This window comes from Parasteatoda tepidariorum, chromosome 4, assembly GCF_982258835.1.
Source record: "Parasteatoda tepidariorum strain Cologne lab strain chromosome 4, Ptep-v5.0, whole genome shotgun sequence".
Lineage (NCBI taxonomy): Eukaryota > Metazoa > Arthropoda > Arachnida > Araneae > Theridiidae > Parasteatoda > Parasteatoda tepidariorum.
Window position 1 is genome coordinate 95,928,264 of NC_141758.1, and position 122,578 is coordinate 96,050,841.

General features: G+C 30.7%; 5 protein-coding genes across 8 annotated transcripts in view; 1 reads left to right on the plus strand and 4 right to left on the minus strand.

Annotated features, from left to right (window-relative positions):
• LOC147812055 (uncharacterized) overlaps positions 1 to 1,320 on the minus strand; it is a 7,570-nt gene extending 6,250 nt beyond the window's left edge. The window contains exon 1 of the mRNA XM_087160400.1: positions 1,254 to 1,320. Within this exon, the coding sequence (XP_087016526.1) occupies positions 1,254 to 1,265 (12 nt within the window). The 5' untranslated portion in view covers positions 1,266 to 1,320. The remainder of the gene's footprint in view (positions 1 to 1,253) is intronic.
• An 8,587-nt stretch (positions 1,321 to 9,907) lies between these two features.
• On the minus strand, positions 9,908 to 17,523 carry LOC107446181 (uncharacterized). Its single transcript, XM_087160402.1, has 3 exons — positions 17,452 to 17,523; positions 13,462 to 13,524; positions 9,908 to 10,348 (listed from the first exon to the last, which is right to left on the minus strand). The coding sequence occupies exons 1-3, from the start codon at positions 17,461 to 17,463 to the stop codon at positions 9,935 to 9,937; spliced, it is 489 nt and encodes a 162-aa protein (XP_087016528.1). The 5' UTR covers positions 17,464 to 17,523; the 3' UTR covers positions 9,908 to 9,934.
• Positions 17,524 to 21,000: 3,477 nt separating this feature from the next.
• Positions 21,001 to 86,996, plus strand: LOC107454225 (transcription factor CP2). Of its 4 annotated transcripts, none has more exons than XM_087161762.1 (19): positions 21,001 to 21,025; positions 48,541 to 48,655; positions 50,421 to 50,474; positions 50,702 to 50,896; positions 53,950 to 54,158; positions 56,219 to 56,286; positions 58,792 to 58,897; positions 61,122 to 61,228; positions 63,330 to 63,476; positions 66,111 to 66,179; positions 67,611 to 67,652; positions 67,727 to 67,833; positions 69,754 to 69,820; positions 72,678 to 72,825; positions 73,798 to 73,888; positions 75,893 to 75,939; positions 82,396 to 82,538; positions 83,798 to 83,849; positions 86,776 to 86,996. In XM_087161762.1, the coding sequence occupies exons 1-19, from the start codon at positions 21,016 to 21,018 to the stop codon at positions 86,835 to 86,837; spliced, it is 1,839 nt and encodes a 612-aa protein (XP_087017888.1). In that variant the 5' UTR covers positions 21,001 to 21,015; the 3' UTR covers positions 86,838 to 86,996. The 4 variants fall into 4 exon arrangements, with proteins under 4 accessions (XP_087017888.1, XP_087017887.1, XP_087017890.1 ...); XM_087161761.1 differs by lacking the exon at positions 21,001 to 21,025 and adding an exon at positions 45,663 to 46,170; XM_087161764.1 differs by lacking the exon at positions 21,001 to 21,025 and adding an exon at positions 45,723 to 45,923.
• LOC147812056 (uncharacterized) lies at positions 31,013 to 42,214 on the minus strand. Its single transcript, XM_087161765.1, has 3 exons — positions 42,110 to 42,214; positions 39,066 to 39,128; positions 31,013 to 31,483 (listed from the first exon to the last, which is right to left on the minus strand). Exons 1-3 carry the CDS (start codon positions 42,119 to 42,121, stop codon positions 31,070 to 31,072), a joined length of 489 nt encoding a protein of 162 aa, XP_087017891.1. The 5' UTR covers positions 42,122 to 42,214; the 3' UTR covers positions 31,013 to 31,069.
• An 11,228-nt stretch (positions 86,997 to 98,224) lies between the features above and the next one.
• Positions 98,225 to 120,041, minus strand: LOC107454224 (protein XRP2). Its single transcript, XM_016071335.4, has 10 exons — positions 119,783 to 120,041; positions 117,765 to 117,863; positions 116,157 to 116,274; positions 114,470 to 114,561; positions 112,921 to 113,093; positions 109,238 to 109,341; positions 105,715 to 105,843; positions 103,911 to 103,991; positions 101,777 to 101,870; positions 98,225 to 100,105 (listed from the first exon to the last, which is right to left on the minus strand). The coding sequence occupies exons 2-10, from the start codon at positions 117,845 to 117,847 to the stop codon at positions 99,924 to 99,926; spliced, it is 1,056 nt and encodes a 351-aa protein (XP_015926821.1). The 5' UTR covers positions 117,848 to 117,863; positions 119,783 to 120,041; the 3' UTR covers positions 98,225 to 99,923.
• Positions 120,042 to 122,578: the final 2,537 nt, after the last annotated feature.

Sequence of the window (122,578 nt, forward strand, 5' to 3'; positions counted from 1 at the left end):
AAATGTATTTATAAATGCTTTTTTATAACATAAATCCTATTCAATAAGATATAGATAATTAAATAGTGAAAATTTCATTATTTTGGAAACACAGGACACACAATAATTATTTTGGAAAGAAAAAAAAATTGGTCATTGGTCAATTCTGTTTGCTGATTGCCTTCTTTTCAGTGAGTAGTAGAGTTTGCTTAAAACAGTTAACACTTTGCATGAAATTTAAAAAAAAATCGTTAGTACCTCATTTCTTAATCATTAATATCCATAATCATTAATATCTTAATATTTAATACCTCATTTATTTGAAAATCCTAAATTTTTAAATCAGTATCCAGCATTCAAACATCATAATTCTTTTTTGTAACTACAGAAATGCAAGGATCATTCATTTACCTTTTCATTTTATAACTGTCGTTGAACAGCCAACCCAATTTTGGGTTTACGACCACTAATGTTCAACTCCGTAGCCTTGTAATTTTAAACCCAATCCAGATGACAAGGGAACTCTTGGATCAAGTATCGAGAGAATTTTTGCCTTCGGGGAGACCTTTTTTATGGAACTAACCGGCATTTGCGTTACACGGTGAGGAAAGCCACGAAAACCTCCTCTGGTTAGCCTGACGGCAAGGGGACTTTAACGCATGATCCGTCAACCACTGATGATATTTTGCATTAGCACTGTGGTCAAACCGCTCTATCCCCTGAGCCAACACGGCTCCAGTGCGACATTCTTGCGTAGCCTTGTAATTTTGAACACAATCCAGAAGACAAGGGAACTCCTGAATCAAGAATTGAGAGAATTTTGCCTTAGTGCCTTTTAACTTTTTTATGGAACTAACCCGCATTTGAGCTACACAGAGACGGCAACCACGAAACCCTCCCACGGTTAGCCCGACTACAAAGGGACATTAACACATAATCCATCTAACACGGAGGATATTTCACGCCAGCACAGAGGTCAGTGCTAGCCAGATGCGGAAGTTGTATCGACCAGCCATCGCTGGGATTCGGACCCGGTTCACCTCATTGGTAGGCGAAAGCTCTATCCCCTGAGCCATCACGGTTCAGATTTTTTGTTAATTTTTGTATATTAATAAAATTCAACATTACTTTTTGTTGTTGTGGGCAAGACATTTAGAAAGCCTTATAGCCCATGTCATTAGTCAGAAGGCTCTAGATATCTGAAAATGGGTGGGGGGGGGTGAAATCACGCGAAAAATTTTCTCGAAAAAAATCTAAGAAAAATAAAATCTTACCTTAGTCAACATTATGAGTAGCTCTATTCTGCCAGTTGTTAACGGTAATCGTTTATTGTTAGTGAATGTTGTGAACTTATTGCACCCAAGAGCTTTTATATAAAATGCTTTCTAAAATTATGTTAAACAGTGTCAACATGCTTATTCTAATCAACATATTTACGGATCAGTAAACATCTAATTGATTTACTTTCACTGCCATTTCCGCCATTTTTCTCTCGTCGACACAAAAATGAAAATAACCCCGAAAAACATTCACCCCCAAGGGTAATTATAAACTAGAATAAAGGCTGTTTTATTTTTTATTATTTATAAATTCCACTGTATGTCAATAAAAGAAAGAAAAAACAGTTGATTGTGTAAAATTTCTTATTTTTGTTCTATTAATGTCCAGTATTTCAATTACTACTACGTAATGAATTGTTCATAGTTCTGCATTCCAGGATTTCCAAAAAGGTTCCATTTTCTATGTAGCAGAAGTCTGGGGGTGGAACAATCCTTTGATATTCAAATAAATCCCTTTTTTTCAGAATACGACAAAAATGCAATATATATATATATATATATATATATATATATATATGCATTAAAACTTGTGTAAGTTGACCACTTGTGGTGCATTGTTTTAGTGGGCAACTTATAGAGGGGGTGGGTCATTGTTTCGTTACCTATATCATGTTGCTATATATTAAAAAAATTTTTTTACTTGACTTAAAAATTTTATTTAGCAAATAGCCAAATGAATATCTTACGAAATGTGTTTAAACCTGAATGAACTTCAGTTTGTTACATATAATTCTAATGTTTAACTAACTTTTTTTAAAAAAATTATTTCGTTAGTTATGCATGTGAAGTGTTTAATAAAAATAATTTCTTCAAATATCAGAACACGAAAACATGTAATTTGAAAACTTAAACAAAACAAAATTATTTGAACACTTTAAAATTTATTCCGTTATTACTACACTTACAAACCTATTTGTTACAAAAATATTCTCTCATTGCTGTTTAGACTTTACACCAGCATTGAATGAAAGAAATGGTCAAAAGCTGACCCCCTACAGTTTCCCCAGGTTGTTAACTCTCAAAAGGGTTTAGATCAGCTTTTTACACTATTTCTCTAAACAAGTGAAATTTTAACAATCATTGCAAAATGACACAAAATTTTCTGAATTTTTTTTTCCGGTCAAGTTATGAGGGTTTTAGAATAGAATTTCATAATACTCCTAGACAAAATTGACTTATTTCAGTGGTCAACATACAAGATAGACAGGTGGTCAAGTTACAAAGGTTTTACTTCTTTATATTATATAGGAAAAATTCCGTTCTTGATAATTGAGGTCAATTTATGCAGGCGTCCAACTTACCAAGGGTGGTCAACTTGATGGTTTAACTGTATATATATATATATGCATATTAAAATAACAATTTTTTTCAATTATTTTTTAATGCAATGTACAATATTCCTTTCATAATGTTCCGAAAAACGCCATTTTCAAAAGAAAAAACTAGCATGACGTATTACATTTTCTTCTTCCAGTTTTATGATAATTTGTGATTTATGTGGAAAAATTGTTTTAAAAAAAAGTTATAAAAAGTATATTCCAATTAAAAACTAATTCAAAATGAAGCTCTCAATATTATTTTCGTAGAATCCTCTGAACTCACAAAAGTTTTAAAAAATGTGCTACTTTTATATTAAATAACTAATTATAAATACTTTTTAATTAAAAAGGAAATAAAGAGAGCTGAGAAAAAAATATTTTCCACCATAAATAAAAAGTTCAAAAAATATCCCCAGCCCCTGTGCTTATAAAATTGCAGTGATGATCACCCAGCTTTAAATCGATACAAACCAGCTGGTCTAGGAAATAAAGGCGGTCGGTGCGTGATGCTGTTCACATTGACATAGTCATGTCGATGGTCTCGAAATTGCAAAATCAGCTTATAAACTAAATTTTTATTTATGAATTAAAAGGGGTGGTCATATTCATATTAGAAAAAAAATATTTATAAAAATAATTTAAAATCTTGCATAAATCTATACAATTTAGCTTAGTATTATTTATAAATTTTTTTAATATTAATCACCTCATTTTATAAAATGTTATTTTATATGGCAAAATACCAAAATTTGAACGAAATCGGAATGGGGTACAGAAATTTTATTTAAAAAAAATGAAAATGTTGTAGTTCCAGAACTTTTAATGCAAATTAAATCGAATTTTTTCACACAATTATAAAATTAGTTAGTCCGAAGATGGAATGGATAATGCATGGAAAAAAAATTTCTTAATACTTATTATCTTAATACTTATTACTTTTCTATTATTTTATTTAATAATGATCAAAATAATTTAGAATTTTTGATGTGCACAAATATCTACCTCATTTTATAAAGCTTAATTTTATATGGCAAAAATACAAAATTTGAAATGAAATCGGAATAGGTTGTCAAAAATTTTATTTTAAAAATGGAAAAGGCGATTTTTTTTTTAAATAATGAATGACACATCGAGAAATTGCGATAAAAAATCAATCGCTTACATTTTTATTCGTACCTTTGATTAAAATATTAATTAAAGAATGGAAAAAATAAAAATGTTGGTCTTGCTTACCTAAATGCGAAAGTGATGTTCCGCTAGAAAAAATAATAACAATCCCTATTTTCATAAAACTAACATGACATGACATATTAAATTGAAAATAATTGATCTAGGAAGTTTTTAAATAAGTTATTAAGGAGTTTATATTTTTATGTTAATTTTTCTAAATTTATTATGCGAAGCTATTCATTACTTTGTGAGATGATCTTCTCATTTTTACTTTTAAAGGAATGAAAAAAAAAATCAACATGGAATACGATGATAATTGAGTTATCAATAGTGATAATCAAACTGTTATCTGCGTTAATTCCCGTTTTATCATTTTGAATAATTAAAAAGTTTCATGATCCTTGTGACGCTGCTTTGATTTCATCATTGTACTTTTATATATGCGTAAAAGCGAAAACGCGCACGCCATATTTACATTAAGTTTGAAAACAACTGAATAAACTGAATGAGTTGTGTTGATTTGCTTTTAGCACAAATAGCATGAAAATAACGAACGACCATTCTCTAAGCGATCTGTTGAGGTCAATATTCAGAACCTAGCATCTGCGAAAGTCACGTGTTTTTGTGTTATGAAATAACGTGGATGCTAAAAAACCACTTGTTGATACGTAATCAGTGTAACAAAATTAAAGAATTTGCAGAGATATCAGTCCTTTAATGAAACAGCAGTAATATAAAGATTACGTATTAATATATTTGATATTTAAATATCCTGTAATCAAAATAAAAGATATGGATAACTTATTTTGTAACAACAAAAATTATTTGTGTAGATGTATTCTTATCTCTGTAAACAATTTTTATTTAGTGTTTTGATCTCGATATGTTTACACTTTATGTTGTTTTTAATAGTTACTATATCTTAGACCACTTCGGAAATAATCATTAAGCTTATATATTGTACAATGTCTAAAGGTAATCTAAAATCTTTGTTTTTAAATCTTTTAACTTAAGGTATCCGACTACCTTCGGGACAAAATTTTTGAAAAATAAATATTTTCCACAACATTATTGCAATTTATATTGTATATTAATTTAAATAAACATATTTAATGGAGAAAATTTAAATATACAGGAAATTTTTTGTTTAAAGAGTATTTTTTAAATAAATTTAATGAAAATAACTCATTAACGGAAAACACTCTACACAAAAAACTATTGTACATACAGCTATCAAACTTTTTGAGCCGTTTCGTATAGCCCTCTGGAGTGTTATGAACCTCAACTTAAATGATATCATGAAATTAAAAAAATTTATGGAGTGTTAAGCATATTTTTCCATTTTTTTCCACATTTTCTTCACATTATCTATTGCAAAATATCTCATAAAAGAAAAAATAATGCAGTTATCTGCATTCTGGAGGTCTGTTATATAACCACCAATACAAGAAACAATCTCTGAAAGTTTGAAGACAAATTTATAATAATTAGTAGAGTTATCTTGTTTTCCGTAGACAAAAAACAGCAAAATTTTCATTTTGAGAAAAACACAATTAAAGTTTATAATTACATTTTTTCTATAAACTATGAATGTTTGTCAGTAGGAAGTTATTATATTTTATAGGGGGCACATTCCTTCACATATTTTCTTAGTTTTATTTAACGTAGCGATATTTTAACGTATTTTTTAGCGATATTTTAAAGTATTTAGTGAATAACATCAAAAGTCTACTACTTATAAAGCATTTAACACAGGAACAATTTTTTATTAAACAACCATCTTACTGTATTTTCACACTTTAATATATATGTCTAAATATAGTTTTTATTAATAATTAAAAGTAAAAAATATTTTTTATACTATTTATAATAGCTCAAATCTAGAATTTTCTTCTAAATGCAATTTGTTATCATAGCAAACCGGACAACATAATGAAGCTAATATCATCATCAGGATCTCAATATCAATTATTCGATTGCCACACAGATTGTTTTTATCCAAAGGCATCAGTTCTTTATTCACATCCATAGAAATCGATAATTTTGAAGAGCTTGAAGTAATAGATTCTTCTGCTTTACACAATTTTGAATAAATGGTATAATCAACTTTACTCAAATCATCGCTTTTGTTGGCATGTTGATTACCGTAATATTTACGTTTCTTAGATCGAGAAGTACGTCCTTTACCCATCTCAATAAATTTATCAAAATAAATAACAAATTTTTTTGAAAGAAATCAATAAATTTCTTCAAAACAAATCAAAATCAAGATATAGAAAGTACGCTTCAAATGTAAACAAACTATCAGAAAATATGCTAACTTTTCATGTTACCCACAAACAGTAACCTCGAAACGTAAAATCTAATTAAAATATAATTCAGATTATTAGCCGAGAGTTTAAGAGCTTTTAAAAATTAAATATCTAAGAAAAATAAACACACAAATAGAAATGGAACCGAAACTATTACCTACTACCGGTTTCATTTTTGTAATTTCCGGTAAGTTAGACAGCTGTCATCTGTTACTAAAATAGCTATAACTAAAGTTCTGCTTGACGTGCATTCAAAAACAAAACAGTTTTGAAAACTAGAAAAATTGAGCATTATTATAAAGCAATAAAATAAAAAAGTGATTTTTTTTTCTGAAAATCCTCGTTTTAAAGGTAGTCGGATACCTTAATATTGAGGTAGTATGTATAACTAGGTGATCAAAATTTTTTTCATATTTAGAAGTTTAACTATTAAAAGAAAACTGACGGACCCTTAAAAAATGCTATGGAAATATAATTCTAACTTTATTATCAGTAATTGTTATTAATTATCCAATGTTAATAATTTATCTAATGTTAATAAATGTTATTAATTATTTATCTGAATTTTTAACTCATCGTCATGAACTACTAGGGAGTTTTTTGCTTGTACTAAGAGGTTTTACACGACCTGTGATCATTCATCTTTTTTTCTACTTAAAAAAGCCAAACAAAGAATGTTTTGTTGTTGGAACATATAATTATTGTAAAAGCTTTTTCCTAATATATTAATCGTTATTTGGATTTGAAAAGTAATTAGTATTTTTAATGAGCATAATCTGTTTTGACTTCCAAATATGTGAGCATAAACTTCAAAATTTATTTTTTCATACTTTTGCATGTTGGTGAGTAGAATTCGACCATGTCAACCTTCATCTATGAAAAGGTACCCCAACATAGAATCGAGTTAACATATCTTATATACTAAGGAATTGGAATTCGAATTTTATATAGTGGTAGATACACTACAGTACTCCCCAACCAGAATTTAATTTGTGGTAGAATTCGATGAGCGGATACCACTTGTTGATTCATTGCTGTTTTATGTGAGAAGCCAGGAGAACTATATTACGACCACCGTACTTTTTTCTGAATGTGAGAGCTGTATTAAGTTCACGGTCGTGGTTGGTGAGTAGAATTCGACCATGTTAACCTTCATCTATGAAAAGGTACCCCAACATAGAATCGAATTAACATATCTTATATACTAGGGAATTGGAATTCGAATTTTATATAGTGGTAGATACACTACAGTACTCCCCAACCGGAATTTAATTTGTGGTAGAATTCGATGAGCGGATACCACTAGTTGATTCATTGCTGTTTTATGTGAGAAGCCAGGAGAACTATATTACGACCACCGTACTTTTTGCTGAATGTGAGAGCTGTATCAAGTTCACGGTCGTGGTTGGTGAGTAGAATTCGACCATGTCAACCTTCATCTATGAAAAGGTAACCCCAACATAGAATCGAGTTAACGGATCTTATATACTAGGGAATTGTCTTATATACTGGGGAATTTTTGTATTGGTAGATACACTACATGCTTAAACAAGAATCGGACTTTATTGATACTCGTTGGCTAACTTGGTTTTAATGGTCCCTATGGATAATTGACAGTGTAAAATTATGCGGTGCTTGGGGTTAAAATTCGCAGTAAGACTTCCGGGAAGTTACTTCCGACCGATTTTTAAAGCCTAAGCTTGAAAAAACGCACCATCCAATATTATGATACTTATAATCTTTACAATATAAAGCGTTCTTTTAATCTAACTATCAACGAAGTAAACAACAAATAAATTCGAAAGACTCAACAGGCTTGATATGATGTTACTCCAAAAATTACAAACGGCGATAATTTACACAAATATAGCCAAATATGGGATAGCACTCAAACCATGGCAAACCTTACACCTGAGCTGCGATGGCTCAGAGGATAGAGCATTCGCCTTCCAATGAGGCGAACCGGGTTCGAATCCCAGTTGATAGGAATTCCGCATCCGGCTTGCACTGACCACAGTGCTGACGTGAAATATCCTCAGTTGTAGACGGATCATGGGTTAAAGTCCCCTTGCCGTCGGGCTAACCGTGGGAGGTTCTCGTGGTCTTCCTCTCCATGTAACGCAAATACGGGTTAGCTCCATCAAAAAGTCCTCCACGAAGGCAAATATTTCTCCCAATACTAGATTCAGAAGTTCCCTTGTCTTCTGGATTGGATTCAAAATTACAAGGCTACGAAGGTGAACATTAGTAGTCACAAACCCAAAAAATTGGGTCGGATGTTCAACGATGGTTATATATATATATATATGTAAAAAAAATATTAAAAAAAACCTTACGCTGTGATATTAATTTTCCTAATTTTTTTAGGCGCATGGCGTGTTGGAATTTATAAATTGCTGATAACTCTTATGAAAAGTAAAATTAAGCGCAAATATGATAAAAAATTATAATAATAAAGCTTCCTAGAATATTAAGCCTGTTCACATAACACCTCGTAAGCATAATGTAAGCGGAGTGATACACCGGAAGTTCTTCCGGTTTTAGGAAGCTTGTTATTGTTTACATTCAGTCAACCATCCATAACCGATAAGCAACCATTTATTTAAAGATGAAGAATATGTAAGCTAATATTTCAAACCCAACATATTTTTGAACACAACAATAAGCTTTCTTGATTATTATTTTATTCATCAGTAATGATCCACACCAAGAATAAGCTAACAGTACTTAATAGTAAACGAAGAATAAATCGCTTATTTTAACCATCATAATTTGACACAAGTAACACCACAAAACCCAATTATACTGCTATATTAATTTTCCTTTTTAATTTAAAAGCACCCGATACATATCGTCACGGAATATTTATCATTTTATTTTTTAAAAATATTTTTGGTTTTCATACTACAGATGTTTCTTATGGATGGTTGACTGAATGTAAACAATAACAAACATCCTAAAACCGGAAGGACTTCCGGTGTATCACTCCGCTTACGTTATGCGTACGAGGCGATATGTGAACAGGCTTAATATTCTTGCAAGTTTTATTATTGTGATTTTTTTATTAAATTTACGCGAAATTTTACCATTTATAAGAGAAATTTTACTAATTATGTATTCTAAACCAAACAAATGGGCTTATATAGTTTGTATATGGTAAGAAATTCCCCCCGCCACAAAGTCTGAGGCCGTCTGCTGCTATGGAAACAAGAATAGCGCATTTCAGGGAGGGTGGTTTCTCTTCACTCTAGGGCTAACACAATGGACCAAAGTGAAATATTCCCGTTCTCTCACCGTCCTGAGCCAAAACCTGTCCTAAACAATGAACCCACATCCCCTACTTGAAATAGTTATATCTCGTTACCATAGCCACCACCACGGCTCCAGACGAATGGCTAGGGAAGTTCTTACTTTAGACAAACTGTACTTAATCTTGCCACTGCCTATATTATACATTCTACTGAAAAAAGAGATACACCAAAAGAGCTCCCTTAAATTCTGCTTTCTTTTCTTTTTTTAGAATTTATGAATATTAAATATTGTATTTAGACAACTAAACTAATTTGTTTATGTGCTACTACGAAATTAGTAAATATTTGCTTTTCAAAATTACTAATTAATTGGAGGAATCAATTTATTAATTAATTATTTAATCTATCAATTGATCAATTGATTTTAACGTTTGGAAATTATTTGATGAACTAGAGGCGTCTAAAATGCATTTTTAACTAGATACTATGTGGAAAGAATAACTATAATTTAATGAGCATATATCCTAGGTTAAGAGATTTTTATTTTCTTTTATTTTTTAAATTTAAGCATGATGTTTCCATTGATGTCCATGGTGCTCATGATGATGAGCATGGTGAGGTTGTTGGTGATGATGATGATGAGCATGGTGAGGTTCTTGGTGATGATGATGATGAGCATGGTGAGGCTCTTGGTGATGATGATGATGTGGTTCTTGATGGTGATGGTGAGAAGCATGAGAATGAAGTTTGACGTGAGCTGGATCCTGATTGGCTGTTCCGGGTTCATTGGTCTTGACTTCTGCTCTGAATCCTCCCTTATCTGCTACATAGTGGACTTCACGGTGGATTCCGTGATGGTCAACGTATCCGTAGCTGCCCTTCACTCCTCCGTGTCCATCACCTTCCTCGTGTCTGTGGTGGGATCCGTCTTTGCCTTTCGCTACATATCCGAACTTGTAGGGGTGAGCATGATGATGCTAGGCGAGACAGAACAATTTATTTTATAGCAATTCGAACCATCAGAGAAAATGAAAAACAACTTAAGAGGATACCGCGGGAGAAAATTTTTCATAGTAAATTACCCTGCACAAGTAATTTAAAGTTTAGAGAAGAGTAGTATTATTTTATTTACATCACACTAGCTGCATGCAGGCGACTCTCGATTTAACACAAAGGAGTAAAACTCTATTTAAAACTGGATTTAATACATGTCATCAAGAAGTATGACATGCCATCACAATTTTTGATCCTCTGCAAAGGAAATGGCACCTCCGCTTTTAGTAACCCGGTGATATACCAGCGAAGTGGAACACTTAATGGTGGAAGAGCTTAACTGATATCAATACTGCGCACCCTCGGTCCCTTCGCAGGCTGATCAATGGGGGATCTCACTCAATGACTGCAGCCAGTGATGCTTGACTTCGGATATCGACTAGGAAGCGTGTCTTCCGATCAATACACTGTGAAGCTTAACTGAACCATGAAGTTTTAAATGCTGATAGAAATGTTTTAAAAATATTAAAATACAAACAAATTATAACAACCCTAGCAGCATAATAAATTGGGCCCTCATTCGGCCAATATTCATGAATCTTGGCCCAGTAAGGGCCATTATTTTTCCGATATTGGCCCTATATAGAATAGACAGATTCACCAGATATTTTAAATCCATTATTTAGCCAATGTTGGTTCTATATAAAAGCCAATGTAGGCCCTACATAGGCCATTTTAGGACCAATATTAAAAACTCTAGACATTCCAATATTAGTCCCTCAATGCATGTTCTTATATTACCCATATCGCGCCAATTTTGAGCCCAACTGAACCAATTGTTGCTAGGGTACGAATAAATTCTCCACTGCATAATCCTGCTCTTATTAGTTTGCATTTTGATATTTTTAAATATTTCTACCAGCAATGGGATACCTGCAAGTGACGTAGAGTGGGTATCTTGATCCTGATTGATTGTTTAGGTTACGTTACGTGACTTTCTTTACATTAGCAACTGTTCTTTCCATTCTATTTCGAGTAACTTCAGCCCGTCAAGTATCAGTTCTCTTAAGTTACGCATTCTGTATTCTTACGCAAAGATTCTTACATATTAAGTATATTTATTGCACCAATTCCATAAGAAACCAGTTATATCTTCGCTATTTGGAAATTATAAAATATATTTGTTTTAACTATGCAATTTAGTTAAAAGAAGCTAAATAATCAATATAAGTTCAACAATATTTTTTTTAAATATTAATAATAATTTGCATTCGTTATTCCTGAATTCATCAAGATCTTTAATCTACAAAATATTTCTGCTCATATATCTGCATTTTTACTTATAGTAAAGCATATTGAATCATATGCTACAGCTTTAAAAAGATGGCTTACGTTAATTGTAAATGCTTGTTTTGACTTCGCTGGCGAAGTTAAAATGATATTCCACTACGTTAGCGTTTTTGACTTACGAATTCTTGCAAAATCTCTTATTTTCTCTTACGAGAGTTTGATATTTTTTCATGGACGCATGCGCATTTTCCCTGATCTGAGACATGCGCAATTACTTAAAATCTTACGTACGAGAGCGTACAGAAGCTCTCGTAAATTTGGTAAATCTCCCGAATGTTGATTTTACTCTTTGTGTACAATATAGTATAAGAGTTTTTTTCCCATTAACTGTGTTCTTATATAGTTGATTTAGAGAGGAAGCAAAACAGTTAGAAAACTTAATCTTACATTCCCAAAAGTAAATAAAAGAGAGAAGAAAAAAACAATTTTGATATTTTTTTTTAAAGCTTACTGGAATGACAATAGTAATCTTATCGTTGTTCGTACTTATTTTGTCACATTCGAAGGACATGGGGTGTTGGATTGACGAAATGTTTTGCTTATACCATTTAAGAAACAACTATCCGGTTTCTGTCAAAATGGAATGTCAGTTCTATACCCAAATAGCAAAATAAGGTTCATTTTCCCTCAGCAAAAACCTTTTAATGTAAACCTAAATAGATTTGTTATGCGGCTTACGTGTAAACCTTCTAACCTTAAAACGAGTTCTGCTCTAATCCACACACATTACCCTAATCCAAAACCTTGGAAAACACGGTTCTATACAAAAACCTTAAAACGAGGTTGACTTAGGGTTTTCAAGCGTGAAAAAATCCTTTAATAAAGCTAGTCTCAAGGTGAAAATAATCTTAAATACAGGTAATTAAAAGGTTTCTTTTTGCTAAGTCTTGTTTGCTCAGCTAAAATAAAAGCACGAAAAAATCCTTTAATGAAGCTAGTCTCAAGATGAAAATAATCATAAATCTAGGTCGTTATAAGGTTTCTTTTTGCAAGGTCTTGTTTGCTCAGCTAAAATCCACCTTGTCATGAAATTTTAAAGGATGATGCAATTTGATCCTATCGTTAGTGTGACGTCAGCTAGAACGTCACACCATTTTACCTAAGTGACAATACTTTTCAAAAAATAATTTTTAATCCTTTTAGGATGAAAGGTTTGAAACAGCAATATTTTTGCTTCATTGTATAAAGGTTTTTAGTACAAACATTTTCGTGACAGTAGAAAAAAAATTCCGACGCATGATTGTCGTAAGGTTACATGCTTTCTGGGATAGTCAGTCAGAGCGGGCCAAATTTCTGTTGACGAGAAATAATATTTGATGAAAAAGTAAAAACATAAATTATAGTTTGTCAATCTAGTTTGATCACTTTAGCTGAGACAAAAATGGATTTGGATTGACAATAAATTCCTTTGGGAGAGGAATTGTGCTTAACTTGTTATAACATGAAATTTACAACGTCACCAGAGCTCCAGTGGACATTTAAATGCTCTAGTTAGTTGGAAATGGGTCGAAATTCTATTTATGAGATTCCACCGTAATAGACACAAAGGTATAAATGGAAACGTTATGCATAATATTAAGTGTAAAAAAGTTTATCTAGCAGCTTTTCCGATATATTTCCGTTTGGAGAAGAAGTTTATCAATTTTAAAATATGACGCATTAAAATTCTTCAATATATTCAGAAGTTTGTAATTTTAAATAAGAGCTTGAATTTGCTACAACAAATCTAATAAAAAAAAATCGTCACCTCATGATGATCATGATGATGATCAGCTGCAGTAACTGCTATCAAAAGACAACTGAGGATGATCTGAAAAAAAGAAGAATCAGATTTACTAAAAATATTTACTAAACTTAATATTGAGCCGCGATGGCTCAGAAGATAGAGCATCAAGATATACGGTGGTAGACGGATTATGAGTTAGAGTCCCCTTACCGTCAAGCTGAACGTGGGAATTTTTCGTGGTTTTCCTCTCCATGTATTGCAAATGCGGGTAAGCTCCCTATACTAATTACTAAATTTCTCCCTATTCTATATCCAGGAGTTGCCTTGTCTTCTGGATTGGATTCAAAATTACAATGTTACGGAGTTGGATTTTAGTAGTCGTAAACCCAAATTTGGGACTGATATTCAACGACGGTTATAAAATGAAATAAAATGCGTAATATGCTATCAGATTTACTATATAATATTTCTGTAATATAAGTTTATACTAATGATTTATTATAATACTAGGAGGATTCGCCCCCTGCTCGCTGGTGCTCGCCAACCCCGGAACTGCTTTCGCAGTTCATTTCGGATGGCTTCGCAATCCGATGCTCGCTTTACTCGCTCATTGGATACGTTCTTAACGTCTAGCTTTTGTATACTTTTTTGAACACTGAAGTTCCGAAAACTTTTCACTGTAGAAAATTCTAAACCTGTACATTTCAATATTAATTTGAAATTGCAAACAGTTCACATATTTTTCTTAATCACACTATTCTAAATTTCAGTTGTTGAGAAAAGTAACTGTTGTAAGTTTTGTTTTAAAGTCTTTCCTACAAAAGGGCTAAAGTCATGTGTAGTAAAACAATATGAAATAGTAGTCTGCCACTGAACGCCGGATGTAAAGCATCGGCTTCGCTAAAGATAATTTTGTATTTTTAATTCTCTGAAGGGCGCCACCCTAATATGGAATTTGTAAAATAAATTTATATATTTTTGATTGTTGATGAAGCCCATCATTTTGCGTTTTCATCAGTGTTCAGAAGCAGAACAACTATAAGTTCTTTATTTTATCACAAAAATATAAAATGTATAAAAAACAAAGAGTAAGAAAATGAGTATAGTCATAGAAAAAGTTAAAATTATAATATAGTATTTATCAGTTAAAATAAAACTTTCTGTTTAAGTCATTGTTAACAATTAAAATTTCTCCGAAGCTTAATTTTGCTCACTACGTGCTCTTGCGCGCCGAAGCCTATCAATTAAAACGTATTAGCGTTTTATATAACATGGATTAGCCATATGATGGGTGCTCTTGCGCGCCGAATCCAATCAATTAAAAATGAAAACTGTTGCCAGCGCGAGAAAAGAAATATCATCGGTTTTATTGATACATACATACATACGTACGTTTTAGCGTTTTATATAATATAGAAGATAGATATTTACTATAATGTATTTACTATAATAAACTCAGCATTTAAGTATACTTTAACAGAAGCTCGGCAATCCGTCCGCTGATTCTGATAGCAAATATCCTTTTAAAAACCATTTAGCACTCTTTTAATGAAATGAAAATATAGCACACATTTACTTACACGAAACCTTCGCGAAAAAGCACTCAAAATTGAAGTAACTTTGAAACAAAAAAGACATTTATAGAAACACTCGTCGGACGAGGGGCCGAAAATTAAGCATTAATCTACACAAATTAAGCATTAATCTACACACACAGCTATCAAATTCCAAAACCGTATCCTGATTTGTCTGGTCTGAGGAATTGAAATTATCACTCAATTTTTAGTATTTAATTCATACTTATTAAGCTTAATTGTATTTATAAATGTTTTATTTTATAACAGTAATCTAGTTCATATTCATAACCGTCGTTGTTAAACCAGACCCAATTTTATAAGCTTACCAACTACGTAGCCCTGTAATTTTGAACCCAATCCAGAAGACAAAGGAAATCCTGGATTAAACAGTGGGAGAAATTTGCCTTTGCTAAGGACTTTTCGATGGAACAAACTCGCATTTGCATAACTTGAGCAGTATAACCGCGAACACTTCTTATGGTCAGCCTGACGGCAAGGGGACTCTCACCCATGATCGTCTACCATTGATGGTATTTTACATTTGTGGTCGATGTAAGCCGGATGCGGAATTCATATCAATCAGCCATAGCTGGGATTCAAACCCGGTTCACCTCATAGGAGGGCGAGTGCTCTATCCCCTGAGCTATCGCAGCTCGTATACCAATATTGTTAAAATATCCTGTTTTTTGAACTCTTAAGAAAATCCCTCAAATTTTTCTAACAGATCAAAATAGTTTTTTCTGTACAAAGCGTACACTAACTTTTTCCAAGCTCTTTCTTTTTTTTTTTTTCTAAAAAGAAATATTTGTTTCTAAGATGTTTTAAAGCTGTTCGGACATTCTTCCTATTCCCATCTTAATCAGTTATGGTATTCAAATCACGACTCGTCTACCACTGAGGATATTTTACGTCAGCACTGTGGTCGGTGCAAGCCAGGTGTGGGATTCGTGTCGACCTTCCATCGTTAAGATTCGAACCCAGGTCACCGTATTGGTAGGCGATCGCTCTATCCTTTGAACCACCACGAATCAACATAATTCTAATGGAATAAATGTCAACAAGGAATTACGTAGTAAGCAGTGCCCGACTAACAAATAATGAGACCAACAATAATAATTCAGAGAACCCTTTTCAAGCTTTTAAGTTGGATGTAAATGATTATTTAACTTTTTTATATCTATTTTAAAGCTTAAATGTATTTATAGAGGCTTTTTTATAACATAAATCTTATTCAATAAGATATAGATAATTAAATAGTGAAAATTTCATTATTTTGGAAACACCGGACACACAATAATTATTTTAGAAAGAAAAAAAAAATTGGTCATTGGTCAATTCTGTTTGCTGATTGCCTTCTTTTCAGTGAGTAGTAGAGTTTGCTTAAAACAGTTAACACTTTGCATGAAATTTAAAAAAAAATCGTTAATACCTCATTTCTTAATCATAAATATCCATAATCATTAATATTTAATACCTCATTTATTTGAAAATCCTAAATTTTTAAATCAGTATCCAGCATTCAAACATCATAATTCTTTTTTGTAACTACAGAAATGCAAGGATCATTCATTTACCTTTTCATTTTATAACTGTCGTTGAACAGCCAACCCAATTTTGGGTTTACGACCACTAATGTTCAATTCCGTAGCCTTGTAATTTTAAACCCAATCCAGATGACAAGGGAACTCTTGAATCAAGTATCGAGAGAATTTTTGCCTTCGGGGAGAGCTTTTTTATGGAACTAACCGGCATTTGCGTTACACGGTGAGGAAAGCCACGAAAACCTCCTCTGGTTAGCCTGACGGCAAGGGGACTTTAACGCATGATCCGTCTACCACTGATGATATTTTGCATTAGCACTGTGGTCAAACTGCTCTATCCCCTGAACCAACACGCTCCAGTGCGACATTTATTACGTAGCCTTGTAATTTTGAACACGATGCAGAAGACAAGGGAACTCCTGAATCAATAATCGAGAGAATTTTGCCTTAGTGCCTTTTAACTTTTTTATGGAACTAACCCGCATTTGCGCTACACAGAGACGGAAACCACGAAACCCTCCCACGGTTAGCCTGACTGCAAAGGGACTTTAACACATTATCCGTCTAACACGGAGGATATTTCACGCCAGCACTGAGGTCGGTACTAACCAGATGCGGAAGTCGTATCGACCACCCATCGCTGGGATTCGGACCCGGTTCACCTCATTGGGAGGCGAACGCTCTATCCCCTGAGCCATCACGGTTCAGACTTTTTGTTAGTTTTTGTATATTAATAAAATTCAACATTACTTTTATTGTTGTGAGCAAGACATTTAGAAAGCCTTATAGCCCATGTCATTAGTCAGAAGGCTCTAGATATCTGAAAATGGGTGGGGGGAAAAATCACGCAGAAAAATTTTCTCTAAAGAAATCTAAGGAAAATAAAATCTTACCTTAGTCAACATTATGAGTCACTCTATTCTGCTAGTTGTTAACGGTAATCGCTGATTGTTAGTGAATGTTGTGAACTTGTTGCACCCAAGAGCTTTTATATAAAACGTTTTCTAAAATTATGTTAAACAGTGTCAACATGCTTATACTAATCAACATATTTACGGATCAGTAAACATCTAATTGATTTACTTTCACTGCCATTTCCGCCATTTTTCTCTCGTCGACACAAAAATGAAAATAACCCCGAAAAACATTCACCCCCAAGGGTAATTATAAACTAGAATAAAGGCTGTTTTATTTTTTATTATTTATAAATTCCACTGTATGTCAATAAAAGAAAGAAAAAACAGTTGATTGTGTAAAATTTCTTATTTTTGTTCTATTAAAGTCCAGTATTTCAATTACTACTACGTAATGAATTGTTCATAGTTCTGCATTTCAGGATTTCCAAAAAGGTTCCATTTTCTATGTAGCAGAAGTCTGGGGGTGGGACAATCCTTTGATATTCAAATAAATCCCTTTTTTTCAGAATACGACAAAAATGCAATATATATATATATATATATATATATATATATATATATATATATATATATATATATATATATATATATATATGCATTAAAACTTGTGTAAGTTGACCACTTGTGGTGCATTGTTTTAGTGGGCAACTTATAGAGGGGGTGGGTCATTGTTTCGTTACCTATATCATGTTGCTATATATTTAAAAAAAATTTTTACTTGACTTAAAAATTTTATTTAGCAAATAGCCAAATGAATATCTTAAGAAATGTGTTTAAACCTGAATGAACTTCAGTTTGTTACATATAATTCTAATGTTTAACTAACTTTTTTTTAAAAATTATTTCGTTAGTTATGCATGTGAAGTGTTTAATAAAAATAATTTCTTCAAATATCAGAACACGAAAACATGTAATTTGAAAACTTAAACAAAACAAAATTATTTGAACACTTTAAAATTTATTCCGTTATTACTACACTTACAAACCTATTTGTTACAAAAATATTCTCTCATTGCTGTTTAGACTTTACACCAGCATTTAATGAAAGAAATGGTCAAAAGCTGACCCCCTACAGTTTCCCCAGATGGTCAACTCTCAAAAGGGTTTAGATCAGCTTTTTACACTATTTCTCCAAACAAGTGAAATTTTAACAATCATTGCAAAATGACACAAAATTTTCTGAATTTTTTTTTTCGGTCAAGTTATGAGGGTTTTAGAATAGAATTTCATAATACTCCTAGACAAAATTGACTTATTTCAGTGGTCAACATACAAGATAGACAGGTGGTCAAGTTACAAAGGTTTTACTTCTTTATATTATATAGGAAAAATTCCGTTCTTGATAATTGAGGTCAATTTATGCAGGTGTCCAACTTACCAAGGGTGGTCAACTTGATGGTTTCACTGTATATATATATGCATATTAAAAAAACAATTCTTTTCAATTATTTTTTAATGCAATGCACAATATTCCTTTCATAATGTTCCGAAAAACGCCATTTTCAAAAGAAAAAACTAGCATGACGTATTACTTTTCTTTTCTTCCAGTTTTATGATAAACTATGATTTATGTGGAAATATTGTTTTAAAAAAAAGTTATAAAAAGTATATTCCAATTAAAAATTAATTCAAAATGAAGCTCCCAATATTATTTTCGCAGAATCCTCTGAACTCACAAAATTTTTAAAAAATGTGCTACTTTTATATTAAATAACTAATTATAAATACTTTTTAATTAAAAAGGAAATAAAGAGAGCTGAGAAAAAAATATTTCCCACCATAAATAAAAAGTTTAAAAAAATATCCCCAGCCCCTGTGCTTATAAAATTGCAGTGATGATCACCCAGCTTTAAATCGATACGAACCAGCTGGTCTAGGAAATAAAGGTGGTCGGTGCGTGATGCTGTTCACATTGACATAGTCATGCCGTTGGTCTCGAAATTGCAAATTCAGCTTATAAACTAAATTTTTATTTATGAATTAAAAGGGGTGGTCATATTCATATTAGAAAAAAAATATTTATAAAAATAATTTAAAATCTTGCATAAATCTATACAATTTCGCTTAGTATTATTTATAAATATTTTTAATATTAATCACCTCATTTTATAAAATGTTATTTAATATGGCAAAATACCAAAATTTGAACGAAATCGGAATGGGGTACCGAAATTTTATTTTAAAAAAAATGAAAATGTTGTAGTTCCAGAACTTTTAATGCAAATTAAATCAAATTTTTTCACGCAATTATAAAATTAGTTAGTCCGAAGATGGAATGGATAATGCATGGAAAAAAAAATTCTTAATACTTATTATCTTAATACTTATTACTTTTCTATTATTTTATTTAATAATGATCAAAATAATTTAGAATCTTTGATGTGCACAAATATCTACCTCATTTTATAAAGCGTAATTTTATATGGCAAAAATACAAAATTTGAAATGAAATCGGAATAGGTTGTCAAAATTTTATTTTAAAAATGGAAAAGGCGAATTTTTTTTTTAAATAATGAATGACACATCGAGAAATTGCGATAAAAAATCAATCGCTTGCATTTTTATTCGTACCTTTGATTAAAATATAAATTAAAGAAAGGAAAATATAAAAAAAAAATAAAAATGTTGGTCTTGCTTACCTAAATGCGAAAGTGATGTTCCGCTAGAAAAAATAATAACAATCCCTATGTTCATAAAACTAACATGACATGACATATTAAATTGAAAATAATTGATCTAGGAAGTTTTTAAATAAGTTATTAAGGAGTCTATATTTTTATGTTAATTTTTCTAACTTTATTATGCGAAGCTATTCATTACTTTGTGAGATGATCTTCTCATTTTTACTTTTAAAGGAATGAAAAAAAAATCAACATGGAATACGATGATAATTCAGTTATCAATAGTGATAATTAAACTGTTATCTGCGTTAATTCCCGTTTTATCATTTTGAATAATTAAAAAGCTTCATGATCCTTGTGACGCTGCTTTGATTTCATCATTGTACTTTTATATATGCGTAAAAGCGAAAACGCGCACGCAGTATTTACATTAAGTTTGAAAACAACTGAATAAACTGAATGAGTTGTGTTGATTTGCTTTTAGCACAAATAGCATGAAAATAACGAACGACCATTCTCTAAGCGATCTGTTGAGGTCAATATTCAGAACCTAGCATCTGCGAAATTCACGTGTTTTTGTGTTATGAAATAACGTGGATGCTAAAAATCCACTTGTTGATACGTAATTAGTGTAACAAAATTAAAGAATTTGCTGAGATATCAGTCCTTTAATGAAACAGCAGTAATATAAAGATTACGTATTAATATATTTGATATTTAAATATCCTGTAATCAAAATAAAAGATATGGATAACTTATTTTGTAACAACAAAAATTATTTGTGTAGATGTATTCTTATCTCTGTAAACAATTCTTATTTAGTGTTTTGATCTCGATATGTTTACACTTTATGTTGTTTTTAATAGTTACTATATCTTAGAACACTTCGGAAATAATCATTAAACTTATATATTGTACAATGTCTAAAGGTAATCTAAAATCTTTGTTTTTAAATCTTTTAACTTAATATTGAGGTAGTATGTATAACTAGGTGATCAAAATTTTTTTCATATTTAGAAGTTTAACTATTGAAAGAAAACTGACGGACCCTTAAAATATGCTATGGAAATATAATTCTAACTTTATTACTAGTAATTGTTATTGATTATCCAATATTAATAATTTATCTCATGTTAATAAATGTTATTAATTATTTATCTGAATTTTTAACTCATCGAATTGAACTACTAGGGAGTTTTTTGTTTGTACTAAGAGATTTTACACGACCTGTGATCATTCATCTTAGTTTTTCAACTTAAAAGACCCAAACAAAGAATGTTTTGTTGTTGGAACATATAATTATTGTAAAAGCTTTTTCCTAATATATTAATCGTTATTTGGATTTGAAAAGTAATTAGTATTTTTAATGAGCATAATCTTTTTTGACTTCCAAATATGTAAGCATAAACTTCAAAATTTATTTTTTCATACTTTTGCATGTTGGTGAGTAGAATTCGACCATGTCAACCTTCATCTATGAAAAGGTACCCCAACATAGAATCGAGTTAACATATCTTATATACTAGGGAATTGGAATTCGAATTTTATATAGTGGTAGATACACTACAGTACTCCCCAACCAGAATTTAATTTGTGGTAGAATTCGATGAGCGGATACCACTAGTTGATTCATTGCTGTTTTATGTGAGAAGCCAGGAGAACTATATTACGACCACCGTACTTTTTGCTGAATGTGAGAGCTGTATTAAGTTCACTGTCGTGGTTGTTGAGTAGAATTCGACCATGTCAACCTTCATCTATGAAAAGGTACCCCAACATAGAATCGAGTTAACATATCTTATATACTAGGGAATTGGAATTCGAATTTTATATAGTGGTAGATACAGTACAGTACTCCCCAATCAGAATTTAATTTGTGGTAGAATTCGATGAGCGGATACCACTAGTTGATTCATTGCTGTTTTATGTGAGAAGCCAGGAGAACTATATTACGACCACCGTACTTTTTGCTGAATGTGAGAGCTGTATTAAGTTCACTGTCGTGGTTGTTGAGTAGAATTCGACCATGTCAACCTTCATCTATGAAAAGGTACCCCAACATAGAATCGAGTTAACATATCTTATATACTAGGGAATTGGAATTCGAATTTTATATAGTGGTAGATACAGTACAGTACTCCCCAACCAGAATTTAATTTGTGGTAGAATTCGATGAGCGGATACCACTAGTTGATTCATTGCTGTTTTATGTGAGAAGCCAGGAGAACTATATTACGACCACCGTACTTTTTGCTGAATGTGAGAGCTGTATTAAGTTCACTGTCGTGGTTGTTGAGTAGAATTCGACCATGTCAACCTTCATCTATGAAAAGGTACCCCAACATAGAATCGAGTTAACATATCTTATATACTAGGGAATTGGAATTCGAATTTTATATAGTGGTAGATACAGTACAGTACTCCCCAACCAGAATTTAATTTGTGGTAGAATTCGATGAGCGGATACCACTAGTTGATTCATTGCTGTTTTATGTGAGAAGCCAGGAGAACTATATTACGACCACCGTACTTTTTGCTGAATGTGAGAGCTGTATTAAGTTCACTGTCGTGGTTGTTGAGTAGAATTCGACCATGTCAACCTTCATCTATGAAAAGGTACCCCAACATAGAATCGAGTTAACATATCTTATATACTAGGGAATTGGAATTCGAATTTTATATAGTGGTAGATACAGTACAGTACTCCCCAACCAGAATTTAATTTGTGGTAGAATTCGATGAGCGGATACCACTAGTTGATTCATTGCTGTTTTATGTGAGAAGCCAGGAGAACTATATTACGACCACCGTACTTTTTGCTGAATGTGAGAGCTGTATTAAGTTCACTGTCGTGGTTGTTGAGTAGAATTCGACCATGTCAACCTTCATCTATGAAAAGGTACCCCAACATAGAATCGAGTTAACATATCTTATATACTAGGGAATTGGAATTCGAATTTTATATAGTGGTAGATACAGTACAGTACTCCCCAACCAGAATTTAATTTGTGGTAGAATTCGATGAGCGGATACCACTAGTTGATTCATTGCTGTTTTATGTGAGAAGCCAGGAGAACTATATTACGACCACCGTACTTTTTGCTGAATGTGAGAGCTGTATTAAGTTCACTGTCGTGGTTGTTCAGTAGAATTCGACCATGTCAACCTTCATCTATGAAAAGGTACCCCAACATAGAATCGAGTTAACATATCTTATATACTAGGGAATTGGAATTCGAATTTTATATAGTGGTAGATACAGTACAGTACTCCCCAACCAGAATTTAATTTGTGGTAGAATTCGATGAGCGGATACCACTAGTTGATTCATTGCTGTTTTATGTGAGAAGCCAGGAGAACTATATTACGACCACCGTACTTTTTGCTGAATGTGAGAGCTGTATTAAGTTCACTGTCGTGGTTGTTGAGTAGAATTCGACCATGTCAACCTTCATCTATGAAAAGGTACCCCAACATAGAATCGAGTTAACATATCTTATATAATAGGGAATTGGAATTCGAATTTTATATAGTGGTAGATACAGTACAGTACTCCCCAACCAGAATTTAATTTGTGGTAGAATTCGATGAGCGGATACCACTAGTTGATTCATTGCTGTTTTATGTGAGAAGCCAGGAGAACTATATTACGACCACCGTACTTTTTGCTGAATGTGAGAGCTGTATTAAGTTCACTGTCGTGGTTGTTGAGTAGAATTCGACCATGTCAACCTTCATCTATGAAAAGGTACCCCAACATAGAATCGAGTTAACATATCTTATATACTAGGGAATTGGAATTCGAATTTTATATAGTGGTAGATACAGTACAGTACTCCCCAACCAGAATTTAATTTGTGGTAGAATTCGATGAGCGGATACCACTAGTTGATTCATTGCTGTTTTATGTGAGAAGCCAGGAGAACTATATTACGACCACCGTACTTTTTGCTGAATGTGAGAGCTGTATTAAGTTCACTGTCGTGGTTGTTGAGTAGAATTCGACCATGTCAACCTTCATCTATGAAAAGGTACCCCAACATAGAATCGAGTTAACATATCTTATATACTAGGGAATTGGAATTCGAATTTTATATAGTGGTAGATACAGTACAGTACTCCCCAACCAGAATTTAATTTGTGGTAGAATTCGATGAGCGGATACCACTAGTTGATTCATTGCTGTTTTATGTGAGAAGCCAGGAGAACTATATTACGACCACCGTACTTTTTGCTGAATGTGAGAGCTGTATTAAGTTCACTGTCGTGGTTGTTGAGTAGAATTCGACCATGTCAACCTTCATCTATGAAAAGGTACCCCAACATAGAATCGAGTTAACATATCTTATATACTAGGGAATTGGAATTCGAATTTTATATAGTGGTAGATACAGTACAGTACTCCCCAACCAGAATTTAATTTGTGGTAGAATTCGATGAGCGGATACCACTAGTTGATTCATTGCTGTTTTATGTGAGAAGCCAGGAGAACTATATTACGACCACCGTACTTTTTGCTGAATGTGAGAGCTGTATTAAGTTCACTGTCGTGGTTGTTGAGTAGAATTCGACCATGTCAACCTTCATCTATGAAAAGGTACCCCAACATAGAATCGAGTTAACATATCTTATATACTAGGGAATTGGAATTCGAATTTTATATAGTGGTAGATACAGTACAGTACTCCCCAACCAGAATTTAATTTGTGGTAGAATTCGATGAGCGGATACCACTAGTTGATTCATTGCTGTTTTATGTGAGAAGCCAGGAGAACTATATTACGACCACCGTACTTTTTGCTGAATGTGAGAGCTGTATTAAGTTCACTGTCGTGGTTGTTGAGTAGAATTCGACCATGTCAACCTTCATCTATGAAAAGGTACCCCAACATAGAATCGAGTTAACATATCTTATATACTAGGGAATTGGAATTCGAATTTTATATAGTGGTAGATACAGTACAGTACTCCCCAACCAGAATTTAATTTGTGGTAGAATTCGATGAGCGGATACCACTAGTTGATTCATTGCTGTTTTATGTGAGAAGCCAGGAGAACTATATTACGACCACCGTACTTTTTGCTGAATGTGAGAGCTGTATTAAGTTCACTGTCGTGGTTGTTGAGTAGAATTCGACCATGTCAACCTTCATCTATGAAAAGGTACCCCAACATAGAATCGAGTTAACATATCTTATATACTAGGGAATTGGAATTCGAATTTTATATAGTGGTAGATACACTACAGTACTCCCCAACCAGAATTTAATTTGTGGTAGAATTCGATGAGCGGATACCACTAGTTGATTCATTGCTGTTTTATGTGAGAAGCCAGGAGAACTATATTACGACCACCGTACTTTTTGCTGAATGTGAGAGCTGTATTAAGTTCACTGTCGTGGTTGTTGAGTAGAATTCGACCATGTCAACCTTCATCTATGAAAAGGTACCCCAACATAGAATCGAGTTAACATATCTTATATACTTGGGAATTGGAATTCGAATTTTATATAGTGGTAGATACAGTACAGTACTCCCCAACCAGAATTTAATTTGTGGTAGAATTCGATGAGCGGATACCACTAGTTGATTCATTGCTGTTTTATGTGAGAAGCCAGGAGAACTATATTATGACCACCGTACTTTTTGCTGAATGTGAGAGCTGTATTAAGTTCACTGTCGTGGTTGTTGAGTAGAATTCGACCATGTCAACCTTCATCTATGAAAAGGTACCCCAACATAGAATCGAGTTAACATATCTTATATACTAGGGAATTGGAATTCGAATTTTATATAGTGGTAGATACACTACAGTACTCCCCAACCAGAATTTAATTTGTGGTAGAATTCGATGAGCGGATACCACTAGTTGATTCATTGCTGTTTTATGTGAGAAGCCAGGAGAACTATATTACGACCACCGTACTTTTTGCTGAATGTGAGAGCTGTATTAAGTTCACTGTCGTGGTTGTTGAGTAGAATTCGACCATGTCAACCTTCATCTATGAAAAGGTACCCCAACATAGAATCGAGTTAACATATCTTATATACTAGGGAATTGGAATTGGAATTTTATATAGTGGTAGATACAGTACAGTACTCCCCAACCAGAATTTAATTTGTGGTAGAATTCGATGAGCGGATACCACTAGTTGATTCATTGCTGTTTTATGTGAGAAGCCAGGAGAACTATATTACGACCACCGTACTTTTTGCTGAATGTGAGAGCTGTATTAAGTTCACTGTCGTGGTTGTTGAGTAGAATTCGACCATGTCAACCTTCATCTATGAAAAGGTACCCCAACATAGAATCGAGTTAACATATCTTATATACTAGGGAATTGGAATTCGAATTTTATATAGTGGTAGATACAGTACAGTACTCCCCAACCAGAATTTAATTTGTGGTAGAATTCGATGAGCGGATACCACTAGTTGATTCATTGCTGTTTTATGTGAGAAGCCAGGAGAACTATATTACGACCACCGTACTTTTTGCTGAATGTGAGAGCTGTATTAAGTTCACTGTCGTGGTTGTTGAGTAGAATTCGACCATGTCAACCTTCATCTATGAAAAGGTACCCCAACATAGAATCGAGTTAACATATCTTATATACTAGGGAATTGGAATTCGAATTTTATATAGTGGTAGATACAGTACAGTACTCCCCAACCAGAATTTAATTTGTGGTAGAATTCGATGAGCGGATACCACTAGTTGATTCATTGCTGTTTTATGTGAGAAGCCAGGAGAACTATATTACGACCACCGTACTTTTTGCTGAATGTGAGAGCTGTATTAAGTTCACTGTCGTGGTTGTTGAGTAGAATTCGACCATGTCAACCTTCATCTATGAAAAGGTACCCCAACATAGAATCGAGTTAACATATCTTATATACTAGGGAATTGGAATTCGAATTTTATATAGTGGTAGATACAGTACAGTACTCCCCAACCAGAATTTAATTTGTGGTAGAATTCGATGAGCGGATACCACTAGTTGATTCATTGCTGTTTTATGTGAGAAGCCAGGAGAACTATATTACGACCACCGTACTTTTTGCTGAATGTGAGAGCTGTATTAAGTTCACTGTCGTGGTTGTTGAGTAGAATTCGACCATGTCAACCTTCATCTATGAAAAGGTACCCCAACATAGAATCGAGTTAACATATCTTATATACTAGGGAATTGGAATTCGAATTTTATATAGTGGTAGATACACTACAGTACTCCCCAACCAGAATTTAATTTGTGGTAGAATTCGATGAGCGGATACCACTAGTTGATTCATTGCTGTTTTATGTGAGAAGCCAGGAGAACTATATTACGACCACCGTACTTTTTGCTGAATGTGAGAGCTGTATTAAGTTCACTGTCGTGGTTGTTGAGTAGAATTCGACCATGTCAACCTTCATCTATGAAAAGGTACCCCAACATAGAATCGAGTTAACATATCTTATATACTAGGGAATTGGAATTCGAATTTTATATAGTGGTAGATACAGTACAGTACTCCCCAACCAGAATTTAATTTGTGGTAGAATTCGATGAGCGGATACCACTAGTTGATTCATTGCTGTTTTATGTGAGAAGCCAGGAGAACTATATTACGACCACCGTACTTTTTGCTGAATGTGAGAGCTGTATTAAGTTCACTGTCGTGGTTGTTGAGTAGAATTCGACCATGTCAACCTTCATCTATGAAAAGGTACCCCAACATAGAATCGAGTTAACATATCTTATATACTAGGGAATTGGAATTCGAATTTTATATAGTGGTAGATACAGTACAGTACTCCCCAACCAGAATTTAATTTGTGGTAGAATTCGATGAGCGGATACCACTAGTTGATTCATTGCTGTTTTATGTGAGAAGCCAGGAGAACTATATTACGACCACCGTACTTTTTGCTGAATGTGAGAGCTGTATTAAGTTCACTGTCGTGGTTGTTGAGTAGAATTCGACCATGTCAACCTTCATCTATGAAAAGGTACCCCAACATAGAATCGAGTTAACATATCTTATATACTAGGGAATTGGAATTCGAATTTTATATAGTGGTAGATACAGTACAGTACTCCCCAACCAGAATTTAATTTGTGGTAGAATTCGATGAGCGGATACCACTAGTTGATTCATTGCTGTTTTATGTGAGAAGCCAGGAGAACTATATTACGACCACCGTACTTTTTGCTGAATGTGAGAGCTGTATTAAGTTCACGGTCGTGGTTGGTGAGTAGAATTCGACCATGTCAGCCTTCATCTATGAAAAGGTACCCCAACATAGAATCGAGTTAACATATCTTATATACTAGGGAATTGGAATTCGAATTTTATATAGTGGTAGATACAGTACAGTACTCCCCAACCAGAATTTAATTTGTGGTAGAATTCGATGAGCGGATACCACTAGTTGATTCATTGCTGTTTTATGTGAGAAGCCAGGAGAACTATATTACGACCACCGTACTTTTTGCTGAATGTGAGAGCTGTATTAAGTTCACGGTCGTGGTTGGTAAGTAGAATTCGACCATGTCAACCATCATCTATGAAAAGGTAACCCCAACATAGAATCGAGTTAACATGTCTTATATACTAGGGTATTGTCTTATATACTGGGGAATTTTTGTAGTGGTAGATACACTACATGCTTAAACCAGAATCGGACTTTATTGATACTCGTTGGCTAACTTGGTTTTAATGGTCCCTATGGATAATTGACAGTGTAAAGTTATGCGGTGCTTGGGGTTAAAATTCGCAGTAAGACTTCCGGGAAATTACTTCCAACCGATTTTTAAAGCCTAAGCTTGAAAAAACGCACCATCCAATATTATGATACTTATAATCTTTACAATATAACGCGTTCTTTTAATCTAACTATCAACGAAGTAAACAACTAATAAATTCGAAAGACTCAACAGGCTTGATATGATGTTACTCCAAAAATTACAAACGGCGATAATTTACACAAATATAGCCAAATATGGGATAGCCCTCTAAACATGACAAACCTTACACCTGAGCTGCGATGGCTCAGGGGATAGAGCATTCGCCTTCCAATGAGGCGAACCGGGTTCGAATCCCAGTTGATACGAATTCCGCATCCGGCTTGCACTAACCACAGTGCTGACGTGAAATATCCTCAGTTGTAGACGGATCATGGGTTAAAGTCCCCTTGCCGTCAGGCTAACCGTGGGAGGTTCTCGTGGTCTTCCTCTCCATGTAACGCAAATACGGGTTAGCTCCATCAGAAAGTCCTCCACGAAGGCAAATATTTCTCCCAATACTCGATTTAGAAGTTCCCTTGTCTTCTGGATTGGATTCAAAATTACAAGGCTACGGAGGTGAACATTAGTAGTCACAAACCCAAAAAATTGGGTCGGATGTTCAACGACGGTTATATATATATATATATATATATATATATATATATATATATATATATATATATATATATATATATATATATGTAAAAAAAATATTTAAAAAAAATTTTACGCTGTGATATTAATTTTCCTAATTTTTTTTAGGCGCTTGGCGTGTTGGAATTTACATATTGCTCATAACTCTTATGAAAAGTAAAATTAAGCGCAAATATGATAAAAAATTATAATAATAAAGCTCCTAGAATATTAAGCCTGTTCACATACCACCTCGTAAGCATAATGTAAGCGGAGTGATACACCGGAAGTCCTTCCGGTTTCAGGTAGCTTGTTATTGTTTACATTCAGTCAACCATCCATAACCGATAAGCAACCATTTATTTAAAGATGAAGAATATGTAAGCTAATATTTCAAACACAACATATTTTTGAACACAACAAAAAGCTTTCTTGATTATTATTTTATTCATCAGTAATGATCCACACCTAGAATAAGCTAACAGTACTTAATAGTAAACGAAAAATAAATCGCTTATTTTAACCATCATAATTTGACACAAGTAACACCACAAAACCCAATTATACTGCTATATTAATTTTCCTTTTTAATTTAAAAGCACCCGATATATATCGTCGCGGAATATTTATCATTTTATTTTTTAAAAATATTTTTTATTTTCATACTACAGATGTTTCTTATGGATGGTTAACTGAATGTAAACAATAACAAACTTCCTAAAACCGGAAGAACTTCCGGTGTATCACTCCGCTTACGTTATGCGTACGAGGCGATATGTGAACAGGCTTAATATTCTTGCAAGTTTTATTATTGTGATTTTTTTATTAAATTTACGCGAAATTTTACCATTTATAAGAGAAATTTTACTATTTATGTATTCTAAACCAAACAAATGGGCTTATATAGTTTGTATATGGTAAGAAATTCCGCCCGCCACAAACTCTGAGGCCGTCTGCTGCTATGGAAACAAGAATAGCGCATTTCAGGGAGGGTGGTTTCTCTTCACTCTAGGGCTAACACAATGGACCAAAGTGAAATATTGCCGTTCTCGCACCGTCCTGAGCCAAAACCTGTCCTAAACAATGAACCCACATCCCCTACTTGAAATAGTTATATCTCGTTACCATAGCCACCACCACGGCTCCAGACGAATGGCTAGGGAAGTTCTTACTTTAGACAAACTGTACTTAATCTTGCCACTGCCTATATTATACATTCTACTGAAAAAAGAGATACACCAAAAGAGCTCCCTTAAATTCTGCTTTCTTTTCTTTTTTTAGAATTTATGAATATTAAATATTATATTTAGACAACTAAACTAATTTGTTTATGTGCTACTACGAAATTAGTAAATATTTGCTTTTCAAAATTACTAATTAATTGGAGGAATCAATTTATTAATTAATTAATTAATCTAATCAATTGATTTTAACGTCTGGAAATTATTTGATGAACTAGAGGCGTCTAAAATGCATTTTTAACTACATACTATGTGGAAAGAATAACTATAATTTAATGAGCATATATCCTAGGTTAAGAGATTTTTATTTTCTTTGTTTTTTTTATATTTAAGCATGATGTTTCCATTGATGTCCATGGTGCTCATGATGATGAGCTTGGTGAGGTTGTTGGTGATGATGATGATGAGCATGGTGAGGTTGTTGGTGATGATGATGATGAGCATGGTGAGGCTCTTGGTGATGATGATGATGTGGTTCTTGATGGTGATGGTGAGAAGCATGAGAATGAAGTTTGACGTGAGCTGGATCCTGATTGGCTGTTCCGGGTTCATTGGTCTTGACTTCTGCTCTGAATCCTCCCTTATCCGCTACATAGTGGACTTCTCGGTGGATTCCATGATGGTCAACGTATCCGTAGCTGCCCTTCACTCCTCCGTGTCCATCACCTTCCTCGTGTCTGTGGTGGGATCCGTCTTTGCCTTTCGCTACATATCCGAACTTGTAGGGGTGAGCATGATGATGCTAGGCGAGACAGAACAATTTATTTTATAGCAATTCGAACCATCAGAGAAAATGAAAAACAACTTAAGAGGATACCGCGGGAGAAAATTTTTCATAGCAAATTACCCTGCACAAGTAATTTAAAGTTTAGAGAAGAGTAGTATTATTTTATTTACATCACACTAGCTGCATGCAGGCGACTCTCAATTTAACACAAAGGAGTAAAACTCTATTTAAAACTGGATTTAATACATGTCATCAAGAAGTATGACATGCCATCACAATTTTTGATCCTCTGCAAAGGAAATGGCACCTCCGCTTTTAGTAACCCGGTGATATACTAGCGAAGTGGAACACTTAATTTTGGCTGAGATCAATACTGCGCACCCTCGATCCCTTCGCAGGCTGATCAATGGGGGATCTCACTCAGTGACTGCAGCCAGTGACGCTTGACTTCGGATATCGACTAGGAAGCGTGTCTTCCGATCAATACACTGTGAAGCTTAACTGAACCATGAAGTTTTAAATGCTGATAGAAATGTCTTAATAATATTAAAATGCAAACAAATCATAACAACACTAGCAGCATAATAACTTGGACCTTCATTCGGCCAATATTCACGAATCTTGGCTCAGCAAGGGCCATTATTTTTCCGATATTGGCCCGATATAGAATTGTCAGATTCACCAGATATTTTATATCCATTATTTAGCCAATGTTGGTTCTATATAAAAGCCAATGTAGGACCTACATAGGCCATTTTAGGACCAATATTAAAAACTCTAGACATTCCAATATTAGTCCCTCAATGCATGTTCTTATATTACCCATATCGCGCCAATTTTGAGCCCAACTGAACCAATTGTTGCTAGGGTACGAATAAATTCTCCACTGCATAATCCTGCTCTTATTAGTTTGCATTTTGATATTTTTAAATATTTCTACCAGCAATGGGATACCTGCAAGTGACGTAGAGTGGGTATCTTGATCCTGATTGATTGTTTAGGTTACGTTACGTGACTTTCTTTACATTAGCAACTGTTCTTTCCATTCTATTTCGAGTAACTTCAGCCCGTCAAGTATCAGTTCTCTTAAGTTACGCATTCTGTATTCTTACGCAAAGATTCTTACATATTAAGTATATTTATTGCACCAATTCCATAAGAAACCAGTTATATCTTCGCTATTTGGAAATTATAAAATATATTTGTTTTAACTATGCAATTTAGTTAAAAGAAGCTAAATAATCAATATAAGTTCAACAATATTTTTTTTAAATATTAATAATAATTTGCATTCGTTATTCCTGAATTCATCAAGATCTTTAATCTACAAAATATTTCTGCTCATATATCTGCATTTTTACTTATAGTAAAGCATATTGAATCATGTGCTACAGCTTTAAAAAGATGGCTTACGTTAATTGTAAATGCTTGTTTTGACTTAGCTGGCGAAGTTAAAATGATATTCCACTACGTTAGCGCTTTTGACTTACGAATTTTTGAAAAATCTCTTATTTTCACTTACGAGAGTTTGATATTTTTTCATGGACGCATGCGCATTTTCCCTGATCTGAGACATGCGCAATTACTTAAAATCTTACGTACGGGAGGGTACAGAAGCTCACGTAAATTTGGTAAATCTCCCGAATGTTGATTTTACTCTTTGTGTACTATATAGTATAAGAGTTTTTTTCCCATTAACTGTTCTTATATAGTTGATTTACAGAGGAAGCAAAACAGTTAGAAAACTTAATCTTACATTCCGAAAAGTAAATAAAAGAGAGAAGAAAAAAACAATTTTGATATATATGTTTTTAAAGCTTACTGGAATGACAATAGTAATCTTATCGTTGTTCGCACTTATTTTGTCACATTCGAAGGACATGGGGTGTTGGATTGATGAAATGTTTTGCTTATACCATTTAAGAAACAACTATCGGGTTTTTGTCAAAATGAAATGTCAGTTCTGTATCCAGGTAGCAAAATAAGATTCATTTTCACTCAGCAAAAACTTTTCAATGTAAACCTAAAAAGATTTGCAATGCGGTTTACGTGTAAACCTTCCAACCTTAAAACGAGATCTGTGACAATCTACTCTAATCCAAAACCTTGGAAAGCACGCTTCTATATAAAAACCTTAAAACAAGGTTGACTTAGGGTTTTCAAGCGGGAAAAAATCCTTTAATAAAGCTGGTCTCAAGGTGAAAATAATCTTAAATCTAGATAATTTTTTTTCCAATGGCAGGCACTGAATTTGAATCTTTTGCCTATACTATGCCAGAATTGTTGCTCATTTGGCGTTACCCAGTGGGCACCTGTGAACCAAAGTCACGGAGGCGAGCAACATTGCCCACGCCACACTGCCACAAACCCGTTTATAGGGTGGGCCACATTCACACATCATGCACACACACAACAGAGGACAGCACAAAGAGAGAAAGAAACATCCATGCCCAGAGCGGGATTCGAACCCGCAGCCTATGGCTTCGCAGTCAGGCACGTTAACCGCTCGGCCACCAGGCCGGTTTAAATCTAAATAATCAAAAGGTTTCTTTTTGCTAAGTCTCGTTTGCTCAGCTAAAATAGAAGCTTGAAAAATTCTTTAATAAAGCTAGTCTCAAGGTGAAAATAATCTTAAATCTAGATAATTATAAGGTTTCTTTTTGCTCAGGTAAAATAGAAGCGTGAAAAAATCCTTTAATAAAGCTAGTCTCAAGGTGAAAATAATCTTAAATCTAGATAATTATAAGGTTTCTTTTTGCTCAGCTAAAATAGAAGCGTGAAAAAATCCTTTAATAAAGCTAGTCTCAAGGTGAAAATAATCTTAAATCTTGATAATTATAAGGTTTCTTTTTGCTCATCTAAAATAGAAGCGTGAAAAAATCCTTCAATAAAGCTAGTCTCAAGGTGAAAATAATCTTAAATCTAGATAATTATAAGGTTTCTTTTTGCTCAGCTAAAAAAGAAGCGTGAAAAAATCCTTTAATAAAGCTAGTCTCAAGGTGAAAATAATCTTAAATGTAGATAATTATAAGGTTTCTTTTTGCTCAGCTAAAATAGAAGCACGAAAAAATCCTTTAATAAAGCTAGTCTCAAGGTGAAGATAATCTTAATCTAGATCGTTATAAGGTTTCTTTTTGCTCAGCTAAAATAGAAGCGTGAAAAAATCCTTTAATAAAGCTAGTCTCAAGGTGAAAATAATCTTAAATCTAGATAGTTATAAGGTTTCTTTTTGCTCAGCTAAAATAGGAGCGTGAAAAAATCCTTTAATAAAGCTAGTCTAAAGGTGAAAATAATCTTAAATCTAGATAATTATAAGGTTTCTTTTTGCTCAGCTAAAATGGAAGCGTGAAAAAATCCTTTAATAAAGCTAGTCTCAAGCTGAAAATAATCTTAAATCTAGATAATTATAAGGTTTCTTTTTGCTCAGCTAAAATAGAAGCGTGAAAAAATCCTTTAATAAAGCTAGTCTCAAGGTGAAAATAATCTTAAATCTAGATAATTATAAGGTTTCTTTTTGCTCAGCTAAAATAGAAGCGTGAAAAAATCCTTTAATAAAGCTAGTCTCAAGGTGAAAATAATCTTAAATCTTGATAATTATAAGGTTTCTTTTTGCTCAGCTAAAATAGAAGCGTGAAAAAATCCTTTAATAAAGCTAGTCTCAAGGTGAAAATAATCTTAAATCTAGATAATTATAAGGTTTCTTTTTGCTCAGCTAAAAAAGAAGCGTGAAAAAATCCTTTAATAAAGCTAGTCTCAAGGTGAAAATAATCTTAAATGTAGATAATTATAAGGTTTCTTTTTGCTCAGCTAAAATAGAAGCACGAAAAAATCCTTTAATAAAGCTAGTCTCAAGGTGAAGATAATCTTAATCTAGATCGTTATAAGGTTTCTTTTTGCTCAGCTAAAATAGAAGCGTGAAAAAATCCTTTAATAAAGCTAGTCTCAAGGTGAAAATAATCTTAAATCTAGATAGTTATAAGGTTTCTTTTTGCTCAGCTAAAATAGGAGCGTGAAAAAATCCTTTAATAAAGCTAGTCTAAAGGTGAAAATAATCTTAAATCTAGATAATTATAAGGTTTCTTTTTGCTCAGCTAAAATGGAAGCGTGAAAAAATCCTTTAATAAAGCTAGTCTCAAGCTGAAAATAATCTTAAATCTAGATAATTATAAGGTTTCTTTTTGCTCAGCTAAAATAGAAGCGTGAAAAAATCCTTTAATAAAGCTAGTCTCAAGGTGAAAATAATCTTAAATCTAGGTAATTAAAAAGGTTTCTTTTTGCTAAGTCTCGTTTGCTCAGCTAAAATAGAAGCTTGAAAAATTCTTTAATAAAGCTAGTCTTAAGCTGAAGATAATCTTAAATCTAGATCGTTATAAGGTTTCTTTTTGCTAAGTCTTGTTTGCTCAGCTAAAATAGAAGCGTGAAAAAATCCTTTAATAAAGCTAGTCTCAAGGTGAAAATAATCTTAAATCTAGATAATTATAAGGTTTCTTTTTGCTCAGCTAAAAAAGAAGCGTGAAAAAATCCTTTAATAAAGCTAGTCTCAAGGTGAAAATAATCTTAAATGTAGATAATTATAAGGTTTCTTTTTGCTCAGCTAAAATAGAAGCACGAAAAAATCCTTTAATAAAGCTAGTCTCAAGGTGAAGATAATCTTAATCTAGATCGTTATAAGGTTTCTTTTTGCTCAGCTAAAATAGAAGCGTGAAAAAATCCTTTAATAAAGCTAGTCTCAAGGTGAAAATAATCTTAAATCTAGATAGTTATAAGGTTTCTTTTTGCTCAGCTAAAATAGGAGCGTGAAAAAATCCTTTAATAAAGCTAGTCTAAAGGTGAAAATAATCTTAAATCTAGATAATTATAAGGTTTCTTTTTGCTCAGCTAAAATGGAAGCGTGAAAAAATCCTTTAATAAAGCTAGTCTCAAGCTGACAATAATCTTAAATCTAGATAATTATAAGGTTTCTTTTTGCTCAGCTAAAATAGAAGCGTGAAAAAATCCTTTAATAAAGCTAGTCTCAAGGTGAAAATAATCTTAAATCTAGGTAATTAAAAAGGTTTCTTTTTGCTAAGTCTCGTTTGCTCAGCTAAAATAGAAGCTTGAAAAATTCTTTAATAAAGCTAGTCTTAAGCTGAAGATAATCTTAAATCTAGATCGTTATAAGGTTTCTTTTTGCTAAGTCTTGTTTGCTCAGCTAAAATAGAAGCGTGAAAAAATCCTTTAATAAAGCTAGTCTCAAGGTGAAAATAATCTTAAATCTAGATAATTATAAGGTTTCTTTTTGCTCAGCTAAAATAGAAGCGTGAAAAAATCCTTTAATAAAGCTAGTCTCAAGGTGAAAATAATCTTAAATCTAGATAATTATAAGGTTTCTTTTTGCTCAGCTAAAATAGAAGCGTGAAAAAATCCTTTAATAAAGCTAGTCTCAAGGTGAAAATAATCTTAAATCTTGATAATTATAAGGTTTCTTTTTGCTCAGCTAAAATAGAAGCGTGAAAAAATCCTTTAATAAAGCTAGTCTCAAGGTGAAAATAATCTTAAATCTAGATAATTATAAGGTTTCTTTTTGCTCAGCTAAAAAAGAAGCGTGAAAAAATCCTTTAATAAAGCTAGTCTCAAGGTGAAAATAATCTTAAATGTAGATAATTATAAGGTTTCTTTTTGCTCAGCTAAAATAGAGGCACGAAAAAATCCTTTAATAAAGCTAGTCTCAAGGTGAAGATAATCTTATTCTAGATCGTTATAAGGTTTCTTTTTGCTCAGCTAAAATAGAAGCGTGAAAAAATCCTTTAATAAAGCTAGTCTCAAGGTGAAAATAATCTTAAATCTAGATAGTTATAAGGTTTCTTTTTGCTCAGCTAAAATAGGAGCGTGAAAAAATCCTTTAATAAAGCTAGTCTAAAGGTGAAAATAATCTTAAATCTAGATAATTATAAGGTTTCTTTTTGCTCAGCTAAAATGGAAGCGTGAAAAAATCCTTTAATAAAGCTAGTCTCAAGCTGAAAATAATCTTAAATCTAGATAATTATAAGGTTTCTTTTTGCTCAGCTAAAATAGAAGCGTGAAAAAATCCTTTAATAAAGCTAGTCTCAAGGTGAAAATAATCTTAAATCTAGGTAATTAAAAAGGTTTCTTTTTGCTAAGTCTCGTTTGCTCATCTAAAATAGAAGCTTGAAAAATTCTTTAATAAAGCTAGTCTTAAGCTGAAGATAATCTTAAATCTAGATCGTTATAAGGTTTCTTTTTGCTAAGTCTTGTTTGCTCAGCTAAAATAGAAGCGTGAAAAAATCCTTTAATAAAGCTAGTCTCAAGGTGAAAATAATCTTAAATCTAGATAATTATAAGGTTTCTTTTTGCTCAGCTAAAATAGAAGCGTGAAAAAATCCTTTAATAAAGCTAGTCTCAAGGTGAAAATAATCTTAAATCTAGATAATTATAAGGTTTCTTTTTGCTCAGCTAAAATAGAAGCGTGAAAAAATCCTTTAATAAAGCTAGTCTCAAGGTGAAAATAATCTTAAATCTAGATAATTATAAGGTTTCTTTTTGCTCAGCTAAAATAGAAGCGTGAAAAAATCCTTTAATAAAGCTAGTCTCAAGGTGAAAATAATCTTAAATCTAGATAATTATAAGGTTTCTTTTTGCTCAGCTAAAATAGAAGCACGAAAAAATCCTTTAATAAAGCTAGTCTCAAGGTGAAACTAATCTTAAATCTAGGTCGTTATAAGGTTTCTTTTTGCTAAGTCTCGTTTGCTCAGCTAAAATAGAAGCTTGAAAAATTCTTTAATGAAGCTAGTCTCAAGGTGAAACTAATCTTAAATCTAGGTCGTTATAAGGTTTCTTTTTGCAAGGTCTTGCATGCTCAGCTAAAATCCACCTTGTCATGAAATGTTAAAGGATGATGCAATTTGATCCTATCGTTAGTGTGACGTCAGCTAAAGCGTCACGCCATTTTACCTAGGTGACAATACTTTTTAAAAAATAATTTTTAATCCTTTTAGGATGAGAGGTTTGAAACAGCAATATTTTTGCTTTATTGAAAAAAGGTTTTTAGTACAAACATTTTCTTGACAATAGAAAAAAAATTCCGACGCATGATTGTCGTAAGGTTACATGCTTTCTGTGATAGTCAGTCAGAGTGGGCCAAATGTCTGTTAACGAGAAATAATATTTGATGAAAAAGTAAAAACATAAATTATAGTTTGTCAATCTAGTTTGATCACTTTAGCTGAGACAAAAATGGATTTGGATTGGCAATAAATTCCTTTGGGAGAGGAATTGTGCTTAACTTGTTATGACATGAAATTTACAATGTCACCAGAGCTCCATTGGACATTTAAATGCTCTAGTTAGTTGGAAATGGGTCGAAATTCTATTTATGAGATTCCACCGTAATAGACACAAAGGTATAAATGGAAACGTTATGCATAATATTAAGAGTAAAAAAGTTTATCTAGCAGCTTTTCCGATATATTTCCATTTGGAGAAGAAGTTCATTAATTTTAAAATATGGCACATTAAAATTCTTAAACATATTCAGAAGTTCTTAATTTTAAATAAGAGCTTGAATTTATTATAAAAAATCTAATAAAAAAATCGTCACCTCATGATGATCATGATGATGATCAGCTGCAGTAACTGCTATCAAAAGACAACTGAGGATAATCTGAAAAAAAGAAAAATCAGATTTACTAAAAATATTTACTATACATAGTATTGAGCCACTATGGCTCAGAGGATAGAGTATCATGATAGACGGTGGTAGACGGATTATGAGTTAGAGTCCCCTTACCGTCAAGCTGAAAGTGGGAATTTTTCGTGGTTTTCCTCTCCATGTAATGAAAATACTAATTAGTAAATTTCCCCCTATTCTATATCCAGGATTTCCCTTGTCTTCTGTATTTAGTTCAAAATTACAAGGCTAAGTTGGATTTTAGTAGTCGTAAACCCAAATTTGGGTCGGCTGTTTAACGACGATTATAAAATGAAATAAAATACTTAATAACTATCAGATTTACCATACATATAATATTTCCGTAATATAAGTTTATACTAATGATTTATTATAATGTATTTACTATAATGTATTTACAATAATAAACTCATCATCTAAGTATACTTCAACAGAAGCTCGGCAATCCGTCCGCTAATTCTGATAGCAAATATCATTTTAAAAACCATGTAGCACTCTTTTAATGAAATGAAAATATAGCACACATTTACTTACACGTAACCTTCGCGAAAAAGCACTCAAAATTGAAGTAACTTTGAAACAAAAAAGGCATTTATAGAAGCACTCGTCGGACGAGGTGCAGAAAATTAAGCATTAATCTAACAGCTATCAAATTTCAAGACTGCACCCTGATTTGTCTGGTCTGAGGAATTGAAATTATCACTCAATTTTTAGTATTTAATTCATACTTATTAAGCTTAATTGTATTTATAAATGTTTTATTTTATAACAGTAATCTAGTTCATATTCATAACCGTCGTTGTTAAACCAGACCCAATTTTTTAAGCTTACCAACTACGTAGCCCTGTAATTTTGAACCCAATCCAGAAGACAAAGGAAATCCTGGATTAAACAGTGGGAGAAATTTGCCTTCGCTAAGGACTTTTCGATGGAACAAACTCGCATTTGCATTACTTGAGCAGTATAACCGCGAACACTTCTTATGGTCAGCCTGACGGCAAGGGGACTCTCACCCATGATCGTCTACCATTGATGGTATTTTACATTTGTGGTCGATGTAAGCCGGATGCGGAATTCATATCAATCAGCCATAGCTGGGATTCAAACCCGGTTCACCTCATTGGAGGGAGAGTGCTCTATCCCCTGAGCTATCGCAGCTCGTATACCAATATTGTTAAAATATCCTGTTTTTTGAACTCTTAAGAAAATCCCTCAAATTTTTAACAGATCAAAATAGTTTTTTCTGTACAAAGCGTACACTAACTTTTTCCAAGCTCTTCCTTTTTTTTTTCTAAAAAGAAATATTTGTTTCTAAGCTGTTCGGACATTCTTCCTATTCCCATCTTATGGTATTCAAATGGTTATGGTATTATGGTTATGGTATTCAAATCACGACTCGTCTACAGCTGAGGATATTTTACATCAGCACTGAGGTCGGTGCAAGCCAGGTGTGGGATTTGTGTCGACCTTCCATCGTTAAGATTCGAACCCAGGTCACCGTATTGGTAGGCGATCGCTCTATCCTTTGAACCACCACGAATCAACATAATTCTAATGGAATAAATGTCAACAAGGAATTACGTAGTAAGCAGTGCCCGACTAACAAATAATGAGACCAACAATAATAATTCAGAGAACCCTTTTCAAGCTCTTAAGTTGGGTGTAAATGATTATTTAACTTTTTTATATCTATTTTAAAGCTTAAATGTATTTATAGATGCTTTTTTATAACATAAATCTTATTCAATAAGATATAGATAATTAAATAGTGAAAATTTCATTATTTTGGAAACACAGGACACACAATAATTATTTTGGAAAGAAAAAAAAAATTGGTCATTGGTCAATTCTGTTTGCTGATTGCCTTCTTTTCAGTGAGTAGTAGAGTTTGCTTAAAACAGTTAACACTTTGCATGAAATTTTAAAAAAAATCGTTAATACCTCATTTCTTAATCATTAATATCCATAATCATTAATATCGTAATATTTAATACCTCATTTATTTGAAAATCCTAAATTTTTAAATCAGTATCCAGCATTCAAACATCATAATTGTTTTTTGTAACTACAGAAATGCAAGGATCATTCATTTACCTTTTCATTTTATAACTGTCGTTGAACAGCCGACCCAATTTTGGGTTCACGACCACTAATGTTCAACTACGTAGCCCTGTAATTTTAAACCCAATTCAGATGACAAGGGAACTCTTTGATCAAGTATCGAGAGAATTTTTGCCTTCGGGGAGAGCTTTTTTATGGAACTAACCGGCATTTGCGTTACACGGTGAGGAAAGCCACGAAAACCTCCTCTGGTTAGCCTGACAGCAAGGGGACTTTAACGCATGATCCGTCTACCACTGATGATATTTTGCATTAGCACTGTGGTCAAACCGCTCTATCCCCTGAGCCAACACGGCTCCAGTGCGACATTTATTACGTAGCCTTGTAATTTTGAACACGATCCAGAAGACAAGGGAACTCCTGAATCAAGAATCGAGAGAATTTTGCCTTAGTGCCTTTTAACTTTTTTATGGAACTAACCCGCATTTGCGCTACACAGAGACGGAAACCACGAAACCCTCCCACGGTTAGCCTGACTGCAAAGGGACTTTAACACATTATCCGTCTAACACGGAGGATATTTCACGCCAGCACTGAGGTCGGTACTAGCCAGAAGCGGAAGTCGTATCGACCAGCCATCGCTGGGATTCGGACCCGGTTCACCTCATTGGGAGGCGAACGCTCTATCCCCTGAGCCATCACGGTTCAGACTTTTTGTTAGTTTTTGTATATCAATAAAATTCAACATTACTTTTATTGTTGTGAGCAAGACATTTAGAAAGCCTTATAGCCCATGTCATTAGTCAGAAGGCTCTAGATATCTGAAAATGGGTGGGGGGAAAAATCACGCAAAAAATTTTCTCTAAAAAAATCTAAGGAAAATAAAATCTTACCTTAGTCAACATTATGAGTCGTTCTATTCTGCTAGTTGTTAACGGCAATCGATGATTGTTAGTGAATGTTATGAACTTGTTGCACCCAAGAGCTTTTATATAAAACGGTTTCTAAAATTATGTTAAACAGTGTCAACATGCTTATTCTAATCAACATATTTACGGATCAGTGAGCATCTAATTGATTTACTTTCACTGCCATTTCCGCCATTTTTCTCCCAGCGACACAAAAATGAAAATAACCCCGAAAAATATTCACCCCCAAGGGTAATTATAAACTAGAATAAAGGCTGTTTTAAATTTATTTTTTATGAATTCCACCGTATAAAAGAAAGAAGAAAAAAAACAGTTGATTGCATAAAATTTCTTATTTTTGTTCTATTAAAGTTCAGTATTTCAATTACAATTATATAGTGAATTTTTCATAGTTTTGCATTCCAGAATTTCCAAAAAGGTTCTACTTTCTATGTAGCAGAAGCCTGGGTGTGGGACAATCCCTTGATATTCAAAAAACGACCTTTTCAGAAAACGACAAAAATGCATATATACATATATATATATATATATATATATATATATATATATATATATATATATATATATATATATATATATATATATATATATATATATATATATATATACACTGTAAAACTTGTGTAAGTTTATTGTTTTAGTGGGCAACTTATAGAGGGGGTGGGTCATTGTTTACTTTTTCGTTTCCTATATCATGCTGCTATATATTTAAAAAATTTTTTTACTTGACTTAAAAATTTTATTTAGCAAATAGCCAAATGAATATCTTAAGAAATGTGTTTAAACCTGAATGATCTTTTCAGTTTGTTACATATAATTCTAATATTTAACTAAATTTTTTAAAAAAATTATTTCTTTAGTTATGCATGTGAAGTGTTTAATAAAAATAATTTCTTCAGATATCAAGACACGAAAACATGTAAATTTGAAAACTTTAACAAAACAAAATTATTTGAACACTTTAAAATTTATTCTGTTATTACTACACTTACAAACCTATTTGTTACAAAAATATTCCCTCATTGTTGTTTGGCGCTGTTGTTTAGACTTTACATCAGCGCAATGTTTTGAATGAAAGAAATGGTCAAAAGCTGACCCCCTACAGTTTTCCCAGATGGTCAACTCTCAAAAGGGTTTAGATTAGCTTTTTACACTATTTCACCAAACAAGTGAAATTTTAACATACATTGCAAAATGTCAGAAAATTTTCTGAATTTTTTTTTCCTGTCAAGTTATGAGGGTTTTAGAATAGAATTTCCTAATACTCTTAGACAAAATTCACTTATTTCAGTGGTCAACATACAAGATAGACAGGTGGTCAAGTTACAAAGGTTTTGCTTCTTTATATTATGTAGGAAAAATTCCGTTCTTGATAATTGAGGTCACTTTATGCAGGTGTCCAACTTACTAGGGTGATCAACTTGGCTGGTTTCACTGTATATATTCATATTAAAATAACAATTTTTTTTTCAATTATTTTTTAATGCAATGCAAAATATTCCTTTTATAATGTTCCGAAAAACGTAATTTTCAAAAGAAAAAACTAGCATTACACATCACCTTTTTTTTTTAGTTTTATTACGTGTAAAAATTTTTTTAAAAAAAGTTATAAAAATTATCTTGCAATTTAAAATTAATTCAAAATGAAGCTCCGAATATTATTTTCGTAGCCACCTCTAAACAAATTTTTTTAAGAAATGCGTTACTTTTCAATTAAATACCTAATTATAAATACTTTTTTTTTAAATTGAAAAGGAAATAAAGAAATCCGAGAAAAAAATATATTCCATCATAAATAAAAAGTTTTAAAAAAATATCCCCAACCCCTGTGTTTATAAAATTGCAGTGATGAGCCAGTTAACTGTTACCGTGAAGAACTGAGGCTCAGGGAAGACCACGCACCTTCAAATCGATACTTACCTGCTGATCTAGGAAATAAAGGCGGTCGGTGCGTAATGCTGTCCACATTGACTTAGTCATGTCATTGGTCACGGAATTGCAAAATCAGCTTATAAACTAAATTCTTGTTTATGAATTATCTCGTAAGAATATAAATTATTTTGTTAATTATTTTCGTACATATTATTCTTAAAAGAGGTGGTCATATTCATATTAGAAAAAAATATTTATAAAAACAATTTAAAATCTTGCATAAATCTATACAATTTCGTTTAGTATTATTTTAAAAAATTTTTAATATTATTCTCCTCATTTTATAAAATTTAATTTTGTATGGCGAAATACAAGATTTGACCGAAATCGGACTGGGGTACAGAAATTTTATTTAAAAAGAAAAAAATAGAAAATGTTGTAGTTCCAGAACTTTTAGTGCAAATTAAATAGAGTTTTCCAACACAATTATAAAATTAGTTAATCCAAAGTTGGAATGGATAATTCATGAAAAAAAAAATTCTTAATACTTATTACTTTCTTATTATTTTATTTAATAATGATCAAAATAAATTGGAATTTTTGATGTGTACAAATATCTACCCCATTTTATAAAACGTAATTTTAAATGGTAAAATGCAAAATTTGAAACGAAATCGGAATAGGTTTTTCAAAAATTTAATTTTAAAAATGGAAAACGCCAATTTTTTTTTTTTTTTTCTAATAGTGAATGACATATCGAGAAATAGTGATAAAAAATCATTCTCTTACATTTTTGTTTCTTACCTTTGATTAAAAAGTAAATTAAAGAAAGGCAAAAAAAATAATTATAAATAAATGTTAGGCTTGCTTACCTAAATGCGAAAGTGATGTTCCGTTAAAAAAGAAAAGAAAAAATCCCCATTTTCATAAAACTAACATGAATTGACACGGTAAATTGAAAAAAATTAATCTAGGAAATTTTTAAATAAGTTATTAAGGAAACTATATAAATTTTTATGTTAATTTTTCTAAATTTATTATGGTCCCGCAGTGGACTGATCGTTAAGACACGGTTCTCATCAGATCACCGAAGTCAAGCATCACTGGCTGCGGTCAGTGTGCGGGTGGGTGACCCACTTGGATCAGCCTGCGTAGGGACCGAGGGTGTGCGGTATTGGTCCTCGTTAAACTGTGCTACCGTAAAGTGCTCGAGTTCGCGTGCAGGTCGTTGGGCTACCGAAGCGGGGGTGCCATCCCCTCTGCAGAGGATCAAAATTGTGATGGCATGTCTTCGGATCATCCTCAGGGATGTTTCCCAGACCGTCGCCAATAGCCCATTGTGCAGCTCTAGTGCGACGTAAATCAACAACAACAACAACAATAAATTTATTATGCAAAACAATTCATTAGTTTGTGAGATGATGCATTTTCCTTCTCATTTTTACTTTTAAGGAAATGAAAAAAATCAACATGGAATACTATGATAATTGAGTTATCAATAATGATAATCAAACTGTTATCTGCGTTAATTCCTGTTATATCATTTTGAATAATTAAAAAGTTTCTTGATCCTTGTGACGCTACTTTGATTTCATCATTGTACATGTCATCAATTATATATGCGCAAAGCGAAAACGCGCACGCCATATTTACATCGAGTTTGAAAACAACTGAATAAACTGAATGAGTTGTATTGATATGATTTTAGCACAAATAGCATGAAAATAACGAACGACCATCCTCTAAGCGGTCTGTTGAAGTCAATATTCAGAACCTATCATCTGCGAAAGTCACGTGTTTTTGTGTTGTGAAATAACGTGGATGCTAAAAAACCACTTGTTGATACGTAATAAGTGTAACAAAATTAAAGAATTTGCTGAGATATCAGTCCATTAATGAAACAGCAGTAATATAAAGATTACGTATTAATATATGTGATATTAAAATATCCTATAATCAAAATAAAAGATATGGATAACTTATTTTGTAACAACAAAAATTATTTGTGTAGATGTATTCTTATCTCTGTAAACAATTCTTATTTAGTGTTTTGATCTCGATATGTTTACACTTTATGTTGTTTTTAATAGTTACTATATCGTAGAACACTTCGGAAATAATCATTAAACTTATATATTGTACAATGTCTAAAGGTAATCTCAAATCTTTGTTTTTAAATCTTTTAATGTTGAGGTAGAATGTATACTAGGTGATCAAAAAATTTTTAATATTTAGAAGTTTAACTATTGAAAGAAAACTCACAGACCCTTAAAAAAGCTATGGAAATATAATTCTAACTTTATTATCTGTAATTGTTATTAATTATCTAATGTTAATAATTTATCTAATGTTATTAATTATTTATCTAAATTTTTAACTCATCGTCATGAACTACTAGGAAGTTATTTGTTTGTACTAAGAGGTTTTACACATTCTGTGATCATTCATCTTTGTTTTTCTACTTAAAAGACCCTAAAAAAGAATGTTTTGTTATTAGAACATATAATTATTGTAAAAGCATTTTCCTAATATGTTAATCATTACCTGGATTTGAAAAGTAATTAATATTTTTAATGAGCATAATCTTTTTTTTACATCCAAAATATGTAAGCATTAACTTTAAAATTCAATTTTTCACACTTCTTCAGAAGTAAACAGTTTCATAGACTTTTTAAAATCAAATGTTTTGCGGTTTTGTTTTCGATAGAAGTTATTGCCAAAGAATTTAGTCTCTTGTGTCATTGTAGACCTTGTATTGATTTTTATAGCTTTTAATTTGCTAAAAGAATGGTCACCACTTGTTACAAATTGTAGGATTGCTTATAAAATTCTTAAACTTATCCACAAGTTTGGAAAAATATTTTTTAAGTTGTTCCTATGAATTAAAATTATGAGATCAGTTGGATATTATCTTATTATTATTTTCTTTTAATTGTATATGATTAAATAGTATTTTCCATTCAATATATGCCATTTTGTTAAAAATTATTTTTGAAATTAAAAATTGTTGCCATCAACTGCCGTAATTCAATTTATAGATTTATAAACATCTTAATGCAGTTATAACCTCATTTTCTGATTTCATAATTTACTATTCGCGATCGCAACGCTTGAATACGCCATCTGGGGAGAAGATCTGTTCCATGCCTTTGACCCTTCCCTCTCCTCCTCTTTTCAGTTGTATAGGAATGTACTACAATATTTTTCATATTTAATTGTTAAAAATATTTTTTTAAATTTCCATGAATTAAAATTTCTTTTAATACTATCTCCAATGTAGTTATCAGTTCTATATAGTTTCCCTAACTTAATAGTATTTAATCTATTTAAAAATCAAGACGGAAACTAGTGTACTTCCTTCTCCTATGACTCTTCACACACTAATGGTGAAAGTATGGAAAGTGTTGCCATAGGTGGAGAATTCTGCTGTGTGCCACTTCTAACCCAATTCGATTGCCAATAATGTCTTTCAGTTAGTTGCCAATGAGCAAATTTCCTGCTATTTATTGCTGACTTCTTGTTAATATACCTTTTATTAATCCACTTGTAATAAAATATTTTTGAATTATATGCTATATTTAAAATAGCTGTTTAAAATAAACTGAAAATGGCCTCGAATTAAATACAATTACAGAACAGTGGATTGTGGTTATAGTAGGTAATAAGAAAATATTAAATGATTATGCTATTAAGTAATTTTTAGGGAGGATTAAATATTCTCTACCAGATTAATATTAGTTTATAAATACAATTATAGTATACAATTTCTCATTCTGCTGCTCTGTGGAAACTTTATTAGATTATATGGGAGGATTTGATTACGGTGACATTACTGCGGTTCGTAAAATATGTGTATTGATATTATATGGCGAAGAAGCATTACACATTTTTTTAATAAAGTAAATTCCTAGTTTGATGTTATGCATGCAAATGTCAATAATTTTTATATTTTTTGTACTGATATTGAATTTTTCTTTAATAAAAGGAGTTTTCGGATTATCTGTGTTTTTCGTCAGTCCGTGCGACCTGTCCCGGTGATTAACCCGGATAATCCGGAGTGCACTTTACATACTGATACAAAAAATTTCTCATTAGCCACATAATGGAATAATTATTTGCAAAAACCCAACCCTGATTTAAAATGTAGAAAAAGTGAGTTCAGACAGACCTATAGTAAGCCATGAAGTTTCAAATACAGAAAAGAAAATTTTAAAATATGCAAATGAAAATAATTTATAAGAAGATAACTTAGGATTACACCCCATTGAACTTCTCTTCTAATAATTTGTTTGCATTTTAGTATTTTGAAGTATTTTTTTCAGCAACTTAAACTTCATGATTTACTCTAGGTATGCCTGAACTTTTCCTTTCTTGTAAATTTTAAATTAGTAATGAAGGAGAAAGAGAATTTGCGACGAAGGCTGACATTTTCTGTCGCAGCATGGCGTCTTCTTAAGTGTTGATATTAAATTTTTTATTTCTGTTTCCTTCCATAATAGTAACACATTTTAATTGCTTTTAAGGAAATATGAATTCATCTCTACTGTGGTCTGTGGATGACTTAGACCTCTTAGCTTCAGATTTGGATTCTAGTCTAACGGGCCTGGGTGGTCCTGTCAGTTCAACTTTTGACATGAGGTAAATCCCCTGCAGCAGAATTTTTTTTCAGCTGTCTCCAAAGTAAGTTTGATTCATAGAAATAGTCAGCAGGAATTTGAAATAAAATCTTCTTTCAAGAACATTTAAAATTACATTCAAATATAATACAGTGGAACCCTGATTTTCTGGCTTCCTGCCTCACTTTTTGCTGGTCCGAGAAAATTGCTTATACCAATATTTTATAACCTTCGTTAAACACGCGACCTAATTTTGGGTTTACGACTACTAATGATCAACTCAGATTTAATAGATAGATTAGATTTCTATTTAAATAATTTCATTTTAATTGTCAAATCCTACACTGTTCTAGTCTCCTCTAGAATTTCAAAGATTGATTTGTTGCTTTTGGAATTCAGCTAATCAGACAACGTTGAAAGGTGATATTTCTGAAAGGCTAATATATTTTATCTTCTCCTTCCTAAACAATTTTAATTTACTTTTCTAAATTAAACTAAACTTTGACTGCAATTTTTTTTTTAGACATTTAATAAAACAAATATTGAATTGTTTTCTTTTCCTAAGACACTAATTATTTAACCTACTGGCCGTTTAGTAATTGGGCAAAATAGGTAGAATGTTTCTGCAGGTTAAAGTACAACTTTTTATGTGCAGAATCGTTTGTGGGTTAATGCATAGTGTTTAATCAGTTAATTTTGAAAGTGTAATAAGTCCATTTAGAACTGAAAATCGTTGGTTTCTTTTTACAACTTTAATAATCGTTATTGCAATTATTTAACCTACTGGCGGTTTAGTAAATAGGCAAAATAGGTAGAATGTTTCTGCAGGCTAAAGTACAACTTTTTATGTGCAGAATCATCTGTGGGTTAATGCATAGTGTTTAATCAGTTAATTTTGAAAGTGTAATAAGTCCATTTAGAACTGAAATCGTTGGTTTCTTTTTTCGACTTTAATAATCGTTATTGCAATTATTTAACCTACTGGCAGTTTAGTAAATAGGCAAAATAGGTAGAATGTTTCTGCAGGTTAAAGTACAACTTTTTATGTGCAGAATCGTCTGCGGGTTAATGCATAGTGTTTAATCAGTTAATTTTGAAAGTGTAATAAGTCCATTTAGAACTGAAATCGTTGGTTTCTTTTTTCGACTTTAATAATCGACATTGATATTTTAAAGTTTAATTAAATTATTGTGTTAATTACAAACACCCAAATTGAATAACCTTTGCCAATACAGTAGGGAACCGATTATCCGGAACGGTCGGGACCATCGCTATTCCGGATAACTGATTTTTCCGGTTTTCTGAATCGCTACAAAAAGCCGTTTTTTTATTGTTAAACCCAACTAAAAAAAAAAAATTTGGAAATAATCTTAAAAATAAGAAAAAATTATAAAGTAATAGACTAATGATTATTTCCAAAATGATGGTAAGGTAAACATCGTTAAAAAGAGAAAGAAAAATCTTATGAGGGAAATTTTTTTTTTTTTTTTTAAAAATGGCGAGAAAATTTATTGAATTTCGTTCCGGTTTTTTGGTTTTCCGGTTTTCTGATTTCCGGATAACGGGTTCTGTACTGTATTTTTAAATTCATTTAAATGCTAAACTTAAATTATCGTGATATTGGAAGAATGCCTTATTTAATAACAGAGCAGTCTGAATTGTGTTTGTATTATGATTGATGATGATAGGTGATTGCATTATGAGTTTACATTACCTAATTGATTGCGTTTTGTATTTAAAATATCGTTTCCTCTAATGTAACTTAGAAAATATTATTTTTTTCTTAGTGACACGTTGTCTGCTATTCAAGTTATTAAATTGGATCATGAAATGGAGCACAAGTAAGAGTCTCTATTTTTTTTAAAAACATTTCAATCAGCTCTATATAGAATTAAAATGATTTATTTAAGAAAAATTATAATAAATAAAAGAATCTTATAAATAAAAAATGCATTAAAAAGCTTAAATTTTTGGAGAATTTAAATGAATGACTTGAAATAACTTGTTGAATATGATATATATGTAATATATATATTGTACATGTAATATATAAATTTTCTTTTTGAAGGCAGGAATCACACAGCCTAACATTTTCCGGGTCAGTTCATCAGTATATGGACAAAGAAAAGGCTAAGTCTAGTCAAGATCTCAGCGTTAATAACTTCACTTCGTATTCTACTCCCTGGCAGGAAACTCGCAAAGTTGCAAAGAAACCCTGTCGGAAACTTCCCGACGACTCTTTTTTAGAGAATCGCAGAGCAAGGTGTTATTTATCTTTCTTTAAATTTATCTTTTAATTTCTCTCTGTTGAAAATTAATAAGAATTAAGAGTTCTTACAAAATTTAGAGATAACATGTTTGTTTATTTTTTTAAATAATTCTATGCTAAAAAAATTGTCTGCCTTGTTTGTTTTGTGAATTTGCATTGCAATAACTTTATTTTATTTTATAACCGTCGTTGAACAGCCGACCTGATTTTGGGTTTACGACTACTAATGTTTAACTCCGTAGCTTATAATTTTGAACCAATCCAGAAGACAAGGAAACTCCTGGATCAGTACCCCCAGAGATATGATTTGTTATGGGAACATTGAGGACGGGCAAAGTGACCATTTATTACACTGAGAGTGTTCGGGTGGCAAGGATTGAACCCATAACCTCTTGGACATGGGCCCAGTGCCCTACCAGCCAGGCTATCCCGGCCTTTTATTCCTTTTTTATTGTTGAGGACATTGCAAGTATAAAGCAAAATTAGAAGAGTTTGCTACTGACCAGTGGCGAATTAAAATAACAACCATAATAATAACAAATATAATTAAATAATAAAAGGCAATAACATTTTTTTAAACTATTAATAAAAAACTGTCAATTGTTTAAAAAAATTGTTATTGCTTTTTATAAATTGTTGATGTTATTAAAAATAAACTATTGATATTAGTAAGGTAAGGCATTTCGTTTGAAGAATTTCTAAATGTATGGTAAATACTATGAAAATGTAAAATATTTTGAGAAATATACCAATCATTTAAAAAATTTTAAAACATAAAATGATTATATATTAGTGGGATATTCTACATATTCTCTTGAATAGTTTTTAAAATACATCAAGAGGAGCAATTTTTAACGAAATTGTTTCTTATTCGACTTTATAACGGTGCTTTCGCTTTTTTGTTTTTTTATTAGCACTTAAATCTAGGATTTGATTTTCCATGTTATTTTCTCAAAATTGCTTTTAAAGGCAATATTCTATCCACATAGAATGGAATAATGTGTTCTAAGTTATTTTCATCTTTGTTTTCTGTATCAAATAAACCTCTTGGTTCTGAAAGCTCTAGATCACAAATGTCTAGATCTTCTAAATCCGAATAAAAAATATGTTTCTAACAAGGTTATTGCTCCATAACAAATTTGTCAAGGAATTAAATTGCATCACAAGGAATCTATTCAATACCACTGCTGGGAATACTTTGAAAAACCTCTTTGATGTTAAATTTCAACTTTAACATAGTCAAATAACACAAAAATGTATTACACTCCTTTGAAAGCCATCACCTTATCAGATAGAATTTCTTTTCATTTGTTGAAATTTCAACAAAAGCGAAAAACGCTAAAAATGGAATCCTTGAAACACCAATGTTCCAAAAATGAAACTTAATGTTTTAAACTAATATTTTGACTTTAAAATTGTGAAATAAAATTGAGAATTTAATGCCTAACAGATGGTTATATTAAAAGTTTTTAAGTATTGTAGTCATTTTTTTTTACGCAAAATTGGATTGTTGTTAAATTATATCACAAAAATGAAAAATATTTACAAACTACATCAAATTTCTAAAATTCATTAAAAAATCAAATAATTATGGAAACAGAACCAAGCTGAATGCAAAAAATTCCTTTTATGTAAATTTTTAATGTATAAAAAATATTATTTAGACTTTATTGCCCATTACATTCAAACTCAAAACCCATGTTCTATTTTTAGAACATTGGCATGTAAACGGTTTAGGTAAATGATAAAATGCTCATAGAGACAACACAGAATTAAAAAAACAGTAATTAAATGGCAGATGGCATGCAGTATTTTTATTGTTGCTAGTTAATTTTTGTCAATTAGCCGTTAATTTTCTCCTACAATTGCAAGCCGTAATTATAATTTGTAATCTGTCTACGTTACCATTATTTTCTGTTCAAATAATAAGTGATTAAGTTTCCCTTTGATGAATGATTTTGAAATAAATGATCAGATGTTTTTATGTTTCTAATTTAAAAGAATGTTATCATTGTTGTAGATGCAGGGTATCCGCGCACCTGGAAATTAATGAAAAATCATGGAAAGTCATGGATTTAGGAAAATCTAATTTTTAAATTGGAGTCCCCCCCCCCCCCAATTTTATCTTGTTCCGAATATCTGAATTCATAACAAAATCATCACTCACAGTCATATTTTATTCGAATATAAAATGTATTTATCGTGTTCTTTAAAAATTATGGTGTTCTTTCAATAAATTAATGAAGATACATAATTTCTAGAGCGAATTAACTTTTAAACTTCTGTGATTTAAGAATTTTTATAATTTATTTTTTATTAATTTAAAATTCTAGCTAAAGCAAACCAGTCATTGGCAATTTTTTTTATTCCGAATTGAAAACAGAAAAATCAGGAGTATTTCTTTCCTTTCCATTGAACAAGAAAAGTATCTTTTGAATAAAATTCTGCAGAAAAAAAGAAAAAAAATTTATTTGCTTTTGTATTTTTTCCAGCTATTTTATTGTTTCTATTGCTCTCTTTTTTTACTCTGTTTTTTAAATTTAAAATCTATAAATATGAAGATGCATAGTATATCAGTTTTAGTTATACCTATCATTTCAATTAATGTTATTATAATGCTTTTTTAAATTTATTGTTGTGTTTTTGTCGCAGAAAATAGTAACTTCGTCTTGGAATTAGTCATGGAAAATCATGAAAAGTCATGAATTTGAAAATCTGAAATGTAGCAGATACCCTGTAGATGTCTCTTGGCTCATTATCATTTTACATTTTATTTTCTAGCACACAAATTGTTAAATTTAATTTATTAAATTTAATTATTAAATGTAATTGTGGAAAATAATATTAGAAATGAAAGACAGTGCTTTTTTATGAATCAATGATAAGTTGACAAAAAGTTTGTCAAATACTACACCACATCTATCAAAGGCAGAAATTTGGCATGTATCTATCTAATGGTAAAGCTTACAGTCATGCAAGTCATATTTGTATTTTTTTAAAAAAGCCATTTTCAGCTATGAATTTTAATATTAATTAAAATTTTGCAGTTATGAAACTGATTTATTGGAATCTGTTGGTGAAATGAAAAATTCATATGGTCACCGTGCACCTGTTTTAAGTGGAATGTTTTCATCCTATGCACAAGAAGCTGATTATGACTACCCAATATCAACAGCTGAATTTCAGTACAGGCTTTCTGCAGCTACTGCTTTGGGAACTAGAACAGGAGAAGAGGCGTTAACTTATCTCAATCAGGGTATTGTATTTATTTAAATACTTTTTACACCTTGTCTTCTCTTAATTAATAACTTTAATGACTTTCTTAATGTGTCTACCACTACAAAAATGCAATTCCAATTCACTAGTATGGAAGACATGTTAACTCGATTCTATGTTGGGGCGCCTTTTCATAGATGAATGTTGACATTTCGATAACCATCACCACATTGTTGACCTTCGGATGTAATGTGAACACGCCTACCTTGTCAGAAACTCCCACTTCATTTTGAACACGCCTACTAGGATAGATCGTCCACATTGGACAGTTGACTTGCTACTTGTGACTGTGACATTATCTACCTCCTCTCTCTATTGCTACTCAGTCTCGATTACACATGTCGTCGGCCTGTATACAGTCTGCTAATAGCAACATAGGAGCGACCATGACCGTAAACTTAATATAGATCTCACGATTAGCACTCAAAAGTACGGTGAGCATAATACAGCTCTCCCGGCTTCTCACAAAACAGCAATGAATCAACTAGTGGTATCCGTTCATCGAATTCTATCGCAGATAAAATTCTGGTTTGGGAGTATTGTAGTGTATCTACCACTATAAAAATATAATTCCAATTCACTAGTATATAAGACATGTTGACTCAATTCTATGTTGGGATACCTTTTCATAGATGATTGTTGACATTGTCGATAACTACTATCCCCATAGTATGGTATATCTATATTTTGTATTTGTCTAAAAACAAGCATGGATGGTGTTTTCAATATAAATGTAAACAACAACAATCTCAAGATCTTGACCTGCTGCACTTCCGGTTAGAAAGTATACAGCTGCTTATTATAGCTTATTTTATTAGGCGACATTTTCAAACAGATGATTTTGTTTTTAACAAAAGAAATAAATTATATAATATCCGAGCTCAAATCTGCTGTATTTCATAAAGATATTAATGATATTAAATAATTCTGGTGAGTTTGAAGTGAAAATTTGTTTTAGTTATTTAGAGATGTGTTGTTAAAAAAAGGTGACATGATTGCTAGATCTGGAAAAAACTTACTTTTTTGGCAGTTCTGATTATGCCTCTTTTTACTTGTTTATTACTGTTTGTTCTTGTTGTAAGCTGTGAACCATCATACTTTAGCATATTGTTCCTAGAATAAGATAAAGTAAAGTTTAATGACTTTCTTAAAGATAAAGTAATAGGATAAGATAAAGTTTATTTTACAAAATTATCATTCAGGTTTAAATTTCGAAGTTTTTATATTGTTAGAAAGCTGAGAAGGGTTGTATAACGATTCTTACAGCTTGAAATGACAGGTCTTCAATTGACAATGTCTTAAAAATATCAACGTTCTTTCTCAAACTAATCTTTTTGTTTGGACATGATAGTGTTACATTTTTGCAGTATGACCCATATATATGCATATAATATAATTACTTGTTGCACATAAAAAAGAATCAGAACTTTACAGACAAACTTACCTTGTTTATTGATTAATATAACCTTGTCAAAAGTCTGGATATATATATATACCGTGTCTGGGATATATATGTATATACAGCGATACCAACTGTTCCAAATTCGACTAGACATTTTAAAAAGCAGTTAGAGAAGTATAAAGTGAAATGTCCAGATTTTCGGTTAAATTTGCCAAATTTTTAAAAGGCTCAACACGGTGTAACTGTAAAGTGGCTTATTATATATGCCTTTGAATTATTTAGAAATAGTGTTAAGTGAAATTCTTTAAATTGAGTTGATTAAGCCAAGATTCATGCATTAAAAAACTACCACTCGAAAATATTTATTCGCTGTCCAGAGCAAGTTGATATCTCTGTATATATATCGTGTCTGGGAGATATATATATCGTGTCTGGGTTATATATATATATATATATATCGTGTCTGGGAGATATATATGTATATGTAAGGTAAAAGGTTGATAGTTTTGTAAGATAATTAAGTTAAATATTTAAAGATTACCATATTTATTTAAGTGTGCTAATTTTTTACTTTATTTTGTTGAACCTTAGATTTTTCTTCAAGAATCTTTTGAAAATTAGTTTTTCATCTTTGTTAGGACAATCCTACGAAATCCGTTTAAAGAAACTTCGAGGAATAGCTGATATGAAGGGAAAGTTACTGAAAGTAAGTTTTCTATTGAACGTACACACAAAACTTATTTTAACTTCAAATTATAGGTTCTTCTTTTGCATTTCTTAATTAGACTAACTTGGATTAATAGAAGAAAACTGCTTTGTTTTTGTTTTTTTCATTTGTATAATACATTTGATTTTATTTATTGAAGAGGGCTCTTTTCTTGCAATTTTGAATTTTCAATCATATTTTTGTTTTTCATTTTTCTGTTGCTCTTTCCTTATGAAATGGACCAACTCTCATCCCCGTCATATCACAGATATTTTTGAAAATTTTTTGATGGACTAAAATAATTTTTCTCAGTTTTTAGGTTCATAACTACTTTTGAAATTTTGACTCAATTTAACAAAATTATTTAACTAGGGAAGATGACTTACGTGTTCTTAATGTCTATAACTTTTTTTATTTATGAGCAGATTTTCTTAATTTTGGTGTCCATCAGACAGGAAGAAGTAAGAGTTTTATTTATTTATTTTTTGTGGCAATTATTAAGAATTTTTTTGCAGGTAAATCACAGCTTTATTCATGAATAAAAAAGTTATAAACGTTATGAAAATATGAGATATATTCTCTAGCGATGCCATTTTGTTAAATTTAAACAAAATTAAAAGTAACTTCATTATAGTCGGATTGGTCCAAAATATTTAGAGAAAAGAAGTACTTAATTTTTTTTTGGGGGGGGGGTCTGTACTTTTTCACAAAAAAATTTCATACAAATCTGTGATATGGTGAAAGTACAGTGAAGATTCATAATCAGTTTATTTTAGGAAATGAACTGAAAATGATTAAAAATATTTTACATTTCTGTGTCCAAATTCCTTTGACAGCTGAGTTTGGTTATGAGAGAAGAGGCCTTTATTTATTTCTATACTTTCTATAAGCTGTTTATAAAATATGTGTTCTTTCCTTTTATTTTATACATGACTATCAGACTTGTTACGTTAAGGCTCCCGTTCTATCGGACTTAGTAAACGATTTAAATTTCAGGAACAGGCCATTTGTAAATTTTTCATGGTAGATTCAATAATTCAGAGGTCCAATGATTAAAATTTATCTGGCAATTATTGCGATTTCAATGTCAGAGCCCTACGACTCAGAGGATGGAGTGTTCACCCTCCGATGATGTGAACAGGGTTTGAATACCAGCGATGACTGGTCGATGCGAATTCCACACCCGTCTTGCACTGACCAAGGGGCTGACGTAAAATATCCTCACTGGTAGACGAATCTTGGGTTAGAGTCCCCTTGCCGCCAGGCTAACCGCTGGAGAATTTTGTGGTTTTCCTGTGTTTTGTGGTTATAAACTATGCAGACCTAAATATCCCGAAGCCCACAACATATTTTACGTTTCTGAAAAAAATAATTATAAAAAATTAAATAAACAAAAATTTAAAAAAGAGCAAAGCATGGTGTTCAGGTAAAAGGGAAGGGGAAAAAAAACATTTTTGAGAGGCTGCTATGATAGTCATGAACAGGGTAGAAGTTGGGCTTGAAAACACCTATGACGTTACAATAAATATTTTAATGAACTAATCTAATTTTAATTTTATAATCTAAACTGTTTTATATTAAAAATTAATTACCATAGTCTTCTCGTAATATTCACAAGTCGAAGGCTAATGTGCAACTGTACTAGATTAAGACAAAAAGTTAAAAGCAAAATTAGCCTCCTGTATAACCCTACATTTCTATTTTTAAACTGTGATTGTGATATTTTATTCCCTTATAGCTGTTTCTAAAAATCTATCTATTAATGGCTCAATAGTCCAGGATGGACCCTAGCTTTCTCAGAAGACCCTCTGCTTACCACAGCCTTCCAGTTTCTGGCGTTATTTAAGACAAAGTCACTTTGGAAGCAGTCTGCCCACCTCAATTTGGGTCTGCTGCTTCTTCTAATTCCTATTGGCTTTGCCAGAAAGATATTTTTTGTCGTTCGATTATCATTCATTCTTAAAATGTGTCCGCCCCATTTTATGCATTTGATCTTATGATACTTATGAATGTCCTGTTTTCTGAATAAAGTTTCTGGAAATAGCAGTTAATAAGCAAAACTGTAACACAATAATTTTTTAATTAATTGTTTATGATAAATATATTATTAATTAATAAATAAATTGTAAGTAAATTAATTAATAAATTGTTTCAAACAGTTTGTTGTATAAGTTTTATTGATGAATAATTCATAAATCTGTAACCTCTAATATGTGATAAATTCATTTTTAAGAAAGAAGAAGCAAAAATAAGTATGCAAATAAAGATATTAAAGAAAAAATTTCTGTTAATAAGGAAAAAAGAATCATAAAGTTAACAATAGTATAAAATTGAAGCTGAAAAGTAAATAAAACTTTGGAACCTTAGATGATTTTGATAATTTTTTTTAAAGAAATATTCTATATAATTTTAGACTTGCACTAAAATGTTTTTAGCACTGCAAATACTGGCCATTGAAATTCATTTTTTATATTTTAATTCTTTAAAAAAAAAAACTCATTCTAGAGTGTCTTACAAGTAACTTTTCATGATCGAAGACTCCAGTTTCGTGAAAAGTTGGAAATACTTGCTTGGCAGAACCAAAGACCCTCGGAACGAATTCTGGACATAGGTATGTTACACTTCCCCTTCGATTTTATAAAATAAAAGTACAGCCTAAATGATAATTTCCAAAAAAAAGAAATGCTTATATATTTCAAAAATTATCATACTTTAAAAGACAAATTTTCATTTGTCGATTAACTTGTATTTTTCTCTTTCTCTCTATAATATACTTGAAAAGTTATTTTTTCTATTCAATAGTATTCTAATTGATAAAAATTATTATTGTAAATTGTTTTTTGAATAATAAATGGAAAGCAACTATTTAGAAATTTTTTTTTGCTCACTTTTCCTCCTATAGTCATAAAAAATATTAAAAATTTAATTTTTTTTTTATAACACTTAAATTGATTAGTTGTTAGGTTTAATCATAAAAGTTAACTCTTATTTGTTAGAGATGGATTTCAATTGCAGTAAATAATGATTAAAAAAAATTTTTTTGCTTATTAAAAAAATAAAATATATTTTGTGTGAATGTAAAACAAAATGTTTGCTTTCCTCAGACATATATTGTTTTGCAATTAATTTCGTTGCATAATCCATTTTTAAAAATGGTAATTTATAATAGATTAAGTTTATTATTTAATTCATTTTTAAGGTGTGGTCCAATCCCATATTATTTTTGGCATTCTTATGAAATGACCCAGATTTTTTTTACACATCATTTTCTTACAAAAAGATTTGAGGAACTAGTTAATTCTGATCTGATAATAAAATTCAATGTGAAAAATTGATGAAGGTTAAATGTTAGCTAGTTTTATATAAATTAATGTTTTATTTTTTGTGTTTATGGATAGTTTTTTGCATTCTTTTTTCATTGTTGGCATGTATTGTTAATGGCATCAGATAATTACGATTTGTTTTCAATATTCAAGTACAATTTAATTTAAAAAAGAAATGGTGAGTGTACTTGAAATATGCATATCAATTTTTCAAATATGTGTGCATATATAAGTTAAAAATACAGAGAAAACAAAAATATATAAATATTTTTACAGAAGAGGAGAAAAATTGTTTAGGAAATTGTTTTTAAAATTTTTGTTTAAGAATTTTAAAAAAATTTAAAAAGCCGGAAAGCAGAATAAGATAAAGATCATCATCAGCTTACATCGCAAAAAGAGTGCTTTCTAATATTGTATTAATACTGCCAAAGCAAAATATATCAATACATTAGTTCAGCACCAGAAAAATTGAAATGAAAATAGAAATAGCAAAAATGTTTTTTTTTTTTTTTGTATCTTTTAGTTAATAAGTTTTATTTCGGTTTAAATTTTTTATGCTCCTAACATTATTATATGGATATATTTTTCTTTGTCTATATTGATACAGCATTAGAAAGTACTCTTTTTTTTTTTTTTACGGATATAATCATGTAAACTGACGACGAGTTTACATCTTTTCTTCATTTATTTTCCGTCTTAAAAAAATATATATTTTTAATTACAATAATTTTTAAAAAACATTTCATTTAATAATTTTTCTTTACAAATGTTTTTTCTTGCCTTCTTTGTGTTTTTAACTTATTTTATGGGTTATATGTACTTATGTGCAGTAAATAAGACTTATTATTTTTTCTTAATTTTTTTCATTAATCTCTCTTTTGTCTCTCTCTCTCTCTATATATATATATGTACAACAAGATAAATAAATATAAAAAAAACACGAAGAAAATTAAGAAAAACAATAAGTATCATTTATTATTTTATTTTCTGTTTTTACTTTTTGTGTTCTATTTTATTTGTTGTAATTTTTGTAAAATAAAATTTTTAGTGCTCCTCACGCTATTGTATTAATATATTTTGCTTTGGCTATATTGATACAATATCAGAAAGCACTCTTTTTTGGGGATATAATCGTGTGGGCTGATAAAAAGATTATATCTTTAATTTTCCGGATTTTTTAAAAAAATTTTATGCTTTTTTTTTCCCCAGTTTGTTATATTTTATTATTTTTTTCTCCCCCCCCCTTTTTTTTTTCTTCATATGTCTGTAATTTTCCTTTGTTTTATCTTCATTTTGAACATTTATATATATATATATATATATATATGTGTGTGTATTTGCTCAGAATTTCAGTTAATTTATACCATTTGTTTCAATTTATATAAATTTTTCTTTATTATGTTTGTTTTGCCTTTTTTAACAGTTTTTGAATTTTTATTCTTAAAAAAAGAACTTATTACTTTTAAATTTTAACATGATTTTTTATTCAGACTTGTTATTATTATTATTTAGACTTATCCTTATCGTATGGTATATTTGATGTTATACCTGATCCTAAAAATATTAACTGTGTGGAATTCATGTGGGACCCAACACGAGAAGCTTCTGTTTTTCTGAAGGTATTAATTGCTGTTGGTTTTTTATCTCTGGATAAACTTCATACAAATTTCTGACATGCCGCTGCATAAATCCGCTTTTTTTTCTGAAGGTATTAATTGCTGTTGATTTTTTTATCTCTGGATAAGCTTCATACAAATTCTGACACGCTGCCGCATGATTCTGCTTTTTTTCGTCATAAACTTAACAATTTTAAAAATCTGATATCTTTAACTGAGGGACCATCCACAAATTGTGCAAAAGTAATTGAAGTATTTTATTGATTTTATTGGATATATTGTTTCTATATTTTTATGGCTCTTGTTTTATGTTACAGTAAAATTAGAAAAATGTAATTTTCTCATCGAGAAATTTCATGAGAGTGAATCGAGGATCACATGCTTATTACTAATTTTAGAAGATGAGATCAAATTTTGTATGATAAATCTAAGTTATTTCAAACATTTTAATTGTTGTCTTTTTTCAGTTTGTTTATTTGAAAGGATTTTTATCCTATTAACAATTAAATATACAAACAAATAAATTAAATATATTTTTGAAATTGATAAACTAATGCATCATTTACAAATTGATTTTTTTTTAAAAATTTAATCTTCATCAAAACAAATGAACTTTAATTAAAATATTGAACCGAATTTCAATTTTTAAAAGAAATGTTCAGATTGGCTTTTAGTAAGAAATTATAGCAATTGAGACTTTTATGAAAAAAATGGTATTTTGAAATTACTAAATAAAAGAATCTTATAATTAAGTGAATTTACTCAATATGTTTGTAAAAACTATTTTTTATTTAAATGATAATTTATTTTTATAATAATTCATTAAATTATAGTTTTTGATTACAGGTTAATTCATAATTTTAAAAGCCTGTTTCTGAAATTTGGTAATTCAGGTTCTCTTCCGAAACTGCCGTGGCATGTCTGAAATTTCGTTATCAATATGTAATCTGTATTTTCAGAATAAACGTAACTTAAATTTAAATTACTTTATTAAAAGTTTGGTTCCATGAAACTTAACCCTATAATTGTTTATATCCAAATTTAAAATCTACAGTATTTTTTTAATGTGGGTATTTTAGGATTATTTATTGTTGAAAAAAATTATTTATTGTCTATCTGAAATAACTGTTTTCAAATTATATTTTGCATTTCTTTTTCATTCTAATGCTAGGAGTCTTTCAAAAATATTGTGGTAACTTTTGTTTCTTTTTGTTCACTTTTTCTCTTTCATTTCTAGTTGCAGTTGTGGTGCAAGAATGGATTGCAAAATGATGTATTAATTTATTATTTTTTCTTAGAAGATTACGCAAAAACTATTTTTGTCTGTTTATATAGGTTGTAAAAAAATTTTTCAACCGAATATACTAAAAATAAACTTTAAGAAATGGCATGATTATTGCATTTTTTAGCTATTAAATTAGAGAATATATTTGTGACTACCAAAGTATATTAATAGTTTAAAGATTTCCTATATTGGTACCGATTTATAAATACGTAAAGTGGGAGCTAAAGCTATTTATTTTTTCTGTCGAAGTACTCCACATTCTGTTAATAATTAAATCATTTTGAACATGTTTGTAAAAATTAGTTTTAATAATTATGATAAAAATTATTAAATTCTTGGTATTAATAGACTATTTTTGTTGAGTAAACAATATTGCAAGTTATAGTAGAAGGAGATTTTTGATTTAAAAAGAAATTTCCACCTGTTGTATAACGCCAAACAAAATAACAACATTCAAAAATTAATTTTTTTTTCTTTAGAAAAAAGGAACTTATCCTAAAACTAGATGTTCTAATTTACATTAGAATGTTATATTTTCAGGTGAATTGTATTAGTACAGAATTCACATACAAACGGAATATTGTTTACTGCAACATTGTTTACTCAGCAAAAATAATGCATTAATTCTCATTATTAATTAATTATTTTTGCTGAGTACACAATGTTGCAAGTTTTAGTAGAATGAGATTTTTGTTCAAATTTTTTTTCTCCACCCAATGCATAACGCTAAAGAAATGACAATATTCAAAAATCAAATTTTTTTTTATAAAGAAAAGGAGCTTATCCTAAAATTAAATATTCTAAGTATTATATTTTCAGGTGAACTGTATTAGTACAGAATTCACATGTAAACGGAGAGGTGGAGAGAAAGGAGTACCTTTTCGCATTCTCATAGAGACATACAGCCATTGGGAAAATCCACAATGCCTCTTAGATGCTGCATCCTGTCTTGTAAAAGTATTTAAAGTATGTTCACTTCTTTAATTTGGAATGATGTCATAAACTAACACTTTTAGACCTACCGCTTTTCCAAGTTCAGAACCACCAGTTCATGTCCACTTGTTCTTAACCCTTAGTATTGAAATGGTGTCAAACCAGGGGTCTGTTTAGAAAAAATTTGGGTCCGTTAACGGACCCTTCACAAAATATCTTTTCATAAAATCGGGCCCTTCACAAAATATTTTAACTTAAAAACGGACCCCTCACTAAATAATTTATCTTTTAATTAGACCCTTCACAAATTTGTTTATCTTCACTATTGTTTTGTTAATTGAATAAACCCTTCCCAGGGGGTTGGGGAGGGGAAAGAAAGACTAAGTAAGCGAACTAAATTTTGTCTTCGGCAAACGCTTCTTCCTATATTCGTCTGAAATTAATATTCTCCGTTCAGCAGTATAGGCTAAATACCAAATATTTGTACGTTGCATCTCTAATTTAGTAGCAGCAATTGCTGTTTATTTTTTTAAATGTAATTTTTTTTAATTATAATTTTACAGTGCTGAGCATTCTTGTATCTCTTTCGTTTCTTGTATCTCTTTACTATATAAAAACTCCTTGAAAAAGTTTTTTGCAATAACCGAACCCTATTTGCACAAAGTCACAAAAGCAGGACCCTGATTGAAAGAATGTTATTTAGCGTTTATTTTATATATTATATTCACAAATTACTAGTAATTTTTTCACAATTTTACAAAAACAGACCTTTCACGAAATGTCTGGACAGACCCCTGCAAACTAATGCAACTTGGCTCCCAATTCCTCTTTGTTCATGTGGCTACTCCGAAACAAGCTTTTTTTCAGTGTTTAAATGGTTCATTCTATCCCAAAGAGTGTTGTTTTTTTTCAATAGAGGGCACTTGGGTCTATTTCTCATTGGTCTCAGAAATAACAGAATTGCTGCTCTCTTATCGTTACCCAGTGGGCACCTGTCCACATACCGTCGCCCACGTCATGCAACCACAAACTCGTTTATAGGTCTGGTTACATTCACACAGAAGAAAAGACATAGAACGCAGAGAGAAAGTTACATCCATGCCTACAGTGGGATTCAAACCCACGACCACTCGCCCTGCACTCCAGTACGGTAATCACTAGACCAGTGATTGGCGATCAAGAAAATAATAAGCAGCCTATTAATCTTGATAAATTTTATAATATTTGAGTCCTTTAAGCATTTATAAACTTCTGTGTTATAATAAAAGAAATGATAAGGACCTGATGAAGTTGATGAACCTTGATTCATCGTTCCTGCATCTCATGTTTTCCCATGTATATCATCTTGTTTTAAGGTTCCTGTCACAAATGCTATTCTTAAATTGTTAACAATACCCATTTATATAGTTTTTAAAGCTAGCCCACCTCTATCATTCAGAAATTCTATTTGCATTTAAAAAAAATATATTAAAGTTATTGAAAAGAAAAACAGCAATTCCTGATGCTAATGATAAAAAAGAAAGTGGGGATTTGTTACAGTTAGTGTAAAATGTTTGATATTTATGCATCAGTTGATCTATTTATGAGATTGCTAAAAACATTGTAGCGTTTTCGGTTCAAGAAATTGTTGTAGAAGTGCAAAGTGGAGCCACAACAAGTTTGAATGTTTGTGGAAGGCCAAAAAGCTTTATAAACGTTTGGGAACTTTTTGTATTCTTACTAATTTATGAGAATGCTAAAAACATTGTAGCGTTTTCGGTTCAAGAAATTGTTGTAGAAGTGCAAAGTGGAACCACAACAAGTTTGAATGTTTGTGGAAGGCCAAAAAGCTTTATAAACATCTGGGAACTTTTTGTATTCTTACTAATTTATGAGAATGCTAAAAACATTGTAGCGTTTTCGATTCAAGAAATTGTTGTAGAAGTGCAAAATGGAACCACAACAAGTTTGAATGTTTGTGGAAGGCCAAAAAGCTTTATAAACGTTTGGGAGCTTTTTGTATTCATACTAATTTACAGATACGAACTGTTACAAATGTCAAACATTTATTGTTTGCTCAAAGAGTACACTCATACCGAAATTTTTAAATTAATAAATTAGTTGAGAACTTTTTTTTGTATTGTAAATAATTTTGCATTAAGTAATTAACTTTATAATTTTAAAAATTTATTTATTTTCGAAACCATTTCTTTTTATGCATTTTTCAAGTCGTATGATATCTTATGTTAACCCACATTTGTCGTTTTCAATGAGTGGTCTCGTGTGAAACGATGGATCAGTGTTCTACCATGTGGTACAATACAGGTTTTATTGTACTACTTTTTTTTATAAAAGTATTTCAATGTTATGGAAACATTCTAAACACAAAAGAAAAGTTTGTTATTAAATTGTTAGTAACTGTTTTATCTTTAACAGTCTAAAGGAGCTGATAGGAAACACAAAACAGACAGAGATAAATATCAGTGTACTACTTATGTTAACCCACATTTGTCGTTTTCAATGAGTGGTCTCGTGTGAAACGATGGATCAGTGTTCTACCATGTGGTACAATACAGGTTTTATTGTACTACTTTTTTTTAATAAAAGTATTTCAATGTTATGCAAACATTCTAAACACAAAAGAAAAGTTTGTTATTAAATTGCTAATAACTGTTTTATCTTTAACAGTCTAAAGGAGCCGATAGGAAACACAAAACAGACAGAGATAAATATGAAAAACTTCCACAATCTGAGCAGGTATGTTCCATTGCTGTATTATGAAAGAAACCTAACTTCGTATATGTAATAACTAATTTTCTGCGCAGCTCCGCAGTAAAGAGCCAAGCAAATCTGTTTTAAACTATTGAAAAGTTTTCTTTTCGATGTGTCTCAAATGTGTTTAATTTGTATTCTGTAATGCAGAATACAGTAATGGGGAATTTTTAAAATACTGTAATCTTTAAATTTTTCAAAAAAATAGTGTTTACAAATTTAAAAGAACAAACTAAAAAATACTTAAGTTTATTGTCTGCTTAAGAGTTTACACCTCTAAGTAATGAAGTGAACTACAGCAAAGTCTTTTTTTTATTCTACTCAATTTAAAAAATTCAAAAGTTTTTTATAGACCATTTTCAAAATAATTCATAAAACATATGCATTGCCATTGTTAAGTTTTGTTATTATACATAGTGCATAACGTTTTTAAAAAGAGCTTATTTTTGGTTTTTAAAAACCCTTAAAGGTTTTTTGTCGAGTGTTTTTGAAAAGTGCTTAATTTTCACTTTTCAAAAATTTGATTTTTTTCTGTACCGTGTAAATTTTCGTAACATATTTTGAAAAAGTGTGGTTTTCACATTGTTCTATTTAGCGCTTTCACAATCATTTTACAGGTTTGGTGAAATACTTGCGAGTCCGCATGTGCGTATAGTGAGCTGGGTGCAGTGAGATTATTGCACTCATGTGCAACTCTGCTGCATTTTGCAAGATATTTTCAATCGATTTCAAGCTTCATTTTCCACCCTCTGAAATCAAACCAAAAAATCTCTTAATCATATTTTAATGGCTAATATAATCAAGGAAAGGGTTCTTTGTCAGAAACTAGTTATTTTATCATGATCATGTAAAGTCTTTGAAAATTATTTTGCATTTTGTTAATGTATATAGTGCTTAAAAATATTTCTTGAGTGCTTAAAAAGTACTTAAAAGGTGCTTATTTTTTGTTGGAAGATTTGGCTATGCACCCTGTTATAATTTTATGTTTGAAGCTATAGTATGTCATGGGTATACCTATAAAAGATGGGACCAATTTTTACTTATCAAAGCTGAAATTATGGTTTATCTTAATTAGATAAAATAGTTATTATATTGACGCCCGCTGGCTGAGCGGTAGCGCTTCACGCTGTCGTGCCACAGGTCCCTGGTTCGATCCTCGGCCTGGGCAAGGTTGACTCAGCCTTCCATCCCTTCAGTGGGTCGATAAATGAGTATCAAGCATGCTTGGGAACTAAACACTGGGGGTTCCGCGGTCGGCTGACCACCTGACCGGAACATCTGCTCCTGCACCCCAGAGCCCAAGGTCAAGAAAACTGAGATGGGCACAGTTGGCCCTGGCCCTCTAGGGCTGTCACGCCACTGAGTTTAGTTATTACATTATTAACTCAAGTTCATTATTGTTTGTTTCTTTTTTAGCGCGACCTTCAACCCTCTTATCAGTACACATTATTCACTGCTGTAAGTCAATTTTTGTTATTTTCAATTTGTTTGTTTATCTAACTAAAACTCACACTGATATTTATTGTTTTCAGAGTCCCCTGAAAGCTGAAAACAAATCGGATTCTGGTAGCAACTCACCATCTCCTTTGCAATATACCTACATTAAACCCCAGTCACCCTTAGTATCAACCACTGAAGTGTAAGTTATCTTTGAGATACTTCCGATAGAAAATCCTGGTTATTTTGGTGCAAGCATTGTTTAGGAAAATATTTAAAAATTAAAAATCAAAACCGTAAAGGATTGAGAATTGGTTACAAAACTGTGACCGGAAGCTGAGGTCACTTATTGAACCTTTATTTTTTATTTGTATACATTATCTTGATTTTATGTTTTGTAAGGATTATTATCAAAAATTTTCAAATAGGCCCTTGCCTTCCAATGAAGTGACCCACTTGGTCAATACAAATTTTCCTCCTGACTTGCACAAACCATAGATATCCTCAATAATAGATAGACCATTGATTAGAGTCCCCTTGCTGTCAGGCTAGCCATGAGAGGCTTTCCTGTCCATGTAGCGCAAATATTAGTAGTTCATTCAAAGAGTAATCTTAATTCTTGATCCAGCAGCTCTTTTGTCTTTTGACGTGTTTAAAATTATAAGTTTAACAGCTACTATTAATAATATATTTTTGACAATTTTGGACACAAAAATGAGCAACTTACTATCCCCCTACCATACTTACAAAAGAACATTTTAAAAACTCATGTTGTTTTTTGCATTAACTTTCAGGGTGCGTAGCGTTTGTAAAAAGTACTTAAAGGTGCTTTTTTGGGGATTTCGTTTTTAAAAGCTTTTAAAGGTGCTTTTTTCAGCTGGCGTTTTTAAAAAGTGCTTTTTTTTCCCCTTCAGTGATATCTGGTGGATCCCATGCATTTCACGAAAAATGGGTAGTTTGCTACGTAATTATTCACGCGGACTTCATGTCGTACCCATGTTATGACTTGCGCATGCGCGCACACTTGAAACCGAAACCCAAGTGCTCCAATTCAGATAGAGAATATCAGATCCTTATGAAATGTTTTTCTTTTTAATTTATTTCAATTTTGTTCTTGTTTATTTTATTTTACTTCTAACACTTTTTTTGACGTAGGGGGTAAGGGTACTTTTGTTCAGGGTCAAGTTGAATTCTCTCGGTGATGTGGGAAAGTACTGATTGTTTCGCTTTACGCCCGTTTCTTTTTGGGTTTTTTTTAACGCTAAAACTGTTTATAAAAGGCTTTTGTTTTTCAATAATATCATTGATTGAATATGAATTTTTTGAGTGCTTGAAAATTTTTGTAAAGTGCTTGAGAAGTTTTTAAAAAGTGCTTATTTTTGATTCAAAGATTTGGCTATGCACCCTGACTTTGTTGTTTATTGTAGTAATCTAATTTTAGGTGTAAACTAAAATGAAAGATATGACTTGGTACAAAAAAATTTACATTTTCATTCATGTTATTCGTGATCGCAACGCTCGAATACGCCATCTGGGGGGAAGACTTGATCAAAAATATTTGATAATTTCCTGGCATTTATGAAATCACTGTCAAGAAAAGCATAGAGTCTGAAAGTTAAAAGAACGAATTTGTAAAAAGCGCTTTAGAATAAAAAAAGACTATTTCATGTAAACATGAATTAAAACTTCTTAATATCTCCTCATATTTAACAAAGCCAATTTTTTTTATTCAAAATCATTTTGAATATTACGAAAATTGATTTCTCCAGTTAAGTTTGTCTTTTAAAAGTAGTGAAATAATGATTACATTTCGAAAGTAGTTTGTAGTCATTGCATTTAAAAAAAAATAAAAAAGGTAGTTGTAATTAACTACAAAGGAAATTAAGTTTATCCAACCACTGGTCCTAAGCATTGTTACCTGAGTCAATTTTCCTTAGAAAATAAAGGTGTTTAAAATTGCCATTGAGTTTTTAAACAACATGTTCTGAAAAACTTTATAAAAATGTTGAAAATATGTATGTGATATAACACAATTGGTTTTCGCCACCCATCGATACTGTTTTTGCCATTTCTATTGTAGTCTGAATCTTACAATAATCTTTATTTTTCCCTCTTAATTCAGATCAACCTCTACACCGTCTGTCACTTCCAGCCCACAACATTCAAGTGATATCAAAGATTGTGATGATGTAACTTTTCATTTTCTTTCTTTTTTCCATTTATATTTTTAAAAATTTGTACAGGGTAATTCAAAATGAATATAGCGATTACAAGCGGCTATAACTATTTAATGAAAAAGAATTTATCGATAAAATTTACGCAGAATGAAGAAGGAACTTCAACATTTTTTGTACATGCATCACGACGGATCATGGGTTAGAGTCCCCTTGCCGTCAGGCTAACTTTGGGAAGTTCTCGTGGTCTTCCTCTCTATGTAACCAAAATGCTGGTTAGTTCAATCAAATCGTCGTCCATGAAGGCTAGTTTGTCCCAATACTTGATCCGGGAATTCCCTTGTCTTCTAGATTGGGTTCAAAATTACAAGGCTATGTAGTTGAACATAGGTAGTCGTAAACTCAAAAATTGGGTCGACTGCTGTTCAACTACGGTTATAATTATAATACATCACAGAATTTTCTATGTGATTTCAATTAGTCACACGGATAACATCTAGACGGTATAACATCCATTTCACGCTATGCATTCTAAAGCATAGGTGCAGTCACCGGCGCAAGTGCTACTTTTCACTTTGCCTCTTCAAACACCCTATACGATTTGCGTATGTTGTTCCCATTTAGATGTTATTGATTGTAACTCTGACAAAATCTTCTCTGCACTATGATAACGGAATGAAAATTGTTATATTCTAACAATGCAGAGTGCTTTCTGCACGGTACTTGCCATTTTCAATAATGAGCTCTCATATACGCAGTATTCTGCTTCACTGTGCCTTACATAAAGAAACTTTGAAGTTCCACCTACATTCTTTGTTAAGCTTATAGATATTTCTTTCTCATTAAATAGTTATGGCTCTTTGTATGGCTTAATCAGTATATTCACTTTAAATTACCCTGTATTATAAGTACAGTTTCTTATTTGTATATATCATTAACTGTACTACAGAATTAAAGTTGTCTATTTTCAAAATACATGCTGTAGTCACTGTATTTTGCAAAGAAAAATTTCATGTAGTAATTTTTATAAATTTTGCTAATTTCATATTTTTTTCCTGTTAGTTCAAATGTATATAAGTATAGTTTCTTAAATACGTTTATAAGTATAGTTATAAGTAACGCTTATACATATAGTTTCTTATTAGTATATATCATTAACTGAGCTTAAAGAATTACATTTGTCTATTTTCAAAATACGAGCTGTAGTCACTGAATTAAATTTTTAACAGAAATTTCATGTAGTAATTTCTATAAATTTAACTCATTTCAAATTTTTTCTATTAGTTCAAACATATATAAGTATTTTTTCTGAAATACGTTTATAAGTATAGTTATAAGCGTTTATAATTATAATTTCTTATTAGTATTTATCGTTAAGTATACTTACAGATTTAAATTTGTCTATTTTCAAAATACATGCTGTAGTCACTGAATTAAATTTTGCACATAAATTTCATGTAGTAATTTTTTTATAAATTTTACTCATTTCACATTTTTCCTGTCCATGATTTCATCTCTTTCATAAAAAGCGCAATTAGGACTCGTGAAAATGGCAATTCGGCGTAGGTGGTTCGCCAGGCAGCCATGGCCAACCAAGAGTCAGAATTCCGCTACAGCCTTTTCACGGGGCTTATCTAAAATATTGTGGTCAAAACTATTCCTCCAACTTCTTGAAGAAACACGAGAAGTGAGCAAGGCTTTCCATTTTTGTCTTATCAAATTTTTGATACTATGTTTTGGGGAATGGAAAGAGCTAGAAGTGTTTGACTGTTGAATCACTTGAGTGCACTTCTTGGCCAACGTATCTGCTTGTTTGTTGCCGTAAATATTGCAGTGTCCTGGAATCCATTGGAGTGTGATTTGTCGTCCCTCAACTTCTCCAGAAGAACTCAACAATCTGAGACATTTTTAGAGATGGGTATTTCTTAAGATCCGAAGCATGTATGGCAGGTTTGGAATCGGATTCCAAAATGTTCTTTATTAGTTTTATCCTGGTGCGTAGCATTTTTAAAAAGTGTTTAAAGGTGCTTATTTTTGATTTTCGTTTTTTAAAAGTCCTTAAAGGTGCTTTTTTCATTGGGTGCTTTTAAAGAGTACTCAATTTCCTTTTCGAAAGTGAGATTTTTTTCATTACCATGTCGATTTTGGCCACGTATTATTTAAAAGTGTCATTCATATTGTTCTATTCAATCGCAATTCATACAACCACAATCTATTTTGGCGTCCCGTCGTTCCATAGCGTATGAAAGCATTAATAATTTTACATGTTTGATTAAATACTTGCGTGTCCCTATATGCATATACTGCGCTGGGTTCATTGAGATTATTGCAGTCTCATATGCAACTCTGCTGCATTTTGTAAGATATTCTCACTTTCAGGCTTCATTTTCCATCCTCTGATATAGAACCAAAGAAACCTCTTAATCTTTTTATAATGGCTCATATAATCAAGAAAAGATTTCTTTTTTTAGAAAGTGGTTATTTTATCATGATCATATAAAGTCAGAAAATTATTGCATTTTGTTAATGCATAAAGTGCTTAAAAATATTTTTTGAGTGCTTAAAAGGTGCATATTTTTTGTTGAAAGATTTGGCTACGCACCCTGTTTATGAGTAATAATTTAGAGTAGAATATCTTATTGCTTTCAATTTTGATTTTATTTATTTAGAATATAAAGTATAATGCTAAAAAATTGCAGTAATGTTTTATAGCAGCTAACTGAGCAGAGGCTTGTGGTTGATTTTTATAATTTGGAATTCATTAAAAAATAATATTTTAATTTTTTGAAGAATTAAGTTGCAACTTCTATAGTTGATAACTTGTATTTTGATATTTTCTACTCTTTCAAAACTATACTATTTGTTTTGCCAGGTTTTATCTTCGTATCCAGATGTGCCGTCTTCTCCCCCGCAGATAGAGGAAGACTATTTCAACTTGACTATGAGTCCTGATCAAGTTAGAAACTGGTTTCACAAAAAGAAATTTAACAAATTTTTACAATGCTTCGCATTATATTCAGGTTAGTTGATTTGAATGATTTTAAAATGTTGGGAATATAAAATTAATTTTAAATAACTTTCTTGGGTAAATTAATAATAATATTTAAAAAAATCAAAGAAAACCCATACATAATTCTTGCGCATTTTTTTTCTTGAAGACTATGATATCTATATATGATTAACTGTTTAAATATTAAAAGAAATTGTAAAAAGTGGGAACCTGGTACACTAGACTGTAACATACAGTTAACAGTTATTGATTTGAGCATAGATGTTGCATGAGGGGTTGCACACTTTTTTTTTTTAAAAAACTGTTCATTTATTTTTAAGTTTTATGTATATAAGCATTTATATTTTTTATATGAATGTATATTTATACATAAATGTATCTATAGAAAACAGTTTTCTAAAAATAAAAAGTGTACCCCCCTCACATTACATCAATGAGAAAATGCAGCCAAAAAGGAAGAAAAAGTGAATTAAAACTAGTTGGAACACAAAAGATTGAAAAAAGAAAAGAAAGGATAAGAAAATGGACAAAAAATTTGTACTATGTTATTAATTAAGTGCTTTCAAGCAGCAGTTGAGAATCGTGTTTTTTAATTAATATTTTATCTTTATCTATAAAAATATTTGCATTATCTATACAATACAGAATTTTTTTTCTTCTTATAAAAAACGTTTTTTTTTTCAACTTAAAGGGGTAAAACAATATTTAACATTAAGTACCTGAAGGTGGAAAAAAAGAAAACTAATGTGCTTGTAAAAAGTCACTTTTAATCTATCATTTCAAAACAAATTTCAAAAAAAGATGGCAAAGACTTATATTCGAAAAAAATAGTTGATATTTTTTCAGGAATTAAATATTTATAGAAGAAGTTAGAGTATAAAAGTTAGTTCAAGTTAGAAGTTTTTCCAGGCATTTTGTTTTATCAAAATGTAAGGAAATCTAGATTCATTTATTAATTAATGTGCTTTATTTACGCATTTAGCTAAAGAATTGCTCTGCTTAAGCAGGGAAGATATCATTGAGATATGTGGTCCTGCTGAAGGCATCAGATTATACAACTGCTTCCATATTCGGTGAGTTATGTAAATTACGTTAATCATAGCTGTTGATAAACAATTAAAATTACTCACTCTGTTTATTATTTGCCGGTTAGAAAGTGCTGAAGTTTTGAAACTATTTAAAAATAAATATCCTTTTTTCCAATTTTAACATCTAAAAATGTTTTTGGAGTATTAAGAACTAATGAATTATTATGTTAATTATTGCGATTAGTATTTTATTTAATTGAAAAAGGAGCGCATTCTTTTGCTAGTTCAAATATATTCAATATAATTAAATTGATCTTATATTACAGGGGTGGCCAAGCTCCTTTTTAGTCGAGCCATTTTTACAAATTTGAAATTTTTCGCTAGTTGCAATTAAATACATATTTAAAAGGTATTAAAATTAATTTTTTTTACATAAATTATATTTATTGAAAACATATTTAAAAAAAAGTAAAAGTACAAAATATGTGTATTGAATTTAAATATTAAAAATTAAACACATTTATTTTACTTCTCTTGATAATTCTTTAAAATTTGATGAATAATTGGTGACAGCACTTCTCAGTAATTCTTTGAGATCCTAGTTAGTTAATACTGATAGGTGTTTGGATTTCACGAATTTTAAAGTGGAATAAAATGATTCACATAAGTACGTTGTTCCGAGTATTGAAATAATTCGACAGGCAGCCTTTTTTAATTCAGGATATTTCGATTCTGGTACAAATTTCCAAAATTCAGTAATCGACGTCGACTTATATTTTCATTGTAGAGCTTGATCTTTTCTTGCATCTCTATTAATTCTAATTCTCCAGATGCTTTTTGTGTCATAATTATATTAGAAATGGAAAACTCACCTTTAATTGAACAACATTGCACTTAATCTTTCATATTTGTTCTCAATAATTTAAAAGACATTTTGAAACACATACAGAATGATAATAATTTTTTTAAATATAATAGCACAAAAATGAAAAAGGAACTCTGGTATATTTATCAAATAATCCTTCAAAGAGCCGTATGTGGCTCGCGAGCCACAGGTTAGCCACCCCTGTTATATTACAATGGAATGATAATATTTCTGCTTTTTTTTTTTTTTTTTTTTTTGCCTAGTTGAATAAATTCTTGTGGTTATTCTTAATTTTAATTATCTAAAAAAATTTATTCAAAGTATTAAAAACTAGTTAAATACTTAAATAATAGTTTTGGCAATCAAATTTATCTTGAGTGAAATGTAAGATTGAAATTGCAGAAACGAAGTCAATAGATGAAAGCCAGTAGATTTTTTCTTCTTTTTAATTTCTTAGAGATTTTAAAGTAACTTCTGTGTTCTCCCTAAGGGCGAGCAGGGTAGACCGCTCTGCATGCCCTCTGATCCCAATAGATTTGCCTTTTTTGTAAAAGTATAACCACCATCCCTTCAAACATTTCCTTTTTTATTCAGGTTCCAGTTTTAAAAAAATTATTCACGACTTCTAAATAATAATTACACCCTGGTAAAATTATCTGTGTTTATAGGTTTAATTCTGATTACTATTACAAATATTTACTTTGCTAGGATTATTCCCAACTCATTAAAGTTTTATAAGTATGTTTAATCAGGGCACTCATTAAATTTTTTAAGTGATTTTGAATTTTAAAACTATTTTTTTTAATAAATGTTTAAACCTGGTTATTCTGCTCCAAGACCGTAATTTAATTGTGTAACCAATTTTTACATTTATGCTACCCAAACAATATTAGATAACAAGGAAGATAATTCGCACTAATCTTGAGAATTACTTGCATTGATGTGAGATTTCACATTATTTAAACTATTTCTACAATACCTGATTTATTTTAAACTGGTACAAATTATTGACACTATTTATAATTGGTGTTCAAATAATTGGAATTCTACTATTTTTAAAAAAAAATTCAATAAATGAATGATATGATTTTTTTCACATTTTGCTATGGTTTATGTTATTTATTTTATGAAACTTCTTATTGTACTTAGTGTATATTTATTTTATTTTTTGTGTATATATTTAGAGAACCTCCTCCACTTCGCAAGTTTTACATATCAAGAGATAAAGTTGGTAAGTAATATATACATAGTTAAGTAATAATAATAAGCTGGTGTATAAATTGCTTAGTGTTTTTTAATAAGAAAATGGTAAATGCTCTAGCATTTTTCTTTTTATGAACACATTTTTAAAAGAGGGAAAAATATTTTTTATTTAATTAATTATAAAATTATTTATTTTTTTTTTGTCTATTTTATTTTATAATTTATATTGTAAAAGTCACTCTTTGCCATGTATATTGATTATATTTTTTCCAGAAATGTTTAAAAATGTTTTTTATTTATTTATTCCAAAACGAAACCATTCTTGAAATATATTTTTTTATTTATTCAAAAGCAAAACCATTCTCAAGATATATTCTATCTAGAATTATGGCTACTGAAAAAAAAAATTATTACAAAGCCTTGAATAAGTTCTGCAAAATTTTTTGTTTTGATTAACAAAAAAAAAAAGAAAAGGTGGAACTTAAAAACTCAGTTTATTTTATTTGTTTGTAAGGGTGAGTCAGATACTTTATAAGCTTATATTCAAGATTAATATTCATTTTTTTATCAGTAAATAGTTATTATAATCATAAACTCAGCAAAGAAAGACATACTTGTAAATTTCAATTACTTCTCCAAGTCATCATTGGTATGTGTAAATGGTATAGGTATGTGTAAAATTTTAAATATATTGTAAGTAAACTAAGAAGTATTGAGAAAAATAAAAAAACCTTGTTTAAATTTTTTTTTCCTAATTTTTTCGATTTAAAATTTTTTTTTTCTTACTCAAGAAATTTTTCAGAATTTTGATTTGGGCTCACAATCACCCCTGAAAATGGAAATTTCATTCTAACTGGTAAAATATTTCTTAAAAATAAGAATTTCTTCTTTTCTGTACCTCTTCTTTATGCAATTAAGCGGGAACTAGAAACAACAAGTATCCATTTAAACGAGGAAATTTAACATTGGTTTCATATATGGGTCATTCTCACGAAAACTGTCATTTTTCAGTTCATAAAATCCCAAAAAAGTAAAGTGAATAAAAAGCTCTGAAACTTTTTATATTAATAGAAATATGTAATGGCATTATAAAGAAAGTATATATCCTATAAATTATACTTAATATTTAAATTAATTAATTTTTTAAATAATTAATTTATAATAATTAATTAATTTGATAAATAAATAAATTAATTAATTTAATAAATTAATTTATTAATTTTTTAATTTATTTTTCAAATTAATTAATAAGTAAATTAATTATTTTCACTGTTTAAAAAGTGAGGGAATAACACTAATAGTGAGGGAATGATATTTTATTTTAATACATGTTTTTATCTAAGTTACATCTACCTAAAGTTTGAAAATGATAACATACTAAGTATATCTAATATTTATTATAATTTAGTCTTATATATTTAATAGTTTTTACAGGTTTGGGAAATAGAATTGGCTGGCACGATTGAACAAAAAAAAATTTGATAATATACTCATCTTGAATCATTCCCTCACTTCAGCGTCATTCCCTCACTTTATACACTAGTGAGGGAATGACGAATTCAATAAAATTTAAAAATAACAGTTAGGCCTAATTAATTTCTGAAGTCAATCGCATACAATTATATTCATACAAGAAAGCAACATATAATTATCCACTTTCTCGATGAAGTTGTATTTTATTTTACTCTAAAAAATGACATGAGGGAATGACGAATGTAAAAAATTTTACCTGGTTTGATTCATTCAAATTTATTCCACAGCAAAGCTTCTTTAAGTTGAAGATGGAAACATACTGCAATTTTGTTCTATGATGCCAGTTGTTAACTTCTAAAGTTTTTATTAAAATATTTTTATTCTAAGAAGATTGCAGGTGATAAGAACATAGTTGTGAGGGAATGACGTGAAACACTGGGGACAAAGTTTAAAATAGTGCTGTGTTAATATTTTTATCAGAAATTAAATTTAAAATTGATTTCCTGAATTCTATATTTCAGTATTCTGAAATAAAAAACACGAATTTGTAAAAAAAAAATTTTATTTCAGAAACAATTTTTTTCTTTTTTTAAATCAGCAGTGGGGACAAGTGAGGGAATGACATATTGGTATATTTTAATTACCTAAAATAAATAAAAAATAAAAATTGATAATTTTATTTTTATTCTTTTGTTAGCTTGCATTCTGAAGGACACTTACCCTGAATTTTTTTTTCTTCGTAAGCTGTAAAACAAACATAAAATATACTGGGGACATGAAAATGACTGTTTTTGTGAGAATAACCCATATAATGATTTGGTTCTGCTAAATTTTATTCATATAAGTCCAGATCCAGAAATTTTTCCTGGGGGGGCGTCACAGACTCAGATCCCACCCCCCCAATAAATTTTATTATTAAAAAAAAATAAAAATAAAAATTATTTTTGTTTGAAAAAAAAAAACTGCGGTTTTTAATGGTAGTCATCTCAATTATTTTTTTCATAATGAACAATAGAACAATACATAAATAATTCAAGTATTCAAAATCTTTATATAATAAATGTAATGCGTTTTTTAGAAACTTTGGCAAAGCTGTCAATGATTTTTTCAACATCCAAATCAATTTCTCGATGAATGTTTAATAATGCGAATCCATTTAACCGTTCTTGATTTTGAGTTTGTAAACATCATTAATGTTTACAATGAAACTATGACGAATTTCGTTTTTAATCTTTTGGATTATGATTCTTGAAACAGTGAAGAACATATTTGGTGGGGGGAAAATCGATTTTTTCGACCTACCTAGGTGTATATGCCCCCTTAAATAATTTTAAAAATATTTTATTTCTTTTGTAAGCTAGTAAAAGAATTATTATTATTTTTTTCAATTTGGGGGATCATGTATTTTAGTTCCAGCCCTCATTGTATCAACAGCTGCTTGTTTTCTTCCTGTATATGATTTACATGTTTCATTCTTCATTACGCTTAACAATAAAATATGTTTTTATTAACTCTACATTGATTTTTCTAGTATTCAGCCAACACATGTGTCACAACTAGGACTGGGCTATATTAGAAATTATACATCGTGATGCATCGTCAGTTTTGCATCGCAATGTAGCGACGTATCGGGATATAGTATTTTTACATTTCATTTACTTGTAAGGCTGCAGATTTCTATCCAAACTTCATACTCAGATTGATTTAAATCAATTTATAAATTTGAAGATATATATGTTTTGCTTAAGAGAGATATTAAATAAATTGACTACAATGTACAAATCTTACTTAAAATATTTATTGAAATGTTTGTTTAGAAATTCATAATACGCATAAAACAAAGTGTTAAAAACTTTTTTTAAAGCGTTTTTTACAAAGAAATATTTTCTTGTACTATTATGCATAAATAATTACATATTTATTAAGTTCGATCATAATGATCAATTTCTAAATGAAACGTTCAAAATTATTTGTATGCTTAAAACAAAGTGCTAAATAAATTTTAGAAAAAAAAAACTTTTTTAAAACACTATTTTTTATTATTATCATTTCAGTTACAGTTCTATTATAGTTCATTTACGTCACACTAGAGCGCGCACAATGGGCTATTGGCAACGGTCTGGGAAACATCCCTGAGGATGATCCGAAGACATGCCATCACAATTTTGATCCTCTACAGATGGGACGGCACGCCCGCTTCAGTAGCTCGGCGACCTGCACGCGAAGTCGAGCACTTTACGGTAGAACAGTTTAACGAGGACCAATACCGCACACACTCGGTCCCTATGCAGACTGATCCAAGTGGTCACTCACTCGCACACTGACTGCAGCCAGTGATGCTTGACTTTGGTGATCTGCAGGGAACCGTGTCTTAACGATCAGTCCACTGCGGGACCTTATCATTACAGTTAAATAATGACCGAATTATGCACGAAAAACAAAGTAAGATTTAATTTCTTGAAAATAAAAAAATTTTGATATTCGATAATATATTTAGCTAATTAACAAATAATATGAAAAGAATATTTTTTTAAAAAAATTATTATACTCTCTAATAAAACGAAGTGCTAAACGATTTAAAAAAATGAATAAAATATGCAAACCTTTCAAATTTTTTTTTGTAGAAACAAAGTTGATTGACTTATCTCCAAATCCAAATGACAAAAATAAATTTTGTTTTAACTTTATTTCTAAAAATAAAAACAACAAGATTTATAGAATTAAAATCAGTAATAAAAACTCATTAAATTATTAGAAGTTTCATGCAAAAAGTTTTTAATAAATTAAAAGAAAGTAAAAAAATAACCTAACAAATTCAAAAACAACAAGATTTATAGAATTAAAATCAGTAATAAAAACTCATTAAATTATTAGAAGTTTCATGCAAAAAGTTTTTAATAAATTAAAAGAAAGTAAAAAAATAACCTAACAAATTCAATTCTTTATGGGCACCTAAATTAGATTGCCGATAATTTTCACATTTAAAAATAAAAAGAAGTTTTTTTTAAAAAAAAAACTTATCTAGTTAATGAAAAAACTCTTCTTTATATATTCGTTTCAATAATAGATTGCCTTCATTACAAGGTAACATCGGCGATCGCAAAGTTAGTCCCACTGAAAATAATCTACAAGAAAAGTCACGACAAAGAAAAAAGAAGCTAAGAGGTGCGAAAAGGAACATGCAATATAATGATATGTGTTCTCAAAACTCTGATTCTGATTCTACAGCTCACCAATCAAGGCCATTTCAACATAACAAAATGAACATCGTCTTCCACAGCGCGAGTCGACATCGGAATGTAAGAGAAGAGTCTTATATCGTTATCTTATAACCTTGCGTGTCTTATATCATTTTGCGCTCGTTGTGTTTACTCAACAGCTTAAACAGATTTCTGATGCATCGCCTTGAATGAAAGTCGCTGTATCGTCTTGCCGATATATCTCGATACATTGATTTATAGCCCAGTCCTAGTCACAACACAAGTTTTAGGTCTTTAAAATTGCAAAAAAAAATTTATTTACATTTAAGAATAATTTGTTGAAATTTTTACAAAGTAACTACTTTTGCATGCATGAAATACGAATTAATTTTAAACATGAATTTAAATTTTTATCAATTCAATGTATAGTGTTTTTGTATGTTAAGGAGTTACTATATGTTTCTACTTCACAGTTATTGATATTTCCCAGGGATAAAGCTAGATTAGATTATAATATGAATGTAGTGATTCCAATTGTGTTAAAGTGTTTTTTTCTTTCTAAATATTTTAAAAAGTCATGTTACTGATATATTCGTGATAAATCATGTAGCAGTATTTATTAAAAGAAAGGGAATGTTACTGTATGTTCTCAGTAGTTTTAATTTGCTAAACCAGGCAGTTTCTCAAGTAATAATTGTCTCCTTTATGTGAACTGAAGAAAAATATAATTTCTAACTTTATTTTTTCAATTGGTAATTTTACTTTTTACAAAATGTTAAGTATCAATGTAATCATTCATATATTAATAAATTGGTACACAATTTTATGTCAACACTTATTTATTATTTTAAATTGTCTGGAATTTATTATTAAACGATTGCTCGCGTGTAAAATTTACTCGCATGGAAATTCAGCTTTTTTGCCTTTTGGCCAATCTCATCCCTGAAATTACAATGTTAGATACAATTAATCATATAGTCGAGAGATTTCTTTGGGGCAATTAACAGAGGAATTAGCCTCAGACATCTACACACCTCTGTACACACCAAAGCAAACAGATATAGTATATTATTTTGGATACTTGTTGACATTTTTGTAATACAGTAAGAGCTTGATGTAAAAACAGGGTTGCCACTCCACAGAGAAAGCCTGGAAAATACAGTGATTTTAAAAATCACCTGAAATAACAGGAAAAATTCAGGGAGTTTTGTTTTTTCTTTACAAACTGGAAAAATATAGGGAATTTCATTTCCTTTTTTCGTCTTTTAATAATGGTGACCACTCAAAGAGTAATCTATGGGACATTTAACCCACTGGCAGTTAAGGAAATGGGCAAAATCGGGAGAATGTTTCTCCCCTACACACAGTTCCCCTATCCATTAACATGGGAAAACCGGTTTTGCTATGCAGAGAAGACTGCAGGTTAAAATGCAACTTTTTACGTGCAGAACCATCAGTGGGTTAAGGATGATGTTTCAGCTATACTAAACTATTTAATTTAGTATAGCATTATTCAAGTATGTTCAGCTGTTCCTTTTTTCTCATAAGTTTTTCCAGCAATTTAAATTAGTATAGTTAGCCCACCATAGCTGACGCAAGAGCACAGTAACTGTGTTTCTCATAATATATATTGTGTATAACATGTACAGGTATAACACATGGAATTTTTTTTTTTTTTGGTTGCATTTTCAGGCAACCCTGAAAATGCAACAACACAAATGATCATATGACTGATTACAGTGCTATTGTCATTATTAAAATTGATGAAATGTTCTAACAGTATTTATTCTCACGTCTTTTGAATGTTTCAGCATTCAGTGCCATTTATTTACATTCCCTCAAGTTAAATGAATTGAAGGAGGAACTGTGCAAAATGTTAAATCTTCCTCCCAACAGCATTGCCAACCTCTACGCCTCTGGACCCGATGGGATACTCTTAATCATCACCAACAAAGTAAATATTTTCATTATACTAGCATGCAGTGATTAAAAACATCTGTTTGATTATAGGCTAACGTTCCTCATAATTGCTATTCACCTCTTCTACATTTCATCACATAGTCGTATAGGATTTGGTGTTTTTTGTACCGGCTTTTTAACCAGGGTTCCCACGGATCAGGGAAAACCTGGAATAGAAAGTTACAATTGATGCTCCAGTGCTATTTTTAAGTACAATTTTGTTTCTGTTTTTCTTCAATCATTTAACAATCGAATGTTAAAAGATTGTTAATTTAACCATAGCATGTCTCCTTTCTGCTTTGAAAACACCTCCTGCATAACTTTCACCTATGCAAAATAAACGGATCCATCTGTCCAAAGTCCTCTCCTAACAAAATAAGCTATTTTTCAACCCCCTGTCAAGGAATCGTAGGATTCTTGATTGAATTTGTTTATTAAAGTCTGGATAAATGGCGCCCTATTACATTTATGAAAAGAAGACATGAAAATTTAATATGATCAATTTGTAAGGATCTTAAAATGAGAAGAAAAAGTTTTATGCTAGCCCATGAGTGCAAATAGCTTCTGAGTGTTTTTTTTTTTAAATCCTGTTTTGCTGAACAGGAATTTTCTTCATGTTCTACCGACAGGATGCAGTTCCAAAAAGGAAATTGCTACATTCTTTCTCGTACTTGTCTAAGAGACCTATAACTGCAGTGCCTATATCAATATATTAGGTACCTATTACCGCATTTAGGTTTAGCATCGATAATGGTACAACAATTTTTTACGGGCCCCTCTAACATACAAGTACCATTTTCTCTATATTGTGTAATTTTTATTAAGTAAAAATTTCTATTTTTTGTTATTTTTAAAAAAAAATCAACTTTTTTTTTGGACTTATTTTGGTTCTATACCTATGTACCTAGAAATAAAACACCACTAAAGTGTTAATGAATTCATTTTAAACCACTAAATAGTGTGAGTTCAAAATTGGCTGCTAGTTTTACCAAATTCGCCATGTGATCAAAATTTTTCTTTTCTTTAACCAAAATGAGTTTTTAAATCATGTCATCCTTATATGGTTGTGCTAACTTTCACGAAAACTCTTTTCTCATTTGCTTGCTAATATGAAAGATAAGGTTAACATATAAAAATTAGTATCGTATTTTGTTTATAAGTGTCATTTTTATATTATAGAAAATGTATGGTCAGAAGTGTTTTACATTATTTTATAACCCTAAAACTAATGTTTTATTTGTTTTGTTTTTTCAGGTATTACAAAATATGAAAGATGAAGCAATCTTTATTTGTGAAATTCTTAAAGGTAAATGAAGTTTTGCAATTAATTATTATTAACTTTTATATTTTTTTAAAAAAAAATCTTATGTATGTAGGGAAAGAATTAATAACCCCGACAAAGATTTGTAGTCTGGATAAAATCTCTTTTTTTTTTGGTATGCAAATATATTTAAGCCTAAAGTCATCTAAAGGTATGCTAAACTTCTGTGTACATTATTGTATTTGAAGAATACTTCTTTATTGTATTTGAAGAATTTTATGTTGAGTGTTTCTTCTGTCAATAGAAGAGAATATATTGTCTTTAATTTTTATCCATATTTGCAATTGTTATCAGGAGTCTAAATTGCACTATTAAAAATTGCACTATACTTTTGAAACAAAAAGTATTATAAGTCCACTATGAGCCGTGTCAGGGGATAGAGTGTTTGCCTTCTAATGAGGTGACCCGGGCACGAATTCCGCACCCAGCTCGTACCAACTACAGTGCTGATGTAACAGTGGTAGACAGATCATGGGTTAGCCCCTTGCCGTTGGGCTAACTGTGGGAGGTTCTCTTGGTTTTCCTCACCCTGTAATGCAAATGTGGGTAAGTTCCATCTAAAAGTCCTCATCGAAAGCAAATTTCTCCCAATACATGATCCAGGAGTTTCCTTGTCTGGTGGATTGGGTTCAAAATTACATGGCTACAGAGTTGAACATTTGTAGTCATAAACCCAGAAATTGGGTCAGCTGTTCATAGACAATTATAAAATATGAGTCTACTATGAGTTTTGTTGCGTTACTACGCCGTTAACAAAACAGCTAAGCTGTAAAATAGTTTTATGTACATGGCCATTGTATAGCTTTATGTTAGCTGCTAATAATATTAAAGTTGTATCATTCATTCATCTATCGACATCTTAGAATTTAGAAAAAAATCCTATTGAAGTAAACTATAACCTCAGGATAACGCTGGAAAAGAAACGATCAACATTACCACATGGATTTATGATAAAATTATCAAAAATCTAGCCTGAATAGATACTGTAGGTACTAGAGCAAAACTGTGAACTGTTTGTATTGTAACTGTTAGGTTGATATAAATACAAATCAAATTTCATTTAAATCAGTGATTCCCAAAGTGGTCTAGGGGTCGACGACAACTTGCTGGGGGTCTATGAAATGAAAATGGGGGTTAACGATAGTGGATCTCATATAAGCAGGTCGTGACTTTCATTTTGGCATTACATGAATGGAATAATCAATATACACTAATAGTACCTATTTACTTACATTATACTACCTTATAATATAAAGAAATATATCTAACTACATTTTACATAATTTATAACTGTAGCTATGAAGTAAAAATTTTATTAACATTCAAGTTTTTAGGATTATTTTCTGATATATGAAACTGAATTATTATAAACTAGCAATTGCCTGCAGCTCCGCCTGCATACGTTTTTATTTTCTTTGTGTGTAAGGTTTTATTTTGTAACAAAAAAGTATTTTTCCTCGGTAAATTGTAGCCTAGCCTGTGTCAACTCTTTACCTAGCTAGACCTCCAACTTAATCTGCACACAAGATCATGGTGATTTGTTGCTTAGTTTTTACGTGAAAATGTAATAAACAGACCGACAATACACTACTACGGTTTTGTATACAAACTTATTTCCACAATTATAATATTGGTAGCAGAGTACGGGTTTTATAGTGCATTATTTTATTCCATTTACATATTAATTAAATTAAATTAGCAGGGCTGATTGTGCTCCGGAAAAAATCCGGATTTTTCCCTAGCAATGATCCAGACGTTTCAAAAAATCATTGATCGCAGAAGTTTCCGAAAATCAAATTTTCAAAGGTGGAACTTAAAAACACAGTTTATTTGTTTGTAAGGGAGAGCCAGATACTTTATAAGCTTATAATCATGATTAATATTCATTTTATATCAGTAAATGGTTATTATAATCATAAACTCAAGAAAGAAAGACATATTTGTAAATTTTAATTACTTCTCCAGGTCATCATAGGCATGTGTAAAATTTTAAATCTATTTTAAGTAAACCAAGAAATATTAAGAAAAAGGAGGGGAAAAAAACTTGCTTAAATTTTTTTTTTTTTTTAAACTCGGGAAATGACTTTGACTTGAGCTCACAATCACCCCTGAATTAGTATATTTCATGAAATTGTTAAAGTTGTAGGCATTCGATTTGAACTTGTAAAAACTTCCACATAATGCACATATACTTATCCCGTATTATGGAATATAGCGAGAAAGTTTTTAATTGCTTTTCCATCTTCATACCTAGTGGAAAGGGGTTTCAGCGCAGTTGCCTTACAAAAAAAAGAAGACTGGACGTTATTAACCAAGGAGATTTGAGATTAAACCTAACTAAATTTTTTCGTTCTCCATGTAAAGCAAATGTGGGTTAGTTCCATCAAAAAGTCCTCCTTGAAGGCAGATTTCTCCCATTACTTGGTCCAGGAGTTCCCTTGTCTTCTGGATTGGGCTCAAAATTACAAGGCTCATTTTATTTTCACTTCATAACCGTTGTTGAAAAGCTGGCCCAATTTTTGGGGGTTTATGGCTACTAATGTTCAACTCCGTAGCCTTGTAATTTTGAACAAAATCCAGAAGACAAGGGAACTTCTGGATCAAATATTGAGAAAAACTTGCCTTTGTGGAGGACTTTATGGGGAAACTTATAGAGAGGAAAGCTTCCCAGGGTTAGCCTGATGGCAAGGGGACTCTACGTCATGATAATTTATTTCAGCACTGTGGTCGGTGCAAGCCAGATGCGAATACATATCAACCAGCCATCTCTGAGATTTGAATTCGGTTCACCTCATTAGAAGGCAAACGCTTCATTCCCTGAAGCATCGAGGCTCAACTTCCGTATTGAATATACTTCCTATGAATATTGCATTTGTATCTGAACTGCACCACTAAAATCTTTTCTTTTCAGCTGAAGATGATAAACGCACCATTATTTTGAAGTCTCATAAAAACATAGTCTGCAATGAATGACATACAAAGTATTTTTAATCACAAAGGATATATTTTAAAACTATGTGCCATGTTAAAATGAAAATTCACTATTTTTTTTTACTGTATAGATTGTTTTTCTATTATTGTTCGTGTAAAACTGTTTGCAAAATTTTAATAAATTTTTTATGTATTGTTAAATTATGTTTTTACTAGATGACATATTACATCAGACGCTTTTAAGTTCCATCACAAAAAATTCCTCTTTTTTGTGAATTGGATGCTAAGAAAATGAATAAAGTAATTGCTGTCACTTCAACAATATGAGTTGAAATGCAGACACTTTAAAATCTGTTTTATAAATAACAGAAAATTTGCCAAATTGAAAAAGTTGACCCAATACCTTTAAAAATGAGGCATTCTTACTTTGAAGAGAATTTAAATAAATGAAATAATGTTTTAAATGTTAGGACTCTGGCTAATTTCAAAGCCTGGTACTGGAAAATATCCAACAACGAGCCTTTTGTCTCTCAACATATTATTTAACACTAAAGATACCATAACCGGTCGAACCGTTACCGGTTAAAAAAGATACCATAACCGTTTAAGAACTTTTCCATCGAAAATGCGCATATCTTATCGTTTTTGCACATTTAACTTCATGACTTTTTCTAACAATTATATACAATTAATATTCTATTATTTTTTTTTTTGTATTTTGCTTGTTTCAAATAATACTTGTTATATACCTATTTCTACAATTTATTACTTTATAAGGTTACCCGATCAGAAATTACTATGTAATGCGTGTTCAACATATTGCATTCGATTAGTAGCACATTACAGCATAGTTAGTTTAATCAGAATTACTGTTGCATTCAAATTTCAAGAAAGTACCTAAAATTTTAGATCGGCATTTTTGTGTAAGAAAAAGTGACTAAAACTAAATGTTTTGGTACGTAGCTTATATTTTATTTTGATAGCTTCACTTCATTTCTAACTAACTGTTAGTTTTTACCCAGAAAAATGTCAAAACAATCCAGGCAGCACAAGTTCTTAGAAGAAATAATATTAACTAGGAGGCTTCGCCCCCTGCTCGCTGGCGCTCGCCAACCCCCAAAACTGCTTTCGCAGTTCATTTCAGATTGCTTCGCAATCCGTTGCTCGCTCATTGGATACGTTCTTAACGTCTAGCTTTTGTATACTTTTTTGAACACTGAAGTTCCGAAAACTTTTCACTGTAGAAAATTCTAAACCTGTGCATTTCAATATTAATTTGAAATTGCAAACAGTTCGCATATTTTTCTTAATCACACTATTCTAAATTTCAGTTGTTTAGAAAAGTAACTGTTGTAAGTTTTGTTTTTAAGTCTTTCCCACCAGAGAACTAAAACCATGTGTTGTAAAGCAATATGAAATAGTACTGAACGCCAGATGTAAAGCATCGGCTTCCATGAAGATAATTTTGTGAGAATTTTTTTGATAATTCGGTGAAAATTCACCCGATTAGACATATGATGCTCACTATGTGTTCTTGCGCGCCGAAGCCTATCAATTAAAACGTATTAGGTTTTTATATAATATAGATTAGCCATATGATGCTCACTACATGCTCTTGCGCGCCGAAGCCTATCAGTTAAAAATGAAAACTGTTGCCAACGCGAGAAAAGAAATATCGGTTTTATTGATACATACGTACGTATTAGCGTTTTATATAATATAGATTATAAAAATTATAATTATATTCTTATTAAAAGAATTATAGAAATAATTAGAAGAAATATGTTTGCGGAAAATGAACAATGGAAATATCCTGGTAAAAAATGCATTGAGCATTGAATTAAAAATTCTTATTCTTTGTGTTTGCAATACATAAAAGTTGGTAATATACAATTTTGTTTAATTATAAAAAAGTATTTTTAGTTTATTTCCTTCTTAACATCCATATTTCATACATTCAATCAAGAAACAAAGTTCGGTCATTTGACCAGCGATTGTAGAAATAGGTATATATTTAGTGTTAATAATAATATAAAAGGAAGTCAGTGGTCTGAGAAGGACTATAAAATATAACTAGTCCATACACATTAAACTTTTTAAAAAAATAGTTTGATGACATAAAAAGTATTAACCAAACAGATAATTATGGTTATGCATGAAATGAATAAATCAATTTGAAATAGAAAAAGTACCTTCAGTTAGGAGTATGATCACTTCCTCCAGCAATACAGAACATGTGTGATGCTTTCCATTATGTGATCTACCAGTTCCGTTAGAAGTGGGAGCCATTGTTCTTGCAAAACAGTTGCAAGTGAGGATTTAAAGCAGCTACACGTCTTCCTAAAGCCTCCCAAACACAAGCGATTAACCCCTTGCAAAATTTTCTAGAGTTTGACTCGTGATGAAAATTTTATAATATTACGAGTCTGGTTCTGTAGTGTATCTACCACTACAAAAAAAAAATGCAATGCCTATTATATGTATATTATAGTATACATATAACTCAACCACGGCCCCCCAAGTATCTACCCTCCTTTTTCAGGGCTCTATTTCTCAACTGCAATATCATTTGAGCTGTTACCCCTCTCTCTCTTAATTTCCACGCCACAACTAACGAGAAGACTTGCTTACACGCCGGTTGTTTAATCGGCTGTCAAGATCAAACTTCTAGCCTTCCACCAGGTGAAGTTATAGACACCTGTGCCACTGTAGCGCTCCAAAATTACTTTTATAGTGGTTGCCTGGGCAATCATGGCTCAGGAGATAGAGCGTTTGCCATCCAATGAGGTGAACCGGGTTCGAATCCCAGCAATGGCTTGCACCAACCACAGTGCTGACGTGAAATGAGTAGACTGATCATGGGTTAGAGTCCCCTTGCCGTCAGGCTAACCGCGGGAGGGTTTTGTGTTCTTCCTCTCCATGTAACGCAAATGCGGGTTAGTTCCATCAAAAAGTTCTCCACAAAGGCAAATTTTTCCCAATAGTTGATCCGGGAGTTCTCTTGTCTTCTGGATTGAGTTCAAAATTACAAGGCTACGGAGTTGAACATTAGAAGTCATAAACCCAAAAATTGGGTCCGCTGTTCAACGACGGTTATAAAATAAAATATAGTGGTTACCTACATACTTAGATAATGTGGGAAAGTCCCTGTAAATGAGAAACGTTAATTAGGTTTAAGCAGTCTCGTTTAATGGCCCGAATTTAACCAATCCTTCTGCTTTTTCACTGTATGCTAAAAAAAATTATCTAAGAACTAAACAGGAAAAAAAAGCGGTCTACGGGACCCTTTGGTGAGCATCAAGAAGAGCTGGTCACAGACAGAAGAAGGGTCAAAGATACAATCATTTTACTACTGAATACAAAGACTCAGCACTGACGATGGTACTTATCACAACCACACTATGCCTCCGTTAATTACATTATTTGTAACCCTTAAGTAATGCTATTCAATACTATTAAATGTTTCAGTAAGATACCCTCTGTTCTTCAGCTTACTTACACAATAAACAGTTACTTTCTAACACATTTTTAACCCTTCATTTCGTAAATTTATTACGAAAACTTCACTTGAAATTTTGAGTAAGGGTTTAAAACAAGCGAAAACTCTAATTGCTCTTTCTCTCTGTGTGTTATCATGAAGGACCGAAATCGAGAGAATGATCGCTTCAGTGAATGTCCGAAATATTTGTTATATCAGATTTGATATTATATTTATTCGATAAGGGTCGGAATCGTCGAGGAACATTCCAGTGACTTTCAAGTCATGTCTTGGCCCCCAAATTCACCTGACCTTAATCCAATAGAGCATTTGTGGTCCTACTTGGAAAACCAAATTCGTGCTGCCACGCTACCCCCTCGCAATGTGAGGAAATTGCAGGACCAGTTGGTGAGCGCTTGTTATCAGATACCTCAGACTACCTATCAGCACCTTGTGGAATCAATGCCACGGCGGGTGCTAGCAATTTTGAGGGCTAAAGGTGGTCCAACATGTTATTAGCAGGGTGGTCATAATGTAATGGCTCTTCGGTATATATCGGACAGGGCCTCTTAACTAGACCTAGTATATACTTCGGACATTTACCAAAGTGACCACGTGATTGTCAACAATCACCCATTTCGGCCATTTACAGTAACATATTTGTATATAAATAACATAATAAATAGACAAAAAATACATAAATATATAAAAAAAATATATAATTATTTTCAATGCTTTTTTGGTATTTTTAACAATATTTTTATTGAATAATTTCAAAAATGGGAGGCTTGATAAACGAGACACTTGTTTTATTTATAGTCAAATGCAAATGTATTGAAAAAATTAACAACGATGTGAAATGAAGGGTTAAAACTTTAAGAAGTACTTTGAAAGATTGAATAAATCATTCAAAATACATTAAAATGATGATTTTTGCAATCCAAAAACAGTTTAGACTTTATAAGACTTTTAAAGAGGTGAATAAGTGGAGATAGTTCTACATATTTAACATTCTTCCTCACTGAAATGTTATTAACACTAGAAAGACTGAAACTTAGTAAAGTATACCTATATTGCCCAAAAGCAGTCAAAATGACTGCATTGTGAAAGAATAACTAACGTGTAAAGAAATTTGTTTAAAATTAATTTGTAATATTTTTTTTATTATTTACAGTTATATAACAAGTTATTAGTAAATATTGACAATAAAAAAAATTATATGTTGTACAAAAAGTCACAAAATTCTGTCATTGTTTTTCTAATTGAAATTACAAAGCAGTCAAAATAACTTCCTCGGGCAATCTAGTGGTTAAATTAATGCTTTCACAAAGAATATTTGACGCGTTTTTCAAGACACAAAGCCATTAAATATGTACATTGTTTATTATTCCATGCTATGTTTAACATGACCATACCAAAGATTTTTGGTATCACAACGTTGTATAAGAATATCACATTAACAAGCAACACATCAAAGGAATGAAATATTTGTCCATACGGTACAAATAGATATGGCTATTTTTCAAAAACGTAACATAACATCTAACACAAGCACACTGTCGTGGGATAAACAATAGGAATTATTTGTAAGCACCTGTCAACTTACACAAGGAGTAAAAAAAAATAATAATAACCATTAGTCAATCAACATTAAGTTCTTTGGTATATCAAATATATATACAATATGAAACATAACTAAATTTTGAATCATTTTAAGTTATCAAAAAGGTAGATTTCATAATAGCGAGAAGTTTAAATCCAATCAGTTAAGTTAGTTTTTATTATAAGGCTTTAGTTGATGACTGCGCTGATATAAATGTTTCTATTGGTATACAAATCCTAGGTTATTTTGTAGTTTAAATCTACGAGTATCAATTACCAGCAGATGTAAACAACAAAACGAGATCATACAAAACACATAGTAGAGTTATTCAATACTTTTTTTTAAAAATACTTGCCCACTTTTAAAATAATAACTTTTCAAGACAAAGTTCAGAATTAGAAAGACATTTTGGTCTAAATAACAAGACTAAAATGATTATTTAAGACACAAATATATATCACAATATTAACCTGTAAAGAGAATCATACAAAGTAAATAATAAAATAATGATGTACTATAGGTAAAATGGTAGGATATGGAATTAAACCTCAATTTCAATGTATACACAGTTTAATAATTGGACGGATTTGTAATTTCTGTTTAATATTTGGCTTCTTATAAATTTAACGGAATTAAGATTTCTGGATTCAACATTTATTGCCATTCAATAAGAAAACACAGTGAACTACTGCTACGCAAATACATATTGGTTTCATGTAAGATATCAAATACTGTTAAGACATCAAAGGACTTATAGTTCATGCACACTTTAAAACAAAACCTCAACAGTTGTTAAAAATTATAGGTTTCAAATTCAACACACTACCTTAATGTGCAGTCTTTTCTTTTATTTAAAGTATTATTTCTGGTTGTTTTTCTGTACAACGCTCCAGTTTTTTCTTCTTTTTTTTCGTTTAATAAAATGCTGCATGGCAGAAATTTTTTTCTTTAAATCAATCCAATGAGCACTAATACATAAATGACCAAAAATGCACAATTTAAACAGCAATGATCACACACATACTAGGCATATCATCATGTCATGATTTACTTACATGTGTGATAGAATCTTCTTATTTAAAAAAAAAAAATTACTTTTGCACACAAACGTTTATTTTTTCAAAACATTTGTATTTTCTGATATATATATATATATATATATATATATATATATATATATATAATAAACACTTTCTATAAACAAATAATTAAAAGAGTAGAAAAAAGCAATCTTGTAACAAATTTCAAATTGTTACATTGAAAACAATTTGAAATTGTTTAGTTTAATATCGATAGACATAAGTTATTGCAATTATATAATTTTAAACAATTTCTTAGAATGCTCAACTTCGGTGTTCGACCGGGAACCTTGTCTCAACACTAAATTACCCAAAAGTTAAACACTCTTATAGATTAACATAACCTAGTTTTTAAACAATAAAATATATTAACGCATAGAACTTTACTTTACAGAAATTTTTTTTAAACTGATTCCATATCAATAGAGATACAGAAAGTACTATGAAAATTTCTTTCACCATTTTATTATGTTTCATAATCTTTACCCAAATAATTAAAAAATAAATATCAGTGGGAACATAAGTAGTATAGTATAATTTATATATATGACTAGATAAAAAGAAAGTGCGAAAAAATATAAAAATAAAAATGTTTAGATTCTGAAGGTACTTCAATTGTTTTAATCTATATACAGTACAGAACCCGTTATCCGGAAATCAGAAAACCGGGAAACCAAAAAACCGGAACGAAATTCGATAAATTTTCCCGCAATTTTTTTAAAAAAACTTTTTTTTCCTCATAAGATTTTGGGATTTTTCTTTCTTTTTTGAAAGATGCTTAGCTTACCATCATTTCAGAAATAATCATTAGTGTAATACCTCATCGTTTTTTCTTATTTTTAAGATTATTTCCAAATATTTTTTTTTTTTTAGTTGGGTTTAACACTAAAAAAAACGGTTTTTTGTAGCGATTCAGAAAACCGGAAAAATCAGTTATCCGGAATAGTGATAGTACCGATCGTTCCGGATAATCGGTTCTCTACTGTATATATATATAAATTAATATTTGCCTGTCCTTTATTGACTCTTAAATCATCAGAACAAGAATGATGAAATTCGGTATACCGATAGTTCAAAGCACAGGGAAGGGGACACTAGAACATTCTACTACAAACCACTCGAACGGGATGACAAAAGACGAAATTTAATTTTCTGATTGATTTCGAACTCACCATTGATAAGAATAAAATTGAAAATTATCAAATATTTTGAAGGTAACATCAGTGGTGTTTCTAGCTTAAAGCTCACATAAAAAAAGGGAATTTATCGCACGTTCATTAATATTAAATTATTTTTCATTCGTTGTGACAAATTAACTCAATGATAAACGTTATAGAATAGGCGGATTACCTCACTAAATTAGTATTTTCGAAATCATCTCAAACAATGCATTTATTTTGCTTACAGTTACGCTTTTAAAACATGCTTCTATAAAACTAAGTAATTTGAAATCAACTGTAACTAAAATAAAAATAATAAGTTATGTTTATATTAAGTCAAATTAATGGAGAAATAGTACTAATTCATTAAGGAAAAAGCATAAAAAACACTTGTTCTATAAGGCTAAATTCAACTTTCAAGAAAGACATAATAAATAAAATGAAGTTGCAGTTAAAAAATTAAAAAATCAGAAAAGTAAATAAGGAATTGTGGATTCTTATAAACTCAATTTGGATCACAAAAATTAATATAGATCATACATTAATATACAATTTATATAGATCATATATTATTAGATAATTTACATAAATTAATCAAATTATTATTTTTACAAATTATTAACATAGCACTAAAGGTTTTAAGCATTTACAATACTTGTGTCAAAATTCCTTATAAATTTACAAACTTCTTTAAAAATTTCATTTTTACAACTCTCATCAAAATGCAAGGGAGTAATGGAATGTTAATAACACACACATAAAAAATCACAACAATTGACTTCAAAGTTTTCAACAAATTCATACAACTACAGATTCTTCTCAACAGTCTTTGGAAAAAAAAAGAGTACTTGAATTTTACGAACAATAATTAGTACTACTTCAAGAATGTAAATATAAAATTTAAAAGAAAATAATAATGAAAAGAATATTTTCATTTTCAAAATAAATAATGTAAAAGTTTTCCTAAAACTAATATTTAATTTCCAATCTCTTATGTTTTGACAGTTTCTATCACCTTTCCTATCTCAAATTAACGTGGGTTAAAATTTATGTACTCCAATTTAAACTTTTAATGAACTGACATTATATTAGCAATCAAGAATCCTGAAAACAAATCAATACAATATAATCTTTCTTTCACTGACATGTTATATTAACTTCAATGAAATTTTCAAATTTGACTCAGAAGTAGCAAAACTATTGTAGCTACTTTTCTTTCCAGTTTGTTCTGCATCTGGTACTTTTTTTTTTAAGTACCGTAGTGAATAGCATGATGGAAAAAAAGACAGTAGTTTGTAGTATTTCCTTTCAACTACTTTTACCATGAGTTACGATGGCTCAGGGGACAGAGTGAAGATGGCTGATTGATACGAATCCGCATCAGACTTGCACCGACAAAAGTGCTGGCGTGAAATACTCTCACAGCAGTAGACAGATCATGGGTTAGAGTCCCTTTGCCATCAAGCTAGGAGAGGGGTCTTTCCCTCCATGTAACGCAAATGCGGATTGGTTTCATCAAAAAGTCCTCCACAAAGGCAAATCTCTCCCAATACTTGATCCAGGAGTTCCCTTGTCTTCTAGATTGGGTTCAAAATTACAAGGTTACGGAGTTGAACATTAGTAGTCGTAAACCCAAAAATTGAGTCGGTTGTTCAACGACGGTTATGAAATAAAAATGACTACTTCTAACATTAGTTTAGTAATGAAACAAGGTTCAAATACAACAATATTTTTACAAATTTCATTGCTACAAATCTTCATGGGTCTATCAATGGATGCAATGAGCATGCACCGTGTGGCCGATCGTTAAAAAGAATTACCTATTTAGAATTAAATATTATTATTATTCAAACTAGCCATTATTAATAATAGCTAATTTATCACGTTGGGCACACCTTCAAGTGCAAATGTGTAGTCAATAAGCATTGATGTTACTTTAATGGAAGAGAACATATTTTCTATGCATTTTATTTCTTGGAGGAAATAAAAAAGCATTGAATACTTAACAAAATGGAATATATTTCATAGCATTTCGTAAATTAAATATTCGCTGCCGTGAAAGACATAAAAAGTTGAAGGTTCAATGAACAAATTCAAAAAATTATTCAGAATAACAAACTGGCTCATATAAACGTGAATAAATATTTCTCAATGATTCCTTTTGTCAATTTTTTTATTCAAAACACATTTGAACGTGGGTGTAAATCAAGTTCTTCAGCAAAGTTCACCATTTTGAAATTAATTTGTAGTCACTATATTTTTTTTTAAAAAAGTAGTTAATTAAAGTAGTTAATTACAAAATATGTAGTTTTTCCTAACACTGAACTGACTTTATTTATAATCAGCGACCATTAATTCTCTTAAAAAATAACAGTTTATCAAAGCGCTTACACTTTTGGTCAAGTTCTTTTCGATTCAAACCACTGAGCAAAGATGGCATAACTCTCACACGAGACTTGTGATTTCAATCTTTTATTTCTTTAATTTGTTTTCAGAATTCTTCAAATCCTAACTTACTTAAAGTTTTAAATTCGCATAAAAAACATATCATAGCACATGAAAAGAAAAAAGAGAGCAGTTAATATGAGAGACCGCTATTTATTTTAAAAATTTGATTTTATTTTTTTTTTCTGTGTGGCGAAAATTGCTCTGTGGCACCCACTACTCTAGTTCTGATAACAGAGTTCCCAATAAAAAATACAAAGAACTTTCAAAAAAATTCCCACACACAACTATTAAACTACTACATTAAAATTTTCTAATTTGAACACTTGTGGATTTTAAAAATATAATCTTGTCTATTCTGATAAAATGTTTTATTAAAAAAACATATTTACGTACAAAATTAAATATTAAGCACTATAAGTAAGAAAGCAAGACCCACCTCAATACTAAAGATATCAAAGTTGTAATTGCCTGATTTTTTAGAACTTTGTTTGTATTAACTCAAACAAATATTAATCTCTTTGAAACAAACACACTCTAGAAGCCACAGTGAAATGTCACATCTCGTATATTGTGACACAAACAAGTCAGTAAAGTAAACAATATTTAAAATGCTTTTAAGTTAATTTAATGAAAAGAGCAGTTTTTTCTAAATACATTTTATCTGGGGTTCGCATCACTAAAATTAAAAACATAGAGCCATCAGTAGGAAAGTACAAGAAGTTTGGAACTCAAAATAATATACAATAAATTTTTTAAAATAATCCCATTTAAAAGTAAAAATATTTACATTCTTGAGCAGTATATAGACTAGATTCTAAAGTCCAGAGTCAGGAACTCTGGACAGTTGCTGTACACAAAAAGTTTCAGTACTTTTCAATTTTGCCAGTAAAGCAACCAAAAACGAAGAAAAGCAATACAACTAAAATCAACTTAAGTAACTGGTTATTTCTTTTTTAAAAAATTTGAAAATAAATAAATAAAATAGCTGAATTTACTTGTACTGGCAAAATGGAAAACTACCAAAGTTTAATTGATATCATCACTGATTCTCTTAATTTTATAAGCAATAGTTAAGCGTTGAGCAAACATTTTAAACGAATACAATTCTATTTCCTATGTAAAATGTTATATGTTAATGAGCTGAGTTTTTTATTTTAATTTTTTTTATCAAAATAAAAATTCATGGGTAACAAAAATAAATAAATAATAAAATTGGAAATCTGATTGGTGCAATAGATTAAAAAAGCAGTGAGAATGCTCCCCTAGTTACTGAAAATAACAAATCAAATATTGATATATTATAAATTTTTTTTTTTTTTAAGTTTTCAATCTGTACTGTAATAGTTTATTTTACAAAGTATTGAAATAATTATTAATTGAAAAACTATTGCTGAATCTACAATTATGAGATCACATCAAAACTATGAATAAAATTGTTCAAAAAGACGAGAGTTGAACAAATGTATTCAAACTGGCTCCGGTTCTTAGAACTCACCCATTGTCTTATGGAACATAAAAATAATTATGAAGTAAATACTTTTGGGGCCAAAGGAAAATTTTATGAATGCTAAAAATTATTCTATTTAACAAATAAAAATAATGGCAGCACTCGATTAAAGCTTAAAAAATGCTTTGCAATTTAAAAAAAAATAAAAAATAAAAAAATTGTGCTACAATGAAAGTTTCACAAAGCATGCATATTTTTATTACCTCAACTACCTTAACAAGGTTGCCACTTAAATCAGGGAAAAAAAAATTCCCTGTGTTTTCCCTGTACATAGTATACACAATAAATTAAGAGGAAACACAATTACTGTACTCGTGTGTGAGCTATATTAGGCTAACTGTACTATTTTTAACTGCTGAAAAAAAGGAACAGTTGAACATATTTAAATAATGCCACAGTAAATGAAATAGTTTAGTATAGCTGAAATATCCTTAAATATCCCATAGATTGCCATTTGAGTGGTCATCATTTTTCAAAAGACTAAAATAAGAAACAAATTCCCTGTTTGTAAAGAAAAACTCAAAATTCCCTGTATTTTCCCTCTTATTTTAGGTGATTTTTTAATTCCCTGTATTTTCCAGGTTTTTCCTATTCTCCCTGTGGAGTGGCAACCCTGTATCATAAAAATGAATAAAATAATCTTTGCAATACGTTTTTTTTTCTTTCAAAATCTGAAGCGAAATCATTTGTAACATTTTCTGCATTTGTTACAGGGCCTGTTTTTTAAGGGAAGAAATATACCAACTTTTTCGATATTCTTTTAGTTTACATTCTTAAATAAAAACAAAGAAAAAAAAAGTCATCTTAGATACAGTATTCATTCTCAAAAGTACTAATTGCATATATAACGATATTTTAATAAAAAATATGGAATTAGGAAATAATTATTACAAAACAAGTTTAAATACTTGAACTTTACAATGTTAATAAATCAAATATCATAACCATTTATTCCAGACCAAAGAAGAAAAAAAAGTTCCTGAAACTAAAAATAGTAAATATTTTTTTAAGAAAAAAAAAAGATTTGCCGATGGATTTTGAACTAGTTTTTTAGTATTAAAATTTTAAAATCAAACTTGCTAGAAATAATAGCATGGGAAAGAGAGAGAGAGTAAAATGTTGGATTATTAGCCTAATTGTTCAATGAGTTTGAGAAAAGATTAAAAGTTCATATTCAAGCCATTAAAATCATTTCTAACCTCTTTAGTGTAGAATTTTTTTTAAATAAAAAGAAGTTATATGTATAGTTATAAGTTATGGACAATTTAAACTAAAACTGCAAATAAATTTTGTCTCAAAGCTCTAAAAATGACATGATCTGACATATTTGGTCACCAATTTTAATAATATCTAAATCATTAATAATGGTCCAATAGTTTACTAATAGCACATCAGATCTTATTTAAAAGATGAATATAGAAGAAAGAATGGTTTTTCATCATGACATATTTGATGATCGGAATAAGTTATCTATAGTTTCTGCTAACAGCTAATAAATATATAATTTTCATAATTTTAATAATTATTCAAAATTTTATTGCAACAAATTTTTAATAGATTTGCACCTCTATACGAACAATCGTTATTCAATAGTTTAGATTTCAATAAAGATAACACTTTTAAAAATGAGTGCTCTGGTATCCTATCAAAACTTTTATAAATATAGACTATAAAATGTTGAATATATTAAAAATGTAACTTAAATTAAAACTGTGAGTTTATCAATATAAATTATTCTTTTAACATGTTTATACTGAGCTATAAATGCAGTGGAGTTATACATAAATATATAAAACACATAAAGGCCCTGTACTGTGTTTGTTATAATTGTGTTGTACAAAATTGTGCATTTTTCATTGGCTTAATTGGACATCAGCATGACTAAAAAAATTCTCAATCTGCTTTCGAGCTACTTTGGGACAAGTGCTCACATATACCAGGCCAGTACAACCAGTAGATGTGGCAATATTCTTAGCGGTTTCTAAGCACAGCATCATACAATCATTACCATTATATTCCAGACCAATTACTGGACCTAAAAGAATTAAAAGATATGAAAAATTAAGAAGAATTTTGATTATGTACTAACCAGTAAACTTTGATTATCCTCCACATTTGGAAAAACAACACAGAGAAGAGTATTTTTACAACTATCCAAAATGTAACACCCAGATATGATACAATGTGATAGTATTTTTTATTCATTTGTAATTGACATTTTTAATAACATTTTGTTTCTGCAGAAAAGATTATTGCCAAAAATACAAGGAGAAATAGTAATGGGATATCTGATCAAACTTTGTATGATAGAATTCTGCAGATAGAACCCATTGAGACAGCACATCACCTCCTAGAAAAGAGAAGGCCTCAGCACGGGTTACCATAAACAAGAAATTTGGTCCTTTAGTAGTCCAAACGTAGTAACATCTTTCTTATATTCACCCACTGTGCAGTTTATGTTCGTTACGTCAGACTACTAAATTGATCCGTGCTGAGGCCTTCTTTCTTCTAGGAGGTGTTGGACAGCATTCCACACAGGCAAAATAGCAAGGAATAGAATTTAATTAAGAGACAAAATGGGACCAAAATATTGTTGTGCAAAATCTCATATGGACAAGTATTATGTGAAAATATTTCACAAAGATAAAATATTGTGAAACATAGTCTCACAGGAAAAAAAATATTGTGAAATAATCTCATGTGGAAAAAATATCGTAGAATAAAATAAAATCGTGCAGAATCTTACTTGTACAAAGTATTATGGTACAGAATCTAGCACGGCTAAAAATAAATATTGTGAAACATAATCTCATATGGAAAAAATTCGTAGAGCAGAATACTAGCGTGTAGAATCTCGCTTGGATAGAATATTTTAAAATATGATTTCGAAAAGATAAAATATTGGGAAACATAGTCTCACAGGAAAAAATATCTTAAAACAATCTCATACGTGAACAATTTCGTAGAATAAAATAAAGTCCTGCAGAATCTTACTTGGACAAAATTTTATGGTACCGAATTTCGCACAACCAAAAATAAATATTGTGAAACAGTCTTACACGAAAAAAAATATTGTGAAACATATAATCTCATATGGAAAATATAATGCAGGGCTGAATATTGGCATGTAGAATCTCAGTTGGACTGAATATTATGGAATATAATGTCCCAAAGATAAAATATTGCGAAACATGGTCTCATATGAATAAAATATCAAGACACATAATCTCATACGGAAAAAAAAGTCGTAGAACAGAATACATGTAGAATCTCATAGAATCTGACTCTACAAAATCTCAAAGAATCAATCTCACACATGCAAAGGATAGTGGAACATAATATCACAAAGAATCTCACCAAACCCAGCTTAGTAGCCACTCCCAAGTTCCACATCATACATGTAACATGATTGACGCTATCATACGTTACGGACCGACGGCACGTCAAAATGCATTGCAGTTGAATGAATTGTGAAAACATTAAATAGAACAATGTGAAAACCACGCTTTTGCGTAATGCACAGCGAAAATCGACATGGTAAAGAGAAAGAATTTCCTTTTCAAAAAGGGAAATTTAAGCACTTTTTAAAAATGCCCCATTAAAAAAAGCACATTTAAGGGCCTTTAAAAACGAAAACAAGCACCTTTAAGAACTTTTTAAAAACACTACGCACCATGGATAAGGTGGAGAAAGGTTATGATCTTACCTCTTTTGACAACAGTGTTGTACGCATTTGAGCCAAATATTCTTTCTGCGGCATCATCTTCGAGTAAAAGTTCTTTAGTTCGAAGTAAGATGCACTAAAATAGAGAAAAAAGTTACCTAACTTATTTTTGTAGTTAACTACAACATTTTTTTTTTTTAAATGTAGTGACTTCAAGATGTAGCTACTATTTTAAGAAGTGAACTATGCTGGGGAGCTTAATTAATACCTATGTTTAAAATGGTTTTGAATTTTAAAAAAAAATTGCTTATTTAAACATGAGAAATTATTAAATATTAGAAATTATTCATGTTTGTTAAACCATTTGTTATGAATTTGTCATTTTAACCTTCTATTTTTTATGTTTTTCTCAACAACAAATATTTAATTAAAGAAAGGTTAGGAAATTAACTATTTCCAGTTTTACTAAGTGTTTAATGCTCTTTTATTCCCACAAACAATTAAAATACACAAAAAATAACAAACAAAAAAATATATTATCTTTCATTTCATTTATGTTTTATGGGTGTACATTCGCATTTAAAGGTGTGACCAAAGTGATAAATTAGTTATTATTTGTTATGGATAATTTAAATATTAGAAATGCATAATTCTTAATAATGCTCAGTCATATGATGCATAGTCATTACGTCCTTTGATGGACCAGCAAAGATTTGTATGAATTAGATATGCAAAATTAGTTGCATTTGAATCTTGTTTCTTTGCTAAACTAACGCATACCTGCCAACATTGGAGAAATAAAATAATGGAGATTTTACTAGCTGCATTTTTAGGCTAAGAGTAAAAATTTGATACATCATGCATAATCATGTAAGTCAAAAAGAGAAATTCAAAATTGAAAATAATACAGGCATTAACATTTAGCTAAGTAAAAAATATGTACATAAATCTTATACATTACATATAATTACTTAAACTATTAACACTAAACATCAGTAATGGCAGTAGCACCATCTGTTAAGAAATAAGAGAAGTATTTTTGCCATCAGTGGATATTTTATCGCCCAAATTATTATTTTTTAAAAATTTCTTTAACAAATACGGAGAAATTTGAGAATGTATGGGTAAATAGGGGATAGTCGTAAAATACAGGAGTCTTCGTTAAAAAATAGGAGACTTGGCAGGTAACATTAGTAATGTTAAAAGTTTGTATACTAACTAAAGTAACGTTAAGTTGTCAGGAATCGCTACAAACTATTTTTTTGTATCGCAAAACTCACTACACTCAGAGTATCTGTTACATTTTAGATTTTCAAATCCATGACTTTTCTTGAATAATTCTAAGAATTTTTCATGACTTACAGAAGTTACAATTTTCTCCGACAAAAACACAACAATAAATTTAAAAAAACATTACAATAGCATTAATTGAAATAATAGGTACTATAACCAAAGTTATACTTTGCATCTTCATACTTATTGATTTTAAACTTAAAAAACAAGAATAAAAAGAGTTGAAGCAATAAAATAACTAAAAAAAAATACAAAACCAAACAACTAAATAATACAGTCAGATATATGTAGTTATTTAAACATGTTTTATTTCTTCTTAAAAGTCAGTGTAATATAAAAAGCCTAAACTAGAATTTTAAATTGATTAAATAAAAAAATAATAAATAATAAACAGATTAAAAAAAATTGAAATCATGGAAGTTTAAAAGATAATTCACTTTCATTTTTTTAAAGAGCACCATAATTTTAAAAGAACAGGATAAAGACATTTTATATTTAAATAAAATATGACTATGAATGGGGATTTTGCTACAAATTCAGATATTTGGAGCACCATGAAATTGGGGAGGGGGGTAAATTCCAATTTAAAAATTAGATTTTTCGGAGACTAAATCCATGACTTTCGCAGATTTTTTTAAAAAAAATACTTAAAATTATGACAAATTTTTTTCAATACCAAAATTCATGACTTTCCATAATTTCTCATGACTTTCCAGATAAGCGGATACCTGGAACACTAGTTCTTTTTCAAAAAGTAGCACATTGCGGAAAAGAACAGCGATAATTTCGCTACTAGTAGCGTGCTAATTTCAACCACTGCTAACACTTTAACATGGATAGAGAAGAAATGAAGAAAATACAAAATTGCATAAAAAAAACTTACGTCAGTTTGCTCCAATTCTTTAATTAGGGAGAGGGCTCGGTTTTGCGCATGACCATCAGCAAAGAACACAACAAGGCAATACTGAAAACAGTACTTCATTAAACAACTAATGTTTTGCTATATTATGAAATAGAAACTAATGAATAGCAGTACTCATGATGTTGGATGATGCATTATCGTTTAGAGATTTGACAAGTTGTTGAAAAAAAAATTGCGTAATAATGACACACAAAAAATATCTCTACTTACTACGTTCTTCCTGCAGTTAACATAAAATTATTTTTGTCAAAAAAATCAAAGACAAAACTTTTTTGAGTAATACACTTGCTTTCGAAACATTTAATTAAAATATACAGTTTTGAAAATTTTACCCATTCAACAAAATGTATTCAAGCACGATTGAAATAAAATAATTTATAGCGCTTGACTTTTAATGGCGAGCATATGGTGTCTGTTATGGTAATGACAACTGCAGTCGACAAAGACAATATATATTTTAAACAAAATATCTTTCCTGCTTAAATAAATTGAATTTAGGTTTGCTCACGCCAGAATTTAAACATCTAATTATAGGAGTAATTAATTGAATAGTTTTTATTACTTTATTTTAATAATAAAACTTGTAAATATAGAGGGCAACGAATGTGGTGCTATTTTGGCCAAAGAACCCTGTGGCAACAGGCAATCCAATAAAGACATCACCTTCACTGATGCAAATGCAGTAGCCAAACGCAGAATTAACAGGTCCCTCAGGAAACCACTGATCACAAATTTCGATTGTCTTAAAGATGTTACGTCTACATTAACCAGACTAAGGACAAAATATTATAGGGGCACGAAAATCAATCCTGCTAATACAAGATCAACTGCAAGAACTGCCCAGATTCCCAACTAACACAAAAACATATTGTGGGTATCGTAGTTATTGACAATGTCAACTTTCATCTATGAAAAGGTACCCCAACGCAGAATCGAGTTAACATGTGTTATATACTAGTGAATTTGAATTGTATTTTTGTAACGGTAGATACAATACAGTACTCCACCACCAGAATTTTATTTGTGATATAATTCAATGAACGGGATACCACTAGTTGATTCATTGCTGTTTTGAGCGAAGCCAGGAGAACTGTAATAAGATCAACATACTTTTTGAGTGCTGATCGTGAGAGCTTTATTAAGTTCACGGTTGTGGTCGCTCCTATGTTGCCTTTAGCAGTCAAGTGAATATGTTGTGTGTGATTGAGACTGAGTAGCAACAGCGCAAGGAGGTGGACAATGTCACAGTCACAAGTCAACCGTTCACCGTGAACCCTCCATCAAAGAAAGCGTATTCAAATCAAAGTGGAAGTTTCTGTCAAGGTAGGCGTGTTCACATCACGTCCGGGTCACAAATGGTAGTAATCAACATTGTCAACCTTCATCTATAACAAGGTACCCCAAAAGAATCGAGTTAACATGTCTTAGATACTAGTGAATTGGAATTGTATTTTTGTAATCATCGATATACTACACATATCTTTAAATGCCCAATTTTTACTGCAAATGTTTTAAGGCTCAGTATGCTGCTACTTCAGGAGATTATAGCTCCAAAGTGCCAGAGCTGGCAGCTGCAGTTAACTGTACCTTTAATGGCATCTAGTGTACAACCTTCATCCATGGACCAGACAACAATAAAGATAATTAGAATTGCGATTCATAAAAGAACAGCTTTAAGCAAATTAATGAGAAATTTTGTGTAGCATTAGGTTTCTCAACTGGGTGTTTTAAAAAGTTTTAGTTCAAAAATGATACGATACATTACCTGCATGGATAACCTCTGTAAACAACCCTGAGTCTGGGGAACCAAACTACTTTGTGGGTCAGTCATCACTTGTAAGTCTCCTAACTTTTCAGGGGAGGGCAATGGGAAAAAATCCTCAATACGAGCATCCTGAAAAATTATTAACATTTCCTTGCTTAAATAATTCAACTTTTGCTGATTTTGAAATACAAAGAGTGCATTATTTTCCTTATATTATTCGATTTGAGTTGGGGGCCATTCAAATATTGCATACGCATGTTTTGTCAATTCTGAACTCTCTCTCCTCCTTTTTTTTTAAAAAAGACCCCCATTAACCCCTTCAAAGCTTAAGTAAGAAAATTGCACCCATCCCTGGTTTTTGCTTTAATTTTCTGACTTCTAATATTAGGATTAAATTCAAATAAAAAATGGAACTTTGTATAAAACAAAATTCATGTTTTAATTCACCTTTTAAAATTTTAAGCAGTATATTCTTTACAAATCTTTTGTGTTCTCTTTCTGTGATTAAAAATCCTACTCTCTGAAATTCTTCAAAGAATTTCTTTCTTTACTTTTTTCTCTCATGATTCAACTTTTTATATAAATATGGAATTTTTACATTCTATCATTCTTTGTTACGTTTGTCTCTCTGTTTTTTTTTAGAAAGTTTTAAAAACAAGGAGATTTTCAGATCTTACTTAAGCATTGACATGTCTTTGCAAGCAAAAATTAGGCAAATCACAAACCCCTTTTTCCCTAGGTGCTTACACAATCTGTGAATGACCCTTTCTCTTGTGCATACTAGAGTAAAAGATTACAAATTAGAATTGAAACACCTAGTATGAATATGAAAGAGATGTTTGCACCATTTTTTTAATAAGTGGAGTTATTCAAATAAGGCATTTGTATGAAGAAATACTAACTTAATGTTGGCATTCACACAATTGAAACATTCAATTTTTAATTCAGCTCCATCTAGTTCAGTTTCTGTTTAATTCAACAAGCATTGAAGAGTACACACTCCAAAATGGAAAATAAAGTACATTGCTCCTTCTTGCGCACTATTTTCACATTGAATAAGAAGGGATAAACTAGTTTTCTGTCGTAGAAAAAACCTCAGAGTTAAATTTAGAAAAAAAAAAAGGATTAGAGATCAAAGGACAAGACACTGTTAAATATTCTTTTTTTGCACCTTACACATAAATTTAGAATAGATATTCTGATTAAAAGCTTGTTCTTCCCCTCTGTTCTTAACAATTCATCTAATTTTTATATTATTCTAAGAAAAATATAAGGACATAAAAAAACAGAAATATACTTTTAAAAAAAAATTACAAAAAAATGACTTTAAAATAATTATACACATTATTACTTTTTAACCAAATTTTTTTATCCAAATTAAATTACTATTCGAAAGTCGTGAATTTGAAACTAATTAAAACCTCATTAGCAAAAAATGTCTCATTAAATCTGCCGAGTCACAAAGTCCTCCATGTCCCCATAACAAATCATACCTCTGGGGGTACTGTTCCAGGAGTCCCTTGTCTTCTGGACTGGTTCAAAATTACAGGGCTACGGAGTTGAACATTAGTAGTCGTAAACTCAAAGCTGGGTCGGCTGTTCGACGACAGTTACAAAATAAAAGTACAGACCAGGTATATGTCTTCAAGTAATTTAGAACAAGCACATTACAATGTATTGCTTAATGCCATGTTAGGCATAAATGCCGGGATGCTCTTTGTAGAAAATATTTTCCTAGTGGTAGTAAACTTCATGTATTAATATATGATTTTTGTTTCAGAATTGCCTGCCACTACATATAAGTAATTCAAAAGTTCGTATAAATGCTACTTTGCCCTACTATCTCGTGGTGAACCTTTGTAAATATGGATAAATATTTGCAGCTTTTTTCCTTAATGATCCCTCACTTTATAAAAACAATTTCAGAAAGCCAAGCAGTTGGTATCATTGTAAAAGTTTCAATATTTACAAAGATTAATGAAAAAGTGAACATACATAAGTATATTTTTTATATAGAATGTATCAAATGCATTTTTAGTGGTCTGCACAGTCGAACCTCGTTAAAGCGAAATCAGCAGGACTGTCATAATTATTTCGTGTTACCCGAACTTTGTTTTATCCGATGCATCATGAAAACTTATTTTGCACTATTAATGCATGTTATGTGCAGTACAGAACCCGTTATCCGGAAATCAGAAAACCGGAAAACCAAAAAACCGGAACAAAATTCGATAAATTTTTCCGCCATTTTTTTTTTAAAAATTTGTTTTTCCTCATAAGATTTCAGGATTTTTCGTTCTTTTTTGAAAGATGTTTACCTTACCATCATTTTGGAAATAATCATTAGTGTATTACTTCATAATTTTTTCTTCTTTTTAAGATTATTTCCAAAGACTTTTTTTTTTTAGTTGGGTTTAACAATAAAAAAAGGGCTTCTTGTAGCGATTCCGAAAACCGGAAAAATCAGTTATTCGGAATAGCGATGGTCCCGATCGTTCCGGATAATCGGTTCCCTACTGTACTACATTAATGTAAGCAAACAATTCTATTATGAACCAAGCAAATTAAAATAGGCTTAAAAGTTATAACTACTTTATTAAACTATTTTATTTTAACTATTCTGACACTTCTAACAAAGGAAGAAAATAGAAAAAGCATTCCTAAAAACGATTGATTGGGATTTTACTCATTATTCATTACAACAACTCGGTCAGGGGCCGGGATAGCATGTTGGTAGGGTACTGGGCCCATGCCCAAGAGGTTGTGGGTTCGATCTTCGCCGGCCAAAGACTCCTCGTGCAGTAAAAGGTGACTGATGCACGCTAAATTTTTCGAGTTACATAGTCCTCCATGTTACAATAACAAATCATACCTCTGGGAGTACTGATCCAGGAGTTTCCCTGTTTTCTGGATTGGGTTCAAAATTATAAGGCGACAAGTTGAACATTAGTAGTTGTTCAACAAGGGATATAAAATGATGAAATAAAATTAAAAAAACTCAGTCAGAGCTGCGATGACTAAGGTGATAGAGCATTCACCTTCCAATGAGATGAACTGGGTTTGAATCCCAGCGATGGCTGGTTGATACGAATTCCACATCCGGCTTGCACTGACCATAGTGCTGACTTGAAAAATCCTTAGTGGTAGATGGATCATGGGTTAGAGTCCCCTTGTCGTGAGGCTAACCGTGGGAGGTTCTCGCAGTCTTATTTGCCATGTAACGCAAATGCGGGATAGTTCTATCAAAAAGTCCTCTCCGAAGGCAAATTTCTCCAAATACTTGATCCAGGAGTATTATAACATACTATACTACCATACCGAACAATTTTTTATCTGTGCTGTATCCAGTTTCCTTTCATGTTAAGCAATAATCAGCTTGAAAATTTCATGCAAAATACAACAATAATTTATTGCTGACTCACGAGGCCCAAACACGTGTTTAATGTAAAACGATATTTCAGGTTCAGCGGTATCCCGTTAGTGAGGTTCAACTGTACGTCTAATCTTAATGAAAGAGAAAAACCTTTGGAAGGAGCGTCCAGTTCCTTTCCCCTTCAGCAGGAGTGAAATCATGTATATTGCTCCAATTGTTGTTGAAGATGCTGAGGCAAGCATTCTTGAACTGTTCTGTGAAATAAATATACATAAAAGGTTCAAGGAGCAGCACAATATTTCAATTTTAAACTATTCTAAAAAAGGTCAATCATCAATTTTAAAATATCCTGAGGTGCAATCCTCAATAAATCCCTTAAGTATATTGAATATGCTTCCCTTATTTAATTGACATTTAATTAATTTAGTAATTATTTAAATTATTAATTCCTTGATTTTTAAATTTTCAAAACAAATACAATAATTACAGTTGCAAAATTTTAATCATTGCCTTTTTTACACTTGGAAAAACTCTTAAGAGCCCTAAGCATGCATAAGGCTCTGCAGAATCTTACTTTATAATAAAGTGTAATAATTGTTTTTAATAACTGTAATTAATAAATTGCATCATTATGTTAAAAAAACGTTAAGAAACATGTCTCAGAGTTTTTTTTAAAGAGGAAATATATTCTATATATAAAGTAATGAGTTCTTTTTCTCCACAAGTTGATAATACATTAGAACTTTAATTGATTGTTTCTCGCGGGACCATTCATTGCTGACGATGGATGCGGGTCAAAAATGCTAATTAATATCTTCAAAATGAATTAAATGTAATAACTAACTAATGGATTCAATACATTTACAATAAGTATAAAAAATTTAAATGAAAAAAAATTATTAAAATCAAAAAATTCACTACAAAAATATTTACCATGGAAAGAAAGAAGAACAGGGGGCATAGCCAAATCTCTCAACAAAAAATAAGCACCTTTTAAGTATTTTTCAAGTACTAAAAATATTTTTAGGCACTATATACATTATTAAAAAGCAAAATAATTTTCAAAGCCTTTACATGATCATGATAAAATAACTAGTTTTTGACAAAGAACTCTTTTCATGATTATATTAAACACCATAAAAAGATCGAGAGATTTCTCGGTTCGATTACAGAGGGTGGAAAATAAAGCCTGAAATTGAGAATATCTAGCAAAATGTAGCTGAGTTGCACATAAGAATGCAAGAATCTCACTGAACCCAGCTCAGTATATGCACATGCGGACCTGCAAGTATTTCATCAAACATGTAAAATGAGCGGCGCTTTAATAAGCTACGGACAGACGCATGCATTGTTTGAATGAATTGTGAAAACGTTGAATAGAACAATGTGAAACATGGTAACAAAAAAAATCTAATTTTCGAAAAGGGAAAATTAAACACTTTTTAAAAACACTCAATAAAGAAAGCACCTTTAAGGGCTTTTAGAAAATCAAAATTAAAAATAAGCACCTTTAAGCACTTTTTAAAAACGCTACACACTATGAAGAATAAACATTTATTTATTTAAAATAGTTTGAATTTTGGTTTGAACCCTCTTTTCTAATAATTTATTCTAATCATTTATTCTAATAATATTAATTCTAATAATTCTTAGATAAAAAATTTTTGACATTTAAGACAGATTGCTACCTATTGTCTGCAATGTTGTGTGAATACACTGTTTCGCTGTGTTCCTAGGAATCACTTCGCACTTCTTCGGCCCGTGTTATCACTTGTTGAACTGACAACACCACAAGATTTAACATTCTCATTAATTGATTGATAAACATCTAACGGGACAACTGGCTCATTTCCCCCAAATTGTAACAAATCCACATTTTTTTCACCATTAGTATCAGGAGTTACTGTTTTTCATCTCAAAATGAAGTAACTTCATTTTATTTATTTTTTCAGTAGAATTTTTGAACGATAGATGCCAGCATAACTAATTTTAATATTGATCTAAAGAGTTTTATTAACATAAAAATAGCATTTGCGGCAGGATTGTACAATGCATACAGAATCACAAAAGACGAAGAAACAATGGATCGAGGTGCGACTATACTACTCTAATAATTGAAATAACTTATTTAGGGTTACCACTCAAATTTGGAAGAAAAATTCCCAGTATTTTTTCTGTACATATTGTACACAATATATTAAGAGGAAATACACAATGTGCTCTTGTATGAGCTGTGTTGGGGGGATAACTATACTAGTTATAATTGCTGTTAAAAGGAGCAGCTGTGCGTACTTAAAAGAAATAATACTATAGTGAACAAAAAAGTTTAATATGGCTGAAATATCATCCTTAAATATCCCATAGATTGCCCTTTGAGTAGTCACCACTTTTTAAAAGATGAAAATAAGAAACAAAATTCCCTGTATTTTCCCAATTTCTAAAGAAAAACTCGAAATTCCTAGCATTTTCCCTGTTATTTTAGGTAATTTTTAAATTCCCTGTATTTTCCGGGTTTTCCCTGTTCTCCCCGTGAAGTGGCAACCCTGTTATTATCCTGGAAACTTATTGGAGGTCTGAATAACAATGTTTATTGTCTGAAGAATAATAATAAGATAAAAGTGACCAGGGGGGACATTTTTTCAAAATATATTTTAAATATTTATTAAATTCTACAAGATTTATATTTAATTGTATGCAATTTTCATTTTAAAATTTGAATACTAATATTTATAAAAATACATAATTACATTTTTCTTTGGTTTTTGACACAGAGCTTTTGACTTAATTATTCCCAGTTAAAAACATCAAAAACTGAAACATGTCAAATACTTGCCAACTTGCATTACAACATAATTTAAATGTTTACTCACCTTCCAGATGAGCATAATAATAATGAGTATAATTGAAATAGCTTATTATCATGGAAACTTATTGGAGGTTTGAATAACAATGTCTATGGTCTGAAGAATAATGGTATGATAGGAGTGACCTAAGGGGATATTTTTTTCAAAATATTTTTTAAATATTTATTAGACTGTACAAGATTCATATTTTATTGCACGCAATTCACGATTTAAAAATTTAATATTTATAAAATACATAATAACAACTTTTCAGGGTGCGTAGCCAAATCTTTCACCAAAAAATAAGCACCCTTTAAGTACTTTTGAAGCACAAAAAAATATTTTTAAGCACTATATACATTAACAAAATGGAAAATTATTTTCAAAGACTTTAGATGATCATGATAAAATGAGTAGTTTCTGATAAAGAACTCTTTTCTTGAATATATTAGCCATTTAAAATGCTTGAGAGATTTTTCATTTTGATATCAGAAGGAGGAAAATGCTGCTTGCAAGTTGCACATGAGAGTACAATAATCTCTCCAAACCCAGCTCAGGAGACGCACAAGCAGACTCCCAAGTATTTCATCAAACATGTAAAATGATTGGCGCTTTCATACGCTATGGGCCAACGGTACGCTGAAATAGATTGTGGTTGAATGAATTGTGAAAAAGTTGAATAGAACAATGAGAAAAGCAAGCTTTTGCATAATATGTGGCAAAAATCGACAAGGTAAAGAAAAAATATCATTTTCAAAACGGGAAAATTAAGCACTTTTTAAAAACATTCAATGAAAAAAGCACCTTTAAGGGCTTTTAAAAAACAAAAATAAGCACCTTTAAGCACTTTTCAAAAATGCTACGCACCATTTTTTTTCCTTTGCTTTTTTTTTGACATAATGCTTTTATTCACAGTTAAAAACACCAAGAACTGAAACATGAAAAAAATTTGCCAACTTTCACTACAACATAATTTAAATGTTTACTCACCTTCCAGATGAGCATAGTTGAAACAAAAGCAACCAAATCGTATATCACTACAAGACTCAATAATAGGTTGAGTAGCACAGCACAAGAAAACATCCACAACTTTACAGTCCCTAGCTCTAAATTGCTGGCAGACAATTAAAAATCGACACTCAGAACAATCCCTCAAGAAAACGCTAGAGTGGTAAAAAATCATAAATTAATGTTCCTAATAACATAAGTTTTTTTTTAATAAAAACATGCGGAGTTAATCTTTATATGTTTTACGTCGTCTGGCATTAATAAAATGATTTTAAAGAAAATAAAAAATGCAGTAGTGCTTAATGGTCTCATGAATGTTTCAGATCAATGTTATTTAATTTATTCTGATTATTGGACAACAAAATTTTTTTGATATTCGAAATGAATCTTTTCCTAAAGCACATATTCACTGAATCTATTCAGTCTACAAACTTTAAATTTATTTTTCTCAAAATCAATATTTTGAGCTTCTGTGCAATATACTTTCAGTTCTGTTATCTTAATTTAGAAATATTAAATAGAGTTTTAAAATTTTATATACATATATTATGATAGTTTTTTTTTCTTTTCTTTTTTTTTTTTGATTAAAGGTAAAATTTTAGAAATTGAGTTAGATTTTTATCATAACTTAATTAGAAAAATGCATATTTTTTAAAAAATTAAATCTTTGAAGTTTGAAAAGTGAAAACATAATTACTTTCATAATATACCTCTAACTGAGGGCAAAATAGTGCTCACTTTCCAAAACATATATTTTTAAAATTAGATAATCATTTGATAGAAAATTTTAAGAATTCTTTGTAGTTTAATGGAGAATGTTACGTATGCAAATTAATGTGGATGAAAAATTTGGGACCCTTTCCAGAAATGGTCTCTAAATATGAAGCTGCTATTATGAAGGGAACATTCGTCCTCTTTTGTTAAAAACTCTTAAAGGAGATATATAAGGCGTTCACTTCAACTTGTAAGTAATTTACCCTTAAACAAAATATTCTTTTTAAAGTGTAAAATATACATATACACATATTTGATAATATGCATATGTTATAATTGATTGCTTTTTATTGTTATCTTAATTATTGAACATTCATATTTTAAATTACTGCTAAAGATAAATTTTTTTATTTTGTATTTCAATTAATGTTGTTCTTGAAATAATTTTTTTATGTAAATTTATGGTAAGTGAATTCAAAAGAGTTTTCAGGTGGGGAGTGCTACAATTTTCTGCCTGACCAACAGAGGGCGTTGTAATCACTCACAATAATTCCGTAATTACTTGAGCGGCAAGCAATGGATCGGATTGCTTATTGGGAAGTACTAAAATTATTGTAAACCATCAAATTGCTTTACTATTATTAAATTTTTCTATAATCAAACATTGTTTCTTTATTCAATGCAAATGCACCCACTGGCCACTAAATCATTCTGCAACACATGGTTCGAGTAAGTGAAATTTGTCTGAAACCAATAATAGTAGTTATTGCAATATATATTATTTAAAATACTGAAGAATACTGAAGTTACTAATTACCTTCCTTTTGTTGGTCCAATAAAAATGTTACAACCATTACAATCATCCACTGTAATAGTATTTATGTGGTCATATATATAAATATTGCTGTTCTGAAAAATTGAGAAGAAAATTAATAAAGCTATAAGAATAGGGATCATAAATATCATATTATTCATCTTAAATTCTAAGAACAATTTAAACCAAAACTATTATTTTTTATAGTAGTGAGGTTGAATTTTAAATAACTTCTGTTATTATGTAGCTTTGATAATAACTTTATTTTTCCCTGCATGGGCCTAAATCTATTACCTAAACAAACTAAAAGTGTATTTCATAACATACATAATAAACATAAGCCTATTAGTAAAGTTCAAGATTTATCAAATTCTTTTCCTACTGTATGGTTTGATGAAGTTTTTAAACCAATACCACTCATGTTACAAATGATAGGCATTTACTTAACCCAATGGCGATATAGCAGATGGGCAAAATCGGGGGAATGTTTCTCCCCAATACACTATTTCTCCAGCTAATGAAATGGAAAAATCGGTTTTGGTACGTGAAAAGACTGCAGGTAAAAATATGATTCTTTACGTGCATGAGATTACTATTTAAAAAGGAAAATTTCTTTTTTTTTCTTAACACTGATCTGAATAGATGAAATGAATTTTTTTTTCCTGTGGCACTTTTGTATCTAGCTACAATAGATGATAAAATAAATAAAAGATGGTAGAAATGGATGGGACACATATTGAGAATGCCAAGAGGAAAACGGTAGTAAATTAGCCCTGGACAGGCTCCTGAGTACACTGGGTAATTCGAAATAAATATAGGGATTACAAAAGGCTATAACTATTTAATGAAAAAGAATTTATTGATAGAATTTACACAGAAGAAACTTCAAAATTTTGTATACATGCATCACAGATTTTCTATGTGACCTCCCTCAGTCACATGGACACCATCTAGACGGTAGTCCATTTCACGCCATACATTCTGAAGCATTTGAGCAGTCACCAATGCAAACACATTACAAATGCATTCCTTAATTTCAATTGTTTTGATTGTAACAATTTGATTCTTTTGATTGAAATTGATTGCATCGCTGATGAAATCTTCTCTGCACTGTGTTAAAAGAATGACAATTGTTAAATCCCAACGTGCAGAATGCATTCTGCAAGGTACTTGCACATACGCTGGATTCCGCTTTAATACACCTTACGTAAAGAAATTTTGAAGTTCTATCTACATTCTATGTTAATCTTATCAATATATTATTTTTATTAAATAGTTATAGCTGTTTGTAATCACCATATTCATTTTGAATTACCCTGTATTATAAAATTAGAACAATAAACATATTACTACGATTAACTGTAAGGCAGACATGACCAACCCTCCCCATAATTGTAATAAATTCATATATTTATTAATAAGTTATAAATATTCAAATCATTCATAATTAAATTTAATTCCTACACATTCAATTTATTTATAATTAATTAAGTATATTGAGTTTGATATGATCAAACTCACTATAAGCACTCACTATATCCGGTATCTTTCTAACAAGGAAGATAATCAATCATTTCTAAGTTATAATATTTTAGAGATATGTGAACTCATCTAAGCAATATTACACATTAAGACAAAAGAGACTATGAAAAATCATGTTTCAAACTAAACAAATGAAAAGAGAACTTACATCACAATTTTGAATAATAAACTGTTGTCCTTTAACTGATCCAGGTAGTCTAACGACTGTTTCATCTTTTGCATTCTCTATTATGAAATCTTTTGGATTAACTGTTTTCTTCTCATCCCTAAATGAAATAAACTCAGATAATTATGAATTTAATACTTTTTTAGCATGAATTTTCACTTCATAAGTCCCGTGGCAGAATCTCGGCGAAATTAACGCAGAAAGTTACACATTTCTTGCAGAAAGATTGGAAGGGGGTAAAAAATTTTGTTTCCTACTGTTACGATTGTATTTTAACAGTCATTGATTTTCGCATGGTTTTTAAAATCCGATATTCTTAATATGATGTTTATTAGAAAAACCGAATATCAAAACGAAACACGCATTTGAGTAATTCATTAATAAAGAGTCTGATTTGTGTGATTTTGAAGTCGATCTTTTTTTTTTGTTAGTTACTGCAACGGATTTCTCGATTTTTATTTACTTTTTTTTTAATGTGATAATTATTAACAAAATGTGAAAAAAGAAATTAGTACTTTCTCTCCTACGAAGAAAATTGCCCATACTATTAGAATGAAACAAATTGCATATTCCATAAAAAAAAAATTAAATACAATTTATTGGAACAAAATAGGTTTTTTGTTCATAAACACAATGCTTTTGTTACTTTAAGTTAGTAACATGAATATTTGTCATTATTAAAAGTATCTTGCAGAAAGATATTAGTGCTAGAGAGGTTTGTCACGGAAAATTCGAAAAAATTCTGCCAAGGGCTCATGGATCACTTAATTTTCAGCATCAACAATTAGTAAAATGAGAATATTTGTTCGTATGCAAAGATAAAAAAAAAATTCTCAAAACAGCCTATTGCGGGCCATGGAAGTTAAGGTTTCATAATTTCTAGACCAATGACATGGCAGCATTGTGCTCCGACCACTATATTTACCAGACTAGCTGGTACCAATCCATCTGCAGCTGTGTGGGCTTCAAGCCCCAGCCGGGGATCAAACCTCAGTCATTCACAATGATAGCTCGGTGTCTTAACCCCTGAGCAATCATAGCACAAATTTTAATAAACACGAATTTAAAAAATAAAAAAATTGTTAACAAAACACAAAGTTAAGGATTCAGTTGATACACTGAAAAAGGTTTTTAAAATTTCGAAAAAATGAAGTGAAAAAAATTTGAATGAAACAATTAAATTCATTGAAAAATCAAAATCGGAACATAGGTAATACCTGGAATTTTTATTGGTCTTTTTCGTTCCATAGCTCATGTTCTTTTATATTCCCCAAAATATTTATTTTTTAAATTGAATTAATATTCTTGATATTTCGATTTGTCATTTTCGTCATGACATATTTGAAAATTTCAATGTTAGAGAAAAGAACAATTGCCATTTGAATGAAACGCAGCTCAAACAATAAATCAACAAGTGAACAAAAACTTGAAAAATGGTGGGCAACTAGACCAGATACAATAAACTTGAAATTTTACTAAAAGAAAGTGTACAATGCCGTTTGCTGTAAATGGAACAGTTTATGAAAACTTCTTTTAACAATAATATTTTAGCTAAACCCATTTCCCTTTAAAATAAAATAAATGTTTTACCAAGAGTATGCTTTTCCTTCTTTTTTAACGTCAGATGATTTAATCTTTAAAGTGCTTGCTTTAGCGCACAGGCACCCCATCATAGCGTTCTCTTAGAATCTATTAAAAATAATTCCAATCACTATAATAAATGAAGATCTTACATAAATTGAATAAAAATGCAAAACATTCACTAAGTAACTGACCTATTTTGAATCAAATTATGATTAGAGAAAAAATATATATTATTTGCAATGTAATGTAATAAATTTTGAGAAAAAAAAAACATTTATATCAAATAGTTCAAAATCTTACCTAGAAGTGGGAAAAGCCCAGTTTAAAAAAAAAAAAAAAAAAGATTAGTTTTTCGTTGACTATCAAAAAAGTGAGTTCCTGTCCCTAAGTTTGCTGCACAACAATGAAGTTTTCAATAAGAAATTATTATTTCTAGTATAAGAATTATAAAGTTTTACTCGTAACTTTGTGAAAAACAACCAAAATTCCCTGCTAATGAAGCCTGAAATGGAGAACATCTTGCAAAATGCAGCAGAGTTGCAAACGAGAGTGAAATAATCTCCCCGAACCCACCTCACTATATGCACATGCGGACCCGCAAGCATTTAATCAAAAATGTACAACGATTGGCGCTTGTATACGCTATGGACTGACAGTAAGCCGAAATACACTGTGTTCGAATGAATTGCGAAAGCGTTTAATAGAACAATGCGAAAACCACGCTTTTACGAAGATTGTAAAAGTCTAATTTTCAAAGGGAAAAATTAAGCAATTTTTAAAAACGCTACATACCTTGTTTTTCTTCTGCACTCAATTCAAGATTGTGGTATAAAAAGATTGGAGATTATATCAATGAGTTTTATTCATTGAAAAAGGATTAAATAAGAAAATAGTTTTGTTTTAAAATGTTTGAAGTATGTTATGCATATTTCGGTATGACAGCATCTATGCAAAAAAAAAAATGATCAATTTTCGGCAACAACCGGTAGTGACAAATGAGAAATTTTAAAAACTATCATAGAAGAACAGATTTGAAGGATATAACTAATAGTCATCTAGAGGCAAGTATTCCACACATTTTAAAACTTAATTTATTCTGGCACAGATCACAATACAGTTAAATCTTTTCCTTATAAAACATCACAGAAGGGGACTAACTCTAAAGATATAATTTCTAGCCACTTCCAGGCAAACCATAATTCTTTTTTTAAAAACTTTTGAGAGTTCAAAAATCTTTTGACGCCTTTGCGAAGATAATGGACCTGAACAGATAACAATACGAAAATACTCCCAATTTAAGAGATAGAAGAAAATGACTATGTATTTTATCGAATAAATAATTTTTAACAGCAATAAAAAAGAAATTTAAAAGATAGAAGAAATTGACTATATATTTTATCGAATAAATAATTTTTAACAGCAATAAAAAAGAAATGAAAATTATAGTAAGCTAATTTTAAAAGAAGCAGGGCAGAAGAAATAAACCAAAATAATAGCAAAAAACTTTCTTAATATTCCCATGAGCCATAAAAAATTTTACAAAACTAAATCAGTATTTCCCAAAGTGTGGCACACGTACCCCTAGGGGTACGGGAACAGTTTAGCAGGGATACGCGTACTTATATGAAATATCATGCAACAAACGAAAATTAAAAAATAAAGCTAGCCATGAAAATTTAAGATTACGTAGTTTTCTATTGGCTGTTTTTTGCAGAGTTAACAGTTAATAATTAGTGGTGTCAACAGCTAGTTGTGATTTTTAACTTCGGTACAATTTTTAAAGCAAAAAATACATTCATTTTTTAATATTGGTACACAGCGTTACGAAAAATTTAGAGTGGGTACACAAAAGTCATAAGTTTGGGAAACACTGAACTAAATAATGGGGGACTAATATAAACACAAATAGTTTCACATGTCGTCAAAATAAATTATAAAGGTATTATAGCAGACTTTACCCACTGTAAAAATATGTTGATTAAGAATGAGGAATAAGTAGCGAGAATAAGAAAGAGAAAACATACGTAAATTAAACAATTTAGGAAAACATGGATATGGCCGGTGTGTTCTTATAGGTTAACCAGAAATGTTTACATCACATAGCGGACCAGTCAATATGAAATTTCATATATTGTCACACAAAAAGTAAAAATTTTTGCTAAAAATGTGAGAAAATAGAATTTTTAAAGTTTAATCCCGATAATAAAAACTCTCTTTAAAGGTAAACAATTTAGCTTCACTTCAAGATGAGTGGATCCGAAACTAAATGACTTCTGCTACATTGAAATCACTTCATTTCAATAGATCATATTTAGCAAATAGCATTATTCAGACTTAAGGGTCATTCTTACTTAATACAGTTTACGCGTCTCTAAACGCGATCGAGGAAATATGAGAACCTGATTGGCAAATACATTTTCCTGCATAAAAAAAGGGTGAAAAAAAAATCAGGTACTCTTTTGCTCTCGACAACAGAAACCATATTCATTGAGAAGGATTTTTTTCAATCGGATTCCAGCTATGAACGCTAAGGACAGCTGATTCGTCAGCAAAGCACAAATAACTACCGCAACGCCATTTTCACTGCATGCGACTCACGCACTGATCTTCGTCGACAGAGAAGGCGAATATGATCAGTAAAAAAAATTTTAAAAATTGTCTAGCAAAAATGTCTAGTTCATTTGTCCCGCAGTGGATTGTAAGGATACCGTTCCTAGTAGAACACCGTCCCGCAGTGGACTGATCGTTAAGACACGGTTCTCAGCAGATCACCGAAGTCAAGCATCACTGGCTGCGGTCAGTGTGCGGGTGGGTGACCACTTGGATCAGCCTGCGTAGGGACCGAGGGTGTGCAGTATTGGTCCTCGTTAAACTGTTCTACCGTAAAGTGCTCGACTTCGTGCGCAGGTCGTCGGGCTACCGAAGCGGGGGTGCCATCCCCTCCGCAGAGGATCAAAATTGTGATGGCATGTCTTCGGATCATCCTCCGGGATGTTTCCCAGACCGTCGCCAATAGCCCATTGTGCAGCTCTAGTGCGACGTAAATGAACAACAACAACAACATCCTTTTTAAAAAAGTAGACAATACAGCTAGTGAATGGGTTCGTGCTATCTGTGTAGTCTTCAGTCCGTGGCCAAATTATTAGACGCACTATGAGATTCCATGTAAAATCTTAATTATCAGGTGATACTTTACAGTGTTTCTACACGACTGCAACCGGTTGCACTTGCTTACGTTCGGGTATCCATTGGTTAAATTCATGGATCCTAAAGCGGTACTCTAGACTCCATGGTTAAATTAGACGATACATAATGTAAATTAAACGATAGGATAAATTTGACGATATATTTTATAAATATAGAATATTTATTATATCAGGTATTATATTAGTGTATCATAATAGTTAGACCAAATTATCAGACGCATTGTAGTGTTTTAATAATTGCATGTTTTGCACGAGTTTACATACAATACTTTTATATTTAAACACGCATGTAATGGGTTTTTATTTAGGATGTTTTTACATACATCTTTCTTTTACGTATTGCATTACAGTTGTTGACTAATTGATATACGAGCAGAAACAAGTTTGAGCAGCGCAAAAAAAAATGCTATGTAGTATTACCCGATATTTAAGATTCTACATAGAATCTTATAGTATATATATATATATATATATATATATATATATATATATATATATATATATATATATATATATATATATATATATATATATATATATATATATATATATATATATATATATATATATATATATATATATATATATATATATGGCAATCTGGTAATCTTCCTGCGAAAACATTTTTAAATCATTCTTGAAAAATTTTCCGTCCATGTAAGTTGATCTGATTTTGCTACTCGCTTTATAGTCCCTTTATAATGTTTTTTCTTTTTATTTTATTTTATTTTCTGTTCATTACATGTTATTTTTACTTATTTTTACTTTTTGTGATCTATTTTATTTGTCGTTATTTTTATAAAAAATTTTTTTGAGTGCTCCTCACACTATTGTATTAATATATTTTGCTTTGGCTTTATTGATACAATATCAGAAAGTACTCTGTTTTGCGGATATAATCCTGTGGGCTGAAGAAAAGATTATATCTTTTTTTCCGGTTTTTTAAATAAAATTTCCACCTTTTTTTTATTTATATAAACTGTTGTTTGTTATTTTTTTACTTATTATTTCCCCCCTTTTTTTCCATATGTCTTTAATTTTTCTTTGTTTTATTCTTTATATATTCATATATATATATATATATATATATATATATATATATATATATATATATATATATATATATATATATATATATATATATATATATATTATCTGACGACCTACAATAGAACAAAATTCTCCCATTTGAACAATGATGCCATTTAATACCATTCTACTGATTTTGGGCAACTGGGCGATGGTGATAATTCATAGCTGTGAAATCGAAAACTCCGTTTGTCAGCCTCCCTCCGCGGCGTGTACCAGGGAATATGGAATACCAATCATGTGGTCATGCATGCCGACTTGGTTTCAAAGGATATTTGAAGAAACTAGTTTTACTTCACATTCACAGAAAAACTAAAATGTAATTTTTAAATCCTGCAACAGCTTGATTTACTTTCACATTGATTTTATTACTTTGGTAATATATACTATTTCTTATTACAACTTGTTTACCATAATATTTTAAAGAATAAGTTTTGAACTAATGGGGGGTGTTTTCTACACTACAGCAAAGAGCTTACAGTGCGCTCTATAGAGCGCACTGCAAGCTCTTTGCTGCCTATACTA

Bases quoted from the DNA above. Each gene is read 5' to 3' on its own strand.
- LOC107454225 (XM_087161762.1), top strand. The intron at 54,159-56,218 runs GTATTGTATTTA...CATCTTTGTTAG, and splicing joins GTTAACTTATCTCAATCAGG to GACAATCCTACGAAATCCGT. The intron at 56,287-58,791 runs GTAAGTTTTCTA...AACTCATTCTAG, and splicing joins TGAAGGGAAAGTTACTGAAA to AGTGTCTTACAAGTAACTTT.
- LOC147812056 (XM_087161765.1), bottom strand. The intron at 31,484-39,065 runs GTGACGATTTTT...TGTCTCGCCTAG, and splicing joins ATCATCATGATCATCATGAG to CATCATCATGCTCACCCCTA.
- LOC107446181 (XM_087160402.1), bottom strand. The intron at 10,349-13,461 runs GTGACGATTTTT...TGTCTCGCCTAG, and splicing joins ATCATCATGATCATCATGAG to CATCATCATGCTCACCCCTA.
- LOC107454224 (XM_016071335.4), bottom strand. From the start codon at position 117,847: ATGATGGGGTGCCTGTGCGCTAAAGCAAGCACTTTAAAGATTAAATCA. The intron at 101,871-103,910 runs GTAAGTTTTTTT...TCTCTATTTTAG, and splicing joins AAGAATTGGAGCAAACTGAC to TGCATCTTACTTCGAACTAA. The intron at 100,106-101,776 runs GTAAGATCATAA...TAATTCTTTTAG, and splicing joins CAACACTGTTGTCAAAAGAG to GTCCAGTAATTGGTCTGGAA.